Below are 138,675 nucleotides of genomic sequence, written 5' to 3' on the forward strand. Positions count from 1 at the left end.
ACTGGTCTCCAACGTTTTTTCTTGAGAGCTACTTTTACAAAATAAAAATGATGAAGAGCTATTCATTTTTGTTCCATTTATGTTTTTCACCCCAAACAAGGCGAATATGGTTGTTTCACAAGAACATCAAAATGCTGGCATCCACAACCCATATTTTTTTTAACTCATCCACACGTTTCCGTTTGTTTATGTCTTATTCTGTGCCATGCAGCCATGTCTGGTGACCTTTCACCCGTGGCTCAGCTTGGACCTGGGGGGCTGCATTCATACTCATCTTTGATGACTTTGGTGTCACTGCCTAAAATGTCCGCAGCATTACTGCCATCTAGTGGATGTTATGGAACCAACTTGAGGTTGGGCTGGAGTCCATCATGTAGTTGACCGGTTGTTCCCGGTTCAAGTCAAAGTGCAGTTCCTCTAAAAAGCCATTCCTCCCATCCGCCTGAAGGATACGAGGATACGAGGATACGAGGATACGGCTACTTGACGTCCAAGATGGCGTCTTCTAGTGCTCTGCCCTCAGACCATCTCTTGATGAAAAAGCCAATGTTTCAGTGCGGGACGCCACAATGTGCTGAGCTGGCGGATATCTCAGGGCCCTTCTGGGGGGGGGGGGGTGCAGACATGCTTACTGCCTCCATTTCAACAGGGATCGATTGGACGCGCCCCTCCACGCTGGCAAAGTGCAGGCAGCCAAGGTGAATGATGGCATGCCGTGTCAGTCACTTGGGATCTTAAGTGATGCAATCTTGGAAACCTGGGGAGGACATGGCTTTAAGGGGGAACTGCACTTTGGGGGGGGGGGCTTTGGCCCATCATTACCAATCCTTATGTTGGCTTTGGTTTCATTTGAACATGCATCGGGTTCCAATGGAATACATGACATAATTCACAGTTCCACAGGTCCAAAAGGCGGGGAAAGAAGCAAAAAAGCAATACATTCATTCACTTCTTGTATTCCAGATATTGTAATACATAAAGTGTAAGGTAGTGTAATCATATTGGAATGTAATTTATATATATAAAACAAGCCTAAATATAACGTCAGAATGGTGAGAAATAATATAAACATAACATGAGCCGTTCAAGACTCCTCTCCCTTCTATTGTATTTTCCGCACCAAAAGGCGCAGTTTCAATTGCGAGTCTATTTCTGCACTTAACCCATACATAAGGCGCATGCTAAAACATGCGGTCTACAAAAACCAGGCAAAGGAAGCAAACAGTGAGTTTAGTAACTTTATCCCCCCCCCCCAGCTTTAATGAATCTTCTCCCAGCCATCATCTTGTGTATCAGAACTGAACAACTGGACGATCTGGTCATCAAACCCGCCAGGTTCCCTCTCACCATCCGTGATGCTAAGAGGTCGATTTGGACTGTATTTGTCCAGCAGATGGCGCTAGCTTTCCCCATTGAAAGCATACAGCTAAATGTCTAGATGGGGGCCTTGCTAGGACGTCATAGAGCGAGTGTGTGGGACTGTTCATGAGTGGAATGGTGCGTTTGTGGAAAAGCTCCTTTTCTACTCTACTCTTTTACTTTTGTTTTCATCCCAAAACCTCTTCCGTGGTCTTCCTAATGCCCCCTGCTGAGGCTGCTCCTCCTGGCATAAAGAGAAGATAAAGAAAAAGCCAATCGTGGGTACATTGAGGTTAGATGTGATGTTGCCTGGTGGTGGTTCATCTCTCGTAATAAAGGTTGCAAAAAGCCACCAAATGAAAAAAGCAAAGGAAAACAAGCCAGAGTCCATCTTTTCACGCTTTATTTGAATGGAGATTTGAGTGATGACAAATTGTCGTCTTTATGACCTCCAGGGAGTTGGACTGTGCGAGCTCCGCTTTGCTGGATGAGCATGGCAAGGTACCCCAACACAAGCTATAAAGGGGGCCCCCTTTAGCTTAGTCATGACTTTACTGGGAAGGAAAGATCTGCTGTTGGGGGCATTTTCCCTGCAGATGTCACGGTACGGGGGGGGGGCAGATGCTGCATTAGGCTCTGCAGCCTCATCCAATATGCCAGCAGTGCATGCACGCATGCAAACTAAGTCTTAGCTCCTAACGCTGCAGTGTTTTGCTAACCTACTGACACCAATGGGTGAGATGAGACGCACCATGATGACTCAGCATTATGTAATCATCCAGTAATCATCAATCAACAGATGATCTTTTACTAGCGGTCCTGCCCCCCCTCAGGATATACAGTATGCTATCTGCACCCCCTTGTCGCTGGTTGTCATCAATAGAAAAGAGAAATTTGCCAAACGAGGGAGAACACATTTATTTAGAAAATATCAAGAGGGTCAACCATTTCTTTTTATCTAGGATTATTATTATTACACATTGGCAATCATTTATCCAAAGTTGATAGAAAATGTTTCCATAAATTGACATGGCAAAAAAAAAGAATGTGAACATGCGACACCCCCAAACGCCCCATGTGATAATCCTGGCTCCAAAATATTGATGCAAACATGAAGGCACCACCGCACACTGAAAGCTAAAATAAATAAGTTGATTGATTCCGAGCACCGGAGTGATCAAACCCCTGGCCTAATGAAGGCAGGGCAACACACTTAAGGTCAATCACGGAAAATAAAGCTGCCGAGTTGAAGCCAGGCCCGAGGCAGCTCAAAGTCATGTCCTCCTCCTGCAGTGAGAAGAACAAAGTGCTGCACTGCTGCAGCAAAAAACTGATGGCTCATACGCAACGTTTCAACACGGAGCCACCTTCATCCAGCCGATGAAGAACACGAGGAGTGGCGCTACCTGCTGACTAAAGGATGGACCATCTCCATTTCACTCCGCCACAACCGCAGTAGGCCAAATATTGATATTTTTAGTGCAGTGCAGAACACAATGCAGAATCAGGACGTGGACGGTGGAGGCTCCTAAAGAGCTGAGGCTGAGCTCAGGCTACAATTCCTATTCTTACCCTCCAGCGTGAAAAGGACTTTTGACAAGGAGAAAACGCCGGCGTCCATTTTTGTTGGGTCGGCTGATATAGCAGTGTTGGCCCAAACTCCCCACCAGAGGGAAATGTAGGTGGGGGCTACTTTCAAACATTTACACATTAAAGATGCTAAAGTCAATACATGTTAAGTATCTGACACATTCTGGGTGTAAATGAGTAGTACCTAATCATACAGCTGATTGATGACCAATCAGTTTTATTGAAGAGCCAATACAAACATTCTCCAGACCACGAATGGCCCCTGAGCTGACTAACTTTATTGTTTTTCTGCTATTTATGGCAATACATATTGTTTTGTACATTTTGGTCACGGAATAAACCAAACTGGAATGATTTAGCTTCAAATGTCTGAGGAACGCTGCTTTAGATGTTTGTAGAATTGTATGAGATTTAGCCTGGTTGAATGTCTCCTGTCAATATACTTCCTATACTTCCTTAAAACACCCAGACCAGGGATAAAGTCATGTGGATGGATGGACAGAAGGAAAGATGGATGGAAAGATGGATGGAAGAATGGATGGAAAGACGGATGGAAGGCCGGCCAGTTCCTGAACACAAGTTGTGTCTGGCTAACGCTGCTACCCAGAAAGGTCTTTGTGGGGTGAAAGTGGGATCATGCTCGGAGGTGTCGGTGCCGTGAGGAGGAGTGCAGAGGATGTGAGATGAGAGAGAGAGCGAAAGGAGGTTGACCCTGAAGGTTGAAGTCCCCTTTAAAAGTCGCATCCCGCTCGGATATGCAGGGCTCATGCAGGATCTGCTGCGGCAGTAGGGGAACACTGCTGAGCGGTGCACTTTAGGCTGCCAGCAAGCGTGCAAGGGAGAGGAGGAGGAGGGAGGGGTGGAGGGAGGAGGAGCGAGTGATGGAGAGAGAGAGAGAGAGAGTGCAAACAATGTCATTTTGTTCAGGAGGTAATACTGCAGTCAACTTTGCAGCGCCATGAAAGCGCACCAACACGGCAAGAGGCTGCTAGAAGTTGAGGATGAAGGTAAGTGTTTCCTTCCTCTTGGGTTGTCTTCCCTTCCCTGGGAAGCATCGCTGACTTCCTATCGGCCTCGCAGCAAATGGTGCAAGTGTGATGTGCATGCCCGCTGTCATCACCTGCCGTGTCTCTGCACCACCAATGGTCATGGTAATGTCTTTGCCAGCTAGCTAAACGCCAGGCATGCTACCCTAGCCGCTCCGACTAGCAGCCACGGGCCGGCTCAGAGGGCTCCTGCTGACTTTCAGGAGAGCAACATTGTTGGTAGTTAGTTGCTAATGAGCGGGGACGAGGTGGTGAGACGCTGGAGATAAGAAGCAGGCGTCCTGCATGGGACGGGACGGCCAAAACTTCTCTGCTAACTACTTTTCTCTCACGAGGGGCTCAGTCAAAAGTATTTGTGCTTTGTCATCATATTGCTATAATCATTAGAAGAAGGGATGTGCTTTCATCCTAAACATTTCCCAAATGGTCATGATGATAGTCATGGGTGATGGTCATATATGACGGTCAGGTATATGACGGTCATGTATGACGGTCATGTATGACGGTCATGTATGACGGTCATGTATGACGGTCATGTATGACGGTCATGTATGACGGTCATGTATAATAGTTTGAGGGAAGCAAATAAGACGCAGGGTGATTGTTGTTCAACTTTTTCTGAGAGAGCCCATCGTGCTGCTGGACCCGTTCACAAGTTCACATCAGGTAACTGTGTTAAGACCTTGAAAGAGTCGTCAAGGGCCTCTGGGTGAAGCGCACCCCCCCAGCTCATCTCTCAGCAGGATGAGATGAGGGATGAGGGATGAGGGATGAGGGATGAGGGAGGAGGGAAAAAAGTTGACTAAAAAAGAGCCAACGCCACATTGAAACATCTGCAGTTTCCTAGTCGTAACTCCACTGACAAAGGGAAAACTGCCGCACTCACTTGATGTTCCTTGCACCGTGCACCTACCCCCCCCCCACACCCCCCTTTCCTCCATCTCCAGTTTCTAGTATCTCTAAAGTGATACGGTTGCCCAGCGCAGTGCCTTACCGGCATGCTTTGCAACGCTTACCTTTCCCCTGCATTAAGACCCACCCCCTCCCTTTTGGAAAAAGTATGCAGCACATGCACTCATCATCATCACCATCATCATCATCCTTGAGCAATTTGCTTGAATGAAGGTGGGGGGGGGGGGGAGTGAGAAAGCAGCAGTGCAGCAATCCTGCAACATCCTGCAGCAGCAGCAGCAGCTGACTTCCTGCAGTGCTGGCGCACACACACACACACACACACACACGCACATGCGCACACACACACGCACACACACACACACGCACACTAGGTCATGTGACAACGGCCCACAGTACCCTGCCAGAGTTTGGAGAGGAGCAGCACACACACAGCTTGGGATGGTGCATTGTCCCATTCCAGCACTCCAGTTGTGATGATGTAATCAATGCAGCAAGCTTTGAACTTGCTGGGCCTTGTAGCCCCTCCCTCCCAGCCCCCACATCCCACCCGGCTGCAACGTCCCATGAAGTGACCCCCCCCCCCCCCCATGCACGTTTACTCAAACAGCCCACCCCTGCATGGATGCAGTGTGGAATGGGGGCAGCCTTGCATCTTGGTTCCAATAAATGAAAGAAGTGGTCTGCAGACAGATGCCCCCCCCCCCCCCCACCAACCCCCCCACCTTTACAGCAGTTGCTCTTCCATTTGCCGTCAGCACAGAAAAAAGACAAACGGCAACGTGTAGAAGAAAAGTGCTTTCTGGGCACAAGATGAGTGACTTGGCTCCCCCATTGATGTGGTCATCAGTCTGCTGCCTGATGCGGGATGGGGTGGGGGTGGGGGTGGGGGGGGCATGCACTTCCAGGATGCTCAGGCAAGCCAGACAGAGCATACTGTAGCAGGTCTGTAGCAGGTGACTTTCTGCTGAGCTGGTTCTTGCCACTGTGGCTGGAATCTGCCTAGTGATTACCTTCCCCTGCAAGACGGAGGAACTGGCTTCACCCCCCCCCCACAGCCCCCCCCAGGACAAAACCAAAACCAAGCATCACAGCGGCACAGTTAGTGAAGGTGGTGAACGTACACCATTGAAGTCAGGAGGAACCCACAAAGTCTCTGAGCTCCATCTGATGGACCATGAGGCCGGCCATCTATAATTTATGGTTATGGAAGGATATTGGAGATGATTAGCATACAGCATCATTACAGCTTTGATGGGCTATTCATTTGGCAGTATGTTTAAGGGCTGTGAAGTCATACTACTCAATGACAGCACTGTAGTACTATAGTACTACTAATGATTGCATTACGTATGTACACTACTTCAATATTTGCAAGTATGTTTTTCCAAGTGTAAAAATGCTAATGATACAAAATCATTCTAATAATGATATGATATATGCTTTATTTGGACTAATCTTAAAGCTAGCTAAGATTACCGGCCCTTAGATGACATGTTTTGGGATGGGGGAGGAAAGCGGAGTACCCGGAGAAGACCACACAATCTGGCAGGAAGTTTCTGCCTTCAGGCAAACAAGACGTATGATGGTACAAAACCCTTTATGTACCTGTCCACTTTCACCCACTCAAACATTCCTATTCCTTTTACCTTAAAGTCTTCATTGGCATTGTCCAACATATCCCGCCTACTTTGGGTTCAGACATGAAGGACTAGAGTAGGTGTCAATCATTTGAATGTCCCATCCTGCAACCAAAGTCTTGCATGCTAACCAAGTCAAGCAGGCTGAGTCATGCTGGGATTTTCGGACTATACCCTCCCTCACAGCGTGCTCTGCCCCTCCCCCCTCCGCTCTAGCAGCAGTCTTGTGCGTCCCGGGCCCGGCTGAGTTGGAACATGCCTTGACTTGTCAGAGACCGACAGAGAGAGACACAGACCGCCGTCCTGGTCAAGGACCCGCGGGCTGCAGCGGCTGTGGACTCTGCCTGGATGTGGACCAATGAGATGATCCACTACCACGGGTGAGTGTTTGGATCGAGACGCATGACCTACAGGCTGATGTTACAAGAGATGTCTGGCTGAGGAGCAGCTGCTACTGCAGCCCACTTTAGAGAAGAGGAGTGTCTGTACGTGACTGTTGCAAGGCAAGCCCAACATGACCTGGTCCTGACCTGGAAAGCAGCAGCGTCGTCAAGCAGCGTCGTCAAGCAGCGTCTTGACGCTACACAGCTTCCTGTACGACGCTATGTCTAGCCCGGCCTCCTCGTATGGTGGATGTAGACCTGTAGACCTGTAGACCTGTAGACCCCTACAGGCCTCTCATTGGCTGAGCTGATTCATTATCGCCGTGTTATTGTCGTTGTAAAAAATAGACATTCTCTTATACAACGTGTTGTTGTTGGTAGCACATGCTAGCCGATGGTGGAGGTCTATCTTTTGGTAGAAGAAATGTCACCATCGGCATGCTGCCTCTTTAAACCATGACCAAGTCCTGAGACCAAACCACAGGGAGCTGCCGTATCGTCACTACCTTGACCACAGTCCTTCCTAGAGATGGGACTAGTAATGGCTTCCTTTTGTTCCAGCATGCTTACCACTATATTGGAACACGTCACACAGTCAACCTGCTGAGATGATGGGATGATGGATCACGTAGGCTAGGTTTCATTCTGGTCAACTTACTACCGTCTATGTCACACGGCAGACATCAGGATAGATAGGTGTCAGTAGTATTTGTAGTAACTGCAAATACTGATGAATACTTTAGCCAACTAAAGAAGGGCGGGGCCACGCATATGAACTATGAATAGATCCCATATTACCTGCCAAGTCGGGTTTGTCCACAGCTGGATGGACTGTGATGTCAAGCACTGTGTGTCACCATCAGAATCAACATCATGCTGACTTGATGGACAGCTGTCTGTCTGGTGCAGCTGGCCTGGGGCTTCCTTTCCAGATGGTTTGGTAGAAAAGGCTTTGTACCACTGCAGGGTGAGTTAGCGCTAAGTTAGCGCTAGAAGGTCAACACGTGTCTCTTAATGGAGTTCCGTGATCTGACCACAGGGGCACATACGTAAAGACCACCAGGACGTTTGATGGAAAATAACACAGCTACCATCTCACTGATCTTCTGACTGCCAGTCGCTGGTTGGAAGAGGTGCTGAGGCAGTCTCTGGGTCAGTGACCTTATGGTGGTGCAGACCAACACCTGGCAAGGCCTGGCTAGAAGATGCTCAGACCAGGTAGAGGAATAAATCTGGAATATAAGACGACCCATCCTTTTCAGACTTTTTTCTATGGGGAAAAATATTCAAGCAAAGGTTTCTTTGGCTGAAAGCTTCCTCTTCCAAATGTTGATATGGTTCCTGTCGTTGCATACATTAGACAGGAAGTACGGCTAGCTAGCACACCAAGAGCTGTCAAGACGTTGGAGCTACAAGTCAGCAATCCTGTCAGTCACGGAGCAACCCCAGGGTCCAAATCAGATCCCAAGTAAGCGTCTTGACTCTCGAGGTGGAACCCGGTGAAACAGCCAATGCTAACTGAGCAAGCGCTCGCTAGCTTTAACGTGGGCGCTCGGCTCGCCACAAGGAGGCGGTAAAGACGGCAAAGCTGATTTTGACAAACCAAGGCAGGTCAGCATCAGCCGAGTGAGGAGTAAACAAGTCAGTTACATCACCTTGGTAATTATTTGTGTCAGGGCATGCATGACGCTGCGGTTACACAACCAGCGTAGCATCACATGACAGCGTGGTTAGAGCGTATTCTAGCAGATACGTCTGGCAGGCCACGCCGGAGACAGATCTCTCGTGTCCACGGTGTCCGGTCGGCAGGGAGTGGGCGGGAAAGAGGAGTATGGGATCGTCCAGGCTGGTCAACACCAGCGCTGCAGTGCCATCTTGTTTTGCTTTACACGGCCCTGCTAACACCTGCTAACACACTCCACTCCGCTCCAAATCCACGGGAGGTCAACCAAAGCAAGGAGTCCTGGTGCTGCATCACCACACCTGACACACATTGAATCAGGGCCGTGGATGTGTGAACGTTTGCTCAAGTGGTGCCAACAAAGTGGTGCTGCACACCAGAAGAAGAGGGGGGGTCGGCGTGTGAATCCAGAATTATTTGGGAATGAGCTTCCGGTCACTTTGAGAAGCCAAGTGTGCATTCATGGGTGACGTATAGGAGCCACGGCAGGTTAGATTTACTAAGGTGATGTCATTGACATATTCTTTCTGCTGCACAGCTTCCAAACACCGGCGCCAGAGCCAAGTTATGGACGTACGGAGCAGCGGCTGCTGTGGGTGTTTCTCTGGCAGTGTCTTAGCTGGTTGTTGTGAGGAGTGAGAACGAAGCAATCAGCAAGTATACTGCCGCAGAAATTCTTCACAATAAGAGACCCTGCAGAAGACCCCGGGACTGGAAAACTGGCCCCGCCCTGAATGTGGATTCTACCATGGTAACGATAATGGTTTCATTTTATGTCAACATGCATACAGTCACAAAGGAACACATCATAATTTGCCATTTTACAAATAAAGGATGTGTAGACGTTATGGCGTTATGGATTATCCTAACTTGGCCAGTGAAGATGACTTTGGTAGTTATTACCCATATCGCCCACAGGGTGGACTTTTACAAGATGGCACACACCAAATGCACCAACTCACATCAGCATTGCCTGGGGCAAGGGGGACAATGCCCCACCAAATAAATTCATTGACCCCCTCCCCCATAAATCTACATTTTAGAGGCAAAAACTCCTCCAGAAAAAGCACAAGACTCCCCCTCATCTCGTCTTCGTTTTTACTTTTCAGTTTCCCCCCCAGAGCTATAACAGCAGTAGCTCAGTCTTAAGGTGGGACCCCCAGGTGGGACCCCCAGGTGGGACAGTTCCCAGGGCAGAGATCTGGCAAAGTGCAATCCACCCCCCCCACCCCAATGTGCAAGCCTAGAAGCGCCCCTGGTCCGGCTTGTATAGTTTGCCATTTTTTTAAACGACACTCTGCTGCCATCTAGTGACCAACACAAAGTATAAGCATGCAGAATAAGTTCTGTAGCTGCTTTCACCCTGATAAAATGCATGTTTATTAACATTTATTCATTTGTACATTTCTTATCATTTGTGACAAACATAACCACAAGTGGTTATGCATTTTTTTAAGAATTGGACCAAATAAACATGGAATGGAAACTTTTCCCATCAGTTGTTTGGCTTGTTTAGGCTCTTGGTGAATTTGGACTGTAAACAGCACAGTGACATCTTCATCAGGAATCTTCATGTGGACGGAAGAGTTGGGTTTAATAGGCAGACGTGGTGTCAATCACAGAAGTCATCTAACAATAACTTCACCACATAAGACGGCACGGATAAATCTTTGTTCTAATCTAAAACGTTGAAAACTAATGTATGTGTACTGTATGTAGTAACTGTATACAATGTATTAATAACTACTGCCACCAGTCCAGGGTGGACCCCGCCTCTCGCCCAAAGACGTCTTAGACATGGATGGCTGGACTCATCACGAGACAGCATGAGTAATGTTAGGGTTGTGTTATCCTTATGAATATTTGTCCTTCTCGGCTTTGCTGTGAAGACGCCGTCGCCTAAAGTGTCCTGGGTATGATGTCACAGCCAAGATGGCAGCGCTTCAGCGTAATAATCACAACGTCACTTCACTGGACTTTATAGGTCCAGCATTTATGAGTATTTACCGGATGAAACATTTTTGGTGACATGACTTTGATGTCACACGGCCGTGCTTAGAAGAATAATGGTGACCGTATGAGAAGCACCAAGGGCCAGCCCTGGGGTCCTACCTTGGTGTCTCCACGCTGGGGGCTCTCAGGTGACCTTGCGACCTTGCCTTCTCACTGATGACGGGCTTGGGCCCCTTCGATCCGGGGGACACTCACGTAGGACTGCAAAGCGTTTGAGTCGACTTTCTCCAACCTGCAACAACAAGACACTTCTATTAGCATCAGGCAGTTTTATCTGAACTGTCTCCTCACATGCTAGGTTGAATTCAATTGTATCTCTCCATTAAGGCTGCAACTATTCTTTTAATAACCGATTAATCACTCGATTCTTTTCTTTCTTGACTCAGATTGAGTTTTAAGCAAACACGTAGAAGGTCCCCTGGAAGTGTTGGAATAATAAAGAAAGGATACTGATCCTCCAACAGGATCTGTCCGCCATGTGAGTAGTCCAGTAAACATGGCGGCTATCATCATGCTAGCATGTCAACATGCTCCTGGCTAGGCTGGCCAAATAGGAACAGAAATGAGTAGAGAATGTTCCTGCTGAATTCCTGAAGACGCCATTACTTCTCCATGCTGAGTAAATAGTGTAAACTTGGGTACCCTGGAGGAGAACCCACTTTGGGGATATAGCTGCCATGTTAGATCCGGCCTGAAACCCTGCAGCCCAAAATAGCCCCACCAGTGTCCCACCGACCAGCTGACTGTGACCTCAGCCACAAGAGGAAGAGGAGGAGGAGGAGGAGGAGGAGGAGGAGGTGGCGGGCCGGAAGGAGTCTTTAAAACCTCCGATGTTTACTTCACTTTCTTGAAGTCAAAGTAGAAGTTTAGGCAGTTTATGAGCAAATATGCGTGGGGTGTCGTGGGGCCCGAGAGGCATGGTGGAACACAACGAGACAGTCGTGCTGCTGTCCGAGCAGGTGGTGGTGTTGTCTTCCTGCGCCCTGTCCTTTGTGGGCTCGTCGCTCATCATCGTCCTTTACGTCACTTTGGCGGAGCTGAGGACCACTCCGCGGAAACTGCTGCTCTTCCTTTCCGTGGCCGACTGGCTCTCGGCCGTCTCCTACGCCTACGGAGTGTGGCGAGTGTTCGGTTCCGACTCGCCGGATTGTATCGCCCAGGGAGCGATATCCACCTTCGCCAACACCAGCTCGTTCTTCTGGACGGTGGCCATTGCCCTCTACTTGTACGTGTTCATCGTTAGGTCCAATCAGAGGGCTGCTGACAGCCTGGTGCTGCTCTTCCACCTCGTCAGGTAAGTCAAAGTGGTGTACTGTCTCTTTAAGACGCACATCATGGGTTACCTAGGTAAGTCAAAGTGGTGCACTGTCTCTTTAAGACGCACATCATGGGTTACCTAGGTAAGTCAAAGTGGTGTACTGTCTCTTTAAGACGCACATCATGGGTTACCTAGGTAAGTCAAAGTGGTGTACTGTCTCTTTAAGACGCACATCATGGGTTACCTAGGTAAGTCAAAGTGGTGTACTGTCTCTTTAAGACGCACATCATGGGTTACCTAGGTAAGTCAAAGTGGTGTACTGTCTCTTTAAGAGAGCCTTGGGTGTTCTGCTTCTAACAAACACCTGCAAGGCACAATCTGGGGCCAAATTAATCCATGTGCAGAAAACCCAAATTATTCGTCGATATCTGAAAATCCCATGCTGTCCATTCTTCACGACAGTTATTACTGACACATATTTCCGTGAGATTGATAGATATGATTTTTAAATGATGTCACATGACTAAATAGAAGCACGTTTTGATTGCACCTCTACTTGAAAACTGTTAGTCAGCAGGTTTGGAGAACATGTCCTATTGGAGATAGAGATGGAGATGGAGATGTAAATCTACTGTGGCCCAGACGTCCAGCGTGGACATGTTGAGACGTTCCAATGCATTCCTTGTGCAAGTAGTACACAGCCTGGCCCTCGGCCAGGTGCTTTAAAAACAATCTGTCATTCCGAATGAAATATGAAAATACTGCGTATTTGTAGCTTTTGCAGCCTGACGAGAGCTTGAAACGTTTTTAATCAGGCAGCGACAACACCCCAGTCTCAGGCTATCACATGGCGTCCGTGGGTGGACATGGAAGATGATGTCATTTGTCTAAAAGATGTGTGTTGTCCAGCTGGGGGGTTCCTCTGGCCATCACGGTGGCAGCCGTCTGCCTCAACAAGATCGGCTACAATGCTTCAGAGGTGTCCGTGGGCTGGTGCTGGGTCCGGATCCACAGTCCCGACCGAGTCTTATGGATGCTCCTGACCGGGAAGATCTGGGAATTCCTGGCTTACCTCACCCTGCCAGTCCTCTACATCCTCATCAAGAGGCACATCCACACGGCGGTGAGGACCAAGCAGCCATTCGAGTAGATCAGTCCTTTCCATCTATAGTTCTATATCTATGTTGTGGTCTCCCACGTCAGCATGCCGCCCTCTCCGAGTACCGTCCGCTCTTGGCCGACAGGACGCCATCGCACGCCTACTCCTCCGTGGCAGACATGAAACTAACGCTCATCCCCATTATCTTCATTGTGTTGCGGATTTGGAGCACGATACGCTTCGTTCTGTTGCTGGTTGGATCCCCGGCTGGACAGAACCCCGTGCTGGTGACTCTCCATGTAAGTGCAATGCCGTCCTCATCCAGCCACGATGTAGCCTCGGTCACCCCACAGAGCCACGCGTGGTCATGGTGACGCCCTGGTGGGCAGTCGGGGCCAGCGGGGCCAGCGGGGCCAGCGGGGCCAGCGGGGCCAGCAGGGCCAGCAAGACCAAGCACTAACTGACATTCACTTGAAGTAAATTCTTCATTCAGCCAGTCCAGACGTATCATGATTGCATTGAGATGTTTTGATGGTAAATCCAGTTGCCCTCTCCGCCCACAGGGCATTGGCAACACTTCCCAGGGAGCAGCCAACTGCATCATGTTCGTTTTGTTCACCACTCCAGTCCGTACGCGCCTCTTCGCTGCGCTCTGCTGCTCCTGTAAGGGCGGAGCTGAGAGCCAGCCAGCGCTGGACTCCTCTCGGGGGCTGTTCCCAGGAATGCGACCTTCAGGCCAAAGAGAGGACGCGGCCACCGCTGACGGGTGATGCTCATTTGTCTGGCTGAGAGGACGGAGAGAGGACATCAAGCCTGCTTCTGGAAGCTGCTTCTGGAAGCTGCTTCTGGAAGCTGCTTCTGGAAGCTGCTTCTGGAAGCTGCCTCTGGAAGCTGCCTCTGGAAGCCGCTTCTGGAAGCTGCTTCTGGAAGCTGCTTCTGGAAGCTGCTTCTGGAAGCTGCTTCTGGAAGCTGCTTCTGGAAGCTGCCTCTGGAAGCTGCTTCTGGAAGCTGCTTCTGGAAGCTGCTTCTGGAAGCTGCGTGTATATTCCAATGACAGGAAATACCTGCAGTTCATATGGAGGCACTCCATGCCATTTTATTTCTGCTTCATCGCCTCCAATATTTCATATGTCATTGGTGCGGGGCCAACTCCTTACTCCTTACTGTGAATGTGCTGGGCTATGTTGAACTATTAAAGAGGACTGCCGTTCTGGACCTGACCTGTACTCTCCTTAGCCTTATGGAGCGTTATGGATCAGCATTTACTTCTCCTAAATACTGATGTCATTTTTCTGTTGGGGTGCCCCCACCCACCATGCTCAATGAGGTGACGTGCACTCCATCACCTTCGGGCACTTAGTGGACGTCCATTCATTTTTGACTCAAAGCAGATGACCGTCATCATGATGTGTTTCCTGTTTATTTTCCTGATGGCGTTTTGCAACATCATGCTTTTTGCCATGGCCCCGTGACGAGCATCCTCTGTGGTCGCCGTGGTCACCATGCTATCATTGTGTCATCATCACATGCTATCCTTCCTGCTTGAAACCAGAGATGGAGGGGCTCACTTCTCCTTTGACCATGCGGACGTTTGCTCCGGTTAGCCTGGCTTAGCTTCAGCCTGAATGAAAACACATCCAGCACAGCCGTGGAGATGAGCGATGGGGGGGGTCTGGATCACATCTAGACCTGGATCACTTCTAGATCTGGATCACTTCTAAAATGTCTCATCCCAATCCCACCTCTTCTATGAGTTTAGGGGTTGTCAAGGTTTTCCAGTGTGCATCACAAATGGCCCAGAAATTGTGTTCAAAAAGCCAATTCATTATTTTCACTTCCTGGTTGCTGAGCGTTATAAATGCCTCCTGCCACCTTGTGGCCGTCAGTGCAACTGCACCAAACATCTCTTCTATGAAGTTGCATCATCACCTCTTTGTGCTTCTGCAAAAAAGTCAAAGCGTATAAAGACGTCTTTGGGAGCAAACGTTCGGGTTGAAAGGAATATGTTTTTGCTAGCAAGTGAGTTGATTTTCCAAATCTGATGTTGACAGATTATGTTCTACCACAGAGGTGCGGTCCTGCAGTCCACAGCCTGATCATTCAATGTCACATCGTAGAAGACAGAACTTACGGAGGCCGTGTTTGCCAGCAATGGATCACATGATGCCAGTACTCGGTGACGTCATCCTGTCTCCATCCTTCAAGTCGGGCAGCTGCAGAGAAACGACATGGCGACATCAGAATGAGCGGCTCCGCTCACCGACACGTCGCTTCCGACTCGTACTCGGAAAGTTCATTCCAAGGCCAGGCTTCTCATCAAAGCTGCTCTCCTGGAAAGTGGAGAAGGATACCGAGTCAGTAAATGTGGACCAGCTCCGAGTTGAGCAGGAAGCTCTACCTTCCCCGCAGACATAAAACTTGTCCTCATACGGAGTCCCAGTGTCCTCCAGCAGCAGGCGGACCGGCTGGACCAGCTCCAAAGAACAACAGGAGGGTGTGAACGGCTTGCTTTGCCTGTGTAAAAAGGGATTAGGGATTATTTGTCCTTTACTCCGACACCTACAAAAACATGCATGGCAGCATTCGCTTTGGATGGCTTGTCAAAAACCAAACCATTCATTCATTTTCTACCGCTTATCCTCACGAGGGTCGCGGGGAGTGCTGGAGCCTATCTCGGCTGTCTTGGGGGAGAGGCGGGGTCCACCCTGGACTGGTGGCCAGCCAATCCCAGGGCACATATAGACAAACAAGCATTCCCACCCACATTCATACCGATGGACAGTTTGGAGTGGCCAATTAACCAATTAAACTCCACACAGAGATGGCCGAGAGTGGGATTGAACTCGGGTCTCCTAGCTGTGAGGCCTACCAAACCAAAGAAAACAATACAAAATCAGTCAAGCAGGTGAAGAATGTGGCTTCAGATGGTGCAACGCCAACGCCTTCTGTCGTTTGTCATCCAAGATATGGAGTAGACAAAAACCCTTCCCAAATGCACACGCAGCAATCTAAAGCTTTTTAAAGCGCCACCCCGGTGAGACATTTCCTGTGGCAGGTTTTGTAGGGTGCAAAACTCATGACTCATGACAGGAGGTCCCAAATGGCAGACATGTTTGTTGTGGATGCTGCAGTGCTGCTGTTGTAAATGCTGAAAATACGGCAAGACACCGGACGTATTACATAAAAAAATGAAGAATAAAGATCATGAAATATGATGATATCAGATATGAAATAAAAGCAGACTGGAATTACAGCATAACTAAAGTATGAAAGTAAATAACAATATGGGTAAAAGAAGCCAAGGTGGCTAGGTCAGTTTGAATGGCTGACCGTGAGTGGAGCACCCCCTGGTGGCGGCCATTGGCCACTACTTCAGCTTGGCCTGATGAACAACACGTCAACTTCCTAAAACCTGCCATTTGGACCAAGGGGAAAGCAACATTAGTATTAGTATTAGTATTAGTATTAGTAGCAGTAGCAGTAAGAGTAGTAGCATACCGATCTATTGGCACGATGTAATGCTGCTGCATGCCAATAGATGTGTATACAGTGTAAGGAGTTATTCTATAGCGTCTTTTCCCCGTATTAACCGCTCGGATGATGATGATGATGATCTGATGATTTAAAGACTCAAATTGACCGCAGTCTGCGTGCAGTCGGCAGTTAAACATGAAGCTACTTGGCTGTGCTACACAACATTGGTAATAAGCCGACTGTACGACACGTGACCTAGCATGAGCATCGTCAACCCGGATATTATGACTAGGATGGTGTGTTTGTTCCTGAGTGACAGTCTCTTTCAAATCAGGCATAAATGACTGGAATCATGGAATAATGGGATAACAGGATAATGGAAGAGGTGCAGAACTCACCCCACGGATATTCCAATAAGCCAGAATCATCTGAACTTTGGACCAGGACTTGTGTGGTCCAGCACAAGCTAGCAGTGACAGGAGACTAGGCTGGTTTGTTTTGCTATCTGTGACCGGCAGGAAGTGGGCGGGTTGCACTCGTGCCAACCTTTCTAAAAGAATAATAGCCATTGGCTGTCCTAGAAGTCGCTAGATGAGAGCGCCGTCTAATTTGCATAACGTTTGCATACGATGTTGTAGAACGCTGTAGGCCAGTGGTTCCCAAAGTGTCGAACGTGTACCCTCAGGGGTACGTGAATTGAATGAACGTGAATAAAAATCTGAGAACACTCAGAGAAGAGAGAGAAGAGAAAGAAGAAGAAAGAAGAAGAAAGAAGAAGAGAAAGACGTGTTGATGTCCACATGAGGATTGTTGAGGATGGGCAAAATGCAGTTTTCCTTTACGCTTAAAAGAATTGAAGTACAAACACACACACCAAAGTAAATAACAGTAAGGCAATGAAATGTAATAGGTTACTTTCACGTTGTGAAATATTGATACACCACTTGAACGTGAACAAGTATTTTTCCAGAAACACAGACAGCATCAAATCATACGACACAAACTTCATACATGATCACCCGGGAGAAGACAAACGTGGCTTCAACTGCAACTTGAAGCTTCCAGAATGGTCCAAAGGAACTTTGAAGGAAGTTCTGGGGTTGATGTGCTGATGACCTTTGGCAGTGGTTGCGCTTTGTGCAGAGGGTGTCACTGCAGCAACGTACGGTATCATCATCATCATCATCATCATCTTCACCATCAGCAGACGAAGGAGAGCGTGACGAGACGCTGTCAGGAGCAGCTTGGGGCGCCCCCACGCAGCCGCTGCTGAGGCAGCAAGGAAACATCAAGACCAGGGTCTAGCGTTGGCGATAAGGTCTACAAGGGAATCAGCACGGAAAGGCCAGGAGGACGTACACACATTGAAGATCATAGACTTCACAACTCACAGACGGGAACCTCTGAAACGGCCACAGTGCCGTTGGACCATTTGTACTCATATTTGTAGAAAATGTGCCCAGTTGCCATGCAGGGGAATTGGGTACAGTCAGGTTGCCTTATAGCTGCGTTTGTGCAGATTCTTCCACGATGGTGTCCAGCTCGTCCGTACGGATGGCCTGCGTGATCAAATTGAGCTCCTCACACATGGTCTCGTAGCGGTACGCCACTCGGATGTCAGGAACGTTGGTGCGCCTGATGTCGTTGCTCTCCTGCCCTTCCTTGACGTAGTCCGGCCCCAGCCAGTAGCTCTTCACCTGAGCCGTAAGATTAGCAGCAAAATGAAGTGTCCGGCGAACGCCATGGCTAACGTGTGGTCTGGTGGTGGACCCACGGATACCTTATGGGAGAAGCCACTCATCAGCACGCTGTTCCTGGCCAGCTCACACATGTCACACGAGCTCAGCTTCCACACCTGAGCGGCGATACTGTACTCCTCCATCAAGGGCTCCTGTGAAGGAACAAGCCAATGCTAATCAGGATCCACACCCCGACATAATACCCCAACCAGGGTGTTCTAGAAGATCGTATGCAGCACCAGAGAGCGTTAGCAAAGTGTGCAAAGAAGACGTCTGGTGTGTGTTGACCTTGGTGAAGTGGAACTGCAAGGGGTCGTCCGTAGACAGGGAGACCACCAGTCCCCTGGACAGGTACTCGGGCAGAGGGTTCCGATGGTAGCTGAGGAACAGACTGTTGTTGCTGAGAGGAGACATGGCGATGCCGATCTGAGCCAAATAGTACAGGTACTGCAGTACCGGAGCCTGTGGACAGACGAGGCATGATGCAATCGTGGTTAGATGAAGTTTTCCTTATCAAGATGACCGTGTCAAAATAATGATCAACTTCTGTAACGACAAAATGAGAAAGGGGTTCAGCAGTAGTCCGGAAGTCTTTGGGAGCCAATCACAGTGGAGATCTATGTAGCATTCTGTGCGGGTTATTGTGTGTAGCGGCTCTACAGGAGACCACGACTCCAAAGGGCCCCTTTAATGTGGTACCTTTCTGAGCAGCAGTCCGTGGGAGATGTTCTCAGACAGCATGAACCCAGACACCAGGTGATGGATGGGGCCTGCCTCGCCACAATGAGGACGCAAGACAAGACTGTGGAACCCCCGCTGCCTGGATTCAAGAACAAACACACAGAGCAGTCAGTCCATCCTGGTCCTGCCGGGCCCTCATTTAAACAGTACTTATGTTACTTATACTTATGAGCCCTGACCCGGCAGGAAGTAGCCAGGGAAATATGACACCAGGTTGGGCATCTGAGATCATTCATATTTCATGACATCTCCACTCGTGTTCTTCACCTGGTACTTTTCATCCAGACTCATGATCATACCAAAAAACTTTAGTACTCCACTCGCTTGATACGTGATATATATATTGTATGAAACCTGGTAGCGATCGCCACTAGCATCAGTTGCTTCTTCTGACCAGCAGACGGTACGAGACAGCAAACCACAATAAAGTCATAAGGAAAAGGTCCAGACTCCAGCTAAGATGGCGACTCGGGCCGATCCATAACGGCTGATTCAAGATGGCTACTCGTGCCGATCCATAAAGGCTGATTCAAGATGGCGACTCGGGCCGATCCATAACGGCTGATTCAAGATGGCGACTCCATAACGATCCATAACGGCTGATTCAAGATGGCGACTCGGGCCGATCCATAACGGCTGATTCAAGATGGCGACTCGGGCCGATCCATAACGGCTTCATGGCCAAATCCCACTCCAGTACCTGGAAATAATCTGCTGGCCTGGAATGAGCAGATCTGATCCAGAACACACGTTTGCCAAATATGGCGACGCTGTGATGAAAGACGACAATGGAGCTGCAGCATCGGGCGTCGTACCTGCGCAGGTGATTGAGCACGCTCATGTTGGCGTACATGTAGTAGAGGTAGTAGGAGTAGGGCGGGTTCTCCTCCTCTGTCCAGCCGTCTGGCAGCGGACTGTCCAGGTTGAAGATGTGCTGCTCGGGTTTGGACTCGTCGTCCACACTGTCAAAACCTACAACCTGCAGGGGGGACCAAGACCCAGAGACCCCACATGAAACCCCCGTACTGTCATCCCAACTTCAGGCCACTTCCTGGTACGCACGTGCTGGAGGAAGAGGTGCAGCTCAGGATGGCAGCCGGGATGGACCGTGACTTCAAACAGAGGCAGGAAGATGTTCTCCAGCATTTCCTGGAAGTTGGACAGCTGCTTCTTGGTGTGGTACACGTCACTTGGAGGAGAAGACACAGACAAAGACCACTTCCTGTATGACAGCTGACATTGTTTGCTTTTTTACGTGGTGGGCGGGGTTGGGTGAGGTCAGGCTAGGTTGAAGGATCTGCTGAAGGAATGAGTACCTGCTGAAGGTTTTGGTGGCGTACAGGCGCCATGACCGGCTAAATGATGCTAGGTGCCACTTACAAAAGCCTCGGGACCTGGACCAGCCAGCGCACGTTGTTGGAGTAGACTTGGTGCTCCACGGCCCACTTGGCCAGTTTGTCCCACTCGTTCCTGGAGCGGCCATAGATGGACAACCTGAGCTCCACGTTCTGGTACTTGCTCTCCTCCAGGTCAGCCATCACCTCCTGATGGACAGTAGCACGACACAGTCAGCAGAGGGCGCTACCGAGGACGGTACGCTCTACCAAGGAGCATTATCATGACCACGTGCACCTTAACGATGTGACCAAAGTATTTCCCCTCCACGTGATTGTCGGTTTTGATGAAGATCTCCCTCAGGATGGATTCTCCAATGGGATTGTATTTGGCGTTGAACTTGTCGAAGCGATGGAAAGTGTTGCGATCCTGCAAGAGGAAGGAGACGAGGACTGTCACACGCGTCAACAGGATTTGATCCTTCTGCTACTCAGACCTCCAACTTACGGCGTGCATGTCCAAGGTGTCCACACTGAGGTCAAAGGCCGTCAGGTTCATGGTCTCAAACACCTCCATGAGCGTCTGGCCCTTGCCTCTCTCCACATGCACGATCTCCTGAGGGTACTTCTTCATGGCTCTTTTGATGAAGCGCAGGAGGTGCTTTTGGTTCATGCAAGAGGAGGCGTGGATATGAGTGTCCACCTGCAGATGAAGAAGATGAAGCAGATGAAGAAGCTGACTTTGGATTGGAACGCCAGAAGGCTTTGGCGAGGTTGCCCCCCAAGTGGTACCTTGCGGATGTTGTAGAAGTCTCGGTGCGGGACTTTCTTCTGTGCTGCCAGCTCTTTCATCTCGTTCAGTAGGATGTGCATCTGGAACTTGGAGCTGAGGTACTGCAGGCGCCGGTAGCAGAAGGACTTCCTGTGGGAAGAGCAGGTGAGGCCGTATGGAATAATGGGAACGCTCACTTCCTTCAATTCCCAAGCAAGTAGCAAATGGCTGCTCAGGGAACTCAATGTTTGATGGCGGTCAAATAATATTTGGGGTGTCACGATGCAGACGTTGAAGATTTCTTTGGAATACACGTTCCTTGTATGACGAGCTGGTCTGGGCTGAGGAATGGTCAGGGTGGCATGCGTGCCCGTGGGCATGCCTGTTGGTCCCTGGGAGGGGAGGGCACATATTCCATATTCCACCCCCACCCAGTCTTACCTATGGACAATTTGGAGTGGCCAATGGAGCCAAGATGTTTTTGGGATGGGGGAGGAAAGGAAAGCGGAGGAACCCACACACGGGGAGAACATGCAAGTCCACACAAGCAGAGATCGGAACCATCGGAACCATCGGAACCATCGGAACCATCGGAACCATCGGAACCATCGGAACCATCGGGCCACGGCGCGGCCACGAGGCATCCTGCGTATGAAATGAAGCTGCGTGGTACATGCCATGCAGTGGAAGAGAAGATGGAGCGTACACTGGTCCGTTGATGATGAGAGCCATCATGACGTTCATGTCAGCGATGTACTCCTGCAGGTCCGGGTAGGGAAGGTCCAGCTCCGTATTCCTGCACATGCAAACATTGGTAGAAACACTGGTGCCATGTTGGACCAGCTAAATTCCAGGATTCTTCAAAGCTGGAAACGCACATGAGAATCAATAGCTAATAGAATAGCTAATAGAATAGCTAATAGAATAGCTAATAGAATAGCTAATAGAATAGCTAATAGAATAGCTCATAGAATAGCTCATAGAATAGCTCATAGAATAGCTAATAGAATAGCTAATAGAATAGCTAATAGAATAGCTAATAGAATAGCTAATAGAATAGCTAATAGAATAGCTAATAGAATAGCTAATAGAATAGCTCATAGAATAGCTCATAGAATAGCTCATAGAATAGCTCATAGAATAGCTAATAGAATAGCTAATAGAATAGCTAATAGAATAGCTAATAGAATAGCTAACAGAATAGCTAATAGAATAGCTAACAGAATAGCTAATAGAATAGCTAATAGAATAGCTAATAGAATAGCTAATAGAATAGCTAATAGAATAGCTAATAGAATAGCTAACAGAATAGCTAATAGAATAGCTAATAGAATAGCTAATAGAATAGCTAACAGAATAGCTAATAGAATAGCTAATAGAATAGCTAATAGAATAGCTAATAGAATAGCTAACAGAATAGCTAACAGAATAGCTAACAGAATAGCTAACAGAATAGCTAATAGAATAGCTAATAGAATAGCTAATAGAATAGCTAATAGAATAGCTCATAGAATAGCTAATAGAATAGCTCATAGAATAGCTCATAGAATAGCTAATAGAATAGCTAATAGAATAGCTAACAGAATAGCTAACGGAATAGCTAACGGAATAGCTAACGGAATAGCTAACGGAATAGCTAACAGAATAGCTAACGGAATAGCTAACGGAATAGCTAATAGAATAGCTAATAGAATAGCTAATAGAATAGCTAATAGAATAGCTAATAGCTTAATAGAATGAATAGCTTATAAAAATTCATAGGGATATATGGGAAGTGGTACCTCGGCTAACGTTGGCGCCTTTTTCCGTAAACTTCCCAAATTTTTGCCAAATTTTGCCTTGGCTGGCGTTTGCCTGATTGACCTTGCATGTGATCACGCAATGCATTGTGGGCTGCCGTTTGCATTTTAGGACAACATACGTGACGCAACGAAGCAAAGACAAAGGATGGATGGGATTTACAGTCTTTTCTATGGGAAGAAGTGCTTTGGTTAGAGTCCGTTTTGGTTTGAGTCAGACCTTCTGGAACGGACTAAACGTTGGAAGGTTATTCATCCTGTGTATCTTGGAGGTTTTCAACTTGCTATTACTTACTTACTGCAGTACTTTGCAATCCATATGGAATATGTATTTTGCAATAAAAGCTGTTTCCCGATTGGCCAAGTTTGTACATTCCAATATTTCCAACAGAAGGTACAATTCCATTTCCCCTGGGGGCGGAGTCATTTGGAAAATTGTATCTGTAGGATTTCTTGCCAGGAAATCTAACAAGCTAAACGTACTCACTTGTCCATCGTGGCTCTTGACCCGTAAACGTGCACGACGCCGTCCACCATCTTGCAGCCGTAGCCCATGTCGGGGGGCATGCCGGCCGGGTCCCGGGTCTTATAGGGGTGGCTTTCAGCAACAGGTGGGTGCACCGTGGTGTCTGGGGGAGGACCAAATGCCAAATGAAGGAAAAGGTGATTTGAGATGTTCAGGATGGACCGCCAGCCGTCATGGAGGATGAGCTGACAGACAACATCACACCGTCTTCTAGAGAGGATCTTTGACCTGACGTACCGGCCGTGAAAGCGGTCTCCGCCCCCTCTTGGATGTCCTGCTCGTAGAAGTTCAGGTCGAGGGGTCTCTCGCTGAGCTCCTGCAGGTATCGAGCCGTGGTCCTGCAAAAGCTCTGCAGGGACAGGCCCATGTACTTCTGTCTTATGAAGAGCGCCTTCACCACACACTTGGCCGCGTCCAGCAGGTCCGTGAATGGGACCTGGATGGGATGGAGGAGGAGAGAGCAGCGAACAATAAGTGGAGATGGATGCTGCAGCCGAATGAGTCTTACTCCGCATTTCTCCTCTCCAGAGATGGTGACCCGCTGGTACTCTCTCTCTGGGAGAACCTCTCTCTCCAGGAGATCTGGCGCTTGGCTTTGCTCCTTCATGGATCTGACAGAATATTCATTTAGCAGTCATTTTCCACTTCCTGCTCTGGCAGCTGAAGGTCATTGAGCAACCTCTGGAGAGGCCGCTGTGAAGATGACGGTGGAGGCACTCACTGGAGATCAGCGGCGCTGTCGGCTTTCATCAACTCCTGCTTGGCCCGCAGCAAGATGTCTGGTTCGTACCTACGAAGACACAAGATGGGCTCATCCTGGCCATTTGGCATCCTCGCAAGCATCCCAGAACAGCAGGGGTCCAACACCGGCCTCACAGCGAGGACACGAGTTCGATTCCACCCATGTCTGTGTGGAGTTTGCATGTTCTCCCCATTCATGCATGGCTTTTCTCTGGGTACTCTGCCCCCCCCCCCCCCCCCTCCCCCCATTCCAAAAACATGCTAGCTTCATTGGCCACTCCAAATTGTCCATAGGTATGAATGTGAGTGTGAATGGTTGTTTGTCTATACAGTGAAGAAAATAAGTATTTGAACACCCTGCTATTTTGCTATTTCTCCCACTTAGAAATCATGGAGGGGTCTGAAATTTTCATCGTAGGTGCATGTCCACTGTGAGAGAGATAAACTAAAAAGAAAAATCCAGAAATCACAATGCATGATTTTTTAACAATTTATTTGTGTGATACAGCTGCAAATAAGTATTTGAACACCTGTGTATCATCTAGAATTCTGACCCTGAAAGACCTGTTAGTCTGCCCATTAGAAGTCCACCTGCACTCCATGTATCATCCTGAATCAGATGCACCTGTTTGAGGTCGTTAGCTGCATAAAGACACCTGTCCACCCCATACAATCAGTAAGACTTTAACTTGTAACATGGCGAAGACCAAAGAGCTGTCCAAAGACACCAGAGACAAAATTGTACACCTCCACAAGGCTGGAAAGGGCTACGGAGCAATTACCAAGCAGCTTGGTGAAAAAAGGTCCACTGTTGGAGCTATCATTAGAAAATGGAAGAAGCTAAACATGACGGTCAATCTCAATCGGAGTGGAGCCCCATGCAAGATATCACCTCGTGGGGTCTCAATGATTCTAAGAAAGGTGAGGAATCAGCCCAGAACTACACGACAGGACTTGGTCAATGACCTGAAAAGAGCTGGGACCACCGTTTCCAAGGTTACTGTAGGTAATACACTAAGACGTCATGATGTGAAATCATGCATGGCACGAAAGGTTCCCCTGCTTAAACCAGCACATGTCAAGGCCCGTCTTAAGTTTGCATATGACCATTTGGATGATACAGAGGAGTCATGGGAGAAAGTTTTATGGTCAGATGAGACCAAAATAGAACTTTTTGCTCATAATTCCAATAAGCGTGTTTGGAGGAAGAAGAATGAAGAGTACAATCCGAAGAACACCATCCCTACTGTGAAGCATGGGGGTGGTAGCATCATGCTTTGGGGGTGTTTTTCTGCACATGGGACAGGACGAGTGCACTGCATTAAAGAGAGGATGACTGGGGCCGTGTATTGTGAGATTTTGGGGAACAACCTCCTTCCCTCTGTCAGAGCATTGAAGATGGGTCGTGGCTGGGTCTTCCAACACGACAACGACCCGAAGCACACAGCCAGGAAAACCAAGGAGTGGCTCCGTAAGAAGCATATCAAGGTTCTAGCATGGCCCAGCCAGTCTCCAGACCTGAACCCAATCGAAAATCTTTGGAGGGAGCTCAAACTCCGTGTTTCTCAGCGACAGCCCAGAAACCTGACTGATCTAGAGAAGATCTGTGTGGAGGAGTGGGCCAAGATCCCTCCTGCAGTGTGTGCAAACCTGGTGAAAAACTACAGGAAACGTTTGACCTCTGTAATAGCAAACAAAGGCTACTGTACCAAATATTAACATTCATTTTCTCAGGTGTTCAAATACTTATTTGCAGCTGTATCACACAAATAAATTGTTAAAAAATCATGCATTGTGATTTCTGGATTTTTCTTTTTAGTTTATCTCTCTCACAGTGGACATGCACCTACGATGAAAATTTCAGACCCCTCCATGATTTCTAAGTGGGAGAAATAGCAAAATAGCAGGGTGTTCAAATACTTATTTTCTTCACTGTATGTGCCCTGGGATTGGCTGGCCACCAGTCCAGGGTGGAGCCCACCTCTCACCCCAAGACAGCTGGGATAGGCTCCAGCACCCCCGCGGACGTATAGACGTATGGATGTATGGACGTATGGACGTATGGATGTATGGACGTATGGATGTATGGATGTATGGATGTATGGACGTATGGATGTATGGACGTATGGACGTATGGATGTATGGATGTATGGACGTATGGACGTATGGATGTATGGACGTATGGACATATGGACGTATGGACATATGGATGTATGGACGTATGGATGTATGGACGTATGGACATATGGACGTATGGACATATGGACGTATGGACGTATGGATGTATGGACGTATGGACGTATGGACATATGGATGTATAGACATATGGACGTATGGATGTATGGATGTATGGACGTATGGATGTATGGATGTATGGACGTATAGACGTATGGATGTATGGATGTATGGATGTATGGATGTATGGACGTATGGATGTATGGACGTATGGACGTGTGGATGTATAGACATATGGACGTATAGACATATGGATGTATGGACATATGGACGTATGGACATATGGACGTATGGACATATGGACATATGGACATATGGACGTATGGACGTATGGACGTATGGACGTATGGATGTATAGACGTATGGACGCTGTCAAATATCCTTATTCCTTGGCACTCACTTGACATCCTGGCTAATCTGTCTCTCCAGACGTTGGCGTCTCTCCTCCAGCTTTTCAATGGGGCTGTCCTCTGGGAATTCGTAAGGAGCGCTGCGCATCTCACTCTCTGTCAGGCTGCGTGAGAAGAGCTCCTTCACATGGACGTACAGTAAACACAGTAAATATACAGTATAAAATACAGTAAATCCGTACAGACGATGAAGCCATGGATGACAAGGAGGTCCTTCAGCACCGACCTCAGCAATCTCCTTGTACTTCCCGTCCATGGATGTTCGCAGGTCAATGGACTGTTTCAGGGCCACGGGGATCCCAGGTAGGGAATGCTGGGGAGTGAGGAGGTGGCGGGAAGCACCAAAGTCAGCTGAAGAAGACAACATGTTGATTATTAATAAATGCAAATAAGGTGGCCAGAAATACTTCAAGATTGAATAAGGATAAATTTGTTCTTGATATTAAAAAAACATCTCATTTATTGTTCTCTGGTTCTACTATATCTCACTTATTGCGTGGAGATCTGGGCTCATAACTATAAGGATGATCCATAATGCTGCCTATGGAGAACACACTCATTTTATTATATTATTATTATTATCTCTAAAATACTACATTTGCTGATATAGTTCATTCCCAAACAGCTAAAATAATGCATAAAGCTAACAATAAATAAAATTAGCTAAACATGTCATCCAGTACTTGACCTAAGATGAGCCAATTACAAGCACTTGGTGTTGCTAAGAGTCTTATTATTTCTATAAGTTATTATTGATTTATGATGACACTGATTATTTGATGTCATTCCCACTTATTATGATTGTCAAAAAATATGAATAATGACATCGATGACATGTACACTTATATCCATGTTGGATTTCCCAACAAAAAGTGCAGACCTCAAGACAGCAGGACCAATGGGACTTTTCCCTCCTAAGCATCTTCCTGCAGCTGGTGAGGCGTACGTCTGCAGCTGGTGAGGCGTACGTCTGCAGCTGGTGAGGCGTACGTCTGCAGCTGGTCAGGCGTACGTCTGCAGCTGGTCAGGCGTACGTCTGCAGCTGGTGAGGCGTACGTCTGCAGCTGGTCAGGCGTACGTCTGCAGCTGGTGAGGCGTACGTCTGCAGCTGGTGAGGCGTACGTCTGCAGCTGGTGAGGCGTACGTCTGCAGCTGGTGAGGCGTACGTCTGCAGCTGGTGAGGCGTACGTCTGCAGCTGGTGAGGCGTACGTCTGCAGCTGGTGAGGCGTACGTCTGCGTGGTTGTCATGCACGTCTACGTACGTTGTCTCTCCAGAAAACAACCACTTTCATCCTCGCCTTAACTCCTCACCCCCCCAATCCCTCCAGGTTTTTGTGCCAATGGACCCACAGGACACTCACCATCCTTTGCACGGCGCCAAGCCGTTACACAACGGAGTCGGGGACAGACAACAGGAGACCGTCACACTGAGTGGAAAGGAAAGGGGGGGGGGGGTAGGATATTTGTGCTTGGGCTCAGAAGGAGGCAACATGGCGGAGCGGGCCTACCAGGTCTACCAGCAGCTGGACAAGGCCAAGAGGAAAGGAAGGAGGAGGGGAGGGAAAGGAGGAGATGGAGCATGCCTGGCAAAGCGGCAACGGCCCAGGATGCCATCTTCTGTCCTTTCGCACTCCATGCACGATGGGGGGGGGGGAGGAGAGTGACAAAAAGCCACAACGAGACACGTTGATCTGCTCCATCTCTGGCTTCCTGCCCTACCCCTGTCACGCATACGAAGACGCCATCCGGCGGATCCATCAACTCCCCCTCGCACGGCAGCGTGTACGGCCCTCCTCCTGGCGGCTGCACTCTGCCTCTGGAGCTGCCCCCCCCCTTCCATTGGACTGGAATGTACCAATGCACAGCCATCCAGGAGGGGGGGTGGGAGACCGCGTCCTTCGTGATAGATTGGCCACAGTGCAAGCCGAACAGCAGCCCCCCCCCATGTCCTCCTCAATGCTTTGGGCGTACGAGAGCTTCTGAAGCTAATAGTGCTAGCTCAGACGCCATGACAATGAAGATGACGTCATCTGGCTGCTGTGCTGCTGGAGAACATCAGGCTGAGAAGGTACCTTGATGGGACATGTGACATTTATTAAAGGGACTGCCTTGCTCAGGGAGTCCTGCAAACCAAAGTCAGAAATGGAGATCAACTTCTTCCTCGTTTATCATGGCTGATTGGTTCCAGTGATTTTATGGAAGTGATGATGCCATATTAATAATATATATATATATATATAATATATATATATATATAAAATGAATGAATGAATGAAGTAGCATTGGTGCTAAGGTGTTTGGCCCGTCAGGGTGGTATTTCCAAGTGGTTTAAGCGGCTAACAAAGCGGAGCGCAGCACTCGCAAACTGTCGAGTGGGCGGTGTCCACATTCACAGCACCAGCACCGGACGGCCCCTCAGTGGGTGAAGCCGGGCGATTAGGAGCTAAATGTGGACACGGCTACGCCTCCACGCTCCACACAGCAACATGATGGCATACACACACCGGGGGTGGGGTGGGGGGGAGGGGGGGGGGGGGGGGCTGCTCTGGCCTCTGCTGACGTAGGGTTGCAGGGTTCAACTCCTACTTTCATCTTAGCAATATTAGCATTTCTATCAAAACATTCTGTTGTCTTCTACAAAAAAGAAAGGCTGATATGTTCTGTTGTCGTTAACTCGTTCGCGTCATCAAGTGGCATTGTGACGTGTTGACACGCCGGCCGTATTGGGTCCAAAGTAATAGTAATAGTAATAGTAGTAGTAATAGTAATAGTAGTAGTAAGTAATAGTAAATACTACATTGACTTTAGTGTCTGATTGACGCAGAGCTGTGCTGGATGTCAGCCAATCAACAGGTTTGCATTTCCTCAAACACGACAAGGTACGCCACTATCGCTCTACCTCCACTCCATCACTCCATGACTCCATCACTCCATGACTCCATCACTCCATGACTCCATCACTCCATGACTCCATCACTCCATGACTCCATCACTCCATCACTCCATGACTCCATCACTCCATCACTCCATGACTCCATGACTCCATCACTCCATGACTCCATCACTCCATCACTCCATGACTCCATGACTCCATCACTCCATGACTCCATCACTCCATGACTCCATCACTCCATGACTCCATCACTCCATCACTCCATCACTCCATGACTCCATCACTCCATGACTCCATCACTCCATCACTCCATGACTCCATCACTCCATCACTCCATGACTCCATCACTCCATGACTCCATCACTCCATGACTCCATCACTCCATCACTCCATCACTCCATCACTCCATCACTCCATGACTCCATCACTCCATGACTCCATCACTCCATCACTCCATCACTCCATGACTCCATCACTCCATGACTCCATCACTCCATCACTCCATGACTCCATCACTCCATCACTCCATGACTCCATGACTCCATCACTCCATCACTCCATGACTCCATGACTCCATGACTCCATCACTCCATGACTCCATCACTCCATCACTCCATGACTCCATGACTCCATCACTCCATCACTCCATGACTCCATCACTCCATGACTCCATCACTCCATCACTCCATGACTCCATCACTCCATGACTCCATCACTCCATGACTCCATCACTCCATCACTCCATGACTCCATCACTCCATGACTCCATCACTCCATCACTCCATGACTCCATCACTCCATCACTCCATGACTCCATCACTCCATGACTCCATCACTCCATCACTCCATGACTCCATCACTCCATGACTCCATCACTCTATGACTCCATCACTCCATGACTCCATCACTCCATCACTCCATGACTCCATCACTCCATGACTCCATCACTCCATGACTCCATGACTCCATGACTCCATGACTCCATCACTCCATCACTCCATGACTCCATCACTCCATGACTCCATCACTCCATGACTCCATCACTCCATGACTCCATGACTCCATCACTCCATGACTCCATGACTCCATCACTCCATCACTCCATGACTCCATCACTCCATGACTCCATGACTCCATCACTCCATCACTCCATGACTCCATCACTCCATGACTCCATCACTCCATCACTCCATGACTCCATGACTCCATGACTCCATGACTCCATCACTCCATCACTCCATGACTCCATCACTCCATCACTCCATGACTCCATCACTCCATCACTCCATGACTCCATGACTCCATGACTCCATCACTCCATCACTCCATGACTCCATCACTCCATCACTCCATGACTCCATCACTCCATGACTCCATCACTCCATGACTCCATCACTCCATGACTCCATCACTCCATCACTCCATGACTCCATCACTCCATCACTCCATGACTCCATCACTCCATGACTCCATCACTCCATCACTCCATGACTCCATCACTCCATCACTCCATGACTCCATCACTCCATCACTCCATGACTCCATCACTCCATGACTCCATCACTCCATGACTCCATGACTCCATCACTCCATGACTCCATGACTCCATCACTCCATGACTCCATCACTCCATGACTCCATCACTCCATGACTCCATCACTCCATGACTCCATGACTCCATCACTCCATCACTCCATCACTCCATGACTCCATCACTCCATGACTCCATCACTCCATGACTCCATCACTCCATGACTCCATGACTCCATCACTCCATCACTCCATCACTCCATGACTCCATCACTCCATCACTCCATGACTCCATCACAGTCCTCAGTCCCCCAAATATTCCCAGCATCCTCACCTGTACTGGCCGTGTGCTGCAGGCTTCCCCGCTTCCTGAAGGGGGAGAGGGGCATGCTTTTGCCCATCCCTGGGGGCAGGTTGGATGCCATGATGCCAACTTGTGTGCTTCAGCTGTAGGAGGGATGCAAGCGGAGAAGTGAATGAGTCAAAACTGCGGAGCTGGTCGGCGCCAATGGAAGGAGAGAAAAGAGGAAAAGAGAGAGATGATGCACAGATGCTGAGGGCTTGGGGTGATTCACTTCAAGCCAGCTTTGGTGTGTGTGTGTGTGTGTGTGTGTGTGTGTGTGTGCGTGTGTGTGTGTGCATGTGTGTGTGTGCGTGTATGTGCGTGTGTGTGTGTGTGTGAGTACGTGCTCGAGAGCAGGGATTTCCACAGTGGTTAGTAGCAAGCGTCCCTCCGCAGGAAAACTGATCCCACCCTCTTGGAAGACTCCAGTGTTGGAGCTGCAGCACTGATGGGGGTTGGGGGCGTAGCTACCCCCCCCCCCCCCACACCCTCTGGTCACGCATGCACAAACACACACACACACACACACACACACACACACACACCAACAGAATACAAATGATCCACACACTCAGCAGTGCAAAGCTCCTGGCTGTCCTGTTGCCATGACAACCAAAAGTGTGTGTGTGTGGAAGTTGTGCTCCAGGGACTGACATACAGTACTAGAATAAAATGCCACGTGTAGAGATGATAAAATGTGGATGGGATTCCATGTTAAAATAGAAAAGCTTTTAGGGATTTTCTTTTCCATAGATGAACCTCAGCGCACCACAGGAACATTTTAGGGGGGGCACTAGGAAGTCACGTGGTCACTTCCCGGTCCATTCCTCCAGCTCCACCAGGAGGACACCAAGGCGTCCCAGGCCAGCTGTGAGACACAATCCCTCCAGCGTGTCCCAGGTCTGCCCCAGGCCCTCCTCCCGGCTGGGCATACCCAGAAAACCTCACTATGGAGGCTTCTGGCAGGCATCCGGACTAGATGCCAGAACCACCTCAACTGGCTCCTGGAGATGTGAAGGAGCAGCCACCCTACAGAGGGACTCGCTTCAGCCGTATCTGTGATCTCCTTCTTTCGGTCATGACCCAAAGGTCATGGTGGGAACCACATTGAGCAGTAACGTGGTCCAACGTGGTCTTCCCATCTCCTGAACAGCACTAAATAATCATCCATGTTTTCCACACAGACGGTGAACAAGTCCTTTCTGCTCCGTTCTTCCTTTTATTCACTACATCCTATCCCAGTAGGAGTGGTTGGGAATAACGACCAGCAACAACCTTAAATAGAGGGAACACCGCCCTCTAGCGGTACACACAGGAAGTGAGCGCTGTCATTTCCCAAAGACCCAATTGGATGAGAAATGAAGGTTTAAAACCAAATGAAACATCGTGAAGATGACTAAAAGGACTAAAAGGACTAAAAGGACTAAAAGGACTAAAATGAAGAACATCTAAGACAGGAAGAGGGTAGAGCTCTAGGAGAGGAACTCTGCTGGCCAAATGGTGAATGTTCAGTGGCATTAAACGTATTGATATACTGACATATTGTATTTTGAAGATACATTAACAGGGAAGGATGTGGAGGTGCTGCACCGTGGAGGAGTGGTTAGCATGCAGGCCACGCAGGCAGGAGATGGGGAGGACCTGAGTTTGAATCTCGGCTTGGGCATCTCTGGGCGGTGGCTTGTCCCGCACGGTAATCTGTCTGTTCCTAATCCCTCTCTAGAAGTCGACCTTGGACACACGGCGTCCTCCGATGGCACACCACTCAGGCCACAATATTAGGTACACGTGCCTTTCCAACCATCTGCTTTGTACGTGCTATTGAACATTGAACAACGCTCGCCGTCTTCCAGCCAAAGATTCTTTTGTTCCCACACGGGACCCCCCATGGTCACCAAGCTGTGATTTGGGTGCTGATTAAGGGAAGAAGGTGCAAAGGTTGGAGTAAATGTGACAGCCTGGCGTCAGCCAGCCTCCCGATGCGTCACCAGCGAGGGTACGCCTATTTCCTTGTCCGACTTAGAGATAAACATGGCTCAAATCTCGCTGAGCTCCTCAGGGGGGGAAAGCTCACTCAAGCCCCCAAATTTGAGGAGGAGACCCTGGATGCTTTTCTGCGGATGTTGTGTATGATGAATGGACTTCAGTGAGAGTTGCTTATCGCTGCCATGGTTCAAATGTTTCACCGTCACACATTTGCTGTCTCCGCTTTTGCACCGTAAAACAGGAAGACAATATTAGAAGCAAAAACCCGCTAGCAAAAAGCACAAGTGTTAATCTCCTGCCTCTCTGATTGAGCTCAGGCTCTCTGGATAATCTTGTCAACAGATCAGAGCCACAGAGTCACAGCCCAAAGCGGGGCGACGCCATCGCTGGCCTAATGGGATTGGTCCCGTCAGTGGATGTGTCACCATTAGCACACCCAACGCTCAGGCCCCCACCCGCCATCCGTGACGCCGCCCTGCTCAGCACACGGATGGAAGGGACGACGTAGGGAAGCCCGAGGAAAGAGTTAAGGATGGAGGGGACGACGTAGGGAAGCCCGAGGAAAGAGTTAAGGATGGAGGGGACAACGTAGGGAAGCCCGAGGAAAGAGTTAGGGATGGAGGGGACAACGTAGGGAAGCCCGAGGAAAGAGTCAGGGATGGAGGGGACAACGTAGGCCAGATGTCTTGATGGAATCTTGGTTTCCTGTAAAGTACCTCGTACCTGTACACAAGTACTTGTGTATGAACTGTGCTCTGGAAATAATGAATATAATTGTTAAGAAAGGCATCAAGTGACATTCCATAACCTTGTCCCAGGGTTCAGGGTCACGGTGAGGTGGAGCCTATCCCAGCTGACCTTGGGTGAGAGGTGGGGTATACCCTGGACCGGTCACCAGTCAATCATGTGAAGACACACCCACCCCCCCTAACTAAGACATTGCGGTCCACAAAGTAGCGTCGGCGCTAACCACAACATGCATGTAAGACGGCACGCAACATGCGAGGCCACAGCACGGCCCACTGGACTCCGCCGTCACCGTCATCATGTCCGCCCTGATGCGGCCCCCATCTTCAGCGAGCGTCCCTCTCATGCCAGAAAGGAGATTGAAAGCCAAGACGATCGGAGCGATTGCGTAACACACGTAAGTCCTGCTAACTCGCACTCAGCAGAAGCAGGCTGCGTTTGCTCTATTTAGCAGTCCTCCACCCCACCTGGGACTTAAACGTCTTAGCTGTAAGAAGTTTACCAGACCTTAATGCCTCCCTCCTTGCTCGTCCATGTGACTGCTGTCAACAATCCAACGGTCAGCGAATGCAACACGGCCTGCACCGTCCCTTTAAAACACTCGCCCATATTTGACATTACAGCCAAGGCTGGCAAAGTCCTGGAAACGGTGTACTTCTTGGCAAATATGGCCCTTCACCCGCAGTTTGGGTACCCCGCACCAACCCACGGTACTCGTTCCACTGAGCAACAAAAGCGGACTAAAGCACATTCACGTCTCCTATTTCTTCAATTAGTTCTATTGATTAGGGAAGGACATTTGTACTGCGATGTATTATACTAATACTACCCTGCTTACGACTAACTCATTGACTCTTAACACAAAGTACTTCATCTACCAGGTTGGATCTACTAGAAGTACTGGCGAGTACGTCATCATAACAACGGGATTGGGCAACGATGCATTCCGTGGAGGCCGCAGTCAGGAGATGGGAGACCCGGATTGGGATCCCTGTGTGGAGTTGGCATGACCCCCCCCCCGTGCGGCTTTTCTCCGGGTACTCCGCCCCCCCCCCCCCCCCCCCCATTCCAAAAACATGTTAGCATGTTAGCTGGCTTTTGGCCATTCCAAATTGTCCATAGGTATTAATGGGGGGGGGGGGGGGGGGGTTGTTTGTCTATATGTGCCCTGGGATTGGCTGGCCACCAGTCCAGGGGGGACCCCGCCTCTCCCCCAGGACAGCTGGGATAGGCTCCATCATGAGGATAGGCGTGAGAAAAAGGATGGATGGATGCTTACATTCAACTGTCCACACATCCAACATGCGGTCGGAGGTCCGCCACCTTAACGGCGGGACGTCATGCACACCAAGCGGTCCCCAGCACAGTCAGGTCCTGGGCTAGGACGAAGCTAGTGAGATGGTTCATAATCTCCGCTTTCTTGACATCATCCACATGGAGGCCCTGCTCAACTAATTGGATTGAGCAGCCAATCAGGAAGCGGCATCTCCTCGCTAAGGGGTTTAAGAGGAGGGAATTAGAGGGTGACTCTCGGCTGGGCAGAGCTGATGAATGTCAGTGATCCCTGGGAGGCTAACCAAGCCAAGCACCTCCTTCTCCTTCCGCTCCGAAATCGCCTTTGACCACAATTAATGCGTCACCTGAATTCTCTGCAGCAGTTCACAGAGCACCGGCAAAATTTCCATCCTTGAGGACCTTGAGTTTGCGGAGGAAGAAAGCATGGGAGCGGGAGCAAGTGCAGAAGACAAAAAGTCCAAGGAGTTGGAAAAGCAACTCCAAGAGGATGCTGACAAGGACTCCAAAACGGTCAAGCTCCTGCTGCTTGGTAAGTGAACGTCTGTGGGGGGGGCGGCTTGTCCTGCTTGGACATTGGACATCGTCAGATGGTCAAAGTGAATCCTGCAGGAGCTCAAGGTGGTCTTGCTGACCAGACTTTTGAGGAACATCTCCTCGGCGGAGCAGTGCAGCGGGAGTTGGGAGGAATAAGGATGGAGAAATGGCGTCCATAACAGTATTGTCCTGATGAAAAGGATAATTAGGAATTAGGATGATGGCTGATTTGCTGCATGGCTACATCTGCTCTCGACTGGGGGGGGGGTGTAAGTTTGTGGGGGATTTGCCCCTTCCATTAGTTTATTGGAAAGATGGAGATTACCTCCAGCAGGTCTGGTAGGTAACATCTGAGATGAAGAAGACACATCCAGAAACAAGTGAGAATGAATGCTAAACCAATGAATCCTCCAATAAAACAAATAATCCGACTAATCATCAGCAGGATCAGCAGCATAGAAGATGAATGAATATAAGAACATCCCATAATAAGAAGAATCATTTAGGAAGGAGGAGGAGTCCTGCAACATTTAAGCGTCAAGAACTCGGGTTCTCTGACAACAAAAGTTAAAGAGCTGCAAAGACGTTTGAATTCTTAAGTAAGGATGTTGGAGCTTAAGAGATCACCGTCGCACCGCAGCAGCGAAACCACAATCCAATTACCTAACAGCTTTAGTGCAGATCCCATCGTTGGCGGACTCTGCTGATCCCTCAAAGGCCACCAAAAATTGCAGTAGTTCCGTTGGCACGATGCCAGCGGTACATGAAACGTGAAGATGAGCACGCTGGATGGATGACGTTGCCATGCCAACGTTCAATCAATTGGTCCTCACAAGCTCCATCTGCTAAACATCTAAAGGGGTTTAGAAAGGGCCTCGCTTTGCTTTAGTGGACCACTGCAAGAACTACGCTAAAGAACACCATGGCAGGAACCCGGGCCAACCCTAGACCGTGACCCAATGACTCCCTTTGCCAAAACTTCCATCCATCTTGGTCACTCTATGACAGACATTTGTTTAGGCCTCATGATGATTAGAATTATTGTTATTATAATTCACGGTTTGGGGGCGTGGCCGCAGACCTTTCTGCCTTGCGGTGATGTTTGATCTTTGTCGTACGCTGCACAGTTTCTAGATTTTAGATTCTAGATTTCCTTTTTATGTGGGTACTTGACGTTAAGTGTGCATTAGCTATGTTAGCTCTGTGGGATGGCGATACAGGGGCTTCATCATGACGATTCTGGAAGGCAATTATGAGCCTTTTCAATATGATATTGACTATATCTGCTCATATCCATACCGAAGGAGCCGGATAGCAAAAGAAGACCATATTTCAATCCAGGGGGGCAGAACTGCTCCCCTAAAGCAAATTGGTCTGCCCTTTGTGCAAACATCAGTAAACCCTGTCCTCTGTCTTGCAGGTGCTGGCGAGTCAGGGAAAAGCACCATTGTCAAGCAGATGAAGTAAGTCAACTCACCCGCACTCATGATTTCATCCACACAGTGTCTTGAAGCTGATTGGTTGGCTGGCTGAACGACCCGCCTTCCTGTCAGAGGTCAACAGTCAAACGTCCCTGAGGCTCGTTAGTCCGGGAGGCACCTTATCCGCTCCTAAAGAAATACATGTAGAAATGCAGCATCTCATGCTTTCATTAACACACATGCACCGCCATGCTTTGCCCCCCCCCCCCCTTCACTGCCCCCCCCCCATCCCATGCACAGGATTCTGCATCAGGGTGGTTACACAAAAGAGGAACAGATGGAGTTCAAAAGCATCATCTACGGCAACATCCTGCAGTCGGCTCTGGCCATCATCAGAGGCATGGAGATGCTGGGCGTGGATTTCGGCTCCCCCTCTGCACAGGTCCGCCATGACACTAAGACCAGATAGCGTTTGATTGGTTAGGCTCACTCTTCAATTTGTGTTTTGGAAACCACTTTCACCTCAACAATAAAAGCTCAGCCTGCCGCCATCCGCTTTGTTGAGATGTTGTGGGGTTTGAAGCCCACAACATCCAGCTGGAGCCTCCACATCACATCAGCTGACTTCCTTTGATGAAGTTCCAGTGATCCTCACGGATCTCCACATTTCTTAAACTGCAGGAGAATGCCCAGAAGCTGCAGAACCTGGCCGACTCCATCGAGGAAGGCACCATGCCCGCCGAGCTGGCCGACGTCATCCAGAAGCTGTGGAAGGACTCCGGCGTGCAGGCCGGCTACGAAAGAGCCGCCGAGTACCAGCTCAACGACTCTGCTGGCTAGTAAGTCCGTCCGACCGGTTCAGACCGGTTCAGACCGGCCAGAAGGAGGTGGTGTCGGTGGAGGAGGTGACGTGCCGCCATTTGTCCTTCAGTTACCTCAACGAATTGGACAGAATCTGCAAAGCCGACTACTGCCCCACCGAGCAGGACGTGCTGCGATCTCGAGTGAAGACCACCGGTATCATCGAAGAACAGTTCTCCTGCAAAGAGCTGCACTTCAGGTGACAGACCGGCCTCGGAAGACCACCTTCCATCGTCCGCCTCGCGCGCCAGACTCCAACGTTGTCTTTGCTGCCCAGGATGTTCGACGTGGGAGGTCAGAGGTCAGAGAGAAAGAAGTGGATCCATTGTTTCGAGGGTGTGACCTGCATCATCTTCTGCGGCGCCCTCAGCGCGTACGACATGGTGCTGGTGGAGGATGACGAAGTGGTGAGCTGCACTCCGTGATCCGCGAGGAGCTGTCGAGAAAGACCTTGAAAAGAAGTTCTGCTAGGTTCTGCTCTGTCATTTCAGAACCGCATGCACGAGTCCCTCCATCTATTCAACAGCATCTGCAACCACAGATTCTTTGCGCTGACCTCCATTGTTCTGTTCCTCAACAAGAAGGATCTTTTCGAGGAGAAGATCAAGAAGGTCCACCTGAGCATCTGCTTCCCAGACTATGACGGTAACGACTAACGACGCTTTGATGCTAACGTATCCCAGGATGTTAGCGTGCATCTGGTGTTGTATGAAGACCAGGTTACCATAGACTGGAGGTGCTTCTGTGGGACCTCCAACATCTGGTGGTTATGATCTGTAAACTAGCAAAGACGATCGGTGGTAGAAGTGGAACCACTTGGTCGACCTGCTACCGACCGTTTCTGCCAGCATGAACATGACGCTCAAGCGCCATCCCGGCTGGTCCGCCATGATTCCCGACTGAGATAGACCATTGGGGTTGTGAAGGTTATGGGAGAAGAAGCGAACATCTGAGCCGGGCGCGTTAAGGTGATCATTCCATAGATGTTGCTGCAAAGTTGTGACAAGTGATGCTGATCTGCTCCAGGCCCGAACACGTACGACGACGCCAGCAACTACATCAAGACGCAGTTTTCGGAGCTGAACATGAAGAAGGGCGTGAAAGAAATCTACAGTCACCTGACCTGTGCCACGGACACAAAGAACGTTGAGATTGTGTTCAACGCCGTCACGGACATCATCATCAAGGAGAACCTTAAAGACTGTGGTCTTTTCTAAGCAGCGCGCCTCGTACCAGGTAGGTTCTTCAACCTGTGGCAAAACGCTTGGGAGAGCACGCTCGTTTCAGCCGTCTGGGCCGACATCTTGTCATGTTCTCGTAAAGCTGCTCCCATCAAAGGATGTACTTGAATGCACCTTGAATGCACCTTGAATGCACCTTGAATGTTAGCATACTTTGCCATTGCGTGCTGCTCTTTTGTTATTGGGCGTGGACATCAGCTTCTATTTCAGGTGGTCCCGTGCCTCACTGGTACTTTGGTCTTTTGGCCTCGTCACCAGGAACAGGAAATAGTTCTGAGTCTAGTTCTGATAAAACTGCTCCCAAGCGTTGTGCGCTGCTTTCTTCTACTTGAACTTTGACATTTGTCCAGTCAGGCTGGCAGAAGTGGTCTAGTTCTGATAAAAGTGCCGACTTAAAGCATTGCTGGAGTGGCCTCGATCCGCACGTGGATCACATGGAATTTTGGTGTTTTGCAAGATTGAGCATCTCCGGTCTCTTGTTTCTTGCAGAAGTCATTTCGGCCCCCCCGCCCCCCCATATTGGCGTTGGTGTGCTGACGGCGCACCAGGGATCCACCAGGGTTTAGCGTATTCATGCCGGGCACGGCTCCATGACGGCACCTCTCCTATCACGCATCCAACCACCCCCCCACCCCCCCGCCACCGAGAGAAGGCCAGCAGGGTGTGGACGTGCAGGTTTTACTGGTTTCAGTCCCAAATACTAGTAGGCGCCAGGATTTGAAGATGACCTCAATGTCCCCTCCGACCTTGGCCGCGCTCCCATCGGCCCAAAGAGAGTTAAGATGAATGTTTGTGTAGCATCATTGCATTCTTGTTTTCTTGGAGTTCCATAGTTGCTGTTGTCCTGATTGTTGCCCAGCTATATTATATTTCATATTTCTCATGCGCTTGCAGAACATCAGAACACACGACGTACGGTAGTGATGAGTTCTATCCACCCAACCTTGGAAGGTAAAAATATACGCTCAAATATGTTAGACCATCTTTGTACATAAGAGTAGTTCATTCATGATATTGTGAAGGATAATCAAATGTATATGCTTATATACACAGGGTAACTAAGAGAGAAAGGGGGGCAAACAGTAGAGAGGGGTAATACTTTATTATTCAAAGGGAATGAAAATCTCCAGTTTGTCCTTTCTTATGCAACGTAGTCATGAATTAAAGCTGCATTAACCTCACGTGTCTGTCTTGTTGTTTGGGCTGGCCACTGGAATTAGCTGCAATTTTATTTACTTATTCAGGTACGTCACGTCAACAGGAAGTACACCCGCGGGACGCACTTTGGACAACCGATGTGCACAAACGGAGTTCACCTTGACCATCTTGACCATTTTGTGTTTTTTACAGTTTTGCACGAGTCAGTGATCTGAATCATTGGATAAATAAAATAGAATATGATATAAATCATTAGATGATAAAGAGGTGAGGATATAACCTGACGTATAAATCCCACTGCATCGTACCCACAGAGAAGCATGCAAATACCACATGATCAAAATCTGACATTTACAATGGAATATCACTATATATACATATTAGTATATACTAAATCTGAAAATATACTTTAATCTGAAAAAGTGATTGGACTCAGAGAAGAAATGTCCAAAATGTCCAAGAGGAACATCTCAACGATGGCCTCGCAGCAGTCGGCAACATGTCTCCATGTGTGGAACTGATGAGTTCCAGAGCCGATGTTGACGCGGTGAGCGCGGTATGTATCCAGACGGTCATGGAAGCACCCCCCCCCCCCCCCCCCCCAATCCAGTTGCCTAATAAATGCTCTATTTTAGCTCATGGTCCATTATGCATCAGACCAAAGCGGTTGCTCATCTTTCCCAGCGTATCTCGCTTCCCTCCAGACAAGATAGTCTTGTTACACGACAGAAGCAACGCTCATGGTGGTCGGCCATCCCTACAATAGTCCTTCCCATTTGCACCACAACCTTCCCTGCTTTGTTTGGAACGGAATATAAACATGCAAATGCTACATGGGAAAGCTAGCTGAAGCCAGCAGGAAGTCAGGCAAGAGTAAAGTCCTCCTTCGTATGAAACTAAAATAAACTTCTCATGTGAAAACTCTGGTTAGCATTAGCATTAGCATTAGTCAAGAAATATCATCATGTCCCTTCTAGGAGTTCTTATGGTGCGATCCTGGTCAAAATATCAGCGTAGTCATATGAAAATGTGCTATATGAAGGTTCGATTGCCCCGCTGTGGAGTTGACTAGAATGCTATTCTAACCCTAGAACCTATGAAGGATCTTTAGCAAACCCAAATGGTAGTATGTCCACCATACTGTACAGGTTATGGCGTCCGTAAAATAGAAACAATTCATGAAGGCCCCTGATGAGATAGATGAGGACATGTCCGCTGACCGCAGATGCATGGGTGTCTTTACCTGCCTCAGGTGCAAAGATCTCACAGTCATGTTTTGCTAGTCAATCTCCAAAGCCGTTAGTCCCTTGGTAAGCCCACTCCCACTGGCCACTGGTCTGCAGACACCGCATACCAGATACCAGCCGAGACCACCAGGAAACCACTGGGACCCCTGCAAGCCAAGCATGGAAGAGCAATCAACCAGCAGAACATCCTGGATCCACATTTTGGAAATAAGACTGAAAACAAATGTGGATGAACGGCGGAGGCCACACAGCTAGGACACCCGAGTTCGATTCCACCCTCGGCCATCTCAGTGTGGAGTTTGCATGTTCTCCACGTGCACGCGTGGCTTTTCTCCACAACTGGATCCTGCTTGTTGACGATGACGTGTCCACCATCGACCCACGTTGTTATCTTTCCGTGTCTCCTTTGTTAACATTGCAATTAAAATATTTACGGCCCTGCTTGGCCGCCTGGGCTTTTTCCAGTCTGCTTCATCTCCAACCTTCTAACAGCCAAGTGTGACATCATTAGGTTCACGTCCTGGCGCCCCCCCGGCCCCCCCCGGTTGAGCTACTGCTTGACAGCCAAGCAAGGACAAAGCGACTGAGGAACGCTTTCTTTCCCAAATCCATCCCGTCCTGAACCGCCACACGTCTTTGGTTAGCATTCCTGCTGACCGCAGACTACCTCACCATACGACTGGAGATGTACACGCAGTACACGCTTCTTACTGTGTATTATTTAGTATGTATACTGTGTACAGTACACTGTGTATTGTTTGGTTTATTATTTAGTATGCATACTCTGTGCAGTACACTGTGTATGATTTAGTATGTATACTGTGTACGGTACACCGTGTACTGTGTATTGTTTGCTTTATTATTTAGTATGTATACTGTGTACGGTACACCGTGTACTGTGTATTGTTTGCTTTATTATTTAGTATGTATACTGTGTACGGTACACCGTGTACTGTGTATTGTTTGCTTTATTATTTAGTATGTATACTGTGTACGGTACACCGTGTACTGTGTATTGTTTGCTTTATTATTTAGTATGCATACTCTGTGCAGTACACTGTGTATTATTTAGTATGTATACTGTGTACAGTACACCGTGTACTGTGTATTGTTTGCTTTATTATTTAGTATGTATACTGTGTACAGTACACTGTGTATTGTTTGGTTTATTATTTAATGTAATACTCTGTGCAGTACACTGTGTATTATTTAGTATGTATACTGTGTGCAATACACTGTGTATTGTTTGGTTTATTATTTAATATGTATACTGTGTGTAGTACACTGTGTATTTGTTTTATTATTTAGTATGTATACTGCGTGCAGTACACCGTGTGCTGTGTATTGTTTGTTGTATTATTTAGTATGTATACTGTGTGCAGTACACCGTGTACTGTGTATTGTTTGTTGTATTATTTAGTATGTATACTGTGTGCAGTACACCGTGTACTGTGTATTGTTTGTTGTATTATTTAGTACGTATACTGTGTGCAGTACACCGTGTGCTGTGTATTGTTTGTTGTATTATTTCGTATGTATACTGCGTGCACTGGAACAGACAAAGCCTTAGTCATGTGGTTGTACTTGCAATGACAACGAAGTATTCTGTCATTGTTGGGCATCCCAGCAGTAATGATTGACATGAAGCAGCGAGGACGGATGAGCTGACCTTCAGGGCCGATGGCCTCAGTAGAGTCCGATATCCGTCAGGTTGATTTTGATGATGACATCGGTGACGACGTCAAACACAAATTCCACGTTCTGGGTGTCTGTGGCACACGTGAAGTGGGTGTAGATCTCCTTGCTGGCCTTCTGCTTGTTCAGGTCTTCAAAGCGGCCCTGGATGTACTGAGCTGCCTCCTCGTACAGGTTCTCACCTTTGACACAAACCACCCAAAAAGTCGTATTTGGTGAAAAAAGTCAGCGACAAAGCGGTGCTAAACAACCGGGCGGCGTGGCCATCATCTAACAACGGAACAAATAACGGAGCGTGAAGTTCAGCTATGTTGCACTGCAGCTCATCAAGCGTGGAATATCATATATAAATACAATATCAATATGAATATGAATATGGAAGGTCAACCAGAGCAGCTCCCCAGCAGGAACACTGGCCAACGGCGGCCACATGGAGAAGCCTTCACAGTGACGGACATTTCTTTTAACGAGCCTGGCTGTGCAAGGACACTGCAAGCAGTACACTCGTACAAATACACGTTGAACTGCATATTCATATTACTCTGCCAGCTGGGGCGTAGAGCCAGGTGTCAGTCATCTCCACAATATTTGTTGGAGATCCAAGAGAGGCAAACGTAGTACCACCCCAGACGGAGGAAGTACACCCAATTGGAACTTGGCCTCCTCCTATCTTGGACAAGTACCACGTCTCGGGTCTCCCGTCTCTAGGATGAAAGCCGGAGAACCCGCCGCTGCGGTTTTTATCTTACCGCCGTACTCTGGGTAGCAGATTTGAAGTGGACTCTTGGCGATCTTCTCCTCAAACAGGTCCTTCTTGTTGAGGAAGAGGATGATGGAGGTGCTTGTGAACCACTTGTTGTTGCAGATGGAGTCAAACAGCTTCATGCTCTCATGCATACGGTTCTGGGGGGGGGGACTACAAGTCAACTGTTTCTTAAATATCACCATGTTGTACATAGACTGACTATACTATGTTGTACATAGACTATACCATGTTGCACATAGACTATACCATGTAGTACATAGACTATACCATGTTGTACATAGACTATACCATGTTGTACATAGACTATACTATGTTGTACATAGACTATAGCATAGTCTATGTACAACATAGTATAGTATAGTATAACTATACCTATACCTAGCCATAGTCACTATACTATGTAGTACATAGACTATACTATGTAGTACATAGACTATACTATGTAGTACATAGACTATACTATGTAGTACATAGACTATACTACGTATGTAGTACATAGACTATACTATGTAGTACATAGACTATACTATGTAGTACATAGACTATACTATGTAGTACATAGACTATACTATGTTGTACATAGACTATACTATGTAGTACATAGACTATACTATGTAGTACATAGACTATACTATGTAGTACATAGACTATACTATGTAGTACATAGACTATACTATGTAGTACATAGACTATACTACGTATGTAGTACATAGACTATACTACGTATGTAGTACATAGACTATACTATGTAGTACATAGACTATACTATGTAGTACATAGACTATACTATGTAGTACATAGACTATACTATGTAGTACATAGACTATACTACGTAGTACATAGACTATACTACGTATGTAGTACATAGACTATACTATGTAGTACATAGACTATACTATGTAGTACATAGACTATACTATGTAGTACATAGACTATACTATGTTGTACATAGACTATACTACGTATGTAGTACATAGACTATACTACGTCTGTAGTACATAGACTATACTACGTATGTAGTACATAGACTATACTACGTATGTAGTACATAGACTATACTATGTAGTACATAGACTATACTACGTATGTAGTACATAGACTATACTACGTATGTAGTACATAGACTATACTACGTATGTAGTACATAGACTATACTATGTAGTACATAGACTATACTACGTATGTAGTACATAGACTATACTATGTAGTACATAGACCAGGGGTCAGCAACCCGCGGCTCCAGAGCCGCATGTGGCTCTCCAGCCTCTTTGTTGCGGCTCCCTTTGCAATGCTTGAATATTTTTTAGCACCCGTGTGGTGAAAATGCACGTCTTTGTTATGAGTTTACAAAAATCCAACTTTGTGTGAGACCATGAATGCATCCTGACTGAGTTCTGACTGGTGACTGAATGAGCAGACAGGATGCTATCCAGTTCTCTCTGACAGGTTAACATGAAGGGAAATGAGTAATACTTTGAGTTATTTGAGTTATTAATTATTATTAATGAGTTATTTGACGATTCTAAAAAATAAATTAGAGCTCATTTAAAAACAAAAGTTTATCTCCAGTACTAGCAAGAGTACTCCAACTCGTCTTTTTTTTCCCCTCCAATGTTGTTTTAAACATACAACGTTTTGCGGCTCCAGGCTATTTTTCTTTAGTGGGCAAGTGGGTGAAATGGCTCTTTTCATAGTAAAGGTTGCCGACCCCTGACATAGACTATACTATGTAGTACATAGACTATACTACGTATGTAGTACATAGACTATACTATGTAGTACATAGACTATACTACGTATGTAGTACATAGACTATACTACGTATGTAGTACATAGACTATACTACGTATGTAGTACATAGACTATACTATGTAGTACACAGACATAGAAACGCATGGAAGTTGTTTTCATCTTTGGAGATATTGTGACAGGCCAACAAGGAAGAAAAGGGAACCAACCATCTCCTCGTCCTCGGCCAAGACCAGATCGTAGTCATTGAGCGCCACACAGAAAATGATGGCCGTTACTTCCTCGAAGCAATGAATCCACTTCTTCCTCTCCGAGCGTTGACCCCCGACATCAAACATTCTGAACACACAGAAATCAAGACTGCAAAGTTAGACGCCAAACACGCAATACACACCCTTGTAATACCACGCTTGGCGTACACACGTCATCAGTATATGTATACAATACAGTTAGTATTCTTGGGCTACAATTTGGAAATGAAGGGAAATCCAAGGACCGGGTACACACGCTATACAGTACACTATACAGTTCTTGTTCAGTATCCTGGACACTGATTGGCTCCCCCTCATCCAGCCGCATGTAGTACTGTACACAGTACACAACGGAACAGTACACGGAACAGTACACAACCAACCCAAAGTATCTTTGCTCTTCTAAGCTGCCTTTCCTCCAGTCTTCTTGATGTCTGATTTCTACCAGACAGGACGGGACCGCACGTTTGGGGGTGGAGGTCATGATGGGGGTGATTTCACCTCTATGGGCTCCAACGGTGCCCCTTTAGAGGCTTTTAAACGAGTACAAAAACATTCATCATCTGATGGACCATCCACCCAATGATAACCCTTATAGGAGATGGACCATCCACCCAATGATAACCCTTATAGGAGATGGACCATCCACCCAATGATAACCCTTATAGGAGATGGACCATCCACCCAATGATAACCCTTATAGGAGATGGACCATCCACCCAATGATAACCCTTATAGGAGATGGACCATCCACCCAATGATAACCCTTATAGGAGGTGGACCATCCACCCAATGATAACCCTTATAGGAGATGGACCATCCACCCAATGATAACCCTTATAGGAGATGGACCATCCACCCAATGATAACCCTTATAGGAGATGGACCATCCACCCAATGATAACCCTTATAGGAGATGGACCATCCACCCAATGATAACCCTTATAGGAGATGGACCATCCACCCAATGATAACCCTTATAGGAGGTGGACCATCCACCCAATGATAACCCTTATAGGAGATGGACCATCCACCCAATGATAACCCTTATAGGAGGTGGACCATCCACCCAATGTAAAAGCAGATCTGCAATCTGCCGTAGAGCAACTTCCTGCTGTTACTTCCTCGTGTTATTTTCCCACTGTGGTCCAGTGTGCAGCTTTTACTAACTTGAAGTGGAGATCTTTGAAGGTGAAGTGCGTTTCCACGATTCCCGTGGTTTTGACACGCGTCCGCAGGACATCCTGCTGGGTCGGGATGTAGTCGGGCTGACAGAGTCTGTCAAAGTCGTTGAGATAGCTGCAGCACAGGACATACGGTTAAAAATGCAAACAAGTCATGGCGGGATGCTTTGTGTAAAATACACACACTGGTTCCAAACATCACCACGATGATTGGACAAGCTGAAGACTCCCGTGACGCTTTGTGTTACAACGCGGCGTCGCGACTTCAACTTATCTAAGCTGACGCTACAAGGAATGCTCTGCTCTGCATCCCCACAATACATCAGTAAGTATATCTAAATGGCTCCAGGTGCTGCTGCTCCTGTTCTAGCTCAGGAATGCCATGAATCCAGCAACAAGCTCACACAGCAACCTTTCAAAGACAAGACCCATCTTGCCTCCTTGGGCTAAGATCTACGCCTCTGGTGAGGGGCGACGGGGTGAAAGACAACCTTCCAGCTATAGAGCAGCCAACCAGACCAGCACTGAAGAACTGGAAGTGGCTCCTTGTGCAACAGAGAAGGTTGACATTAGCCAATAGCACAGCCAGATGCATTTATGTAACACCCGGGTTGCGGTTTGATCCCGGCCTGCACAGTAGGACACGCCCACGGCGGAAGAAGGGGGAGTGGAGCTCAGCTGAAGTGGATCAGAATCAGAGTGACTTCTCACTACGCAGCAGAGTCGTTGAGCTGATACTCTCGTGAGCGATGGAAGCAGGCTTGAACGCCACCGTCGCCCCACAGCCGCCGGATGACGCCGCTGAGCTCTGCCGACATTGAACCCTCCTCCGCTGAAGCGGCCAGCACAAAGAGTTGGCGGGCATCGTCCTGGAGAGGAACATTTTGTGTCAATCAGCGGTCTTGGCGTGGATGTTTGAAGTATCTCCGTATTGTCATCTCACCGCCCGCCGCTCGTCCCCAAACTCTATCTTTAGGCGTCCCATGGCCCGGATGATGGCCGTGATGGACTGGATGGTGTTGCTGTAGACCACCACCTTGTACTGACTGCATTCCTCCTCCGAGTAGCCATCTTCGTGAATGATTCTAGCACATGAAACAAGCTTTCAGAGGTCACATGTAGGTCAATATCCAAAACCCAAAACCGCAACCAATGGCTGCGCTCATGTGGGACACGCTAGCGATCTGCAGCATTTCCGACAATGCTGTCAATAGAGCTGGGATTTGAGCTCCAGTGAGCATGCGGCACGTCTAATGTGGGAAACAGGGGAGTCCATTCAGGTCTTGCCAGGCTAGGACCGGCCTTTCTTTCACATCTTGTACAAAATGGGGGCCACATAGATGAACCCTAGGGACCGCTGACCCCAGGGCTCAGAACCAACATGGCAGCAACTGTTCCACGCTTACTTCATCTGCTTGACTAGCGTGCTTTTCCCAGATTCTCCAGCACCTGCACAGGAGGGACGGGAAACAGGAGAAGTCATAAAACGTCTCTGAAACATCTTGACATCTTCATGCAATGTACACAATGTTTGCATCGCACTTTCATCGAAGCGCTGAAATGACAGCAAAAGCTGGGAAGGTACAAATGGCCCATTTTAAGCAGCACTTTAGATTTTGGGCCTAAAAAGAAAAAAGCGTCTTGTCTACCAATTTTCACGACAGGAAAAAACATGTAAAAAATAACCTAAGCCAATTCCTATGAAGATAAACTTCACGGCTTCTTCTTCCAATGACAAACTCACGTCTTCATTTGGATTATTCTTATATGCCTTGGACTAAGATTAAAACTAGTTACTGTCCTTCTCGTTCCAAGCTCAGACTCACAGGGAAACATGCAAAGATCTGCTGATGTCAGCCCAGTCCAAGGGCCACACGGCAAACGCCTTGGAGCGTACGGGGTCACGACATGGTCGCGTTGCTCGCGTGTTGATGGCGTTTCCTTAAATGCAAGCACTGTTGCCTACTTATCAGTAGTAAATAGTACAGTATTTAGTAGTTCTTAGTAGTAATAGTATTAGTACAGTAAATAGCTATAAATAGTCCATCTTTCCATCAAAAATAAAGTCTAAAGACGATAATACAACATAAGGGTAAATCACTCAGGCAAACAAAACTTTCCTTCTTCATGACCCCACGTGGAAGCCAAACTTTGACGGTTTGCACAACGATTTAGACATCATGTGTGGCAATAGTGGCCAAGAATCACTTCCCATGACAGGGCTTTACAGAATTTCATCAACATTCAGTCACAGGATGCATCTGGTTATTATCGTTATTATTGATCATTATTATATTACTATGTTATTATGGCACTGGAGGGATGACGGGAATGACGGGGATAGCGGGAATAGCAGGGATGACGGGAATAGCAGGGATGAAACGTTGATAGATTTTCAATGTCTACACATCACTAGGCAAGGTGGAACTTTGGGGGTTGACATCTTGATTTACTGTCATTGTTCATCATTACTGTCATCAGGGTCGTGTGGCTGCTGGCATGGTTGGGTAAACGTAGAAGGGTCAGGGTCAAGGTTGGGGTCAAGGGTCAGGATTAAGGTTAAAGCCAGAGTCAGGGTCAAGGGTCAGGGGTCAGGGGTCAGGGTGAGCCACTGTCAGTGTTTATATTAGCAATAACTGGAATTTAAAGCATGGTTTCTAAATCTCGTCGATTTCTGACGACGGGAACAGGTGGTGCGTTCAATGACAGGTGACCGATTCTTACCGAGCAAAAGCAGCTTGACTTCCCTCAAGGACTTCTCCAGATCTTCTCGAAGGTTTTTATCGATCATCTTGCTCCTCTCCACCGCGGCTTTGTCCTCGGCGCTGATGGTGCATCCCATGGTGGCTCTCCAACTACTTTGGCTCAAAGGTGGTTGGCGTTCCTCTTAGCGGCTCAGAAGTCGAGGAGACGAGCTGGAGCTGCGAGGAGCCCAGAAGGCGTCGGCGGTCACGTCGGTCCTCCTGAAAGCTTCAGATGTTCCGCTCCACAAGTGTCCCGAAAAGAGGCACGGCGTGACTTGGCGGGAGTTTTCAATCGTTGGCTTGATCGGGATTTAGAACGAACTATGCCGACGGGCGGGGTCAAAGGTCAAAGGTTAACGTCAACCCCTAAACGGCTAACACAGGACATTTCTAAAGTATCCTGCCAGTTGATCCGGACGCTTCTCGGTGAGACGGCAGGTCTGAATGCAGAAGGGGGCATGGTGACCCCCCCCACCCCCTCGGCATGATGGGAAATGGAGTCGAATCGACCAAAGTAACGACACCTCCTTTTCTCAACACTTTATGCGGCATGAGCGCCCCCGCGTGGTTGTTTAGCACAATGCTAAGAATTACACATGGAAATGCATTTGGTGGCCGAGTGGGTAGCATGCAGGCCACGCAGTCAGGACATGGAAGACATGGAAGACCTGGCTTGGATCTCCTCTTGGCATCTCCGTGTGGAGTTTGCATGTTCTCCCTGCACGTGCGTGCCCCCCCCCCATTCTAAAAACATGCTAGGTTAATTGGCCACAATTTGTCACAATTAGGTATGAATGTGAGTGTGAATGGTTGTTTGTCTATATGTGCCCTGGGATTGGCAGCTGGGATAGGCTCCAGCCCTCCACCCCAGTGAGGACCCCCCCCCACACACACACATTTGAAGTCAATGAAAGCCCCACATTTTAATAAAAGTCATAAAATAATAAGTCTTACAGACACGGATACACGCATACACGGATACACGCATACACGCATACACGCATACACGCATACACGCATACACGGATACACGGATACACGCATACACGCATACACGCATACACGGATACACGGATACACGCATACACGCATACACGGATACACGGATACACGCATAAACGGATACACGCATACACGGATACACGGATACACGGATACACTATATAGCAGACTAATGGCAGACATAGCAACGTCTCATCAATCCACATCCATTTCAGACATCAAACAAAGTTTTGGCAAATCAGAACTTGAAAATAAAGGCCACCAGAAAGAACAGCAGTGATGCAACAAGTCGGCCATGAAGGGATATGTGCCGTGGTCTTTGGCAACGTCTGTCCAAAGCGTTTGTGTTCCAGCTGAGATGCCAGACTTCCATTTTCCAAGCCAAACGAGGCCAAAGGCAAACGAGCGTGTGTAGCCACAACATGGCTGCTTGTGTGGATCACAAACACAGGAGCACTCGCTCCGCTCCCGTGTTTACCTGTCAACATGCAACACGCTTTGGTCACACGGTCAAAGATGGCTGCTGGCCAAGCCTCCATGGATGACAAAGGGACCTTTTCTTCGTTTCTGGAGAGCCAAAACACATTTCAGAAACGGACGCTTGGTGTAGCTCCACCTTAGTGTACCTCCACCATAGTGTACCTCCACCTTAGTGTACCTCCACCATAGTGTACCTCCACCATAGTGTACCTCCACCTTAGTGTAGCTCCACCTTAGTGTACCTCCACCTTAGTGTACCTCCACCTTAGTGTACCTCCACCATAGTGTACCTCCACCTTAGTGTACCTCCACCATCGTGTACCTCCACCTTAGTGTAGCTCCACCATAGTGTACCTCCACCATAGTGTACCTCCAACTAGACTTGGTCTACGATGACGAATCCGAGGTCTGGACAGACTTTGTTGCAAGTCCCGGTGGAGGAGCATCTAATTGTCTTAAGATGCTTTAAAAAGATTGCACGGTGGAGGTGTTTATTATGCAAACCAGATCAAAAGGGAATCGAACCTTTCGCTCAGTGTCTATCTGCTGACGGATGAACGCCGCATGACAGCGGTTAGGGTTAGGGTTACTTGCTGTGTTCATCGGTGATCTAGAAGATGGCGCATATCCAAAACAGAAGACATCAGCAGGTTTCAGTTGGAAGACCAAATAACGGCGTGGTCATGGAAAGGAGATTCCAAAGAAAGGAATGGATCATCTGCTCATACGGAGGAGGCAGCTAGAGTTCTTTCCACACCATGACCTGATTGTTCAGTTTTTGCCGCTGGACGAACTCTGAGGGTTCTTCAAGAATCTGGCCGGGGACGTGGCCATCGGCCGGCGTGCTTTGCAGAGCAGATGGTTCCTGAAGGCCTCCATGTTCCGCCTCATCTGGCGTCACAGCGCTGTGAGAGTTGCGCGGCTCCAGATTGCACGCCGTGCCCTGAAGGAACTGCAAGAAGTTCTCCTCGATGGAAGCCTCACGGCTGGGCAGCTGTTCCCCCCGACCGGACCGGGCCCGTTTGAAAAGGCAGGCCAGGTGGCGCCCCAGTTCTTCTCGAATCTGCCGATTGAGACATCCGTAGAAGAACGGGTTGGAGGTGAAGCAGAAGTAGCCGATCCACGTGACCACACCTTCCAACCGGGCCAGCCAGGCGGGGGAGGCGGACACCACGGCTGAGTAGAGATGGAAAGAAAAGTACGGCAGCCAGCAGAACAAGAACTGGCCCCCCACCGCCACCAAAACCACGGCGGCCTTCCCGCCACCAAAGGTCCTTTGAGCTGTGCTGCGGGAGCCCGTCCCGCCGAAGCTCGCAGCCGTGGTGGAGTGGCTGCCGGTGGACTCGGATCGTGGTCTCAGGGTGTCCAACCAAGTGGGGAGCGGGCCCTGATGGGTGGCCGCCACTCGGGCCACCTTGAACATATTGCAGTAGACCACCAGAAGAATCAGCACGGGACACAGGAAATAGATGACGGTGAAGAACACCGTGAAGAGCAAGTGTGCCGTCCGGCCTCCCGCCCAGCGGAGGGAGCAGGATGTCTGAGCTGAGGGGAGCGCCGAAGGGGAGCTCGCCTCCTGGTTCCCTTGGAGCAGCCACCCCAGGAGAGGCACCGACGACATGACGACGGCTTTGATCCAGACCCCGACCAGCACCGCCGCCACCACCCCCAAAGTCATCTTCACCTCGTGGCGCATGGGGTGCACGATGTAGTAGTAGCGCTCCACGTTGATGGCGCAAATGGTGAGGATGGCCGCGCTCACCAGGCAGACACTCAAGCAGAGGTAGGTCTGGCACAGGGCCTCGTGAGCCAGGAACTGGTCGGACAGCACGCCCAGCGGCATCAGCACCAGCGCCGCCAGCAGGTCCACCAGGCACAGGTGGAACACCAAGGCAAACTTGCGCAGCTGCATCATTTTGGTGATGACGATCATCACGGCGAGGTTCCCCACCACGGCCAGGGTGTCCATCGCCAGCATGGCGCACAGCGCCACAAGCTGGCTCGCGCTCGCTCCGCTTCGGACGCTGGCGACGGGCTGGCTCACGTTGGAGGCGTTTGGATGCAGAGAGACGGGAAACCAAGGCAGCCCGGAGAGCGACGTGTTCCAGGAGGGACTTGGCGTGACAGGGTGCTCCATGAGAGGATGGGCTGTGGAGGAGACGGTCCGCTAGGTGTCACGGGCCCATCTCCCATCCTCCCCTGGTGGAGGGCGTCACTGGGGGGTTCGCTGGGGGGTTCGCTGGGGCGTTTGCTGGGGGGTTCAGGAGGTGGAGTCCATCATGGAGCTCAAAGGGGATCACAGAAGACCGAAGTCCATTATCGATGAAGCAGCTTAGATGCTCCACTTTGGAGTTAACCAGGCAAAGCTGAGAAATAGAAATATTGTTATTCACAAAGAGGTATTCAAATTTGGATGATTTATTATTAATTATTATTTAGATTATGATTGCATATCAATGTGTATTCATTCATTCATTTTCTACCGCCGGGGTGCTGGAGCCTATCCCAGCTGTCTTGGGGCGAGAGGCGGAGCCCCAACTGCATCGGTTGGCGTGCGTTCTAGAACTGATTTGAAGATCTGACTGCTGGTTCTTGAGGCGTAGAAGGGGCTGGCCCCACAATACATCTCAGACCATCCAAATGTAGACTCCAGCATGCTCATGGAGGTCTGAAGGTCAGGCCCGCCTGGTGGTGGCCAAGACAAGACTTAAGACCAGGGGAGACCGGACCTTTTCTGTATGGACCCCCCACCCCCCAATTGAAAGCTTTTAACTGGGCACATGTGGTGTGGTCCTCTATGACTTTTAATCTTTTTTTTTTTAGTTTTAATTGGTTTTATTTCTTTTAGTTTTATTTTTGTATTTATTTTTACCCAATTCTTGTATTTATTGCTTGAATTGTTTTATGTATTGTTTATTTTTAAATATATTTCTGTTTTAAGTGTGTGTCTTAATTTGATCCTTGCCAGGCTCAACCCAACACGATGTGTCGTGATCTTTGTGTTTACGGTCACAACCCCACCAGCGCACCGTGAAACTGGTCCGGCGAGCCCCAGTACGGGTACATTTCCAGATGCCGTGCACCTGCATTGGGCAACTTTTCCATTGAGCCGTACCAGCGAGGCGCCTGCTCGTTCCCTGCCCACATCCACACGGACGGCGTCACAATACCCCGACAGCCTGGGCATGGCGGCCGTTTAGCGTACGGGTCAAAGGGTCACCGTCACCTTCAACCTAATTCAACGACCTGGCATGCAGCGAATGTAGAGCAGGTCTCTGGGGGTCCTTGGCCGTATCGTATTGATCCTTTTCTTTGGTTTGATTTGTGAGTTGCAAACCAACACCAACGACCAAAAGCAAGGCAGCATGTCGCTGAGGAGACGATGGCGTGCTTCGCTTCACTAAATCTGAGGAAGCACATCAAATCATGCAGAAACATGGAAATATGATACTGGCATAGTATCAGGATTGAATGGTGATAGATGATAACCAACGATTATTGGTGGTACATGACAATGGAGGGACAATAAATAAATACAAAGATAATAATAATAAATACGAATAAGAAGCAAACCCGTTGTTCTGCTACACTTTGACTCCTGACTCGTCTGTCAAAGTATTCTCCGAGTTTGGAGATCCAGAGGACCTGACACGGGATCTCATTTGAGTACAGTACTGTACAGATTAGTATTTAGTAATAATAGTATTTAGTGAAGTATTTGACCTTTTCGCCAAAGGGCTCCCATTCACTTCACTCACCAACACGCCTTCGTCATGTGTGTCACATACCTTAGTCTGCAGAGAGCTGCTCGCCGCTCACCAGATTCACCATCTTTCCGCGTCTCAACAGCCGACACAAGGATACACACAAACACACACACACAGCCGACACAAGGATACACACACACACACACAGCCGACACAAGGATACACACACACACACACAGCCGACACAAGGATACACAGCAGTCAGAAGAAGAAGAAGAATGGGATGCTCCTGTGTCTCCTCCTCACCTGGCCCTTCCCACCCAAACCCTCCCCCTCTCTTTGGCCGGCCCCCCTCCCCATTCCTCCAAACACACACAGACACACACCCCTCGCTCTTGCAGCCCCCCTCCAAAGCAGGTCATCCATCCAGGTGGGGGAGGCAGAGCTGGAACAGAGGGGAGAGACGGAAGAGTAGAGCAGGAGGCTCTCACACACACACACACACACACACACACACACACACACACACACAAACACACACACACAAACACACACACACACACACACACAAACACACACACACACAAACACACACACACACACACACACCCACGCACGTAGTGGCTTCAACATGAGCCCAGGGCAACTGCAGAGCAGACAGGCAGGGTGGGGGGGCAGGAAGCCCTGTTGTCAGCTGCAGGGTCCTAGTGCCTCCTCACCCCCACTCTTCTTTTCTCCCCCCCCCACTCGTGTGAACGCGGGTCACCTGTCTTCTCTTTGGCCAGCGTTTGGGAGGACCAACCACCCTCGGCCCAGAGATAGGAGTCACGTCCCATTAGCCGTCTCGCTGTATGCTCGGCACGCCATGACCTTCCTCCATGCAGCCAATCCAGCACGAGCTGTCTGATTGGGCGGGATTAGGGATGGACATCCAGGGAAGGACTGGCTCATGGAGGGATGGCGACCAGATGAACGTTTACAAAATAGACCATATTATATATTATAATACCTCATATATGCCTCTTGACTTTCAAAGAGGTCACCATATTTGCCACTGGGGGGGGGGCTCGCATCTGTGGTCGGGAAGGACCCTTCGGAGTCCCCTGCTGCTGTACATCTTCTGAGGATGGGCCTGAAAGCTTCACAGCCGCTGAACATGTCATGTGAATTTCACTGACCGCCGTTTCCTTGCCTGGGGGGGGGGGTCGCACATGCAAGAAGCAAAAGTCACAATGGTCAAATCTGCTAAATCTCAAGTGTGGTCCAAGAACGAGGATTTATATCTGCACCATTTGTGTCAACTGTAAACAGCGAGATTGCCAGAGCATTGCAGGCTGGAGCAGCCAAGCTTATCTTGGACACGCCCGTGTGTTGCGTCATCACAGCAGCCGACCTCTGGGATGAAGATCAACCTGCCACCTTCCCCTCCGCTGCTGGACTCGGTGCACCTGCCGCTGACGGCCTCATGGGGGGGCACCCGGTGCAAAGCTACACCTGAATGTGAGCTCCATCTTCCACCACCAAAGCCGCTGACTCATACGTTCCCTTCAAAATATCGCCATGGGCAACAGCAGCCGTTACATAACCGCTGCAAAGCAAAGTCAAGATGAACATATGGCTCCATCCGTCTGCTGCTAGCTTTAGGAATACTACTGGAATACACCCTTGTAGTATACTGCTGTATCACCCAACACAATCAAGCACTTTCCACCGGGGACCACGCAAAGAACCGTGTTGATGAAATGGGAGGATGTCTAGTGGACTATGGACTATGGACTAGAGACTATGGACTATAGATTGTGGACTGTAAGGGCTTTTGGAGCAATGGCCATGCTGCTGAAGCCATGGACTGGACTGTAAGAAGAAAGCTTGGCATCTAAATGCAGGCTCACCAACCATGAAGGAGATTTCCATACACATGAATTCAAACAACAACAAATGTTTCATAATCCCATCCGGCAAAAATGATCATCTGTCACGGATACTGCTTCGTAACGAGTATCCCGCTCATCCCTACTCAATGGGTTCATAATCCATGGTACCGTTACATAGCCCAGAGAAAAATCAAATATCTTTCTTCTGGCTTTTACGATGAAAAATAAAGTGCATTCTTTTCCTTTGGTCTCCGCCTCGTTCCACTCCACTCCAAAAGTCCACACACAATTGCCTGTCTCCCGGGAGCACCATCATTGCCGTTTGAATGGAGAGCTGCTAGTGAGGGCCTCTTCCTGCAGCGCTTGATGGGCTATTACGGTCACGGAGGCAGCGGGAGGACTGGAAGGCGAGCCGGAAAGGCCAAGTACTCGGAAAACAGGAGCGTGGCGGCGGGTCAGCATTCCCACTCACTCAGTCTCAAATGATGTGCGCTTCACAAAGACAAACAGAACAAACTGAATTTTGTGCCGTTTCATCCAGGCCCGGGTCCAGGCTGCACATTTAGGGGGGGGGGGGCATTACGCACCCATGTCATGCCAGCACTTGTTGTTTCTCTACCCTGGGACCTGGGGGGGGGCGCTGTGGGCAGGTTGATGGGGGAGCTGTCTTGTGCTTTTTCTGGTGGCGTTATCACCTCTAAAGTTTGGATTTGGGGGAGGGGGGGGGGCATTGCCCTTGCCCCAGTGCAGAGAGAGATCTCATTTGTCAGCTTTGACCAGAGGTGGGGTCTCCAGCCCACAGCCGGATTGGAAGATGAGGGAGTCGACCTTCTCTGAGACTTTGATTTGGCCGACACGGCTCTTCTCCAGAAAAGACTTCATGAGAGCAGCTTTTAGGGCCTTTGGAAACGTTCCAGTGTCCAGTTGGGCGCTAACATGACAACCCTGCGTGTGCGTTACTGCCACCTCCACCACAGTCAGGTATGTGGTTTAGATGACAGACTCCAACAGTAAATAGTCCGTGCTAGGCTGTAGCACAGCAATGGATCTGTACCGTATGTACCAATAGCACCTCGTAAAAGCGGTCGGCCTTGGACAAATGTTGACTTTGTCACCACAGCAGCCGGCTGGACGACAGGCGTCACGGTGCTCTCAATACGACGTAGCATAAGCTGATTCAGGCGCGTCAATAGGAGCTTCTGTAGCGTCTCGGATTCGGTCTCCATTTCACGTTACGTCATCTGTGAAATGTGATCATGGAGACAGCCCTTCCAGTGTTAATGAGCTCAGGTCACTTCAGGCGGCTACGTCTACTTCACGGCTCAAAAGCAGTTCGGGTTCGATGCCCGCTGAGAAAGAAAGCTGCCACGTATTCCAGTGTGACGCCTTGGGATTGGACTGGCTGCAGAAAGAGAGCCCTGCCTTGAAACCACTTGGGAAGGGCGCCGGCGGCGAGGCGAGAAGGCAAGGCCACTTCAGATTTACCAAAGAGCCAAAACAGCCCATGAAAGGCCACAGGCGGTTGCCTGGCAACAGTATCGCCACCACAGCAGGAAGTGGCGGCAAACCGAGCATTAATCACTCTCGGATCCATCTCGCACACGACGCCGCTACGAAGCTTTGCTGTGCCAAAGGTCTCTCCTAAATGCCCTTCATTTCTCTTCCACACTTATTATAATATATTATATATTATTATGTATTATTATGTATTATTTATTATTATTATGTATTATTATTTATTATTTAGTCACACAAGCCAGCAATTTATTGTCAAAACAAAAAGGCTTGGTGAATGTTTTCCCTCCATCCTAATAATCTCTCCCAATAATCCGTCCCAATAATCCATCCCAATCTATTGGGATAGATTGCCAACAATCCATCCCAATAATCCATCCCTGTGCCCGAGTTTTACTTTGCCTCGGAATTCCCATCTTTTCCAAGTCTATCAAAACATGGGTGGAAAGTCTTCCTACTGAGCCAAGTGGGATTAATCATGGATGTAATCTGTAATCTGTAACGGAACTGATGGAATATTGTTCAGTAGAGTAAATGCTTTTGTACGGCATCTAACATCTAATGTGGTCGTGATTACCAGTGATTGGGAAACTGGTAATCCCCCCCCCCCCCCCCATGTGTTGTTATTTCTACGTCATATGTATATTTGACACGATCGGTATTCAGCCCAAATTGCTCAATTTGTGGCTCCGCCCATGTCCGGTGGGCGTGGCTAGCACGGGGTATTTTTTCATCTGAGCCCGGGTGAAGGCGTGACGTCACAAAGGCAGGGACAGCAACGGCAATGTTTACTCGGGCTGTTCAAGCGTTGGATGACTCACCATCATTTGGAAGGACTGCGTCGTTCCTGGCCGTCCCACTTTGGAATCGAAGACGCCTGTCCGGCTTCCGCTACGTCGTCTAGACTGCGCATCCTCAGTGCGGCCACTGACGGCGCTAAATGTGCACTTCCTTTGGCGCAAACACTGCAGCGGCGGGAGGGAAGCTTCGTCGGCGGGGCTGAAGACACCGCGGGAGGCTGGGAGATGGTAGCATCCGTCCAAAGTGCTTTGAAAGCGGCCGATGACGAGACGTCGTCGCCTTATGGAGACCCTTTTGTGTAGTTTGGCATCGGGGTTATTCTGGCGCCGATATTTCCTCTTGGCGTCCTTCCCTGTGTCCTCCTCGTCATCTCCATCACCATCATCATCATCATCACCATCATCGGACAGAGAGAGGAGAGCAACATCTGCATGCTGCAGCATCGTCAGCAGTCGGGGTCTGCATAGGCTCCATCTCGGCTGAAGGTGGGTGTCTGGGTCCAATTCCCATCCTTGGCTCATGTTTTATCACCAATGCTGCCATTAGCAAATACTACACTACTAGCAAATACCCTAGTAATAGCAAATACTAGGTACACGTTGGAACTATCAATATATTATTAGAATCAATTCCCTGCCCGGGGACTGTAAGGCTAGAGAATGGAAGGGATGTCCGTCTTGTCATTGGAGATGGAAATCGGACATAGACGGGCTGCGATGCTGCATGCTGCCAACGAAGGACAGGAGGACATCATGGGGGGCGGGGGGGGGGGGGGGCAATGTTGACGCTTGCATTTTGTGTCAAAGTCAAAGGAGAACTGCTTCATCGCTTCACATTCAAACTTTTACTTGCATAACAACAAAGGGAACCCCCCCCCCCCCCGCCTGTTTACTAAACACAAGCCTCTTCTGGCTAGTCGTATCCTGGCTCACCGCAGATCATAACCCTCGTCTCCTTGCATTGATGCACAGGCTAACGTGCTAACGTGCTAACGGGCATCAGCTGTACGACAACACACATTGACATTACGGACAAAAGTGTTGTTTTCTCTCGCTATGACCGGCAGTCCCCGAGTTCCGTTAGTAAACGCGGTCTCTCCCTTTCAGCCCCCACCAAGCGATGCCCAGGACTGTTCCACCTTCTGGGATTGAGGCCGCAGCACAGCTCCCTGGGATATAGACCTTCTGCCAGCATGTTGCAGGCCTCCAGCAGAGCCGGCGGCAGGCGGACCAGAACATCACCTCCTTGGAGGGAGTGTTGGCAATGGGCCCTGTGTTTGGGCCTCCTCTGGCCCCCGGGGGCCGTGGGGTCAGCGCTCAACTGCCACAAGACTTGTATCTGCGCCTCCAACATAATGAGCTGCTCCAAGATGAATCTGACCAGCATCCCGACGGGGCTGCCACTCTACATGGCCGTTCTGGATCTCAGCTACAATGACATCACAAGCCTGAGGTCAGAGTGGACTCCTGTGAAGCTCCCCAAACTCCGCAACTTGCTGCTCAGTCACAACGGCCTCCTCTTCCTGTCTTCAGAGGCCTTCAACTATGTGAAGAACCTGCGCTACCTGGACCTGTCCTCCAACGGCCTGCAACAGCTGGATGAGTTTGTCTTCGAGCCTTTGGTCAACCTGGAGGTTCTCCTGTTGTACAACAACAACATTCACCAGATCGACCGCTCGGCTTTCATCACCATGGTCAATCTCCATAAGCTCTACTTGAGCCAGAACCAAATCTCCCGATTCCCCGTGGAGCTTGTCAAGGAAAAGTCCCGTCTGGAGAAACTCAGCTTGCTGGACGTGTCCTCCAACAAGATTAAAATGTTGCCCATTGATGAGCTTCAGGTCCTGCCGGCCTGGATTAAAAACGGCCTGTACTTCCACAACAACCCCCTGCTGTGTCACTGCGACCTCTACACCCTGCTGGCACACTGGAACATCCGCAAGCTCAACTCAGCCCTGGACTTCAAGGAGGACTTCATGTGCGTCATGCCAGGCCCGCAGAAAACCCGAGTGGGGGTTTTTGATCTGAGCGGCGACACCATGAACTGCAGCACGTTCAAGGAGGCCGAGCAGGAGGCCTTTCTGGAGCAGTCGCTGCTTCTGGGCTGCGACACCAAACACAGGAACATGTTCAAAACCTGGACACTTCCTGGTAATGTGGCAGTGGTGCCAGGAGGCAACCAGACTGCCCGGGTCTTGCCGGACGGCAGTCTTCAAGTTAGTCCGGTCAGATCTGACGACTCCGGAACCTACACCTGCTTTGCCACCAGCGACACCTTCAATGAGACCATCTATGTGGTGCTGAAGGTCCACAACTTCACCATGCACGGCGGTGGAGATACCCTGAACACGGCATACACCACCTTGGTGGGCTGCCTGGCCAGCGTGGTTCTGGTGGTCATGTATCTCTACCTGACGCCGTGTCGCTGCTTCTGCTGCCCCAATAAGGGTAAAAGTAGGGGGGAGGACAGCATCCACTCCTCCATGTTGAGCGTGACGCCAACTCACGGGGAGCCGCCGTTCAAGGCCGAGCTGGACAGGCACGTGGCTTTCATGGACTCCAAGGAGGCCCAGCGCCAGAACGGCAAGCTGAACCCGAATGGGAACGAGGACGATGACGACCTGGACGTGGAGGCCAGTTCGCTTATGAAGGGAAAGAGGAAGAAGTCTGGAGCAGAGTCCATCAGCTCGGTCTTCTCAGACACTCCGATGATGGTCTGAGTGGGGCGGTGACCTCTACTAGCAGCCTTGCATCAAGGAACATGGCTAAAGCTAAAGCCAGCTTAGATGAGACACTTTATGGGAGTCAAGGTCTTGTTGGCGACCATCAGCAGGACTTTTCCAGCATCGTAACGTGTAGCACTTCATGGAATGATGTACTGTGAAGGACGGGCCATGTCGGAAGAAGGGAAACTCACCATGTGACAGCGCTAATGTGGGCGGGAAACTAGCACTAGCACTAGTAAACTAGCACCCAGCATCATAACAAAGACCAGAAGACATTGCTTCTAGCCTATAGTAGCGGAGGGGAGGGGTCAGATCGGCATCATCCACCTTCAGTTATCTGTGGGGGGCGCAGGATGCTGCATTATAGGAGATCTAGATGGCGCTAGCCGACGTCTTAAGAGAGTAAAATGTAGCACAACTTGATAACAACGGTATACGTATATAGAGGTATATTTTCCATGACTGTGTACTCCTACTGTATTTATCCATCTCCTACATCCATTTTCTTAGGGTCAAGGGTGAGCTGGAGCCTATTACAGCTGACTTCAGGCGAGACGCAGGGACCCGGACCAGCCAATGGCAGGGAGCATAGACTACTGAGTTTTAGGGTTTCAAAAAAGAAGAAATGGGAGTGAGAAAAAAATGCTGACTAATGCTGAGTAACCACCAACTGAAATAGACTGTTCACCGGCTTATCAAAAGCCCCCCCGTGCCCAAAATAGACATCAAATGTTCCCAAAATGAGTAGCTGTGGCATTTCCACATGGCCATTTTGACGCCCCTGCACAACCTGCAGCTCCCTTGTTTCAAACGCCACCAATCATGACGGCACCCCCCCCCCCCACTGTGTTGTGTGGAAACATCTCGGGTGGGTTCTCTCTGTCATGCTAGTAACGTGGGAAGCCACCAGGACCAGCGAGCCTTCATGGCCTCTCATGACAGATCAACACTTTTACCTTTCAATGTCCCGTCTTTGTGCTCCTCCATCCATTCCCTCCGATCCGGGTCCTGGTCGCGGGGGCAGCAGTCTCAGTCTGGAAGCCCAGACCTCCTGGTCCCCGGACACCTCCTCCAGCTCCACAAGCCGTCCATGCTGGATAAGACTCCTTCTTCGGCTCGTCTTTGGTGCTGTCGTGCAAATTCCAATCAGGCAACTTAGAAGACATTTTTGTTCTTAAACCCCCCCCCCCCTTGCAGATGCCAAGCGATGCTATCGGACTGCAGTCGGCCTGCTGTGAGACGGCCTTGCTTGTGCAGCTCAGCAATCCAGCTGTGCTCAAAGGGAGCATTTTGCCTTTGCATCTAGAGATGGTGGCAGTGGGAAAAATGACATTGAATCCACATTTTGGACAAGATGTTGTCTTTTGGAGGCGTTTGATCAACAGTCTATTTCAGTTCATGGTCATGCAATACATTGCTGACTCCAAAATGTTTGTGTCTCATTTGGATGCTCTACTTAGAGCCTCCATAAGATGGAACACAGCAGCGTGTAAATTCTTTTGGTGGTTTTCGCCACTTTCAATTTTGATCAGCATTCACGCTCACATTGACGCCTACAGCCGACTTAGCGTCTCCCTCACATCCACGCACTAAACATGCTAACCCCGCACAGAGGTACCCAGATGGAGATCGGAACCTCTGATCTCCAGGCCTAGGTCAGCGTGCAGCCCCTCTGCATGTTCCTGGCGTTAAAAGTAGTAGAAGCAAGTCATTCCGATGACACATGCACGTTGGTCCAAGCGTGTTTCCAGGAACGAATGGAGAGTAACGGGCCATCATGCATGTTGGATGTTGTTTAGCGGTTATGAAGGGGTGGGGTACAGGTACACCACCATGGACGGACACCACAGAAGGACATGAATAAGGAGGAATGAAAGCTGTCAAAGGGAGCTGGATGGATGAGATGGGTTGCATCTTCCCACTGTCCTTCATCATGAGTCCCAACACTAAAGTCATTGTCGGAGGCTCACTTCAGCTCCTGGCGTGCGTTTAGCCCTCAAAAGTCATCCAGGGAAATGAATACGGAGTACGTAAATGCCCACGGCATTAATTAATATGTTTGCTCATTAAATGAATCCAGCGATTAGAGAAGAATTGTAGTCCTTTAAAAGGTGCTTTGGTCTCTTAACAGGAACGTTGTCAGCACCCCCCCCCCCACATTGGGATATAGAACATCGGGTCTGGAATAACACAAGACACTTGTTTAGCACTAATTAGCACTAATAGTGTGGGCCACTTTGAAGGGTGCAGACCTCTTTCCAACATCCCTGCATATGGACATATAAAGTATATACTGTATCTGTTGAGTATTCTAGTTGTACAGTTGCGTATGTTCTATCAGTGTACTGCACATGTGTTGTTGTGTAATCCGACTGTGTTGCTCATTTGGCCTGCTTCTGTGCTATTGTTGTTTTAACATGTAAGTCTTGACATACAGACGGATTTTTAGATGCTTGGGTTTGTGACGCCGTTTCCATCGATCTCTCCATTTCCTGTACTGCATGTCTTCATCAGGTCACAGGGTCATGCTGCGGCCTATCCAAGCCGACTTCAGGCAGGAGGCGGGCTTTACCTTTGATGAACAAGCCAACATGCTAACAGGCAGTGATTATGTAGCCACAAGTGATTTTAGCCAGCATCTGACCTGAAGAGGAGGTCCTGTGACCTGCTTGGGTCGGGCCATGTCTGATGTCTGCTGGAGAATAGAATCCCTTCAGGATCACGTCCATCTCCATTAGACAGTACTGTTATGACTCCCACGCATGACAGGAAGAGCCGACATCGAGGATCAAAGCTGCGTCTGTGAACGCTTGGCGGCCACAACCCAGCGATGAGGAAAACGCTCACGCATGGCGACGAGGATGTGGGATGGATCTTTGAAAGAGAAAAGCGAAACGAAACGACTGCATCCGTGAAGGGCAATCTGGTCCTCTAACCAGACACCAGCCGTCTGGGAACATTCCTGAGGTGATGGATGGAAGCCTTTAGATTGACAGGTCAAATGTAGAATGGCTTTGCATGGAATGCTAGGTGGGCGTGGCCTCTGCCATTTGCGGTATCACTTGATTAAAGACTGATATTGACACACTGTGCTGCCTCCATGTCCATCTTTTACTGCCTGAGTCTGCGTTCCCTCACATACTGTACTAAGTGGTGATACTTGACTTTGTCTTTTCATGTACTACATATACTACAAACTCTGTTTTCCTTTTTCATTCTCACGAGGACGTCAATGAAATGTCAACTTCTTCATGTCACATAAAACAACTTCTTCTTGAGCATTTCATGACAGATAAGAACCACTTAGGCAACGTCCTACGTTCAAGTGCAGCATCCTTGTTACGTACACAGAAAGACCCCGACATGACCAAGTGAATTCTTTGTTCTACTGGGGGTTAAATCCTGTATTGGATTCTAGGATTTCCAGGAAAAGGGTGAAATATCTGACTGCTACATCTTTGACTTTTGGTGCAGGTCTGAGACCACACCTCACAGTCCGTCCAGAAGGAGCCCGTGTTCTCTGTTCCTGCATCTTCATTATCCCAGACTTTGAGGGCACGAGGAGGCTGGCTCGTTACGACGGTCTGGCTCCCGCCTCTGCATCGGCCTCTGCAGGCGGCTGGGGTGACTTGTGGAAAGGAGTCTCCTTGTAAATGAACCAGCAGTTGCCGGCCCACAAGATGAAGTTAAGAAAGCCAAAAATCTGGGAAAAGAGGAATCAAAAACGTTCTGGTCATGCAAAGCACAGCGGAGGCAGCGAGGGAAGAGAACCTACCACGGAGGCGTTTAGTCGACCCATGTGAGGCGTCGCACCAGCGGTGCACTTGGTGGTGCCGTCCTTGCACACGGTGAGGAACGTCAGAATGGTTGAAGGACTGGTGGCCCACTTCACGTCAGACAAACCTTTAGCCCACGCCGAGGAAGACGCCAGCCACAGGAAGGCAAAAGCGGCGGTAATGAGCAGGTCCTGGAGAGAAACAGGAAGTATTAGTAGCATGACAAAGGCCGTGTTAGATGCACTCTGTGGCCCCCACACAAGAAGGTATTTGACACTTGGGTTAGGGTCGGGGTCCGACACGGCCCGTACATTCCTGCCTTTTGCGGCCAAGGAGAAGAGCATACCAGCACGGGCCCACGGCTGCTTCCCCTGTACGTCTGCTGGAAGCCCAGGTAGATGACCAGGGAGGCGGTAGTGGAGAGAAATGCCAGCACTCCAATGCAGACATAAAACTGTGCGGATGACGAGTGGTCTCCGGTCAGGTAGTAAACGGTGGGGGTGGTCTGATTGACAACACAGGTTGGGACATGATAAGGATGCTCCATCAGCCTGGGTCAACACATGAAGGAACACCGGTGATCATCCTCAAGCTCTTTCAAGAACAATGCAAGCCTTGAAGGACGTGGCGTTGCGTGCGCACCTGAATGGGTAGTTAAAGTCTGCTTGTATTTCCTGGTTCTGGCCCCCAGGACACTGGACATTAACATGGGTTGTGCCGCTGTAGCCTCCAGTTGTGGCAAAGGCAAATATGGCGAAGACCTGCAACAACAACACACACTGGAGATGGGAGCTGCACTTCCTCTTCCCTTTAATGTCGTCAACGTAGTCCTACTCCTGACAGGAGGAACTCCCCAGTCGGACTAAGGATGGGTCGTCCCGCTTTGGGCCCCAACTTTGGGGTGCATCCCAGCGCTACCATGTGGTGCATTTGTGAGAAAACAGACAAACAAGAGCCCAGGCCACAAGGGCTGAGCAGTAGAAGAGCTCCCGGACATCCTGGTGTTTCACTTAGCTGTTACTTTTTTACCTTTACTTTGCATTTCTAGCATCAAAACTGGTGTGATTATTGATCAACTATCGTTGCAAGCCGACACTTTAGCATGCTAGTCGGGAGCACAAAATACTTGGTGTCAACATTTATGACAACCAATTTCGAGGTTTGTGGCTAGCAAGGATGCGTCATGAGATGCTAACGGTCCATATGAGGACCATGTTCGAGTCCAAACTCACCCATTCTAGCAGACGGATGAATGCCAGCGGTTCTTTCAGAGGACCCAGGTCCAGAGTGAATCCAGAAGTCAGCACTTTCTGTGGTGAAGCGAGGAGAAATATTCGGTATTATGAGGAATTTGGGGAGGAATATTCAGCACTAGCGTGTTTGTGTAAAAGTGCGATCGACGTGTGTGCTGTTGTTACCTGGACAACAGATTCCATAGTTTCTCCTCGTTTCTCCTCTCCACAAAAACCTCCTTGCTGGTTTATGTTACTTTACTTTGGATCGTCACCGAGCTCGTCCAAACTTTTCTTCAACTTCAGAAAGGGCGGTGTGGATGACACGTGACGTGGGGCCAGGACGCCGGCAGGGGGCGTCAGTGAGACGCATTGGCGAGGAGGAAGTAGACACCGGATGTCAGTGTTTATTTACGTAGCCTTAAAAAGGGCTGAACAGGCAGGAAATAATGGGCCAAATTGTCAACCAAATACTTGCTTCAAATGCCAATAAGAAAGTGTTGTGTTCATTTATTTCAAACACTACGCTCCCATGCCTGTAGGGGGCGATCACACATATACATATACTATACAGATGAGAAGTTTGAAACAATTTACAGTTTTAGCTGTTCATACTGCTACCAAACAGCATGATTTTAGTTTTTCTTAGGTTCAAGAACAATCTGTTATTATGAAAGCATGGTTTTAATAAGCACTGCAGCTTTTCTTTCCAAGCAGGTTCTCCAGCAGGTGATTGACTTGACCAGCTCCTTCCTCAAACCAAAGGAGGGTCCATCATTCAAATCACCTGCTTTAGTGACCTGGGAAGAAAACCTGGAGTGTCTCGGCCCTCCATGGCAGGAGTTTGACACCCCTGCTAATATGACCATTTCTTCTCTGATTTTTCCAATGGTTTCTTCTGTGCTTCCTCCGGAACAAAAAAGGCAGTGGTATCATCTGCAAATAATACCAGATTTCTCCTAGCTTTACGTGTTGCTTCCTGTCAGCTAGGTAGCTTTTCACCCAGTTCAGAAGTAATCCTCTGATTGCGTACCTTTCTAATGTAGTTATTAGGATGTCGGGATTGAGTGTATCCAAGAATAGAATCAGTTCCATGAATACTGCGTCTGATCTACAGCATTAGTGATTTCCCCCCTAATTACAATCAGTGGCATGGAGGTTGAAATGTTGACTTTCTGCTGGTAATTCCTTCCTATGAATTCTAGTGATTCCTTCCTTTGTCCAAGCCGTTCAACTTTTCAGACTTCTTTGCAGTGTTGACAAACAAATGTCTGGTGACAGTCCCTTCCGCTGTCATTTTATTGCTATACTATAAACTATAACTATACTATTCTATTTAGGTTTGGGTCAAAGCAAGTCTCTTTTGAGCTTGGCAAACAAAGTGGGATCCAAGCAGCCCCATCCTCCATGTTTGCCCTGTGCAGCCAAACAAGAAAGTTTGGCTTCTTTGTTGAAAGGCGCAGCCTGCACGGTAACGTATCTCGGAGGAATAAGAGTGGCTTTGTTTGCCACCACTCAATAGTTGACTGCTTGGTCAAAGGAAGGGTCCCAACACGGCGGTCCAGTCCACTTGTGGAGGGTGTGAAGGGTATACAACACAATAGTTTGCCAGAGACTTCAATGGTTGCTGACTTGTCACACCACTTTTTTGTTGAGCAACCATGGAGAAATAGCTTTTGTTGCTGCGTAATGAGAACATGTTAGACTGGTTTGCCGCCTGAGAGGGTAAACAGGAGCATAACCAAATAACTCAGCAGAGACCACATGACTGGATCCTCCCTTCCCTGACAAACACTTTCCTTTTTCACCCCTCTAGACGTTACACGTAGACATATGAGACACTTAAAGATTCATTTTATTTCTGATCTGCAGTTGCCATCAGAGCAACTGAGGATATGAAGTATTTGGCCCCCAACACATGACCCACAGTAATGAGCTTACACGGAGCAACCACTGTCCCATTACACCAATTCAATGATACAAACAATACTTCCCATTGCCACTGCAAATGAACAAATAGCAATCATGACCTAATTGCATTTGGAGACATGCGTGCAGTATTTTATGAAGTAAATGTAACTTTAGTAATTGAATCAGTACTTCTATATTTGAGCAGCTGATGCCTAAGACAAGACAATCGTACTATGGACGAACATTTGACTCCATCATTTATGAAATAAATAATTGTCATGGGATGATAAAGTAGTAAGATATCACAAGTCGTGCAAATCAGTTGTTTTTAGAAAAAGAATCTTCGTCTCTTAGAAAATGTAAATTCCCATGTACTGTATTGATTTAGTGTACATGATAGTTTTGCTCAACCTACCACGATAGTCGCCAGACAGCAGGTTTTACTACTGTAGCGGCGCCACCCGTCCAAAATCTAACCAATCAAATTCAGGAGTAGGTGGACCCACAGGTAAATTCAGCCAATCGGATTATTGCTGGTGGGTGCTTGGTGTCATAGCCACAAAGGCACAATTTGCCTGCTGGTACAGTGTATCAGGCTGGCTAGGTGTTGACAACCCTGCTAATTGGCGTGGAGCTCCCATCGTGAATTTGATATTTTACGAAATATTTTCGACATTATTTCACCGCTGCGCGGGGAGGCAGTCCTGGATTGTGAGGTCTCTTCATGTTTTCAAACGCTGAAATTAACGTTGTCAGCAGGACAGTTTTCGAGCGAAGCGACCTTCAACGGACTTGAATAAACAAAGACTTTTTCTTTCTGTTTTACATTGACTACTTCCATTGTCCAGTGACGTCCGCGGCGGCCATGGGACCTTCGCAGCCTGGCATCTTTGGCATCTTTGGCATCTTGCTCTTATGCTTCTTAACTCTGACAGCCGGGTCAGATTTCCCTTTGAGATCCAAACCGTCCGGACAGGCAGCTTTTGCTCGGCATTCAAACCGAGCTGCCAAAATCACTAAGCGGTCTCTGCCGGCTTCTTCGCACCTCCACGCCGCAAGCCGGCGGAGCGCCTCCGGGGATGCCTCCTGTGACGCTCTCCAAGGATATGGATCCAAGTTGGACAACAACACCCACCATGTAAGTCACCGCTGCGACCGTTACCAGTGGTACCAGGTGTACCAGGTGTACCAGGTGTACCAAGTGTACCAGGTGTACCAGGTGTACCAAGTGTACCAAGTGTACCAGGTGTACGAGGTGTACCAAGTGTACCAAGTGTACCAGGTGTACCAGGTGTACCAGGTGTACTAGGTGTACCAGTTGTACCAAGTGTACCAGGTGTACCAGGTGTACCAAGTGTACCAAGTGTACCAGGTGTACCAAGTGTACCAGGTGTACCAGGTGTACCAGGTGTACCAGGTGTACCAGGTGTACCAGGTGTACCAGGTGTAGCTGTCACCTTGACGTGTCCGTTTTCAGCATTCTATTACACTTCCCAAGTGCATGCAGGACGTGTGTGTATTACTATGTGTATTACATATTATTATGTTGTCATTAGCACAATATGAGCTCTTCCACACTCCACATCACCAACATGTTGCCTTCGGGAATGCAGCTGTCCGCTCAACCATAACTTTGGTATACAGAGCCGTTCTGCACTTTGACCTTTTTGCCAATACAGTAGACAATGTGCTGCTACGTTCCTTGTGCTCCTATCTGCTCCTGAAAATGGCCACAAGGAGGAGACCTTGTGACTGGCAGCGTGGCAGTTATTAGTTTTGAGTTGAGGAGTATTTTGTAGCTGTCAGTATCAAAGGCTGATCTGGAGTCTGAAGTCTTTGTCTCCTAAATGACCAGCGGTCGGAATAACACCCTCCTCTGTGTGTGTTTAGTATACCTTCAAAGACCTCAGTGGATCCGTGTCACTGGCCTGGCTTGGAGATGGGACCGGGGTCAGTGTTCCTCACTCGTGTCACTTACACCAGCTTTTGACTTTCAGAATAATTACTGCATGGCGAACGTGCATCTTTGTTTCCGCAGGTCATGCTGGCTTTAACGACGTTTCAGGTTCCCTTCTTCATGATAAGACTTGGACAGTCAAAACTCTACAGGAGGTAAGTCAAACCACGAGGCCTGGAATTTGCATGAGATGTGACTGCAGCTTCACGTATGCCAGTGAGGACTATGGCAAGACCTTCTTGGACGTCACGGACCTCATCAACAACACCTTCATCAGGTCGGAGTTTGGCATTGCTATTGGCCCTGACAATTCTGGGAAAGTAAGAGAAGTTTCCAGAAACCTTGGTAGGAACCTCTCACCGCTTTCATCAGTCTGGGTTTTGTCCTTGTAGGTGATCTTGACAGGCGAGGTGTCTGGGGGTCACAGGTCACGCATATTTGTCTCTAACGACTTTGGGAAGACTTTCACCCACCAAGAACTGCCCTTCAACCTCCTCAGAGCCATCACCTACAATCCCGAGAATTCCAACGTGCTGCTGGGACTTAGCTACAAGGTAAGTTGGGAATGAAGGTGTATGATGATAATATTCCAAATACAAATATTGTGTTTCCAAGCTCAAACATTGCTTTGGTTGACAAATACTGATATTTCAATTCTGACTGATGTCATCGCCTCAAAACAACGTCCGACTAGCTCTGATTTGTCCAACGTCAGTACATTGGTGACATTTCACCACTCCTGGGGTATATCTTCTCAAGGGACAGTACTGAATGAATCAATGAGATATGGTTGCACTTTAGAGTAGTCAGTGTGCAGCTTGTATTCTGACAACATGTCCCAATGGGTCTCGGTGTCAATACTCTGTGCGAGCAACATCCCCTTGGGCTGGAACCCCGTTTGGGGCTTTTCCAAAGTATCTGTAGAGTAATGTTTTATCTGCAATAGGCTAGCTCATTTCTTTGGTGTCTTGGCTAAACAACAGCTAGCAATTACAGCTAGTAGTTCAATCCTTTGACATTGGTTCCTTAGCCTCTTTCAAAAGCCAACACTGGGCTCAAGGGCCTTCCACTTGGCTTTTTCATTGCTGCAAAGCTGTCAATTATTATCCAAGTGTTGACATGGGTGCAGCCATTAAGACTGCCATGGTGGTCAGCGCTGTTCTACGTGAAAGGAACTGTGTGATGCAACTGGCTGAACTCTGACCTGTTGAACCAATTACCATCTTTTCCTCAGGATGAGCTGTGGCTGACTGAAGATTTTGGCTCTAACTGGAAGAAGATCCATGACATGGTGTGTCTGGTGAAATGGTGAGAGACCAGAGAGACGCACTCAGCTAATACGCCTGCGTGTTCGTCCGTATTCCCTCCGCATTCTTACAATCAAATATAGTATTTTCTTTGCACAAGAGAGAGAAGTAGGGATGCTCCCATCGTATCGGCCGATATCAGTGAAAAAGGACGGTATTGATATCGGCCGATACATGCCTTCAAACGCCGATCAGCTCCGCCCCCGCTGCAACATCCAGAACAAGCATGTCTGCCGCGTGGGGGACTTCCTGTCTTTGTGACAGTGGTAGAAGTTTGGACCCTGCAAAACTGGCCTCACCGGGTGGGGGGGCGGGGGCTTTGAAAGCTTTAGATTGGGGCGAGCACGTGGCAGGGTGTGGGGAGTTTGAGGCTTGTGATGTGATCCTCGCCCCCCCCGCTGTACTCGCAAGTGTGGGCAACATTTGGGGATGAGTACCGCCTCAGTACGGATTTGGGAGCATCCGGACACGATGTAGCACTTTCAGTGCAGGAGGAACGTTGGTCGTGTGCAGCCCTGTGTCGGACTCCGGATGATGCGTGACGACCGTGACCTGTGGCGAGCGAGCGTTTACGGCGTGCTGGAAACGTTGTGCACGCTGGTATGTTATCTCCTCTCCTGGGGAGGGCAGTCGGCTGCATCTGGCGTCAGAAGGCCGGCGCCCAGCAGAGGCGGATAAACCTGTTTTCCATTCAGGTGGAAGACTAGAAATAGAAAAGGTGACTTGTGGATGCCAGCATGTTGTTCCTGTTGTGGTAAAAGCAGCATATTGGCTTCGTTTGCTGGAAGTCAGCTATGACAGTAAACGTTACCAACATGGGTCCACGTCATGGAGCTGATTACTGTGGACTCTTTATGTATGTCGTACGTGGTATTTCCACTCCAGTACTCTCTAGTACACTAATACTGGCACAGACAAAGGCGAACACGTCGACAAGGATTCTCCTGGGACTTTTATTGCTGCACCTCCACAGTAAACCTGCTTGGCTGACTTTACAGCAGGCGTGTTGGTTACAAGGAACTTCCTTGTGTACCTCCTGAGTAACCTTAGTCTTAGACTTGGTTGCCAGGTAGGCATTTTAATGCGCCTTCTGAAATAAAACATTCAGATTTTGTCTCATCAGACCAGAGTATTTTCCCAGAGGCCTTTGGGGGTCATCAGCATGGTTGCTTTTGGTCCTGGAACTCTTCCATGCAGCTTGAAACCAGGCAGAAAGCCTGGTTTCTTGCTAATGGTGGCGTCATGAACTCTGACCTTAACTGAGGCGAGTGAGGCCGACTTTTGTGGCCAGCTCTTAGATGCGTCGTCACTGTGCTGTTGGGGTCATTTTGGTAGGCCGGCCATTCCTGTGTAGGTTCACCTTTGTTTTGGTATGTTGCGTATCTTGTATTGCGAGCAACCCTCCTCTCTGAAATACTCCATCATGTGACTATAATTCCAGGGAGAGGAAAAATACCATCTTCTTTTCAAGCAATCGCAATGGATCCTGCAGTAAGTGTTTCATCCTTTCCATCTTGAGTTACCAACAACCACTGTTGATGTTAGCATTGCATTGCAGCACAAATCTCCATTCCTAATTTGCCCTTTTGTGTTATTGAGATGATCGGGGAGTGCTGGAGCTTAGGAGAACAACTGATTTTGGGAAAAGCATCACAACTGTCGCCACAAAAATCTACTCCTTCGGCCTGGGCGGGCGTTTCCTCTTTGCTTCTGTAATGACGGGCAAGGTGAGTCTAAAGTACCTTCAAATGAATACTTGGCATGTGCAAGAAAGAACTCAGGTCTGCTAAAATGACGCTATTGACCGTTTGACTGTTTTTTTGTTCCTCTGCAGGGCACTGAGAGGAGGATCCACGTGTCAGTGGACCAGGGAGAAACTTGGAATATGGCTCAACTGCCCGCCGTTGGTCACGAGCAGTTCTATTCCATCCTTGCAGCAAGTGATGAAATGGTCTTCATGCATGTGGATGATCCAGGAGGTCGGTCCACACTGCGGCTCCCTTTTTATACCGGGACATACTTCCGATGTCTGTGTGGTCTTATTTCCAGCCAGAACGGAACTTTGCGTTCCATTAGGTCAGGTCATTTTCTAGTTATTGATTATGTATGCTTGTGAAGGCTCCTCTTGTGATTTATCTTGACAAATACACCGACGGCACTGACTAACCGGCCTGGATTTGGCATGAGCGCTAGGGATGCCAGATGTCTGCGTACACCCAATGGTAGAGATCAGTAATGGAATAACAATACAATCAATAAATACATAATACATCACACTCACATTCATACCTATAGACAATTTGGAGTGGCCAATTAACCTAGCATGTTTTTGGAATGTGGGAGGAAACCGGAGTAGATGAGTAAAGCCACGCATGCACGGGGAGAACATGCAAACTCCACACAGAGATGGCCGAGGGTGGGATTGAACCCTGGTCTCCTAGCTGTGAGGCCTGCGCACTAACCACTAGGGCTTCCCAGGCCGCACGTGGCTGCTATGCTTCTACCTTCCCGCAGTACTTTTCCCAATGTAGACGCTACAAGGAATTCTTGGCTTCCTTATCACGATCCCATTTGTCTTTTCCCTCCCAGATACTGGCTGCGGCACCATTTACGTGTCCGATGACAGAGGCACCGTTTACTCCAGGTCATTAGAACGCCACCTTTACACCACCACAGGAGGTGACACCGACTTCACTAACGTCACCTCCCTGCGAGGAGTTTTCATCACCAGCGTCTTGGCTGAAGGTACCCGTGCTTGCATGAAGGCCTGACCACAGCTCTCTATAGCCGTGTCACCTGGGACACTCGTGTCGGGGGCAGGGTGTGGGCCCAATGTTTCATTAGCTGCCGTGTGATATCTTAGTTTGTCTCTCCTGTCTGACCCGAAATATTCCTGACTCCTGTAATCATCTATTAAAGATACAGTCAGTAATAATTGTTTCATTTCTACGTTTTCATATGTTTTGTCATGATTTGAATCCATATTTGCGTAGTGCGTGCATGATGCTTCCATAGGAGGAGCGTTGGCCGAGCGTGCACGTACTGGAAAGGCTGTTGTGTCGTTCCAGATAACTCCGTGCAGTCCGTGGTGTCCTACGACCAAGGAGGGGAGTGGTCTCCTATTCAGAAACCTGCAAACAGCAAGTGTGATGCTACAGCTAAAGACCCAGAAGAGGCGAGCAAAGGAACAAGGAAGAAGCGTTAGCTTGAATGTAGGCTCTAACATTGTTTGTTTTGACAGTGCAATCTCCATATCCATGCTGCCTACAGCATTGCCATGAGGCTCAACGTCCCCATGCTGCCACTGAGCGAACCGAACGCCGTGGGCCTCATATTAGCTCACGGTAATTATGAAACATCTCCATATGTTTATGGTTTTAGCTACTGTGCCAGGAACAGGAAGGAACATCGAACGTGCTGTTTGAGTTCCTGGCTAATAATATGAATAATATTGGGCTAAAGTAACAAGGAAGGAACATCGAACGTGTTGTTTGAGTTCCTGGCTAATAATATGAATAATATCGGGCTAAAGTAACAAGGAAGGAACATCGAACGTGTTGTTTGAGTTCCTGGCTAATAATATGAATAATATCGGGCTAAAGTAACAAGGAAGGAACATCGAACGTGCTGTTTGAGTTCCTCGCTAGTAATACGAATAATATCGCAGTAACGAGGAAGGAACATGGAACATGTTGATATCTGATCATTTTGTGCATCTTTTCAGGAAGCGTCGGTGGTTCGATATCAGTGATGAACCCTGATGTATACGTGTCTGATGATGGAGGCTACACCTGGATACAAGCTCTCGACGGACCCCATCATTATGCTATTCTGGACTCGGGGGGCCTGCTGGTGGCTGTGGAGCACAGTCCCAATGAACCGATAGACAAAGTCAAGTAGGTAGTGGATAGCGGAGCGGGCCTTTAGTTGGAACCGATCATTTGTCCTGGTCCTTTTTACTTGCTACAAGAGCGTTTTACTGCCTTTTCTTACGTTAAAGTCGGCATGCTTCCACTTTCTATGCCCCTTATCAGGCTCATGTGAGCGCTACATAGACACCAAGCTACGCCGCACATGAAAACACATTTTAAATACAAATTTGCCATAAATTAGCTTCAACATCCTGAAAGGTAGGCTGCACGGCGTTAGTATGCAGGCCTCGCAGCTAAGAAACCCCAGTTCGATTCCACCCTCGGCCATCTCTGTGTGGAGTTTGCATGTTCTCCCCCATCCCAAAATCCTGAAAATGAATGAATCCTGAAAGTCCCTTTTCCCAAATGTGTCTTTGGAGTTGAGCAGTAGATTGGGAAGCCTGGCCACTACGTGTTGTCATTGGTCACCCAGCGAGGCGCTCTGCAATCCATGAGTTGGCCTCAGTTCCCAACCTGGACACCCTCTGCTGATCTTCCAGGTTTTCCACCGACGAAGGGCAGTGCTGGCATCCATATACCTTCACCCAGGAGCCCATCTACTTTACAGGGCTTGCATCAGAGCCAGGGGCCCGCTCTATGAATGTCAGCATCTGGGGGTACAGAGACAGCTTGCTCAGCCAGTACTGGATCTCCATCACCATTGACTTCAGGGATCTCCTCACCAGAGACTGTGAGTGGGTGGAATTCCATTTCCAATGCTGCTGGTTTATAATCCAGCATTATAATGAAGCAAAGTCTTTTTGATCAGGCGTGGACCGTGATTATGTTCAGTGGTTGGCCCACTCTGATGACATCAGCAACCCCAAGGATGGCTGCATGCTGGGCTATAAAGAAAAATATCTGCGTCTCAGGAAGGACTCCGTTTGCTGGAATGGCCGAGATTATACCATCACCACTCAACCAACGCCTTGCCCGTGCACACTGGATGACTTCCTGTGGTATGACTTCATCATCTGATAGATGTCTGCACGTTTATTTTACCATCATTAGAATAACCGCTGACGGTCGTATCAGAGCAATCTGGTCTGGGATCAGCTCTCCATCTGTTTTCCTGCCATTGATATCGGCATGCAAGTCTTGATCTTGAGACTGGATCAATCCCAGCTGTCCTCCACGGAGCAACAAGCTAACAGCTCAGTATAGCGCCGACGAGGCGCATGTGAAAACAAACAAAAAAGGCAACAGAAGCAAAGTTTAGATAAACTTGATTCTACCAGGTGACAACCTCTCTCACAAATCCTTCAAAGTCCTCATCTTCTCCTCATCTTCTGTCTTCACCTTCCTGATGCCACGTGGCTGACTGCAGTGACTTTGGATATTACCGCAAGGAGAACAGCTCCGAGTGCCTGGAAGAGCCAGATCTGAAAGGCAAAGTGCTGGAGTTCTGTCTGCATGGCAAGGAGGAGCAACTGCTGACTCATGGGTAATCTTCATATTTTAGCCCCCCGGACGTTGGACCGCGTCAGGGTCAGGTTATGCTGATAGGTTTTCATAAGTACATTTCAAAGCAGAGGAACGTGAAATGAACAAGCAACCAGGGCTACCAAGGGCTACCAAGGGCTACCAAGGGCTACCAAGGGCTACCAGGAACACAAGACTTTTCAATCTGAAATAATAAATGTAACAAATGATAGATAAATGCAGTACAACAGACTGCATTGCTTACCCAATCAGCGCTTCTTCTCTTCTGATGGCCCCACATGATCCTGACGTCACACGTGCTTTTCCTTGTCCAGCTACAGGAGGATCCCCGGAGACAAGTGTGAGGGAGGACAGACTCCTGAACGGAAAGAGATTGACCTCAGTAAGAGGTGTGTGAGTGACCTGCTGGGCCATGAACTCCAGGTCAGCACCGCCGCCTGCGTCCGTCGTGACCTTTTGGGATTCAGTTCCCTACCTCATATATGGTTTTTACAGGGAGAAGGCCACTCCTCCAGATCTGGAGCCATTGTGGCAACAGTTGTCATCATCATGCTACTGAGCGCTGTCGCTGGAGTTGTCTTCGTCAAGAAATACGTCTGTGGTGGCAGGTTAGATCTTTCCTCTCCACCAGCGCATGCTGTAGTTTCTGTAGGTTGTTTTGGTTACCCTTTGCTGGCTAGTTTGGTTGGTTAACCCATCCATCCATCCATCCATCCATCCATCCATTTTCCTCCGCTTATCCGGGTCCGGGTCGCGGGGGCAGCAGTCTCAGTAGGGAAGCCCAGACTTCCCGGTCCCCGGCCACCTCCTCCAGCTCCACCGGGAGGACACCAAGGCGTTCCCAGGCCAGCTGTGAGACATAATCCCTCCAGCGTGCATAGAGCGTGCAAAGCGGCATAGAAAGTGGATTAATAAGCAATGCTGGTGCACGTTCAAATGTTGATTGTCCAACTAATATTAATAATATTAATAAACTAATATTATTATGACATTTTGTCAGACCAAATAAACCATTGTCATTATCCATCCATCCATTTTCTATGCCGCGTATGCTGGAGCCTATCCCAGCTGACTTGGGGTGCGAGGTGGAGTACACCCTGGACTTTTCATTTCCCATTCCCATCATTAGCTGACACGGAGCATAACCTGTATGTTGGTGGGGGTGGCGCTACATTGGAAAGCTAGCGCCCTTTGGGCAAACAAGGTCTTTGAGAAGGGGGGGGGGGGGGGGTCCTGAAGTTGTTTGGAGCAAGCTAACAGCATTTGAACGTTTTCCAGGTTCTTGGTCCACAGGTACTCGGTGCTGCAGCAACATGTGGAGGACAACACGGCCGAGGTCATGGATGAGCCACTGGACAGCGACCACGCTGGAAATGGAAAGGTGGACTTCCACGACGACTCTGATGAGGTAGGCTAACGTTTACATCGATTCCCAGATGCGGAGGACCACGTTGATACATTTGGCATGTTGGAGACGTTCCAACCAACCGAGGTCAATAGATGCTGATCTGTGTGAAGAACATCGAGATCTTACTTTGGCCTTGTAGCTGACAAATTAGTGTAATATCTAATAATTATACATTTCTACAATATGCCCAATATCCCCAGTGTAATATCTAATAATAATACATTTCTACAATATGCCCAATATGCCCAGTGTAATATCTAATAATAATACATTTCTACAATATGCCCAATATGCCCAGTGTAATATCTAATAATAATACATTTCTACAATATGCCTAATATGCCCAGTGTAATATCTAATAATAATACATTTCTACAATATGCCTAATATGCCCAGTGTAATATCTAATAATAATACATTTCTACAATATGCCCAATATGCCCAGTGTAATATCTAATAATAATACATTTCTACAATATGCCCAATATGCCCAGTGTAATATCTAATAATAATACATTTCTACAATATGCCCAATATGCCCAGTGTAATATCTAATAATAATACATTTCTACAATATGCCCAGTGCCGGGAGGAAAAGCAAAGGAGCTGGGGCCTGAAATGGCCCATCTTAAAGGTTTTTCTTTGTTTCTCTGGCCTTTTGAAGCTACATACTGTAATTAGCCATGCTAGCCCAGGGATTGAGGATCATCGTTGGCCACCTGATATCGTATGAGCTAAGCGTTAGCTGCTGCTGTGTTTGCCAAGCGGAGACGTGCAGGTAAATAGTTCATGAGGGCTGGCCACAGACAGGATCCATCACAATGTCAACTGGTCAGATGAGATGCAATTCTTACCGCCAAACATCTGCTCAGGCAGGACCTGAAGGTGCGACTGTGGTCATGACATGACAGGAGGATCTTTGTCATCTGTTTTTGGCTAAATGTTTTTATTTCCATTCTCTGCCAGGACTTGTTGGAATAGCAGGTAGAGCCTGTTAATCCACTCAGCAGCAAGCTAGCCTAGCTGCTGACGGCAGCCTGTCTCCAGCCACTTCCTGTCATCACGTATGATCTTTGACCTCAGCTAGCACACGGACGGCCTGTGTCGCTCTGCCGTCTTCTGGAAGCACAATGAATGTATGCCGACTCCCTGGGCGTACCATATGTTTGGGTGTAAATTGCTGACGTTTATTTATTATTACATGGATGCAAGACCTGAGTCAGGCCAAGAGAAACTAACTCCTGACCAAAGCATCACCGTCCTGCCTCGGCTTCCACTTGGCAAGCGTTCCGAAAAATACTCGTCCTTTCTCTGCACTCTGTCTGTATGGCGTCCCATCAAAGGTGATATTGGCTTGGCAGGCGACTGATGGGTAACGACCCTCCCCAATCTCTCCCCAATCTCTCCCCAATCTCTCCCCAATCTCTCCCCAATCACTACAACAGACAGCTACTTTGTCTTCCTGCCCCCAGTGGCCAGGATGGGACTCTTTTGGGCCTGCTAGTCTGTGGCTCGTTCCTTTGTTTGTTGCTTTGGCTTTCAAAAGCAGCCTGGTGTCTCAACGTTTAGATACACGTAAAAGACATCTTTAATATCTGCAACCTTGCCTGCTGCCCTGTTGGATAAATGAAGCCTCCACAGAAATATCTGAACTTCACCTGCTAAAAGCTTCAACGCCACACTTGACCAAAGTACGTGGCTGTCGTACCGTCGTCATCTCAGCACTCGTAGTCGTCTGTAATGATTTCATCTGGTTTGTACCAAAGCTATAGAATCTGCACGGCGCAAGTCGTAGCGGATACATCTGTACTTTCATAGCATCACTTTCAAATGTCTTAGAAACACACAGGAAGAATGACATGACAATATTGTAGGATGTAGAAAGTACGTCAATAACAAAACTCTCTTAGGTTTTGGCCCCCAGTTTGTTTGTCCCATGTTTGTCATGCCAATTCTATTTGGGATTAGCAAAGGGTGCAGTAAACGTGCTGCGGCGGTATGCGTGCCCCCCCCCCCCCACCAGGGGGGGGAGACGAGTATGGTTCCGTAAGAACAGTGAAGGATAAATGATGTTTCATATAAACTTGCATTGAACTGCACGTAGTCCCCAAGTTGGTGTCCACGCCTCAGAATGAGAGCATTGTGGTACTTTGGTAAAGGGCTCATGGAAAGATGGAAAGATGGAGAGATGGAAAGATGTAGGGCAGAGAGCTGGTATTCCATGACTAAGTCATGCTATCTTTTTCTTACAATGTGACGCATCACATGCTTACGTGTTGTAGATACAGTATGCAGGCTTCCATCTTCCCGTCTGCTGCTTTTCCTTGGATTTATCAATAAATGATCCTGTTTCTCTGCTTGTGGCTCCTGCCTTTTTCTTGTAAAAAATCGAATGTGAATGAAGTTTTTATATTTGATATTTAAACTGACATTTATTTTGTAGCACTTGGTTGATGATATTTGAGCTAAATCTTACCGTCTTCAATAAATCCAATTAGTTTTGGTTTTTGGGTACACAGCAAATCATACACATATCATTTCAAATGCGCTTCGGACATGCAGGCAACGGATCTTTGCAATATTCCAACCCAGATGAACCTGCTGAATTTATGCCGTCAGTGGGGCGCCGCAGACGTTTCATTGGGGTGGCCAAAATGGAGCACGAACACCCCGTTCCCGTCTTCACGCTAGACTCCTTGCTTTCCATTCATCCGTACGATCCCAACTCGTCCTGTTGGCTCATCCGACAATCTCATCTCATCCAATCCAATCAGGAGTTGCGTACAGGACACTATTTATGTTCAAAGCAGGTGTTTATTTGCCACGACTCAACAAAATGTTGTCATCACAAGACCACGCCCCCTACCAGTGTTCATATTCTGTACAAGAAACCGCCCTCGCCATCGAAGAAATCCTTCCCAACTTGCACCACAGGCGGAGGCTTGTCCGTCTTCCACTGCTCCATCTCTTCCTCGGACAACACCCGACCACGCCAGCACCCGTCCTCCTCTTCCGGGTTGCTCTTGTTGGACCGAGTGTCGTCTCCGGCCGGCGTCCTACCTGGGGGGTCTTTGGTCTTTCCAGACGTCCAGCCAGCGGTCGGACCTGCGACAGCTGAAGAAGCTACAGCCAAGGACTTGGAGTCCGGGCTCGTGTCTCCACGTAGCGTATGGGCAGCCACGGGAACCAGACCATTGTTTGGATCTCCTGGGGGGAGCACGGCTGCTGAGCGGCCTCCGTGCCTCTTCGTTCCGCTCTTCTCTCCCCCGGACCCTGAAGGCAACACAACCCGAGCATCCTGCTGGGTTTTCCTGTCTGGGTCTGGGCTGAACCTGCTCTTCAGCACTCTGACAATCACATCGGGGGAGACGGAGAAGCCTTCAGCCAGACGCTGGACCGACCACTCGCCCGGCTGCTCCTGTCCGAGATATCTGGAACGACACTGAACCCGTTTAACTGGGGGGGGGGGGGGGGTCAAAACTCCTCAACTCTTCACCTTATCTGCTCAATTGCTAGCCAGGTCAGCTTCCTCTCCGGAGCCCCTGAAGGCATCATCTTCCTCTTGATCATGTGGTACTTGATAGTCTTCCGGGTCTTCTTCCTCTGTCTGAGCAACCATAAGGAATGAAACCACACTTGTAGACGCATCAGATGTTTGGAGAACACTCACGCCAGCAATGTCTCCAGCTGGTCCCCCACGTCCTCCATCATGAAGCCTTCATCTTCTTCTCGGTGGAACTGTTTGCGCACAGCATCCTTCTCCATCCGTCCCTTGCTGGCACCTCCGCTGCTAAATCGGCCGAACATGAGGGGAACCTTGCGACCGCATGCCGACGGCGGTGCTACTGTTCGAGCCCCAAGCGTGGCCAGCACGGCGGTCACGGGGAGCCGTCCGGCCATGATTACGGCCCGAGTGACGGCGGACTGCTCAAGGTGACTCTTAAAATGTTAGGAGGCCGAGTGGAGCTGTAAGCGACACCATTAACACTCTGGTTGCGTCCCGTAAAGGCAACACGGTGTTCTTCTTCTCTTTCTGGCGGCTGGCAGGCAGCTTTTTGGTGTGCGGTAGCGCCACCTTCTGGACAGGAGTGGGGACAACCCCACCCCTTCTGAGATCCATCAAGTCCAGCTTTTCTTATAGATGAACATATATATATGTGTGTAAGATATATAACCCTGGGCGGATGCGCGCAAAGAATGCTGGGATATGATGTACTGATGTACCACGAAGGTTGGCGGGAATGCAGACTTCTTCCCAACGGAGAAGGAGGACACATTTGTAGGTCGCATTTGGATGAGCCTTCGCGCGGCACTATGACGTCATGCAGCCTACAATTGCGCACTTTGAGGATGCAGACACAGCCAATGTATGCTCGTCATGTGTCAAGGAGTCGCTGAGCACCTCCCCCCGAGCGCAGTTCTTTCATTTGCGCCATTTTGTTCGCTCACTTTGTTGATTGGGCTTTAGCGAGCTGCACTGGAGCCAATCAGAGGGGAACCGGACAGCGACTACACGGTAAGGCAGACCCAATTGAAGGCGTTGGTAGTTGTCAGCACGGATTGGTTTGCTGCGGACCAACCAAATTACTAACCCCGCTAAGTGCACAAAATCAAATGACACAGTTTTGACCACCGCTGTTTACCCACGCTTGACCCGGAGACTAGTTAGCGTTGCCGGTCGTGCGGAGGAACAGCTTCTCGTCGCCCAGCTAACGTCTAGCTAGCATGCTTAGCTAGCGTGTTGAAGCTCAAACAAAGAGAATACGGACAAGGCTAACATTTAGCAACCTTCGGCGGCTTCCAACGAAGTACCAAGGACTACTGGACGCAACCAGTACATTATCGGGGGGAATTCATTCGCATTTCTCCCTTACGGGGCACCTTAACTGGTGCTACTGGCTTGCACTTTATTTAGCTTCAGCGCCATGCAGTCATCCTTTTCTCAATCAACCCCGTTGTCAAAATATCTCAATACTTGAGGGATTTTAAATCGATTCTGTTTAAGAATTCAAGAAATACAGTACAAAAAATACATTGTACAAGAACTACAGCAAATATTCTTCACACGGCTTTTTGCCGTGCCAAATGAAAACACCTCTAGTTGAACACATTACACTCAGTGAGGCATACATTTATAGTACTATTTAAGATCTTTTATATTTATCATGGATTTACTTAGTAGAATTTTTTGAAATAAAAAAATAAGCTTTTTTTTAAAGCTTTGGCTTTACCAACCTTTGTGTTATTATTGGTGGCTGCCATCAACATTGCATGGCATCCTTTTGCTCTGTTTTTACCATATTTGCTGTTGTTTAAATGTTATTGAATTTCTGCAGCTATGCAATGACAAATGAGCCATAGTCCGCCGATGGCCCCTGGGCCGCACTTTGGCCACCCCCACCCTTGTGGCCCTTCGTCAGGGTGGGGCTTGTTGGCAGGGCGAGCAATGGTCTCTCTCCCTGTCGCTGAACGAAACCCCGCATGGAGTCATCATCAGATGCACCTCAGTGTTCAACTTGCTGTTATTTTCTTATTGTCATTCTCGCGCGTCTTCAAAACTCTGCTTCTTTCGTTGTTGTCTGACTGGGTGATGTAAGTACGTTGGTGACGTTAGCGATGGCTCAAGGTAGTCCAATTATTCAAGTAGTCATTGCAGCCCTAATACATTTCCACAGCATGAGCTTCTATTCAACACTGCTTCCATAAGACAACGCTATACGTCTATACGTGGTAGCCAGTAGGGTTTCAACCAAACCAGCGAGCACCATCACACACTGTCCGTGGTTGAGGGCAGGGCAAGTTGCAATGGATGAACACAGACGTATCCTGCCGCTTGGTTGGTGTGTTGCTGCCATTTTTGGCCCATCGCCGAACCTAGCACCGGCAGAATGGGAATGTCAGAAATGTTGCTAGGCTAACCTTCTGGTTATACCTAAATACCTATTTTGCCCCACAGCAAAGCATTGGATAAGCAGCTATGGAGCAGTACACCGCTGCCACCACGGCTACAGGAGAGCAGATTGTAGTACAAACGGCCAATGGACAGATCCAACAGCAGGTGAGCTCAGGTTAACTCTTTTACATCTGAATACTCACACTACAACCTGTGTTAATAGTACTTGACAATTCATCCTTCTTCCTTGAAGCTCTCAGGTGCCCAAACATGACAAATCAGTGTTTTCTCTGCCAGCTATTTCTGTGAGATTTCATGATCCTGCCTTACCTGTTGCCTGCAGACTCAGGGCACAGTGACGGCTGTGCAGCTGCAAACAGAATCACCAGTGGTGACGGCCTCAGGCCAGCAGGTGCAGACACTCCAGGTAGTGGTGTATTTGCCGCCCTGTGGTGGTGTCATGACCTTGTTGTCAGCCGGTATTAGGGCTGGGCGATATATCCATGTTGCCAAATATTCATATCCATTTTAAACACAATATCAAAAACAAGTATATGATTCATATGGATATAGCCTGGATTTGATATTTCAAGATATGTTATGGCAGCTTTGTGTCCCCTGCAGCATTTTCAGTGTTTGTTTAATAGTGCTTTTTTATTACTTCCTTATTGTTTTTGTGCCATAGCGACCCCTCTAGCAAGTGTGCACCTATGGATGTTCATCTCGTTACCTTTGTAGCTGGCCGCTTGCTCCATTGTTTACACTTGGGAGCAGCTGTTAGCTTTGAGCACCCCTCTCTACGCAACATGATGGGGATATCCTATGAGACATGGAGGAGGAGAGGCTGCATAGCGGGAGTCAACAGCGAAAAGGACGGTATAAATGTTTCTGTGTAAAGACGCTATCAAGCATGTTTACCGTCCGTTGTCATGGGGAACGTGAGATGGAAGCGCTAACGCCGCTAACACTGCTGCAGAGAGACTAGCGTGAGTGCAGCATGGTTGCACTGAAGATTGAACATCATATTAACGTTTTCTATATTTAATAAAAAAGAATATACTATTTCATTTCAACCACTATTTTTGTATAAGATTGTTTACATATACACACAAATTTGGCTTTGACGTTTGTCTAAATTCAGATCAAGATATATGGTATATGGCTATTCTAGCTAAATATATGGGGATATTAGTTTTGGTCCATATCGCCCAGCCCTAGCCAATATGCATTTTTTGCATGCTACAACCAGTGCTGGATTTGTTTTATGTTTATGTACCGTCTGTGTGCTGTTTGCCTCATGCTCTCGCCCCCAGCATGTTTTACATCGTCTGAAGTGCATGCTGCTGACTCGGCACGGACAGTCTTAACCTTGATCAAGGAATATTACTCAAAAGAGAGCAATAATGCGTATGTATGAAAGACTGACCCCTTTACTTCTTTAAGCACATGGGGTATACATTTCTGTAAACACTGTAATGGTGGATAGGCATAATATATCCAGGTAACATTTAAACCTGACTTTTCTCATCACCAACGCAGGCTGGTCATCGTTTCTGTTCTAGATAATGACTTCTTGTCATCCTGTGGGAGTTTGTCCCGTGATGGTACTTCAAATGTGCATAACTTTAGTGCAATCTGCAGTGTCTTTTTTTTGGACTGTAATGAATAATACACACCCATTAATTTAACCTTGTCTCCGGTCTTCCGCGCCAACCTCCCAGAGACGATGGGAATGTATGGCTGACAGGGTTCACTTCATTCAAGACTTCATAGAGCAAACGCACCCAAGGGTCCTTCTTCCTGCCTGTCTAGAGGCCAGAAAGAGGAAAACAGATATGCATGCAGCTGGCAAAATTACCGACTTCATTTTCATTTATTGTGTGGTTCATTCATTCATCACACAACTGCCCTTTTTCTAAATGAGAAATGTTGTCGTCTTTTAATCTCCTGACACCCCTAAAAAGAAGTGAATGTTTATGATAGCCATTATGCTTGTTCATAAAAAGACCGGCTAACCATGAAAGGGGACCTATTATGCTCATTTTTCCACCCTTTGTACTGAGTTGTGGTCTCCTATAGAGCAGCTACACACAATAACCCGCACAGAAAACTCTTTAGATCTTCCAGAATCTGCACCTATTCCAGCTGGATTTCCCTAGATTTGTACTTCCTGCCAAAACGCTGTTTTCATTTATTCCACATACGGCCCGCCTCCATGCATGCCCACCCAAAGTGCCTCCTAACTGTGAACCATCTAAGGAAGTCAGCCCCTCTGTGACATCACAAAGGGGCAGGTTTACCACGCCTTATGAAACCCAGCATTTTGAGCCATCCCAAACTTCTTTCAGGGCTCCCATCCAAACTTTGGTATGGTTAACTACTACTACTACTACTGTACTTAATACTACATACATTGGTACTACAGTTCTAGGTCATAATGATTCAACACCGGAATATTACATTGGTACTACAGTTGTAGGTCAGAATGGTTCAACACCGGAATACTACATTGGTACTACAGTTGTAGGTCAGAATGGTTCAACACCGGAATATTACATTGGTACTACAGTTGTAGGTCAGAAAAGGGGGGAAGGCATCATAGGTCCCCTTTTAAATCCCATTTGGTGTCTTTTTTATTCCAAGCCAAGGTGTTTTATATTTCATTTCTTAGATGCAAGCAGGTGATCAGAAGAGGAGAAGCATTTATTCTCCGGAAAAAATGTTGCAAATAATCATTGTCCCTCGTTTATTCCGCATCTTTGTTCTGCTCTCGTCGAAAGCTGCCCTTCCACTTGCCGTGCTGCTGTGACAGTTGTCCTTCTCTGTAGGTTCAAGGGCAACCTCTGATGGTCCAGGTCAGCGGTGGGCAACTCATCACGTCATCCGGACAACCCATCATGGTGCAAGCCATGTCAGGGGGTCAGGGTCAAACCATTATGCAGGTTCCTGTGTCTGGAGCTCAGGGACTACAACAGGTGAGGCATGAAGCTCACTCTGTAGATGATTTGTGATCACGATGCTTGTCGATATTCCAGGCCACGGTTGTAAACACACGATTGGATTGTGTGCATTTGGCAAAAAGGGAGTTGTTTGCGTGATTGGAATTCCGTCTGTGTGCGCCATTGTGTAGATTCAGCTGGTGCAGCCAGGTCAGATCCAATTGCAAGGTGGTCAGACCCTCCAGCTCCAAGGCCAGCAGGGTCAGCCCCAGCAGATCATCATCCAGCAACCCCAGGCAGCCATCACAGCCGGACAGAACCAGGTATTAAATATGAGCCAACACCCTTTCAAGTCTAAAATGACTTGCTCTATTTATTTTGACCTCCGGTCTTCCAGGGTCAGCAGATCAGTGTGCAGGGCCAGCAGGTTGCACAGACGGCTGATGGACAGACCATCGTCTACCAGCCTGTCAATGCAGATGGTACCGTCCTGCAGCAGGGTAAACTCCACTCGTACCTTCATAACTCAATGCTGTTGAGCTGTCCTGTTAATGAAGATGTGTACTTGTCAGGAATGATCACAATTCCGGCAGCTAGCTTGGCAGGTGCTCAGATCGTACAGGCAGGAGGTGCCAACACTAACACGACCAATAGCCAGGGCACTGTGACCGTCACCCTGCCCGTCTCTGGCAACATGGTCAATGCAGGTGGAATGGTCATGGTAAGACCCGGTGCAGAGGTACCCAACATCTTGTTCTTGTCATCTTGTTCCTCACTTAATCACTCAGGAGGCGTGGGTGTGCTCACAGAGCATCAAAAATCTACTTCTCACATTTTTTCACTTAGGAGCTGTTAAACCTTCCTTACATTAAAGCCGTAAAATACAAGCTCAAATCCACGTCATCGATGGCACACACTAGCACACAAGCTAACCCTGCTAGCTTCCATTCACACGTTTATGGCCGTTTCAACCTGTGGAGGTCGGGAGTGTTTACGGTCTCTGACTGCTTATCAGTCAGTGCACACGACTGCTGCCTTCCCTGGCATCGGAACTAACGACGATGTATTGGTCTGGGTTTCAAATCAGATGGTGCCTGGAGGCGGTGGAGTTCCCACAATGCAGCGTATCCCTCTACCAGGAGCTGAGATGCTTGAAGAAGAGCCCCTGTATGTAAACGCCAAGCAGTACCATCGTATCCTGAAGCGAAGACAGGCCAGAGCCAAACTGGAGGCTGAGGGCAAGATCCCCAAAGAAAGGAGGGTAAGTGAGGTTCATTCGTCATCGTGCCAGACTATGAACAATCAGCAGAGCGTGGTCATGAATGACGGTCATGAATGACGGTCATGAATGACGGTCATGAATGACGGTCATGAATGACGTAATGGTCACCGGTGCTTCGCTATCCTATGTTTCAGAAATACCTTCACGAATCTCGCCACCGCCATGCCATGCAGCGCAAGCGAGGAGACGGTGGCCGTTTCTTTTCACCCAAGGAAAAGGAAGAAATGGCCTTGGCACTGGCCCAGGTAAGATCAGTGATGAAATCAGTGTTTTATCCATCAGCCTGTTTCTATTTTTATCAATCCTTTTTCTCCCACAGCAACAGCAGGAAGCGGTGCAAGCCGCCGCCGACGAGACGGTGGCTCAGATGATCCGGGTCTCATAGCATCTCTCCCCAGCATCATCACTTCTTTTTGTGACCTCTGCTCTGCCTTCATCCCATCTGTCACATCTTTGCTTCTTCTGGTCTTCCGGGCAGCAGGCCAGCCCTGTCATGGAAATCTCTCGTCAGTCGGCCTCATATTGACAAATGCTTCCTTGGTCCAAGCAGCTATTTATTTTCACGTGTTGAACTGGGGCCTTCCATACGGAATTACGTGAAGTTAGACACGGATATGCTTTCATTCAATGGCAGGAGAATTGGAAATGGTACAACATTTTTTCTCAGAGACTCATTAACTTGATTATGCATCAGTGTTGAATTTGTATCATATCATTTATGTCATGTTCTGTACTTTGGACTTTTTTTTTTCTTCCACCCATGTTCCGTGTGGAATAACCTGACATCAACTGAGCAAAACATTTGAAATGTGATACTGTTGTAAGAATCTTGTATATTGGTTGTTTTTATCCCAAATTGTACTTACAACTAATTTTAACATTTTTAAACCCATTTTATACAGTCTAATTCTTGGCGGTAAAGTTCTTCTATCCTTATTTACTTCCTGGCCCAAAAAAGTCACACAAACACGGCACACATTCTCTTGTACTGATGACAGGACGTTAGGACCGCTGCCCGACTTTCCTTCCCTGGGATCTTTTCCACCTGCTAATTATGCAATGGATAGTTTCAGGAATCTCCTTACGTGTTATCTCACGCTTGCTGCATGCCAGTAATGAAACAGGATGAGAACGGAGGAGAAGGTAAACGCAGCATCATTTAGGCCAAAAACGTCTTTCACCCACCCAGTAAATATCCAGTATTTGCTTAGTGGACTGCTGCTGGTGACCTTTTTGTGGCCAGGAATTGTAGTTAATACTTACAATGGTGTCTTTCAACCCATGAGTGGATGCAAATGTTTTTATACGTACAACCATGACTGATTTCATACACACACACACACACACACACACACGGAAACACTAGTGGTTGGACACCTCAGCTAATTAAACCATTTGTGACCACATCGTGTGTTGAATAGTATTTTCTAAATGCATATGTAATGTGTGAAAGGCTACGTTTAAGTATTACCAGCAGCGTTTTACTTTCCTAGAATCGAAATGGGACAAATATGCGAGTATTACGCCCGAGTGTGGTTTTCTGGAGGTATTTGGTTCCAGTTGATTGTGGCTGTGCTGTCAATCAGAGGATTTGGAGGCGGCTCTGCGCAATTGACCAATCGTGGAGAAGAAGGTGGGACTAATGCGGAAGTTCCTTTGGCGGGGAGGGCGCCATAAAGGTATTGTGTTTAGCCGTGGGATTCGGTCGATAGCTGGTATGTACAAGTAACTCAAACGCTGACTTTTTCTTCCATTTTGTGGTCCTGACCGGCACGTTTCCCTCCGCAGAGGCAGGCGATGGTAAGCCCCGCCCTCCCACAGCCAGAACGCTAAGGTGACCGGGTCCACGCACCGCCCCTCCCGTCAGAGATGCTGCCTGTGGATGACAGCCGAGCAGCCGCAGTAGCGATCCGGTGTTGCCCCAACGTACACTTAGCAAGTCCAAAAGACATTAAACAACCGAATATTCCATACGAGATTGACCAATAGTCGCTGCTTGTCGTCGTTTCAGTGGCGAGCGGCGGAATCGGGTCACCCCAGTCGAGGCTCCCACAGTAACGGGACGCTGCTACCTGGATGCAATGACCGAGTCGGCGGTGGACGGCAAGGTGGAGGTCAAGCAAGGCACCAAATATGTCAAGGAAACCGAGAACGTCGCGGAGAAATATTCGGCCATGACCGTGAGCAAGAACAGCAGCGACGTAAACATGAACGTCGGGGAAATGCCTTCTGCAGCCTTCACCGCAGTCCCCACGCTGAAATCCGTCAAGAAGGTTAGTGCAACCTCCCCGCCATCAAGCAAGGCACGATGGGGGCGGTGGGGCTAATCCCACTTGGTACGCATTGTGCTGCAGTCATGATCACGTGTTTCCAACTCCAAGACGTCGTCCGTCTTCCTTCCTGGCCGTTTCAAAGTGTCGCTTTATGACACTGACACTTTGTGGACAAGCTAATGGTACCCACGACGAGATGCTGTCATCATCATGTGCATGCTCAGCATCCTGCACCTCAGAGCGGTGATGGAGACGTGCTGTCCTTGAGCCAGGCAGCCATGTCATGGATCATCCATTATTATATCTTCTTTATTCACCATTTCCCTTTGGCCACAAGCTATCCATCAGAAATAAAGCCATTTTGGGAAGAATATGTTCCGGTTTGAAATACTGATGTAGTACTTACTGTATGCACGTGGATGTCTTTATGCAGTAAGAGCAGCTAATACATAGTAGTACGCTAGTACATACAGTATAAGCACCAAATGCAAAGTAAGCCGCCCAAATCTCAGGTGCCATATGGCAGTGTCGTCTGCTGGTAAGCCCGCTTTTTCTTATGAATCCATTCCAAAGGGCCCCATGGGGGGTTATTTTGCAGCTGTGATGTAATTGTGTTAGTTAGCAAAGAACTAGCAGTGATGGCGACGTGGAGGGGCGGCGGACCCGGGAGAGAATGGTACGTGTTGCATTAAAGACACACGGCAAGACGAGTCACCAACACGTGGGATTCTTTCTTTGGGCACTCGAGTCCCTGACGGTACCCGACCATTGGCAAGCTGACTCGTTTGTGGAACCTTCAATTGAGGGGGCCCTACAGGGTGCCGTTGTATGAATGTGGAAAGTCAGTCTTGCAAGAGGTGGCCAAATAGCGAGGCAACGCTATCAAGCTAGCAAGGGTGTACTGTAATACAACACTTGGTGACAGGCCATATTGTACCAGATTGTTGTCAAAAAACAAGTCGTACGAAACGGGGACATTTGAAAACCGAAGTTTGACTGAATGACCTTTGTCATGTTGTGATGACTTCCTGATGCAGTCTAGCGACCAAGTGACAGACCAAGGCCTTTTCAAAAGGCTTTTTAAACCTCTCAGGGATGGAAGACAAAAGCTGTCTCATTTGTTTTAGTGAGCACGTAAAGGAAATAAAGAAATCCGGCTGTGACCTTTGTCTCCAGTGGTCACCTTTAGTCAAATATCAAGTATTGGTTCTAGCCCAAATCCCCCAAAGAAGGGCCCTCCATTCATTGGACGTTTGTGTAACCAGTGAAATATTTCCACATTATGTACTGCTTAGGTGACAAAGTACTGTATATTGACCACTACGCCACCTACGTCGGGGGCTTTTATGCCATGATCAGACAAAGAGTAGCTAAAAGACCCTTATGGTGACTGCCAACATTGGACCATGTTTCCACCCCCCCTTGGTGACAGTGTCTTTGTTGACACTGCAGCATCGTGTGGACATCGGGGGGGGGGTACCTCTGGATTGGCAGACCGGGGTGGTGGGCTCCCTTTTTAAGAAGAAACGGGACGTCCAACCAGTGGAAGGTCTCAGGGAAGACCCAGGACATGTTGGAGAGTCTGGGCGGTCTGGGCCTCCCTGCTTGGGCGGCTGCCCCCACGTAGCGAACACGGATAAGCAGTAGAAGATGGATGAGTTCATCTTAACGTTGATGTTTGTTTATAGTTGGACAAATCTTTATACGAGTGGAATGTACGTACTTTCCCAGGAATGGCGTGCATAGACGGACATATTTGTTCAAGTCCCAGTCCATAATATGTGGACTGTGAGCCGCAGCGTGAAGTCTGCCTGAAAACATATTGGATGGTCGGAACGTGCGCTCCTCAACACAAAGCGCTTTGTTTTGAATAAATGTGAGAGCGCGGTGTCAAACTGAGCTACCCGCTTGTGTAAAGCAAGTCCATGCGAGAAAGAAATACTACTGTCGATACACAAAATACGTCAGAGAAAGACGAAGACGTCTGCTGACAACGTGGTATCGTCACATCAAGGGCTATGCGTTGCAGGAATAAAAACATCAAACTGTGCAAGTGTGTGGGTGGGTGCATGAGTCGATGAGCACCTCCTCCACGCTCCTGTCCATCTACCCTGGCAGTTACACAATACCCCCTAGTGGGAAGAGACTGGCCGTGTATTTGCTCGTGCATCACCATTTTCATGATTGACAGAATGGACATGTATGGACATGTATTGTCTTCTGACCCTCAGGTAGCAACTGCTAATGTCATCAGATGCTACACAGGTCACTCCACGAGTCCTCATAAGTGATGGACTGCTCCTTACTGCCAGCCTCCACACAAGTGAAGCACTGTGTGGGACGTAATCAACATTTAACTATGAAAGTCGCTATAACATGGGAAATATAACACATCTATAGCGACTAGGTTCTTCCTTTTTCACGATGTACCTCCAGTTTGTTGGTGAAGGTCTTACTTGCTGTACATTTCCCCCAAAGGTCACATAGCTGTGTAGGATGGCTACATAGACCTGGCTTGTTTTCCAACAGCGTGTAATCCACCGTGCACGGGTTCTAAAGCGCCCCTTGGCAGACTGAAGGATGACGAAGTAGACAACTTTGATCCAAGACTGTGGTTTGGATCTGATGGCGCCGTAGAGCACTAGCGGTGTCTGAACATCGCCTGATTGAGCTCTTACACGGTCACACCTCAGCTTAAGTCTGTGACCTGACCGAGCCACTCAAAGCTATTTTTAGCTGTCAGATGGAATTGGATGGCTTGTTTATCGATGCCGCGGAAGGCTAGCCTGCTATCTGACAATCCCCTTTTTGACTAGGAGTCCAGATCAGGAGGAGGTCTGCCTGTGACACGTTTGATCACATCCACCTATTTCATTCATTCATTCATTCAACATTCATACCTATGGGCAACCTGGAGTGGCTAATTAACCTAGCATGTTTTTGGAATGGGGGAGGAAAGCGGAGTACCCGGAGAAAAGCCACGCATGCACGGGGAGAACATGCAAACTCCACACAGAGATGGCCGACGGGGGAATTGAACCCGGGTCTCCTAGCTGTGAGGCCTGTGCACTAACCACTGGGCCTTCACCCATTCATTCCACCTGAAATAACATCCTCCCTATACAGGACTTTAGCGGCTGGTCGTCAAGGGCAGACCCGGGGAGAGCAAAGTCGCTCCCTCTGCAGGTTGGCCATTAGAAGTCAGGATAATGCCTGGGAACCTCCCCCTCGCTCTGCCTGGGAGTGTTCGGGGGTGGTAGCATCAGGGACACCTCGTAGCATCAAACAGAGGACACACCGGCACAGAAAGCGGCGAGATGGCACACACACATGTTCACGGGGGAGAAAGGGTGAGTCACCACGAATCCGTCAGCGGCTACCCACTCACATTTATTCCTCAAAGCTCAGAGGCCATGAGACATTTGTTCTCATGTTCTTATAAAATATGTCTTCCATATTGTCAGGGTCACCCTGAGGGAGTTTTGAGCGTACCTTCATAGAGACTCTTCCACTGTACTGGCTAATCCAGGACAAGGAGAAACTAAAGTCTGGGCTCAGTCCTCAGGAGGCCAAAGTGATGCGAAGCTGACTTAGCTCGGTGGAGTTAGAGAAAACAGGAGGCATGCTGAGTCCTCCTCGGCTCTGTCTTACATTCGGTCATACTTTGTGTTTCTTATGAGTCCACAATCCTGTAGGGTACCAGCGTTTTCACTCCTGCAACCGTGCTACAGTACTTCACCCCAAAGTGGGGAAAGCTATCATATTGCATTTTTCACGTAAGCTTTATCTTATGATTGTTTTCGGTGCGGGTCAGTCCCCCCCCCATTTGTATGCACCCAGATTTATCGTCTGCGTGATGTCTGTTGTGTCAACTCTCCTGCCCTGCTTGGTAGTTTGGAGTCCAAACACGTTCTATGGACAGGTAAAATAGGAGAAGAAGGAAATTTGACAACATTCCAAAGCAAATGAAAACATCCCCGAAGTCCTGGGGATCTTTGTGCAGGAGAACAGAATTATGGTCCGTCACATTTGTTGTTGTGGTGACTCTTGATAACCTGCTACTTGACTGTAGATTGACTGGTTGGTTCTGGTTCTTTCTAGATCCAGTTTGCCAACGCTGAGGATAAACAGGAATTCAGCAAATACCCGACCAAGGCGGGTCGCCGCTCCTTGTCTCGCTCTATCTCGCAGTCTTCCACGGACAGCTACAGCTCAGGTACGATGCATCTTCAGACTGATGGTTTAGTGACCACTAAATGCTGATCGGCCTGGTGGTCAGTCCACCTTCTGCTCAAAGAGCCAGCAGTGAGCCTGATGTGTGTTTAGCCGTGTTGTCTTCTCTGTAAATCACCATCACGTACTGTGCACACATTGGACGTTCAATCACACACACTTTTCCTTCGTGACGACTAATGGCTAATGACTAATTGGCGTTCCCCAGCTGCTTCCTACACTGACAGCTCCGATGACGAAACCTCTCCTCGAGACAAAACCCAGGTCAACACCCACGGCAGCAGCGACTTTTGTGTGAAGAACATCAAGCAGGCCGAGTTTGGCCGCCGTGAAATTGAAATTGCAGAGCAAGGTACGTGGCGCTGCTAACATTTAGCATACGACAAAGGTGATTGTTTTTCTTGTCATTTCCAGGATTTCTAAAACACAATTTCAACATTGATCAGTGCGGGTTCAGTTAGCGGTGTTTAAAAACAACTCAAGTAGAACGTCTGATGGGGGGGGGGGGCTATTAACAACTCCAGACATCGGTGAGCTGGTAAGCTCCGAGGCATTGGAATTATGTTGATGCTTTCAAACCCAACTTGAATGTTTTTCATTTCTTAAAGCCTCCTGCTTGGGCTCAAACTGTCTGTTTTCCCTGTTTTACTGTTCAAATGTTTCCTGTGATTGTGAAGCACTGTGACCTTTGGTCTGTGAAATGTCTTCTATAGACTGATTAGATTGATTGGACTTACTGACTTACTGCTGCTAACATTGCTGCTCCACCACTTCCATGTTTTACCTGCTGGACAAGAGTTTGGCTTTTCCATAGCGTTCCATTGGACTGGGCAATGGCTGCCTCTTTGCCCCATGGCCACGTTCATGCACTCGCTGTATTTGCTCCCCAGACATGTCAGCGCTCATTTCCTTGCGGAAGAGAGCCCAGGGGGAGAAGCCGCTGGCGGGGGCTAAAGTCGTAGGCTGCACTCACATCACAGCGCAGACAGCAGTATGTCCACACTTCCTCTTCACTAACTTTGTCGTGTTGGCGGCCATTCCTTGCATGATTTATCAACACGCGCCATTGTTGACCGTCAGGTATTGATTGAGACCCTCGTAGCTCTGGGGGCCCAGTGCCGCTGGACTGCCTGCAACATCTACTCCACCCAGAACGAGGTGGCTGCTGCTCTCGCTGAGCTGGGTAAGAAAAATGTCCTGGACTTGATGTCGATGCGTATATGAGGATACGTCTGAAATCGAGAGCTTTGTTGCATGAACAAAATCTCTTTGGCCTTTCTCTTCGTAAGAAGTTCAGATTTGGTGGTAAGAAATGGAAGTTAGCCAGGTAGCCAGGTAGCCAGTTAGCCAGTTAGCCAGTTAGCCAGTTAGCCAGGTAGCCAGTTAGCCAGTTAGCCAGGTAGCCAGGTAGCCAGGTAGCCAGGTAGCCAGGTAGCCAGTTAGCCAGTTAGCCAGGTAGCCAGTTAGCCAGTTAGCCAGGTAGCCAGTTAGCCAGGTAGCCAGGTAGCCAGGTAGCCAGGTAGCCAGTTAGCCAGGTAGCCAGGTAGCCAGTTAGCCAGTTAGCCAGTTAGCCAGATTGAATGCTCTCGATTGCCAAATTGTTTTGGGTGGGCCAAAGCAAACGAAGGAACGTCTGGGAAAGACTGCAACGTGAAGGCCGTTAAGGTCGTCTACGGGACGTCCAGAAGTAATCCAGTAGTGAATGTTGGACGTGATGCTCAGCTGCTTCTCTTGTTCTCGTCTTGGCTTCCTCGCTGTCTGCAATGCGTCTTCTGTCCCAGGGGTTCCTGTGTTTGCTTGGAAGGGGGAGTCCGAGGATGACTTCTGGTGGTGCATCGATCGCTGTGTCAGCACCGAGTCCTGGCAGGCCAACATGGTAAACCTGGTTGCTCTCCTCGGACTTGAAGTGGAACGTGATTAGAATCTCTGATCTGTCCTACTTAGATCTTGGATGACGGCGGGGACTTAACACACTGGGTTTACAAGAAGTACCCCAGTGTGTTCAAGAAAGTCCGGGGCATTGTCGAGGAGAGTGTGACTGGAGTTCATAGGTGAGTTTTTTGGAAATGCAGTAGCTCCTATTTTAGACTGATGAGGGCTGGAAAGAACTGGACCTTTTTGTGGTCTCAAAGGCCGTTAAAAAAGTTCTCTTGTGTACTAGATTGTTCTGGATTGTGGCCCACGTCTGGCGGGTCAACTGTGGGCTTGCTTGTACAACTACTACTACTACTACTACTACTACTACTACTACTACTAAATAATCACAGTAAATCAGCCGTTGAAGACGTGAATAAGAGTTGTGCTGGGGTGTGTTGCTATAAATGTGTTCACCAGATGAGAGGAGTGGCTCACGGACAGGAAGTGAGTTTGTTTCAAAGAGTTTTAGCTTTAGCTTAATGACTCATTCCTGACTGCACCTGTGAGTAAGATCACTGCCGAGCCTGGATGTGTGCTCACGTTCCCAACTGTGCTCCCAGACTGTACCAGCTCTCCAAGGCCAGCAAGCTGTGTGTCCCTGCCATGAACGTCAACGACTCGGTCACCAAGCAGAAATTCGACAACCTGTACTGCTGCCGTGAGTCCATCCTGGACGGGTGAGCGGGATCCATCCCGTCGCTACTTTGTTGAGGTTTTCATTGTGAACGCGTGTGGTCTTGCTCGTCCCTGCCAGATTGAAGAGGACCACCGATATCATGTTTGGTGGCAAACAGGTGGTGGTTTGTGGCTACGGAGAGGTGAGCGGTTCCGTTCATCTCCTTCATGTGCGCGTCAGCTGGTATTCCACAAACTGCAGTCTTTTCCGTCCTGTAGGTTGGGAAAGGCTGCTGCACTGCTCTCAAGGCCCTCGGCGCCATCGTGTGCATCACAGAGATCGACCCCATCTGTGCCCTGCAGGCCTGGTGGGTGATGCTCAATGCTGTTATACCAGTTCATGTGCTCTACTGGTTCTCTGCATACTCCACATGATGTCCTCCTATGTTTGGAGTGTTGGCCGCTCTTGAACTCATGGATGCATATCTGTGTACCCCAACAGCATGGATGGCTTCAGGGTGGTCAAGCTGAGTGAGGTCATCCGGCAAATGGACGTGGTCATCACCTGCACTGGTGTGGAACCTCACATAACGTCATGTCCGGCAAAGGCACCGTGTAGTGTACTATTTAGTCCCTCCGTGCTGTGACATCACTCCAGGGATGTCATCGTTCAAACGCGGTTTGAAATGTTAGCGCTTTGCGATTCCAATACAGGCCTTAAAGGGGACATATGATGCCTATTGTGGTGGGAGAGGATATTAGCAACTCCAGACATTGGTCAGTTTGTAATTTGCACGCATGCAGGAAAGACGCTCCCTGTATGCACACTCTATAATGCTACACAGGCAACGAATGATGGGCAACATTCCAAAATAGTGCAGTCCCCTCACTAAGTGTTTCCTTCGTCATACCAGGATATCATCATCATCATCATCACACATAAAGGAAATCATTGTCAGAAGTAAACACTAATGTAATGACATATATCGTCATAATGCAGTACAGCTTTTCAAATGCAGTATACTTGTATTCATAGTATCTTTGTCCTACTCTGGAGTGTCAGGATGAGTATTACATGAGACCATCCTAGAAAGGAAACCAGCACCCCCGTGTGGTAGCAGTATGAACTGCAGTGCTTTGCAGCATAGCATCTCCAGGCCACCGTGGCCACCGTGGCCACCAGTGCCATCGTGGCCACCAGTGCCATCGTGGCGTGGAAAGTGTGAACTGCCTCAGCAGTGAACGACATGACAAGATGATTGAAGGCTTTGTATTCTGTTATTCCCGCCCCACGGACTAGGCAACAAGAATGTTGTCACCAGAGAACAGCTGGACCGCATGAAGAACGGCTGCGTGGTCTGCAACATGGGACATTCCAACACGGAGATCGACGTGGTATGTCAGCCTGTCCTACGTTCTCAATGTCCAAATGGATCCATCCAACAGATGGACTTTTGTCCTCCTCAGGCGAGTCTGCGCAGCCCCGAGCTGACCTGGGAGAGGGTGCGCTCGCAGGTGGACCACATCATCTGGCCTGATGGAAAGAGAGTGGTGATGCTCGCAGAGGTGAGTCCTTGCGTGTCATATGTCCATAGCATGTCTCGAGGTCACGGCTATCGGCTTGCTGCCCGAATGAGCGTTGCGTTCCCTCTCAGGGTCGCCTCCTGAATCTGAGCTGCTCCACTGTGCCTACGTTCGTGTTGTCCATCACTGCTACAACTCAGGTCAGTAGCTCTGCGCTCGCCGTGTCCACGTCCGTGCACTATGGTGTAGGCGGGTCCCAGCCTTGTGGTGTTGTCTTCAGGCCCTGGCCCTGATCGAGTTGTTCAATGCTCCAGAGGGGCGTTACAAGCAGGATGTGTATCTCCTGCCCAAGAAAATGGGTAAGTAGTGGACAAATGACCATTCCGTGCCTGGGCGGTGTCTCCAAGGGGAGCCTGAGCTTTCCACACTGCGTCTTCCCTCCAGATGAGTATGTGGCCAGCCTCCACCTTCCAAACTTTGATGCTCACTTGACGGAGCTGTCTGATGAGCAGGCCAAGTACATGGGCCTCAACAAGAACGGCCCCTTCAAGCCCAATTACTACAGGTGCTTTTCACGTCTCTCCGGTCGAGGTGCATCCTCCATGTCCGCAGTCGTGTCAGTCATTGTCATCTTCTGCCTGCAGGTACTAATGACAGCCTGGCCAGGGTTCTCTGGAAGAACCACAAATGTGGGTTTGATTGATCCACTGCCACCAAATGGAGGAATTATTTAGCTTTGCTGGATGTAACTTACTAGCATGTAAGTAGACATAGCTTTAAAATGAAAACTAAGCCGCACAGTATGTTGTATGATCAGCTGGCATAGTACACGTGTATAGTACTTGCATGCTGTTACCTGTTAGTACTGCTAGTTGCTGCAGCTTTATTTGTACACGCTGTGCCAACTGAAGGCCAGAGGAATGGAACCCAGCCTGACGTGATCCAATCCAAGCCAGTGTATTATTTTATTTGAGTAACGTTGGTAGTGTTTGTTCAGCATATACCCCCCCCCCCCCCCCCCACAAGGTAGCATCCAGTCACTTGTCTTCAACAAGGACCAGCTCCAAGCCACATTGAAGATAAGTTAAGAGATAAGATGTTGTATTGAAGAAGTGTGACTGGATGCCACTTTGAAGGCCATGGTGTGAATGTGCCTTTAAGAAGACGTGCAGGTTGATGGTCCAAACACCATGCATCTTGTCAGTGGTGCATGTCCTTGTGTGGAACGTATGACCACAGCACAGTGATGTAGAAGATGCAGAAGACGGCTTGGATGGAGGCCATTGCTTTGCTGTGGCGACCCCTAAGATCTCAACTAGGACACATCTTCGCCGTCTGCTTGTCTTCCTTTGAAACGTTTGTTCCCACGATGCTTCAGTTGTAAACACAGTAAGAATGCAATAAATCAGCAATAAAAGAAGCTCACGGAGGCGAGGCCCTTCAAACACGCCCTGCCGTCTTTTCTAGCCTTTAGTTGGACTCGGCTCGGTGGACTCATCGTGGGGGGGGGGGGGGCGGATCATTCTGGAAAACCGCTTCTAACAATCACTTGTGATTATAGGAAGAAACCCAGAGGTGAACCCCAGGAGAAGGACTCATTTGTGTTTACCGAACCACCTACTCCATTGGTCACAACTTTAGGTACACCTGATCTACTGCCATTTATTTCCTGCTGGAGGTCCATCAGATATTTGGCCGAGATAATACTGTTTATTATAATGTTTATTATTGTGGTCATGATGAGAAGTTCGGCAGGGCGCGTCCTCCTTTGTGGGGGTGTTGAGCTTCTGACGTGCGTGTACTACATGCCGGCCCGTTGCTATAGTACCCGTGGACCTGCACGTGGTCCTCACCTCTGCATCCGGGGGTGGTCGCCTGCCCCCGGAAAGGGTTCTTTACGTTTGTGTGGGTAAAAAGGGGCAAATATTAGAAAGGTGACATGACGAAAGTGAACTTGTCTTCTTGTCTGGATGAAAAGGATTCTGAAGCTCTGATGTTGATGGGAGAAGAGACCCCCCCCCCCCCCCCCCCCCCCATCCACACACACACACACAAACCTTACATTTGGGTCTTCCATCTTTCACCCAAACTGGAGGTGATGGCTCCACTTGGTGTGTGTACTTGGTGTGTGTACTTGGTGTGTGTACTTGGTGTGTGTACTTGGTGTGCGTACTTGGTGTGCGTACTTGGTGTGTGTACTTGGTGTGTGTGTGTGTGGAATATCCCAGTAAGGTCAAGATGTCCTGGTCAAACCTTAGAACTCAGCTTTTCTCATCACAACAAAACAACCAGCACAGGATAAGGAGATTGATATGACCTGTTATTTATTCATATGATTGGCAGTAAGATGGGACCTGATGTTTGGGGTCATGGCTATCATAAATATAAGTTATTTATTCATATGATTGGCAGTAAGATGTATCCTGATGTTTGGGGCCATGGCTATCATAAATACAAGTTATTTATTCATTAAGATTAAGATTAAGATTAAGATTAAGATTAAGATATGCCTTTATTCGTCCCTCAGTGGGGAAATTTGTATTGCACAGCAGCAAGAGTACAGAATCAGTTAAGCAGTACAAAATACACAATATAGAAAAATAAACAATATAAACGACTCAAGTATTAACAAAAATCAACAGTTTTTCCCAGAGTTATATACAATACAGTATGTAGATAATATGAGACGAGATGAGATATATGACCAGTCTATACACTGAGATCTTGTTAGGGAGTTAATATGAGGCATTATAGAAATACTTCACATAGAACTTAATATATTGCATTTAGAGCCTTAATATTGCACATGGAGGTTGATCAGATATTGCACAGTGAATGGGGTCTGGAGTAACTATACTGAATGTAAAAAGCAAAGTATTACACAGATGTACATAGCAGTGTAGAAGTCTATTGGGAGCAGTGCTGGTTGTACAGCCTGACAGCTGCAGGAAGAAAAGACCTGCGATATCGCTCCTTCACACACTTGGGGTGAAGCAGTCTATCGCTGAAGGAGCTTTCAAGTGCTGTCAAGGTGTCCTGCAGGGGGTGGGAGTTGTTCTCCAACATGGATGATAGCTTAGCCAACATCCTCCTCTCCCCCACCACCTCCACTGGGTCAAGGGGGCAACCCAGTGCAGAGCTGGCCTTCCTGATGATCTTATCCAGTCTCTTCCTATCCGCAGCCGAAATGCTGCTGCCCCAGCAGACCACTCCCTGGAAAATGGCTGAAGCCACAACAGAGTCATAGAACGTCTTGAGGAGTGCCCCTTGCACTCCAAAAGACCTCAGTCTCCTGAGCAGATAGAGTCTGCTCATGCCCTTCCTGTAAAGTGCTTCTGTGTGATGAGTCCAGTCCAGTCTATTGTTGAGATGAACACCCAGGTACTTGTAAGATGTCACCATCTCATATGATTGGCAGTAAGATGGGACCTGATGTTTGGGGTCATGGCTATCATAAATATAAGTTATTTATTCATATGATTGGCAGTAAGATGGGACCTGATGTTTGGGGTCATGGCTATCATAAACATAAGTTATTTATTCATATGATTGGCAGTAAGATGGGACCTGATGTTTGGGGCCATGGCTATCATAAATATAAGTTATTTATTCATATGATTGGCAGTAAGATGTATCCTGATGTTTGGGGTCATGGCTATCATAAACATAAGTTATTTATTCATATGATTGGCAGTAAGATGGGACCTGATGTTTGGGGTCATGGCTATCATAAACATAAGTTATTTATTCATATGATTGGCAGTAAGATGTATCCTGATGTTTGGGGCCATGGCTATCATAAATACAAGTTATTTATTCATATGATTGGCAGTAAGATGGGACCTGATGTTTGGGGCCATGGCTATCATAAATATAAGTTATTTATTCATATGATTGGCAGTAAGATGTATCCTGATGTTTGGGGCCATGGCTATCATAAATATAAGTTATTTATTCATATGATTGGCAGTAAGATGGGACCTGATGTTTGGGGCCATGGCTATCATAAACATAAGTTATTTATTTATATGATTGGCAGTAAGATGTATCCTGATGTTTGGGGTCATGGCTATCATAAATACAAGTTACTTATTTGCTTATGATAAATCAAAACTTTGTACATGAAGCAGGTAATGAATAGCTGGTGTTCCCAAATCAGAACAAACGGATTGTGACTTGGGTTGAAAAACATGGTCCACTAAAGCAAATGGCCGCTAGGTGGCAGCATTTCCCAAGCAGCGGTGCCGCTTCTTGACGTGACGTCCATCAGCATAAAATAGCAACTTTATGTGCTGCTTTTGTTCCGGAAACACGAGGTGTTAGCATGGAACATTACTGGAACATGCAGCCTTCACACTACACACGCACTTGGTGCTGGGTTGAAGTCACGCGCACACGCACACGCACACGCAGGGCAGGTCTAATTGGAGGGAGTGGTTGCATGAAGATAGAAGCCATCCAACCGACCGTGTCGCCAGCAGAAGAGGGATGCTTCGGAAGCAGCAGCATCTCCCACAGGAACCCAGCATCTCCCACTAGAACCCAGGATCTCCCACAGGAACCCAGCATCTCCCACAGGAACCCAGCATCTCCCACCGGAACCAGCATCTCCCTCTGGAACCCAGACGCACAGCAGGTCCACTCGCCGAGGAGCTGTTGCTCATCTCCGGCAGGTCCTGGGCAGCCTGGCGTGAGTCGAGAGGATAAGAACTTGGCCGGATTGCAGAATTCGGAGGCGGGGGAACCGGGGGAACCGGGGCAACCGGGGCTACCGGGCTCGTCCACCAGGTGGTTTCATCAGACAAAAACTGTTGCGCTTCCGACCCGAAGGCCAAGTAAGCGCCAACATCTGTCGGACTCCAACCATCGGCCTCATCCACACTTAGTTTGCCAACAGGTGGTTCCGGCCGCTTCCGCAATGAGGGCGCGCTTGGCGCTAAGGCTTTGATCGGTGCCGCACAAAGTCATCATTTGCGGCAGGTGCGGACCAGGCTGCGGGTCTCGATGATCAGCTCCGTGTGCGTCTCGTCTTACCGAGGGCGGAAGTCCGGCAACAAAGCCCCGTCCAAATCATGCCTCAAGGAGGAGATGTCCAGGGGTGAGGATTCGGACAAAATCACCATCAACGTCGGCGGCACCCGACATGAAACCTACAAGAGCACCCTCAGGACCCTGCCCGGGACCCGCCTGGCATGGCTGGCCGACCCGGACCCGCAGGTCAGCTCCGACAGGTCGTCGGACTCGGCGCCCCCGAACTCCGACGAGCTGTTCTTCGACCGACACCCCGGCATCTTCGCCTACGTGCTCAACTACTACCGGACCGGGAAGCTCCACTGCCCGGCCGACGTGTGCGGACCGCTCTTCGAGGAGGAGCTGGCCTTCTGGGGCATCGACGAGACCGACGTGGAGCCGTGCTGCTGGATGACCTATCGGCAGCACCGGGACGCGGAGGAGGCCCTGGAGACCTTCGAACCGCCGGAACCGGACGAGGCGGACGACGAGGGCGAGATGCCCAGGAGGTTTGGCATCGAGGACTGCCCCGACGGGTCGAGGGGGCGCTGCCGACTTTGGCAGCCCAAGATCTGGGCCCTCTTCGACGACCCCTACTCGTCCAGAGCGGCTCGGGTGAGTTTGGCTTGGACTTGGTGTGACAGGTAGGAGGACCTGATCCTGGTTCCAGCGCTCTTGGTGGTTGGGGTCTGGCTTCGGGTCCTGCCTACGGAAATACTTGTATTATTAATATTAACATCATTATTATTATTATTATATTGTTTATGTTGTATATTATTATCATACGTATGTGGAGAATTGTTTTCAATTATGAGTAGTTTATTTTTACGCCAATAAAAAATTAGACGATATCGGCAGCAGTATCGCACCAAGTTCGAATCAATAGTTGAAGATTGATAAATAAATCAATTGATGAAGTTGTAAATGGCGGCAGTGTGTCTGATGACGTCAGCGTGTCTGATGACGTCAGCGTGTCTGATGACGTTTAGCCTTCTTTCATTTGCTGTGGAAGGGAGTTAGGGCAGATATACACTTCCACCAGCTGGTGGCGCCATTGGGGTCAGTATGAGGATGGAGTCGCCGTCAGAACCCAACCTGAAGGTTCATGTGAGTTTTGGGGGCGATCCATCTTTGATTGGCGGGTAAGTTATGGCGGAAAAATTGGCCGCTTTAAACCGTAGTTGTTCACTCAACTAAAGGAGCCGTAGTCGTGTCCACACTCGGGGTGGGCGGGGCATCAACCAGGAGTGGGTGTGGCTTAACCAGAAATGGGGGGGCCATGACTGCCATTGGACGATGCGTCTAGTGATAGCAGGGCTAGGCTAGGCTAAGACGCTAGGCTATTGTACAAAAATGGCAAAACGCTGCCCCCCAGGGATTGGACGTTCATTTTCCTGAAGATGAAGAATGTTTGTCACCGAGCGTGAGCTCGTGAACGGCAAGAGCTAGTGAAAGCTAGCCGGGTTAGCTTAGTTTAGCAGAGCATGCTAGTGTGTGTCAGTGTATTTTAGCCCAAGCTGTGTGTGAAGCCGCGGCTACAAGGAAAGCTAGCTCACTTAGCGACCGTCAAACACATTTCCACGTACGGCAAACTTTCTCCTTCAAAATAAGAGCACATTTTTACACACACCTTAAATGTCCATCTATTTGTTATTATTAATAAAGCTATTATATATATATGTGTGTGTGTATTAAGCTATAAACATTGCATCTGTAACCACAAGTATGTTATTATGTCTAATCAAATAAATGTGAAATGAAAAAACTGAATTAAAATGAAAAAATGGAATTTAGGAAAAAATCTAATGGAATTTGAGAAAAACTAAAAGGGGTCCTACATGTGAAACGAAGAATACAAATGCTACCCCGTCGCTTTACTTGTCCCGTTTTGTTTGTCCCGTGTGACGCTTCGTTTGCCGACATGACGGAATCTCTGCCTTTACCGGAATGTGGCCATGTGCCACGGCCGATGGTCGCTTTTCATCCTTGAAAGGGAAGGGCGCCCCCACGGAACGTAAACACCCTCATGTCCCCACAGTACCCACGGGATGAGTCATATCTGGAACACACGCGTCTGTGGAAAACGTGTCTGTGCAATGGGGGGTTCCTAGATCCTCCAGGGGCCCGGTCAAGGCAAGTCCAAAGATCAGGCCTCAGAGCTCCAGGCTGTCAAGGTAGAAGCTGAACTTAACCTGAGCTCACACTGGAGGCCTCAATTATTATCTCCTATTTGTTGGCTCAATAGCAGGATTTTATGGACCCTCATTGGACTTGAATAAAGTATCTACCTGCCTGCCTACCGACCTCCCTCCCTGCCTCACTCCCTACCTACCTACCTACCTACCTACCTGCCTGCCTACCTACCTGCCTCACTCCCTACCTACCTACCTACCTACCTACCTACCTACCTACCTACCTACCTACCTACCTACCTACCTACCTACCTACCTACCTACCTACCTACCTACCTACCTACCTACCTACCTACCTGCCTGCCTGCCTGCCTACCTACCTACCTACCTACCTACCTACCTACCTACCTACCTACCTACCTACATACCTACCTGCCTACCGACCTCCCTCCCTACCTCACTCCCTCCCTACCTACCTACCTACCTGCCTACCGACCTCCCTCCCTACCTCACTCCCTCCCTACCTACCTACCTACCTACCTACCTACCTACCTGCCTGCCTGCCTACCTACCTACCTACCTACCTACCTACCTACCTACCTACCTACCTACCTACCTACATACCTACCTGCCTACCGACCTCCCTCCCTACCTCACTCCCTCCCTACCTACCTACCTACCTGCCTACCGACCTCCCTCCCTACCTCACTCCCTCCCTACCTACCTACCTACCTACCTACCTACCTACCTACCTACCTACCTACCTACCTACCTACCTACCTACCTACCTACCTACCTACCTACCTACCTACCTACATACCTACCTGCCTACCTACCTACCTACCTACCTACCTACCTACCTACCTACCTACCTACCTACATACCTACCTGCCTACCGACCTCCCTCCCTACCTCACTCCCTCCCTACCTACCTACCTACCTGCCTACCGACCTCCCTCCCTACCTCACTACCTACCTACCTACCTACCTGCCTCCCTCCCTCCCTACCTACCTACCTACCTACCTACCTACCTACCTACCTACCTACCTACCTACCTACCTCCCTCCCTCCCTCCCTCCCTCCCTGCCTCCCTCCCTCCCATTGATAGCTGCTGCTGTTTGCTATCCGGCATCCAAACACTAGAAGGTCAACACGAGGGTACACATGAGATCCAGGAACATATTTATCCAGCTGGGAGATGATTTGGGATGGGAGAACTTTACAATGCTAAACAAACACAATGAATGGTTTGTAGAGGGACGCTCGTGTTACCCGACAGGTGACTTTCATCTTCATTGTTCATTGTTGAAATGTCCTTGATTGTCCTTGACAAACCTTTGGTCATGTTCTTCCGTCTACATTTGATGATATGATGATATGATATGATAAGATGATATGATTTAGCCATTTGGCTGTGCTATTGTAGCCTTTGTACGACCTCACAATGTGTGCCATGGTCCCCCATGTTGGCTAGTTTTACCTGCTAACGTTTTGGCTAGTTTTACCTGCTAACGTTTTGGCTAGTTTTACCTGGTAAAGTTTTGGCTAGTTTTACCTGCTAACATTTTGGCTAGTTTTACCTGCTAACGTTTTGGCTAGTTTTACCTGCTAACGTTTTGGCTAGTTTTACCTGCTAACGTTTTGGCTAGTTTTACCTGGTAAAGTTTTGGCTAGTTTTACCTGCTAACATTTTGGCTAGTTTTACCTGCTAACGTTTTGGCTAGTTTTACCTGCTAACGTTTTGGCTAGTTTTACCTGCTAACGTTTTGGCTAGTTTTACCTGGTAAAGTTTTGGCTAGTTTTACCTGCTAACATTTTGGCTAGTTTTACCTGCTAACGTTTTGGCTAGTTTTACCTGCTAACGTTTTGGCTAGTTTTACCTGGTAACGTTTTGGCTAGTTTTACCTGGTAACGTTTTGGCTAGTTTTACCTGCTAACATTTTGGCTAGTTTTACCTGCTAACGTTTTGGCTAGTTTTACCTGCTAACGTTTTGGCTAGTTTTACCTGGTAACGTTTTGGCTAGTTTTACCTGGTAACGTTTTGGCTAGTTTTACATGGTAACGTTTTGGCTAGTTTTACCTGGTAACGTTTTGGCTAGTTTTACCTGCTAACGTTTTGGCTAGTTTTACCTGCTAACGTTTTGGCTAGTTTTACCTGGTAACGTTTTGGCTAGTTTTACCTGGTAACGTTTTGGCTAGTTTTACCTGGTAACGTTTTGGCTAGTTTTACATGGTAACGTTTTGGCTAGTTTTACCTGGTAACGTTTTGGCTAGTTTTACCTGCTAACGTTTTGGCTAGTTTTACCTGCTAACGTTTTGGCTAGTTTTACCTGCTAACGTTTTGGCTAGTTTTACCTGGTAACGTTTTGGCTAGTTTTACCTGGTAACGTTTTGGCTAGTTTTACCTGCTAACGTTTTGGCTAGTTTTACCTGCTAACGTTTTGGCTAGTTTTACCTGGTAAATATTCTGTTTGCTAGTTGACTGTAGGAGCTACGTAGGAATCGAAAACAACGCATATCATCTTTTGCCGTGACGAAACGTCTTTAGTGGTCAAGCTTCTGTCTGAAGTCTTCTGGTGCCCCCATCCCAGGGAAGCCTGTGGAAGTCCATGGAATGTTTCTGGAAACTATCTTGGTGTTGACGGTTAAATGTTTGTCGTGTCTCACTAGGGAGTGGCTCTTGCATCCCTCTTCTTCATCCTGGTGTCCATCACCACCTTCTGCTTGGAGACCCACAAAGCCTTCAACGAGCTGCAGAACCGCACAGAGCTGGTGGTCGTCGGCAACATCACACGTGCAGAGGAGAGGTGGGAGATGGTGACCAAGCCCATCCTCATCCTGGTGGAGGGCATCTGTGTGGTCTGGTTCACCTTCGAGTTCCTGGTGCGAATCCTCTGCTGCCCCAACAAATTGGAGTTTGTGAAGAACACCCTAAACATCATCGACTTTGTGGCCATTTTACCCTTCTACTTGGAGATGGGCCTGAGCGGGCTGTCCTCCAAAGCGGCCAAAGACGTGCTGGGTTTTCTCCGAGTGGTGCGGTTTGTTCGGATTCTTCGGATCTTCAAGCTGACACGACACTTTGTGGGTCTACGCGTGCTTGGACATACTTTGAGGGCCAGCGTCAATGAATTCCTCCTGCTCATCATCTTCTTGGCCCTGGGCGTGCTCATCTTCGCCACCATGATTTACTACGCCGAGCGCATCGGCGCCAGCCCGGACGACCCCACCGGCTGCCGTCACACGCACTTCAAGAACATCCCCATCAGCTTTTGGTGGGCCGTGGTCACCATGACGACCCTGGGCTACGGAGACATGTACCCGCAGACGTGGCTGGGCATGATGGTGGGAGCGTTGTGCGCGCTGGCCGGGGTCCTGACCATCGCCATGCCCGTCCCGGTCATCGTCAATAACTTTGGGATGTACTACTCGCTCGCCATGGCCAAGCAGAAGCTGCCCAAAAAGAAGAATAAGCACAATCCCAACCCAGACGCCCAAACCGACTCGGCGTCGTTTGTAAAATCGGAAACCAACTCGCACAGAGGCAGCACTCAGAGCGACACGTGTCCACTGGCGGCCGACGAGAACGCCAGCAGGAAGCGATCAGGTCAGACCCCAAAGCTCCGTTTGCTTCTCCTGCGTTTCAACATTTATTTATTATTTATTGTTTTTATTGTTATTATTTCATGCTAAACATTTACATTTGAACACGTTGACATATTATTTATAAGAACGGGTAGCAGCACTTGACCACTTTGACCTTTTTGAAGTACATGTGTTAGTATCATCACCTTTGCGTGAAATAGTATTAGTTGGTGGTTTGCCAGGCGTTGAACCTTCCAATGTTCCAGCAAGCGGAGGAACATTGCTTGGCCAAGAAGACAGCAACGGTCATGGGAATACATCATATGTATTATATTATTATATCATCTCATACCATAATACTCAATCCTCATCACACGTCCACATTCCAAAGCCGTGGGAAGAGGCGGAGCTTATTCAGGCCACATCGCTTTCAGGACATTTATTCACTTCCTGGACTTCCAGATGAATGATTGCTTATCACACGCCAGTCAAATTGGGTCCAACCCAAGAACGCCAACGTCCATGTGGTCTTGTGCAAGCTCATAGTTGGAGCCCCCGCCCCCGCCCCGGGGGGCTCTCGGTCAAAGCTTTGGCATTTATCCTTGTATGTTGTTTTCCTGTCAGACTCCAAACAGAACGGAGACGCAAACGTGGGCCTCTCAGAGGAGGAGGACAGCAGTCTGACCCAGCCCCTGTCCCCCAATGACAGGTGGTCCCTGCGTTGCTCCCGGGGGCGAGATAGAACTAAAAAGGAAGCCACCTGCTTTCTCCTCACCCCAGGAGACCCGAGCATCCATGGCGGTAAGTTACCTGTGAACCGCTCTTTGTCTTCTGTGCTCCTCTACGTTGGCATGTTGGCATGTTGGCACGTTGGCATGTTAGCATGTTAGCATGTTGGCATGTTAGCATGTTGGCATGTTGGCATGTTAGCATGTTAGCATGTTGGCATGTTGGCACGTTAGCATGTTAGCATGTTGGCATGTTAGCATGTTGGCATGTTAGCATGTTGGCATGTTGGCATGTTGGCATGTTAGCATGTTGGCACGTTGGCATGCTAGCATGTTGGCATGTTGGCACGTTGGCATGTTAGCATGTTGGCACGTTGGCATGTTGGCATGTTAGCATGTTGGCATGTTGGCATGTTAGCATGTTGGCACGTTGGCATGTTGGCATGTTGGCACGTTGGCACGTTGGCATGTTGGCATGTTGGCACGTTGGCATGTTGGCACTTGAAAAGATTCCACTCCAGAAAATCAGACATGAAATGAAATATGTGATTGGGACAAAGACAAGGCCCCGATGGCCATATGTTGGAGCATTCTTACTGTACTTCCATCCAAGATGGACGTCGCCGCCATCCTTCCACTTTTTAAGAACACATGGTACATTTCTTCACACGCTTGGCACGTCCAGAAGTCTTCCTTCTTCTTTTGGCCTGCTTGATGCAGACCAGATCGTAATAAGTCCATTCTCTACTAAGTAGGAGAAAGGTCATATTTCTGTCTGTTATCATCATGAAATGATCACATAACAGTATCATAACAGTGAGTGGAAATCCCAAATGAATCCCCAGAGTGGCAGTATTTGATGAACTAGTACACTAGTACACAGTACTGTATGTCACGACAGTATACACGTATACCCAGTACTGTATGTCATGACAGTATATACATAGTATACCCAGTACTGTATGTGATGACAGTATATAGGTATATACAGTACTGTATGTGATGACAGTATATAGGTAGTATACCCAGTACTGTATGTGATGACAGTATATAGGTATACACAGTACTGTATGTGATGACAGTATATAGGTATACCCAGTACTGTATGTGATGACAGTATATAGGTATACACAGTACTGTATGTCATGACAGTATATAGGTATACACAGTACTGTATGTGATGACAGTATATAGGTATATACAGTACTGTATGTGATGACAGTATATAGGTAGTATACCCAGTACTGTATGTGATGACAGTATATAGGTATATACAGTACTGTATGTGATGACAGTATATAGGTAGTATACCCAGTACTGTATGTCATGACAGTATATAGGTAGTATAGCCAGTACTGTATGTGATGACAGTATATAGGTATATACAGTACTGTATGTGATGACAGTATATAGGTAGTATAGCCAGTACTGTATGTGATGACAGTATATAGGTATATACAGTACTGTATGTGATGACAGTATATAGGTAGTATAGCCAGTACTGTATGTGATGACAGTATATAGGTAGTATACCCAGTACTGTATGTGATGACAGTATATAGGTATATACAGTACTGTATGTGATGACAGTATATAGGTAGTATACCCAGTACTGTATGTGATGACAGTATATAGGTATATACAGTACTGTATGTGATGACAGTATATAGGTAGTATAGCCAGTACTGTATGTGATGAATATATGAATCCACGGATAGTCCACCCATGACGATGGATGCTTCCTCGGCCCAGGAAAGAGTCAACTTCCCCAAAGCATCGCTTGGATGTTCTGATAAGAAGAAGACTCTGGAAGCATCTAAACTATCCAAACATCCTCCTGGCTTGGTTCCCAACACCCCAGCCCCAGCCCCAGCCCCAGCCCCAGCCCCACCCAGAGGGAGGGAGAGCCACGGAAGAAGCAAAGAGACAGCAAGGCTTCCAAGGCTTCCAGGCCCACATGAGATTCCATATTGTCTTGTGACCCCGCCTGCATGATGGCCACTAAAAGGTCTCCATTAACGGGATGATGGCAGGAAGTGGACCCCTCCTCTTGGCACCTGCCGACGCGTGTGGGCCTCGGAATATTCGATTGCACTTTCATTTTACCGGCCATAACTGACAGACCTGATTATTCTCACTTCAGAAAAATGATTTTTAATATCAAAAGTCATATCATACTTTCTATGGGATTGGGATTGGTCTCAGGGCATGCTGGCCACCAGGTGATGTCATAGTCCTCCTCATGGTTGTTACCCGTGGACGCCACAGCGCCTCGCCACAGCCCCTCGTTGGGGCCGGTGGGGGACGTCATGTGACCGGAGCCCATCAGCATGGCATCAGTCCATACGTGTTGATTGGCGTGCCCGATATTCTCACTCCTCCTCATCTTCTCGTCGCACGCCTCCTTCTCGCCTCCTTCTCGCCTCCAATCATTCATTGGGATTCATGAACACACATGTACAATTGGAAATGTTTATCTTCATTCTAGAACCCAATCATTCATTGGGATTCATGAACACAGATGTACAATTGGAAATGTTTATCTTCATTCTAGAACCCAATCATTCATTGGGATTCATGAACACACATGTACAATTGGAAATGTTTATCTTCATTCTAGAACCCAATCATTCTGGTTGGAGTCTCATGCTCCCACATTCCCTGAATGAGCTAACGTATAAACCAACATCGGCTCTGATCCGCATTGTCATCTGTTGCTCCGCCTCCTTTGCAGAGAGCTGCAAAGACGTGATGGCGCCACCCGCCAACTACGCCCAGCCGGAGGTCAGCACTCGGACCTGATGCTGGCTGCTAACAGAGAGGAGAGCCAGAACTGAAGGGGCGGAGGAACTGTAGACTGGATCCTTTGGAAGGACGTTGTTTTTGTCTCTCGAGCATCCCTACATCTACATCACATCTACAGCTACATCTACAGCTACAGCTACATCTACATCTACATCACATCTACAGCTACATCTACATCTACAGCTACATCTACAGCTACATCTACATCTACAGCTACATCTACATCTACATCACATCTACAGCTACATCTACATCACATCACATCTACAGCTACATCTACATCACATCACATCTACATCTACATCTACATCTACAGCTACATCTACATCTACAGCTACAGCTACAGCTACGTATGTACATCTACATCTACAGCTACAGCTACATCTACATCTACAGCTACAGCTACAGCTACAGCTACAGCTACATCTACATCTACAGCTACATCTACGTATGTACATCTACATCTACAGCTACAGCTACAGCTACATCTACAGCTACAGCTACAGCTACAGCTACATCTACGTACATCTACATCTACAGCTACATCTACGTATGTACATCTACATCTACAGCTACAGCTACAGCTACATCTACGTACATCTACATCTACAGCTACATCTACATCACATCTACAGCTACATCTACATCTAGTACATCTACAGCTACATCACATCTACAGCTACATCTACATCTACAGCTACAGCTACAGCTACATCTACGTACATCTACATCTACAGCTACATCTACGTATGTACATCTACATCTACAGCTACAGCTACAGCTACATCTACAGCTACAGCTACATCTACAGCTACATCTACAGCTACATCTACAGCTACATCTACATCTACATCTACATCTACATCTACGTACAGCTACATCTACATCTACAGCTACATCTACAACTACATCTACATCTACAGCTACAGCTACATCTACAGCTACAGCTACGTCTACATCTACAGCTACAGCTACATCTACATCTACAACTACATCTACATCTACAGCTACAGCTACATCTACAGCTACAGCTACGTCTACATCTACAGCTACATCTACAACTACATCTACAGCTACAGCTACAGCTACAGCTACATCTACGTACATCTACAGCTACATCTACAGCTACATCTACAGCTACATCTACATCTACATCTACGTACAGCTACATCTACAGCTACATCTACAGCTACAGCTACATCTACAGCTACATCTACAACTACATCTACATCTACATCTACAGCTACAGCTACAGCTACATCTACAGCTACAGCTACGTCTACATCTACAGCTACAGCTACAGCTACATCTACAACTACATCTACATCTACATCTACATCTACAGCTACATCTACATCTACAGCTACAGCTACAGCTACAGCTACATCTACGTACATCTACAGCTACATCTGCAGCTACATCTACATCTACATCTACTCACAGCTAATGATTTAGTCCCATGTACGTGTAAAACTAGCATCAAGACTGGCCCAGTCCAAGGCTTGTCTTGGTCTTAGCGGAGTTGAGCCTTTTTCATATCTCCATGGTACGCCGTCACTTCACTTCTTGCCCCATTCTTACAACGCTTGGAGGTTTTTCTTGGTCCACCCGCCTCGTGAGGACAGACCACAAATCCTGAGAGAGATGGACGTCAGAAGAGTTTCCTGGCCATGGACCCAAAATGTCCGTGTTTTGTTCCCCGAGCCAGTTGTGACTTCTGCCTCATGGCAAGTACTTGGTCATGCTGGTTTTGGTGCCGGTCTTCATCCACGGCGGTGTTCTTCTTCCTGTGGTCCATGGTGAGGGAGCCCACTCCGCCGCCGACTTCAGCTTCACAGGATGCTGGCTACTGCTGGCACGTCACAGGACCGCTGGTAGCGTTCCTCCAGGCAGTCGGGATCATCCCTGACCTTTCTGCCAATATTCCTGTCATTCTCCAAACTTTGGCCATGACTGCACTGTGGTTGCCGTCATCCAACCACGGCGTTCGTCCCGCGTTTGAAAGCATGTATTGCATGATCCGTGATCAGTGTATCATTTCCTAACCATGTAGCGACATCTGCATCCAGCCTGGCGTTCCTTAGTGTACCGATGGAAGGAATTATGTAAGGAATACCATGTACACAAGTGCATTAGTGTGAAGTGAATATGGCGTTCCCATTTGTAGGAATTCTGTTAGAAATCCCAAACATCCTAACCGTGACCGTCAACTATTCATACAAGACTTTTTTACTGAGGAGCCTGAAATGTCTTCATGGTGGACCTTCTGATGTGGAGATCTTGATGGTGGCATCGACTGCTTCTACCAGTACTGCTGGGGTTCGGACCAAACGTAAACAGGACCAGATTCCATTTTCATGAGCATCTTTACTTGCTGGAAATACTTGCAGTACAAAGTACAGCCTCGTGTGGCGTAGTGGCACCTACTGCATACGCCGGTATTGCAATACGTATCCAGTAGGTGTACCTTATCTGATATTATGTTTGTGTACCGCAGGACTAGAAATACTTCATCTGACACTTGGATAGTTTTCTAGTCGTCCCCAGTCGACCGTAGTGGCCTTTTGTTTACAACTACACCCTCCTTTTCTAGCACGTTAGCAAGTAGCACAGTAGAATATTCTAGAACATTTGTGTACATATGACGGACGTGGGAATGTACCAATGAACTATTTGGATATTTCCCTCTTAGGCTTACGTCCCGTTTCCTCTTCTGTGGAAATGTCATGAAGCACATCCATTTGTTTCCAATTCAAGACCGTCTCAGTCAGTCGGCAAGTATGCGTGTGTGTGTGTGTGTGTGTGTGTGTGTGTGTGTGTGCGTGTGTGTGTGTGTGTGTGTGTGTGTGTGCGTGTGTGTGTGTGTGTGTGTGTGAGAGAGAGAGTGCATGTTTATTATGAATAAAAGAAACCCTCTCCTGTGCTGTATTGCAGATCATGTTTCTTATCTTTCCATATGACTTTCATCAATGGGCTTCTCGTCTGCAAAGCTATTTATAAGTCATTTATAAGCTATTTATAAGTCATTTATAAGCCATCTATAAGCTATTTATAAGTCATTTATAAGCCATCTATAAGCTATTTATAAGTCATTTATAAGCCATCTATAAGCTATTTATAAGTCATTTATAAGCTATTTATAAGCCATCTATAAGCTATTTATAAGCCATCTATAAGCTATTTATAAGCCATCTATAAGCTATTTATAAGCCATTTATAAGCCATCTATAAGCTATTTATAAGTCATTTATAAGCCATCTATAAGCTATTTATAAGCTATTTATAAGCCATCTATAAGCTATTTATAAGTCATTTATAAGCCATCTATAAGCTATTTATAAGCTATTTATAAGTCATTTATAAGCCATTTATAAGTGGATGAAAGATCTGCTTGTAGATGGCGGCGTGCGTACGGACGTATGGCGTCGGCATGCCCTGTCAATCACTAGGTCTTACCCACTAAGGCCACATATGATTTATTCTATAAGTAGATATTATTTAAGACCAGAGGGAAATGCCAACTTAACCCTTTCTTTCCCCCTCGATGGAGATCTTATCAAGAGAAGGAAGACCTCCCAGGCTTTGCTGATGCTTTTCCTCTCCAGTGACCGCCGGGGCCAAGCGGCGTCTCCAGCTGCATTCAAGAAAGATGATTGGCAGTGAAACGGCTGTGATTCATGAAATGAGGACGAGGAGCAATACGAGAGGAAGAACATTGTGTGAGGGTTTGGGGAACCTTTTATTGTGTCCCCTCATTTTGTTGCTTCCTGCTTTAGTTACGACGTGAAGGTTGCCATGGCAGTATCGAACAGCGTTTCCATGGTGAGCGGCTCAGCCCGACACGTTTTTCCGTTTCCTTCATTGGTGTGAAAAAGGATTACGTTGTCTTGATGGCATCATGTACCCTTCAGGACATCCACAATACTATTATACTACATAAGAGCTATAATACTACGAAGAGCTACGTATTACTATGAAAACCAAACGCTCAGTTTGGGAGGACAGTCCAGCAGGTGGTAACGTAACAATGGGATGATCATTTTAACGCCCATGTGGGTCATTCATCGTCTGCAATTCTATTTCCACGGACAAACCAGTCACTGGAAAGCCTAAGGTGACAGAGCTCACCACTTCTCCACTGTGCTGTCCGTCCGAGGATGGGTATGTCAATTCTCAGTTGTTGCCATAGAGCAGACGCCATCATGGGGGTATCTTGGGGTAAAACACCCACTGGCCATGAGAACTAAAGCTAAAATAAATAAATAAATAATAATAATAATAATCAATAAGATGAAATCAATGTGGCGTTGAGAGTGCTAATGGAGATGTGATGCTCTGTGAAGAAGAGCAGAAGAACATTTCTCAGTGGACGAACCTAAAGGGAGTTTACCTCCACCACAGAGCATTAGGACAAGGTCGGCCTCTTGTGACCGCTAATGGACGACTATCTCTCTCTCGCTCTCTCTCTCTCTCTCTCTCTCTGTTCTGGTAGTTATTGCTATTTATGGCTTACATTGCTGCATGGGACAAAAGTCCAGTAGACATCATGGGGACCTTTGCTGGCGTGTCTGCGTCGCCATGGTGGGACGTTCCCAAATAAAGTAATCCCTAATGGAAAACTTTATCAAAGGCGACAGGAGCGGTTTGAACAGCCGCCATTGTTACTTTCAGCAAAGCTGAATCAGAAATCAGAAATCAGAAATAACAAGAGCCGCCATCCCAGAAATCTTTGGATATCCTGAGTTATCCCGAGTAAACTTGGTGAGACCTAAGAGACCTTCTCATTTCTCAGGTCCTCTTCCTCTTCCAATGCTTAAGAAGCTTTTATGTGAGCCTTGACTACCCCAAAGTCTCTGCTGGGCTTTTTGCCGCTATTGAGTAAGGTTGTATTAGCAAATGCTTGGATGGCCTTCTCCACGAGCGAGCGAGCGAGCGAGCGAGAGAGAGAGAGCGCCATTATGAGACAGGCGGGAAATAAAACAGCCATTAGCATGTGCATTTTCCTCTTTAAGTCCGGCCTCTGAAGTCCCAGGAATCCTGGATCCATTTAGACGCCTTCTTGTACACTCACTTCCTGACACGTTGAAAGGAATCAATTGTAAATATTATATCATATTGGCGCACAGCTACAGCTCATGAATATTCATGCACAAACCCTTCTTGGAAAGATTTCACAAAACACGGCAAAGCCTTTACTTATGCATAGTGAAGTCTGCCCCCCCCAGCTAATAATCAGCGACCACAGATCCTCTGCTGTCATTACAGGCAAGGGATTTCAAGGCGTTTCAAGGCATTTCAAGGCGTTTCAAGACGTTTCAAGGCATTTGTCTCAGAGCGTCCGTCTGGCAAAATGGCTCAGCGGGTGCAACCATCTCCGGGGCCTCTAAATTGCCGGTGCATTAGTGACATTAGTGACACCCCACCCCCCCACCCCCCAAGCTCCCCCACAGGTGGGTGGGGAATCAGCCAGGCGCCAATGCTGTTCATCAGTGAATGATGTCCAACCTTCATCCGCTCTGTATGGACCACCATCTTAAATATTTAACAGCTGGCAGGCCAGGCCGTGTCCTTTGGGTCGGACTGGACGTGGATGATGGATGATGGATGATGGATGAGGGATGATGGATGATGGATGATGGATGATGGATGATGGATGATGGATGATGGATGAGGGATGATGGATGATGGATGATGGATGAGGGATGAGGGATGAGGGATGATGGATGATGGATGATGGATGATGGATGATGGATGATGGATGAGGGATGATGGATGATGGATGATGGATGAGGGATGATGGATGAGGGATGATGGATGAGGGATGATGGATGATGGATGATGGATGAGGGATGAGGGATGAGGGATGAGGGATGATGGATGAGGGAAGAGGGAAGAAGCTACAAGACTCCAAAATGTTCATTGCATGTCTTTGGAAATCAAGATCAAGATCAGATTATTATTTGGCCAAAGGCAAAACGGCTCGGCACAATTCATCATGTTTGCTTGTCATTCTTTCAACATTTGCGACATTTCTTCATTTTTCTTGTTTACATTGCTAAATGTAAATGGTGTCTTGCTACAAGTCAAGTCAAGTCAAGTCAAGTCAAGTCAATGTTTATTTACAGCATACAGCATGTAATCACAAAGGAGTCTCAAAGGGCTTTACAAGCGGCCAACAATCTGAACCCGATCCGGGCGAGGAAGAACTCAAACCTCATTTGGGGAAAAAAACAAACCTTGAGAAGGGACCGCAGAAGGGGAGCACCCCCCCCCCCCCCCCCCCTTCCAGGACAGGTTGCTATGGATGTGGTTGGGCTTTTCCAACCTTCATTCACACCAACTTTCCATAATCGTCAGACAAACTTAGTGGAGATGGGAAACCATGGAAACCACCAGCAGATCAATGCAGTGATCAATGCAACAGATCAACCCAGTCGATACACGCCCCCTCCAAGTGTGGGCCAATCATCGTCTAGCGATCGCTGCTAACACGAATGTTTCGTGGTGACTCTTTTCACAAGCGAAGTCACGAATGGTCAGCGGCGCCCGCCTCTCGCCGCCTCCTGGACGCATCCTCGGCAGGAAATCAGCCTTCCCTCTAAAAGCAGCCATGATGACGCTTTCACTTGCTTCTATTTCCAGGTCACAAGCCCGCTTAGTCAGATCAATAACACCAGATCGAGTTACAAGGAGGCCTGCTGAGCTCAGTGGGAGTCAAATCGGAATGAATATTTCCAGAGATGCTGCTGCCTGTTGCCGTGACGACTGGAGACGGACAGCAGAGTCAAAAGCAGGACTTAAGAGAATCACATAAAGGTTTTGATGGAAGTATGACATATCTCATGCAAACTAGGAGAAAGGGCATTGAACACAACACTTCACTGCAAGGAGAGACAGGAAGTGACAGACGGGAAAATAAAGCAGGAAATGAGACAAAAATGTGGAAATGCAAACACCAGATTGCAGGATGAGACCGTGCAGCTGCTCAGTCCCCCCCCCTAGCCCCCCACCCCCTCCGAAGCCTTGATAGGTTTTCCATCTGCTCGTGGGTGTGGTCTGATTTGTTTTTTCTAATGATTAGTCATGTTGTATCTGGGGAGGAACTGTGCAGTTATGGCCGTTTCAAATGGAAACAAACTTCAACTTCGACTTCCTTTAAACGCGTCATACGTCTTTTCTGCCGTTCGCTCTCTCTCTTCGTATTCATCCTTTTATTTTTATGTTCCAAATTTAGTTGTTCCAACTTGAGGTTCATTTCTACTTGTTTAAAGGAACATCTTCATCAGGGTCAGTTTCACCCTCTTCATCACCATCCTCTGATTTGGCCTCAGCGTCATCAGGGAGACGTTCTTCTTCTCCAGCCAATAAGAAAGCACGTTCTTACGTCTGCCTGCCTTGTTGAGTGCCTCCCAAGTGGGGTTGCAAAGGACTCCATGTTCAACTCCATTGTACATTGGAATTGCAGTGTTGGATTTTCAGAACTTTACAGCAACCAACATAAAGATCCCGGACGAGCCCCCAACTGTTTGATTCCCCTCCAAAGTAGAACACAAAGTGGTGAAATAAAGCTTGCTAAGGGAAACCAACCCAAACTGCATGTAAACCAAAACTGGGTCTTGGGTTCTAAAAGGTGGCAGGGGAATATTCATTCTTCCTGCCGCCCACCAAGTCTATCAAAATGATAGAACCAAAAAAAACAGTTAAAGGAAAGAGTGGACATCAGTGGACACAAAATCCCACACAGCTGTTTATTCTCACAAACACCACGAGAGCCAACCGAGGGCGTTGACTCTCACACGCTCGCATTGAAAGGCATCGTCCCTAACAGTGGTTTATCATTTTGCGTGCCAATTAGGAAATTGGAAGTAGGAAACTGGTCATCAACTGGTGGGAAGTATGCCTAAACCGTGCTGGGCTGCGTACGGTGCACAAAGACAGTTTGGAAATCTGAAAAGAAGAACATTTGTGACAAGCATATCATTTCTGGTGGTGGTAATTTATGAATTTATTGACGGTCCCTAGCATTTGAGGGGAAACTACACAGCAACGGCGATACCGCTGTCACTACTACCACTGCCCAAGGAGCCCCACAAGACGTTACAGAAAAATAACAAGATCAAATAATCAAAACGCACAGAATCCCATCTTTTGGATTTGGTCCGTGACGGACGGTTAAAAGCTCAGCCAGGTGACGATGACCTTCAACACGAAGAGAAGGACGTTCAAATGGATTCTGGAACGTACCGGGATCCAATGGAGAGAACGGAGGATGGGAGGGATATTTAGTTCCATAATACGTATACTGCAAAGCCATGCCACCACAAAAGAGACACACAACGTGGACATTTACTCAAAGTGATGGTTTTATTTCTCCTCATCATCTTATCCCATCAGGTCGGACTTGTCTGTCTCATTGATACTTTCTTTATGTTGCAGGAAGAAACCATGACATAAGCGGTCCCACGGACAACAGTGAGAGCAGAAGAACTACAGATGAACACCAAAAGCTACATTACGATATCACGATACACACTTTTACTCACCACACACACACTCACACGCGTACACACCCACAATGTACACCACACATTGCAGGCACGTCGACTTTTGGGTCCCAGCAACACCTCACTAACAGACGGCGACAGTAAACTACGGTCAACTCCAGTACAAAATAAAGTCCAAATATTAAAAAAATATCCCATGATTATTATTTACAGCTCAAGTATACGACTGCTCACTTTCACTATGCAGTAGATACTTTGTGGATACATTTGTTTGGACCGTGTCGTGACCATGACAGTAACAGCCCATAAGAGTTTCATTTCTTGATCATAACCAAACGAGTAACTATAACATCGTTTCCAAAAACATGTTACTCTTAGGAGCTATTTTTGTTGTCATGCTTCTATTTGTCCAAACAACGGTGCCTTAAGTTGTGCCAGACATTCAACCCAACAAGAACCAGAAGAAACGAAACTCTAATGGTTTTTCCCATGACTGCATGTACACACATATATATGTATACGTATGTATATGTATACGTATACATAGTATATGTATAGAGTGTATTTGCACCAAGAAATAAATATGGATTCATCTCGGTAGCAGACGCGAGGAAGCGGCACAGACAGCATGGAACACCAACGGCATAGGATGGACAGGACAGAGAACTACAAAACATGGACAAAAGTACTGCGACACTACTTGGTTCATTCCAACGCTCCCATTGGTTTGGTCTACGTCGGGCATCGTGCCACAATGTCTTACGGACTGGCGGCCTTGAGAGCAAGTAGGAGTGGGCAACCAAAGTGAACAAAATGGAGCGCGTCCACCTGGTATGGCAGGCCGATTGTGGGCCCCAGGACCCCTGAAGTAGGAGATCAAATGAGTGCGGGTTTGGTCGGGATAATGCTAACGACGGGGTAATTGTTCATAATAAGAAAGGCGCTACTGATAGCATTACAGTCGCTGGTACCATCAGCGACACCAAGCCTGAGCCAGTGCAGCCTTCCTCCTTGGTGAAGACCAACGGTTGACATGATGGATACGTTTGTGCACCTAATTCACGCTGGCTGCCTCAGAGTATTTTTAGCTGGCTGGCTGCTGAAGCTCATTGCTCACACGGACACGTGGCTGCTTTGTTCCGTCTCTACTCTTGCTTCTTCACGTGCTGTTCTTCCAAAGCAGCAATGCACCTTACTCTTCTCCCCATCAGATGCTGCTAACCGGTACATGCTAAAGACAGGATGTCAACCGTCTTTGCTGAGACACTGAAGGGGTAGGATGATAACCATAGCCCAGTTTTTCTATAACCATAGCCTAGAGTTTTTCTATAACCATAGCCCAGTTTTTCTATAACCATAGCCCAGTTTTTCTATAACCATAGCTTAGAGTTTTTCTATAACCATAGCTTAGAGTTTTTCTATAACCATAGCCTAGAGTTTTTCTATAACCATAGCCTAGAGTCTTTCTATAACCATAGCCCAGTTTTTCTATAACCATAGCCTAGAGTTTTTCTATAACCATAGCCCAGTTTTTCTATAACCATAGCCTAGAGTTTTTCTATAACCATAGCCTAGAGTCTTTCTATAACCATAGCCCAGTTTTTCTATAACCATAGCCTAGAGTTTTTCTATAACCATAGCCCAGTTTTTCTATAACCATAGCCTAGAGTTTTTCTATAACCATAGCCCAGTTTTTCTATAACCATAGCCTAGAGTTTTTCTATAACCATAGCCTAGAGTCTTTCTATAACCATAGCCCAGTTTTTCTATAACCATAGCCTAGAGTTTTTCTATAACCATAGCCTAGAGTCTTTCTATAACCATAGCCCAGTTTTTCTATAACCATAGCCTAGAGTTTTTCTATAACCATAGCCCAGTTTTTCTATAACCATAGCCTAGAGTCTTTCTATAACCATAGCCCAGTTTTTCTATAACCATAGCCTAGAGTTTTTCTATAACCATAGCCCAGTTTTTCTATAACCATAGCCCAGTTTTTCTATAACCATAGCCTAGAGTTTTTCTATAACCATAGCCTAGAGTTTTTCTATAACCATAGCCTAGAGTTTTTCTATAACCATAGCCTAGAGTTTTTCTATAACCATAGCCTAGAGTTTTTCTATAACCATAGCCTAGAGTTTTTCTATAACCATAGCCTAGAGTCTTTCTATAACCATAGCCCAGTTTTTCTATAACCATAGCCTAGAGTTTTTCTATAACCATAGCCTAGAGTTTTTCTATAACCATAGCCTAGAGTTTTTCTATAACCATAGCCTAGAGTTTTTCTATAACCATAGCCTAGAGTTTTTCTATAACCATAGCCCAGAGCTTTTCAAGCGGTACCTGCAAGGAACGGTACAGTCTGTTGTTTCAGCATGGTCTGAAACAATATGTGAACAGTACAGCTCACATATCAATCAGTAGAATGAGGATTATTGTTATTATTATTATTATCATTATTTGACTGAGAAACGATGCACACTTTGTGGATTGCTTTCTACGTTAGAGCGCTTATTTCCTTTTAGCTTTGGGGCAGTGACTTTGTGAGGCAGGTAAAGGTGCCATCCGTCCTTGGCTCCAAATGACCTTCTAGGGGTGCTCCCATCCGGGTGATATGCTGCCGATTCTGATACCGATCACCCATGAGTAGCATGGGCTGATGCCGACACCAACAGCATGGATTCACTGTAACATTATAGTGCTACTTCCCAGGGGCGTGATATAGGGCGGAAACGATTCCAAGCGGCCTCCGATAACACTGAATTATTCAAGAATACAAATGTGGACCAAGCGTGATGTGTTTTCATGGGCCGGAATCCTGGCCTGCAGACAAGACCTTAGATCAGCATTAAAAGTGCTCTGGCACCTGAAAAAAAAGTTAGACCCTAACGGATACTTTCCGTTCCGTCGTACGGCCGCCGGAGGTGGAGCTGCACCGCACGGGGCTGGTGTGGCCCGACAGCAGGGATTCCAAGGCTCCACAGGCACCAAACACCGAGACCACCTTGTGTATGTCTACCCACTTTATCTCAAGGAGGCCTGGGGGGGGGGGGCATTGTCTTCTTTACTGGCTAGCAGAGCCCCCTGGTGGCTTCAATTGTGTCTTAGCACTTCAGAACGTTTATGTTAGCACAAGAAATGAACACTAATCCACCAGCAAATCTACACACAGGAAAATACACAGGAGAACTGCATTAGGAACCGTATTTACACACATCAAAATATACATCTTATGTTCAAGGAATCCAAAGGTAGGAATGTTCTAGAATGAAACTAAGCAGCAGTGCAGGAGTGATACGGATGGACAGTAAACATCTCGTCTACTGCTGAGCAAAGAACCCCCCCCCCCCTCCTCCCCATGACATCTATGCCACGTTGCCCCCCCCCCTCCTCCCCATGACATCTATGCCGCGTTGCCCCCCCCCTCCTCCCCATGACATCTATGCCACGTTGCCCCCCCCCTCCTCCCCATGACATCTATGCCACGTTGCCCCCCCCCCCTCCTCCTCCCCATGACATCTATGCCACGTTGCCCCCCCCCTCCTCCCCATGACATCTATGCCACGTTGCCCCCCCCTCCTCCCCATGACATCTATGCCACGTTGCCCCCCCCTCCTCCCCATGACATCTATGCCGCGTTGCCCCCCCCCCTCCTCCTCCCCATGACATCCATGCCGCGTTGCCCCCCCCCCCCTCCTCCCCATGACATCCATGGCGCGTTGCCACGGCGTCCCCTGGGCAGCCAGCTCTATTTTTCCGCAGCGAGGGCCTCAGGAGCCTCGCATTCAGCATAAACACCTTTGGGCATCAAACTGACGTCTCCGTGACGACAAGCGTGAAGCTGATCAAACAAAAGCGGTCAGCTTGATTAAACGATGGATTGAAATGGAAAAGCGAAGAAGCAGAGCTTTTTGTTCCATCTTCAGGCTCAGAGAGGTTCTAACGAGCTGCATCTGTCCCAAAGGTAGCATGTGCTTGTTTAACTCCATCACTCGTCCATCACCTCCTTTTACATAGGTCAGAGGTCAAAGGTCAAATGTGAAGCATTGAAATGTAAACCGGCGGCTAAGTTTGTGCTCTTACATTCCCGACCCAGCTCCTAAACGTGGCTTCTTTGGAATTGGACACACCTGAAGCTCGGCAAAGCTCTCGGCGGACGCCTCGGAGAAAAGTGAAGGTGATACAAAGAAGAGAAGAACATGGAAACACTGGGACACTTTTCCTTTTTCCAAGTGGCCAAAGATGCAAATGCTGCATCATAGCTCGGACTCGGGCGAGCCGATGTTCTGGTAGCCCGTCTTGGTGCCGGTGCCGTAGTTGGTGTTGGTCATCTCCTGGGTGCCGCCGGGCCCCAGGTAGGCACGGTAAGGAGGCATCGGAGAAGGAGCCTCGCCGGGGTTCTTGCTGAGGATGAAGCGCTGCTCGTCCTGCTCCTCCAGGTTGGACATGTCCTTCATCATGCCTTTCCGGTAGGACACGGACAGCTTGTTGGAGCCGTCAGACACCAGGTTGAAGTGGCGGGCCATGAAAATAAGAGGTAAGGGCAACATGGCCACCACGATGAGGGAGTAGGCCATGCCCAAAGCCCAGGGTGGGTAGCTGTGGAAGCGCTCTGAGCCCTAACGAAGGAACAATGATGACAGAATAAACATAAGTAAACATAAATAAGTAATTATAATAATACATTGTTACATGAGTTCTACTATACTATACTATACTATCTTAATGATCTCTTTCCCGCAAGCTGACAGTTGAGTGCAATGTGTGTTCTGCTTCTGAGTGTTTCCATGATGTTGGCCTGCTATGGTGCACCATCTTACCATCTTAGGAACGGGACTTCCAACCGCGCAACCACAGAGGACATACGTAAATCATGGCAAGGATCTGTGGTGCTTTCATGAAACACACAAGCAGGAGGACAGCGAGCCACTGACCTCGGCCTCAACCCAGGCGTTGTACCCCGCGGGGCTGACGGCCATCTCGATGACAGTGGCCATAATAAGCACCACCAGTACAGTCGGTGACACGTACCGCCACATGTAGTAATAGAAAGAGTACGGCCTGAATCCAAGCATGTCCTCCAGGTCCTGCATGAACCTGTGATGATACATGAAGATAGTTCCCATATGGCCACGCACATGTATGTTTCATGCATGAACACAAAGAGACGTGAATCATGAAGAAAGCAACATTTCCACGTTCATGTTGTCTTTACATCAGTAAGCGATTGTTTAGCTGAGCTACCGTTTGGTGCCATAAATCCAGGCCACAGAGATGTTCTCCAGGATGACCACCACGGTGAGTGGCAAACCAGCGGAGTAGTCGTCAAACATGGCGACAAAGTAGTTCCCCGAGCGCTGCACAAACAGCAGACCCAGCAGGAAGGCGATGACGCAACAGACCACTGAGGGACACAAACATGCAGTCAGAACTTTTGTGGACTTCAAGTTCAGTCAGGAATTGAAAGCAAGTCAGCTCACCGCATAGGATCTCTTTGCGGACCTTGAAGGCATCGAGTATCGGTGTGGTGATGCCCGTCATGGTTCCAATCATGCTCCCCAGGCCCAAGTTAATCAGCATGAAGAAGAACATGACAGACCAGAAAGGGCTGGCGGGGAAGTGCGTCATGGCTTCCGTGAAAGCGATGAACGCCAGACCGGTGCCCTGGACCGCCTAGATGAGAGCAGATGAAAAGAGAAGATGCTGAAAGAGATACAGGAGGTCATGAGCAGTTGCAAGTATTATTATTATTATCAGTATTATTGTGATCGGTCATCCACGGGATGTTCATATCTGCTAGCATCAGTGGTGCCACCAGGACTTCTAGGCCCCATGAAAGCTCCCTGTCTGTTGGGGGCCTTAGGAACGCCCCCCCTAAATGGCACCCCTGCATGCATGTACTGATAGCGATGTAAACTGTGAAATATAAAACACGTCTGCTAGCATGTTCCTATGGCTAATGCTAACCCTCGTTTAGGGAGGTATTCCCATGGACGTGGTTCATTTGCTTTTACTTTTAGTTGATTTTAGTTCCGTGTGGTGTGGTTTGTGGACCCTACATGAAATGTAGGACGCCACTGTATGCGGGAATATCCTGAGTTCATCATGAATTCTACGCCACACCCTGGTTTCCTCCCACGCTAGAAATATATGTTCTGTGTACACTAGCCTAGAACTTCAAGAAAATGCAGGACAGTAAACAGAACGTGCAGTCAGGGCCTAAATATTGCTATGTTTTTGCCATGCGCGGATCAGTGAATCAATTAGGCTGATTTGGGCGTATTCCGTATAGTCATGGAGAAAAACATTGGCAGAAAAGACTATCTTTCATGGATTTGATTTCGTAGTAATAACAATATTTTGGCAATGACGGTAAGTGATGGTTTCCATGGCGACGTGAGGTTGTTTGGGTAGATGGTTGAAGTAGAAAATACCGTCGCTGGGAGATATGTTTGTGTTTGGTGAACAAATATGGGCACCTTGTTGAGTTCATCCTCCAGCACACAGGGATCCAGGCCCAGCTGGGCAAAGTTGTCCTCCTTCACCGTCCTGATGACGCCGTACATCTCCGCGTAGTCCTTTGTGCTCAGGTGGGAGAAGTTGATATGAGGAGGGATGAGCTCTTTGCTCAGCACGCTGGTATTCAGATACACGAGGATTTTCTCAGCATTTCTGCATGAGGAGAAGCAGAGTTTTCCTGGAAACAGGAGCTTCTGATCAACTTGCTGACGTGGCATCTACGTGGCATACTCACTCAACAACACACTTCTCGTTCATGATGTTGGCCTTGAAGCCCAGGACGGCAAACACGACCAACGTGGCCAGGATGGAGGTCACAAAGTTGATGATGGAGACCAGAGCGGCGTCGAAGTGGCAGTTGTTGTCTCGCTTGTTGTAACTGGAGAAGGCGATGACGCCGCCAAAGCCCAGACCTAGCGCAAAGAAGACCTGGGTGGCCGCCTCCCTCCACACCTGCGGCTCCAGCATCTTCTCCAGCTTGGGACGAAAAGCAGCGGTGATACATTCTTGGTCCTGGACACCATTTCATTTGACACCATCTTGTGACGCCACGTCAGCGTACCAAGCCATCCAACTCCATGCTCGTATCATTCAAATGTAGCATTTTCTTGGTTCTTCTGACACTGGTTAGGTCCATGCTCCATATTTACTATATTTACCATATTTACTATATTTACTATATTTACTATATTTACTATATTTACCATATTTACTATATTTACTATATTTACTATATTTACTATATTTACCATATTTACTATATTTACTATATTTACTATATTTACCATATTTACCATATTTACTATATTTACCATATTTACTATATTTACTATATTTACTATATTTACTGTATTTACTATATTTACTATATTTACTGTATTTACTATATTTACTATATTTACCATATTTACCATATTTACTATATTTACTATATTTACTATATTTACTATATTTACTATATTTACCATATTTACTATATTTACTATATTTACCATATTTACTATATTTACCATATTTACCGTATTTACTATATTTACTATATTTACCGTATTTACTATATTTACTATATTTACCATATTTACTATATTTACTATATTTACTATATTTACTATATTTACCATATTTACTATATTTACTATATTTACCATATTTACTATATTTACTATATTTACCATATTTACTATATTTACCATATTTACTATATTTACTATATTTACCATATTTACCATATTTACTATATTTACCATATTTACTATATTTACTATATTTACCATATTTACCATATTTACTATATTTACTATATTTACCATATTTACTATATTTACTATATTTACCATATTTACTATATTTACCATATTTACTATATTTACTATATTTACCATATTTACTATATTTACTATATTTACCATATTTACTATATTTACTATATTTACTATATTTACCATATTTACTATATTTACTATATTTACTATATTTACTATATTTACCATATTTACTATATTTACTATATTTACCATATTTACTATATTTACTATATTTACTATATTTACCATATTTACTATATTTACTATATTTACCATATTTACTATATTTACTATATTTACTATATTTACTATATTTACTATATTTACTATAGTACTGTGCAAAAGTCCTAGTTGCTTTAATGACCGTTTTCACAGGAAGTAAGAATACGTGCATTCGGCTTCATTTTTGGAGGTGCTTTACATTGTTGGGCAGATCTTTGAGCTTTAACCTAACTCAATCTTTAACCTGAATGACCATTTGCAAGTGTATTGTCAGTGTACTAATCACAGACCATTTTGGGTTTTTTTATATTTGCACAACCTTATTAATACCGAGTGGCTGCCATGTGTGCATACAGTTAATGTATGCAAAATATGTACATTAAAAATGTCAATAAAAAAACTTCTATTGGTTGTCTGCTGTCCCACGTTTTCATATCATTCTGCACTTTGGCCACTAGAGGGAGACACTATTGCTGAACATGGATGCCGTGAATGTCAGGGCCTTGCCAGAATCAGACAGCCATCACAAAAACCAGATTGAATCCCTTGCTGAGAGAAAGCGTCAACTTAAGTTCCAGATCTATTTGGCATGGCTGGCAACACCATGGCAGCGAGGCCTTCGTTATTGTCGCTGCTCAGGAGGTGAATACATCTCCATCTTCTGGATTTGTCGTTTGTTGTGACTCACCTTGGGGGTGAACATGTGCGCGATGCCATCCACCGCTCCTCTCAACAACAACCCTCTCACCAGGAAGCAGAAGAGCACCAAGTACGGGAAGAGAGAGCTGAAGTACATCACCTACGGGAGACAAAGTCATTGTGCTGCGTTGCCATGGACACGCTTTCCTCACACACACACACACACACACACACACACACACACACACACACACACACAAAGCGACAAGCTCTCACATACACACCCTTTCACTACATTCTGTGTACAGGAAGTGTTGTTGAGGTTGGAAGAAGGAGTCAAACATCCCTGTTGCCTTCAGGTGGCAGGGAATCATCTTGACTATGATTGGCTACCAGAGGTTCCATGCGGTTTTACACCCCTTTTTCTTTCACCTTGTACTTGCTCCCCAATGCTGGTACTTTGTGGGAACCCATAAAGGCAAGATGTGATGACTTTGAGCGCTAATGTGCATCATTGTGCTAGATGGCTAATGCTAGCACAACGCTGGGCTTCAGGGTCATCGTCAATAGCAGCTGGAACTTCAGAGATGTCAAAATGTGAAAAACGGCGGTTAGTTGGGCCTCTCCGCATTAGCCTAACTGAAATATTAATAAGCTAAAATAAGTGATGGATGGATTTATTGTGTTACCATGGCGACTGCGCACCTTCCCAGAGGACTGGATGCCCTTGATGACGGCCAAGCACACCAGGATCCAAGCCACCAGTAAGGAAAGAGTCATCTTCCAGTTCAGTCCGCCAGTGTCATCGATGCTGCTGGTGATGTTGAGGGTCTGACGATACCAAAAGTATGTGGTCGCTGAGCTCTTCTCGCACTCTGGCTCCACGGCTGCAATGACGAAAGCAATGTGGCAGTGACGCAGGATGCCAGTGATGCCAGTGATGCCAGTGATGCCAGTGATGCAGGATGGCAGTGATGCAGGATGGCAGTGATGCAGGATGGCAGTGATGCAGGATGGCAGTGACGCAGGATGCCAGTGATGCCAGTGATACAGGATGGCAGTGATGCAGGATGGCAGTGATGCAGGATGGCAGTGATGCAGGATGGCAGTGATGCAGGATGGCAGTGATGCAGGATGGCAGTGATGCAGGATGGCAGTGATGCAGGATGGCAGTGATGCAGGATGGCAGTGATGCAGGATGGCAGTGATGCAGGATGGCAGTGATGCAGGATGGCAGTGATGGCAGTGATGCAGGATGGCAGTGATGCAGGATGGCAGTGATGCAGGATGGCAGTGATGCAGGATGCATCCCATCCCCGGTCAAGTAACAAAATTGTCACATTTAAGGATTCTCATTTCTTTTCAAGCCACTAAAGAGTAAAGTTGAATAATAATAATAATTGTAATGTATTTTATATAGAAGCATTTTGAATTCATATAGTGTATATTATTTCAAAAAGGAACATAAGTTCATTTGATGGATACCTTGAAATAATGGTGTTTCCTAACTGTCCTTCCATTGCAGCTTTTTTAATGATCATGATCAGCAAAGTGGAGTGAAGTTAATGCTGATGAAAAACGATGTCTGCACCGCAAGCTGTAAGCTGCCATTGTGCATAGTGACAGTCCCACTGCTGGAGGGACGCCTCAATAACAATCCATTTTAATCATTTGATCTATGTCAGAAAAGTGTGCGTGTTCTCAATGTTCCATCATCCTTTTCCAAATGAACCCACAAGGTCTTTTGATTGCCTTTTTCTGTGCATCTTTGCAGTCTTGCAGGTTATTTTTGTGACTTACTGGCTTGGGTTCCATTGATGTGGACGGGACATTCAGCCCAAGGAAGCGGGTACTGGAAAGACTGGAAGAAGTAGAAGATGCTCCATCCGATGATCACATTGTAGTAGAGGCCCACAAAGCCGCACACCTGATTCCAAACGGGAGAAAAACATCAGCGTTAGCCGCATGGCGTGGCACACGCGTCCATGGCGTGGCACACGCGTCTCCTTCTGGAGTCGGGCCAGAGATGCTAACCACACTGCACATGAATTATTGAGCTGTTTGCTCTCGGCGGCAGGGGCAGGGGTCCTGGCTGAGGGGGTATTTATAGCTGCTGGATGCCCCGCCTGCTACATGGGAAGACGCCACACGCATTGCCGCCCCAACCCCAATTGTCTCCCTCCCCTCTTTGTGATGATGACATCTCATGGCAATAAAACTCAACCTGTGGCGGTCAATCATTGTTTCCTGGTGTTTATTTTCCACTTGCCTCACCAGGGTCATGGGTAGGCTGGAGCCTATCCTAGCTGACTTCAGGTGAGTGGCGGAGCATACCCTGTATGTACGGGTTCTTTCTTATGGCCTACTTGTAATTACTTGATAGATGACTTGGCAAAATAGATCATAGTTAATACGTGTGCTGGATTTATTTTCAGCCTCTCAGACTGATTTATTGATATTTACTGATATGACTGCTGAATCACAGATCACTTCTGACATCTAATTATATGAACACGTGTGAAATTCCATGATATCACATACTGGTCATGGGGACATACTCCCATACCGTTGTTATGCTAAAATGTATTTATGAGCGTCACTCTGCTGTCAAATCTATAACCGCATTCTGCTAACTGTTGAACATGAAACTTGATTCAGTAAAAGCATTTTTCTCTGGGACGATCTGCAGACTGCAGCCTCCCCTTTTCCCAAGGCATCCCACTCCTGTCACTAATGCCAATTATTATTATTATTATAAAAGTGCAGCCAGCAGGATGTCACGATGATAGATTAGGTTCTTCTTTTTTGAAACAACAAATAGATTTTTAACCTGCATTTGCTGTACACACGAAGGTCACTGCTCTGTTTAACGTGAAGCTACAGCATCTGATATAATGCCTACAAAGATGATTCACATTGTGGTGGTGCCAGATGTGCCAATAAAGTTGCATTGAAAAGCAATCACCGCTATCCGGTTGACAAGGCCATGCTGTACTCACCATCAGACTAGAGACACCGATGCCCCCCAGCTGGGGGTACACATAGTTCCACACACCGATGCTGCCGCGCCTAATCCTCTGTCCCACCGCCAATTCCAGGAAGAAGAGAGGGATACCGATGAGGAGGAGGAGAATGAAGTAGGGCACCAAGTAAGCACCTAAAACAGAAAGAACAACTGATCTCCATGTTGAACCTATCAGTGAGGAAAGCTTCATGTTCATGAGCAGCGCCACCAAAAGCCAAATGATGTTGACTTCAGGACAAAGGAAGCAAAGACGCTACTCAGCAGTAGTACTCAGCAGTAGTACTCAGCAGTAGTACTCAGCAGTAGTATTAATCATATCTTCCATGTGTGTTCTGATCAAACCTTACTGATACAAAGATGGTATTAATACTGTCAATAAGAAGGTTCTACTGTACGTGTGAAAGCACTGTATGCGTGTGAATGTATACATATATATGTATATATAAATATATATACATATATATACATATGTATACATGGCGTGAAGTGATTTCAAGTGGACCTGTTTGCCCGATGAACATTGCTGCCAGCGTGGTAGGAACATCGATTCTTATCCCTTTTCTCATCCCAACCAAGCTTTGGATTTCCTCGAGTGGATTCTGTTTCCGTATTGGATTGGAAGTCAGAAGACCCTCTGAACTGAGTAAGAAAAGGTCTTCAGGTTGAATCGTTCTTTGAACCAGTTCTTTCTTGAAAGCGCTGCCAGCATCGTTTTTAATGCTCCGAGAAGCTATTTTCCATTCCACACATTGATGTTTATTATTATTATTATGATTATTATTTCAGAGAAAAAATGTTGATCGGGCCATCCCTAGTTCATACTGTTGTATGCTTTCCTTAATTTCACCGATTCTGGTCTTTGATCTGATTTTCATTGCACCATTTGCCAACGCGGATCTGGTTTGGTAGAATGAATGGTAGCCGGTGTCCAAGTGCTACACCGACGTAATGCCGTGCAAGTAAACTGCTGGTCCAGCCACCTACCTCCACCATTCTTCTGGCACAGGTAGGGGAACCTCCAGACGTTGCCCAGGCCCACAGAGAAGCCCACCTGTGCCAGAATGTACTCCAATTTATTGTTCCAAGCTGGCCGTCCGTCCTCTGCATCAGGGTCAGGGGACGGTAGCAGCGCCCTCCCCGGGGCAGTGGAGCCAGGACTGAGTCCCATGCTCATCTGACTGCTCTTATAGTCCATCGGGTGCTCCAGAGACAGCAGGTCGGCCACAGACTCGGTGACCGGCTCGCTGCTGTGCTCCAGCTGGGTCACCCTAGTATTATTTGGCATAGCTGCAAAACAGGAGCGTCCCTCCAAGGGGTGGAGGTGTGGTGACGAGAGGAGTCTTTTGAGGTGTTCAATGGAGATCTGGAGATCAAGAGGAAGTGGGACGGTGCCAGGGAATGGGAGTTGTCCTTCTGCAAAATGAAATGTTTGTTGAGAGTCAGAAAATATACAGGAACTTTTTTCCATCCACTAATCATTGCCTTGACTATTCATTTTGAACTTTTCTTTCTTTTTTTACAGGCCGACTCTGTAGAACTCTATGACAGAGTTCCAATACAAAAACCACCGCTGAACAAAAAGAAGATCAAGCCTTGTCTCCATTTTGCCAGAAAACATTTGCATGATGCCCAAAGGCCTTTGGTGAAAATACTGGTCAACTTTTTGGAAGGTGCGTGTCCCATTACATCCGGCGTGACACCATCCATCCTTTTTCTATGCCGCTTATCCCCACTAGGGTTGTGGGAATGCAGTCTTGGGGGAGAGGCGGGGTCCACCCTGGACTGGTGGCCAGCCAATCCCAGGGCACATATAGACAAACAACCATTCACACTCACATTCATACCTATGGACAATTTGGAGTGGCCAATGAAGCTAACATGTTTTTGGAATGGGGGGGAAGGCGGAGTACCCGAAGAAAAGCCCCGCATGCACGGGGAGAACACTAATTCTATTTTTATTGCAGGAAAAGGTAGTTGTGAACCCACGACCCAGAAGCGTGGGGCTTAAACATTACATGAACAGATGAGCCAATAAGCCAGCTGAACATCACGATCACAAGGAGTAATGCTGGCAACACATGGAGTCCGGGCACTTAGTTGCAGAGAGTCTTGCTATAGCAGCGTGCCAAACTCAATGGAAGCCCGAGGTTTGGATCTGACACGGCCTCTTCAGTGGATGAACCGATGGTTCTGACTGCCATCACAGTTGCTTGTCTAGTCACTGTGACTTGTCTGAACCTTGCTGGCAGCCAACCCGGTGGTCTCCAAGCCCACCCAGCACTTTACTCACATTCCTCAACAGTGGCGATGAAGCCCTGCAGACGGAGCAGCGCCTATCTGTACACAACATGGCGGCATTAACAAGCACACGGAGTCTGACGTCCTCTCCACTCCATGACAGACATCCACCAAGGATGCCTATCTGTACACAACATGGCGGCATTAACAAGCACACGGAGTCTGACGTCCTCTCCACTCCATGACAGACATCCACTAAAGATGCCTATCTGTACACAACATGGCGGCATTAACAAGCACACGGAACTGAGTCTGACGTCCTCTCCACTCCATGACAGACATCCACTAAGGATGCCCATCAATAGCGGAGGCACTGCCAACTCTGAGTAGCAAGGAATTGCTTGACACCTTTGACCAACATGTCCGACCACCCCGGGATGCATGTGTGTTCTTGAACTACTCCTGTTGTCTGCAGCGTTAAACCTGCTGCACAGGTCCACTGCCCCCCCCCCCCCCCACACACACACACACACACAAATACAGGGCCTCTTTTTTTAGTCTGGTTGCTAAGCGATGGCTCATCCTGCAAAACTGAGATGCCATGCCTTGCACATGGGGGCCGCTTGTTTCTCGTCTGGCCATCTCCAACGTGGCATCCACCGAGGGATGGCTGCAAATCACTTCCACTGCGGCAGAGATGGAGGACATTGTTGTGGCATCTGTTGTGATGGCAGTCACCACACACAAAAGGCCGACTGACACATCTCCTTGGGTTACATTTGGAGGGATGGTCCTCAAATAAGATCATAATCGTTGGTAATGTATTGATTAGAAGATCTGAAATAAAAACACTTGAAGCTATTATGGGATGGGCTTGCTGTGTTGCCACCAAGTGTGACAAGTTGACAAGATGATTGAAAAGTGAGGAACAAGGAAAAGCGCCTCGTTGTTCAGTAGAGTTTGTGTTGCAGCTGCTTCAAGATTCATGTTCCCACGTTGATGGTCAGATCCATCCTTTGCCACTTTCCCAGTCTTGCCACTGACTGGAGACCAGTCCAGTTGCAGGCTATTTTTGGAATTCATTTAGCTGGGATAGACTACACCCCGTCACCTTGAAGAGGATAAGTGCTATGGAATATGGATTGATGGACAAAACAAGGAAAGACGCACAACAGCTCTTGAGCTCCACAATGGTGAAATCAAAAGACAAATATCAAATGAAATATCTTTCCAGATGTTGTTCTAGTCGTGACAAACATATCAAAGTCAAAGTCAAACATAAAGCTCGGTACTTTGGATTGTAACAGGGTCCAAGTGGTTAGCATTCCAAAAACATGCTAGCTTGATTGGCCACTCCAAATTGTCCATAGGTATGAATGTGAGTGTGAATGGTTGTTTGTCTATATGTGCCCTGGGATTGGCTGGCCACCAGTCCAGGGTGGACCCCGCCTCTTGCCCAGGACAGCTGGGATAGGCTCCAGCATACCCCCACCCTCACGAGGATAAGCGGCATAGAAAAGAGTGGTAGATGTTTCCACCCAAGCATTGATATGCTACATTGAAACAAAGCATTTACTGTGTAAGCCTCGTTGGCTACCAGTTAGACCTAACTCAGATATAAGATATCTAGTATAGGATACTATAGTATAACTTTTACTGAGTCACCAGTCAACAGTCATCTCTCAGCATCATGAACCCATAATGCATTGCTTAGTGGAAGGATGGCTGGCCTGTACCTTTGAAGGCCACCGAATACTTGCATCATTTCACCATTTTGGATGGAGTAAACTTCAAACGTTAGATGAGATGATGGCAACATCTGTATTGAAGGATCCCTAAAAC

The 138,675-nt window shown here is 47.8% G+C and overlaps 13 protein-coding genes across 39 annotated transcripts in view; 7 read left to right on the forward strand and 6 right to left on the reverse strand.

Moving 5' to 3' along the window:
- Positions 1-1,293: 1,293 nt before the first annotated feature.
- Positions 1,294-37,755, reverse strand: LOC131136483 (AMP deaminase 2-like). Of its 16 annotated transcripts, none has more exons than XM_058083338.1 (23): positions 37,560-37,755; positions 31,511-31,623; positions 26,935-27,103; positions 26,743-26,856; positions 24,088-24,156; positions 23,604-23,977; positions 23,328-23,469; positions 21,748-21,837; positions 21,062-21,191; positions 20,778-20,972; positions 20,568-20,699; positions 20,316-20,479; positions 19,998-20,124; positions 19,751-19,914; positions 18,894-19,014; positions 18,483-18,656; positions 18,236-18,346; positions 16,854-18,152; positions 16,312-16,393; positions 15,380-15,495; positions 15,113-15,311; positions 10,724-10,856; positions 9,856-10,179 (listed from the first exon to the last, which is right to left on the reverse strand). In XM_058083338.1, exons 2-18 carry the CDS (start codon positions 31,599-31,601, stop codon positions 17,955-17,957), a joined length of 2,565 nt encoding a protein of 854 aa, XP_057939321.1. In that variant the 5' UTR covers positions 31,602-31,623; positions 37,560-37,755; the 3' UTR covers positions 9,856-10,179; positions 10,724-10,856; positions 15,113-15,311; positions 15,380-15,495; positions 16,312-16,393; positions 16,854-17,954. The 16 variants fall into 16 exon arrangements, with proteins under 16 accessions (XP_057939325.1, XP_057939321.1, XP_057939323.1 ...); XM_058083340.1 differs by lacking the exon at positions 37,560-37,755 and adding an exon at positions 35,532-35,576; XM_058083339.1 differs by lacking the exon at positions 37,560-37,755 and having other exon boundaries at positions 15,113-15,194; positions 15,266-15,311; positions 31,511-31,914.
- On the forward strand, positions 11,407-13,868 carry LOC131136485 (G-protein coupled receptor 157-like). Its single transcript, XM_058083355.1, has 4 exons — positions 11,407-11,918; positions 12,792-13,005; positions 13,086-13,280; positions 13,545-13,868. Exons 1-4 carry the CDS (start codon positions 11,512-11,514, stop codon positions 13,749-13,751), a joined length of 1,023 nt encoding a protein of 340 aa, XP_057939338.1. The 5' UTR covers positions 11,407-11,511; the 3' UTR covers positions 13,752-13,868.
- On the forward strand, positions 35,778-40,786 carry LOC131136484 (guanine nucleotide-binding protein G(t) subunit alpha-2-like). The gene is made up of 9 exons (XM_058083354.1): positions 35,778-36,077; positions 37,503-37,545; positions 37,804-37,945; positions 38,185-38,342; positions 38,435-38,563; positions 38,642-38,771; positions 38,856-39,009; positions 39,391-39,600; positions 40,095-40,786. The coding sequence occupies exons 1-8, from the start codon at positions 35,972-35,974 to the stop codon at positions 39,579-39,581; spliced, it is 1,053 nt and encodes a 350-aa protein (XP_057939337.1). The 5' UTR covers positions 35,778-35,971; the 3' UTR covers positions 39,582-39,600; positions 40,095-40,786.
- A 587-nt stretch (positions 40,787-41,373) lies between these two features.
- Positions 41,374-51,136, reverse strand: LOC131137200 (guanine nucleotide-binding protein G(i) subunit alpha-1-like). Its single transcript, XM_058084865.1, has 9 exons — positions 50,380-51,136; positions 49,062-49,104; positions 48,599-48,740; positions 48,367-48,524; positions 47,642-47,770; positions 46,430-46,559; positions 44,455-44,608; positions 43,680-43,887; positions 41,374-42,156 (listed from the first exon to the last, which is right to left on the reverse strand). The coding sequence occupies exons 1-8, from the start codon at positions 50,495-50,497 to the stop codon at positions 43,697-43,699; spliced, it is 1,065 nt and encodes a 354-aa protein (XP_057940848.1). The 5' UTR covers positions 50,498-51,136; the 3' UTR covers positions 41,374-42,156; positions 43,680-43,696.
- Positions 51,137-51,318: 182 nt separating this feature from the next.
- LOC131137058 (G-protein coupled receptor 61-like) lies at positions 51,319-55,890 on the reverse strand. 2 transcript variants are annotated; one of them, XR_009131841.1, is made up of 3 exons: positions 55,670-55,890; positions 52,252-54,247; positions 51,319-51,968 (listed from the first exon to the last, which is right to left on the reverse strand). XR_009131841.1 is itself a non-coding variant. In XM_058084578.1 (2 exons), the coding sequence occupies exon 2, from the start codon at positions 54,016-54,018 to the stop codon at positions 52,621-52,623; it is 1,398 nt and encodes a 465-aa protein (XP_057940561.1). In that variant the 5' UTR covers positions 54,019-54,247; positions 55,670-55,890; the 3' UTR covers positions 51,319-52,620. The 2 variants fall into 2 exon arrangements, 1 of the variants encoding a protein (XP_057940561.1); XM_058084578.1 differs by having other exon boundaries at positions 51,319-54,247.
- A 4,182-nt stretch (positions 55,891-60,072) lies between these two features.
- On the forward strand, positions 60,073-65,662 carry LOC131137002 (amphoterin-induced protein 1-like). Its single transcript, XM_058084441.1, has 2 exons — positions 60,073-60,263; positions 60,885-65,662. Exon 2 carries the CDS (start codon positions 60,971-60,973, stop codon positions 62,495-62,497), a length of 1,527 nt encoding a protein of 508 aa, XP_057940424.1. The 5' UTR covers positions 60,073-60,263; positions 60,885-60,970; the 3' UTR covers positions 62,498-65,662.
- On the reverse strand, positions 64,628-67,891 carry LOC131137003 (synaptophysin-like protein 2). The gene is made up of 6 exons (XM_058084442.1): positions 67,698-67,891; positions 67,512-67,589; positions 66,922-67,040; positions 66,626-66,830; positions 66,279-66,470; positions 64,628-66,206 (listed from the first exon to the last, which is right to left on the reverse strand). The coding sequence occupies exons 1-6, from the start codon at positions 67,713-67,715 to the stop codon at positions 66,078-66,080; spliced, it is 741 nt and encodes a 246-aa protein (XP_057940425.1). The 5' UTR covers positions 67,716-67,891; the 3' UTR covers positions 64,628-66,077.
- Positions 67,892-69,813: 1,922 nt separating this feature from the next.
- Positions 69,814-81,805, forward strand: LOC131137001 (sortilin-like). 2 transcript variants are annotated; one of them, XM_058084440.1, is made up of 20 exons: positions 69,835-70,560; positions 71,313-71,372; positions 71,461-71,534; positions 71,597-71,699; positions 71,772-71,933; positions 72,614-72,687; positions 74,128-74,177; positions 74,286-74,413; positions 74,521-74,665; positions 75,276-75,431; positions 75,755-75,861; positions 75,928-76,030; positions 76,411-76,582; positions 77,098-77,288; positions 77,367-77,556; positions 77,925-78,041; positions 78,355-78,463; positions 78,536-78,648; positions 79,319-79,448; positions 80,415-81,805. In XM_058084440.1, exons 1-20 carry the CDS (start codon positions 70,288-70,290, stop codon positions 80,427-80,429), a joined length of 2,472 nt encoding a protein of 823 aa, XP_057940423.1. In that variant the 5' UTR covers positions 69,835-70,287; the 3' UTR covers positions 80,430-81,805. The 2 variants fall into 2 exon arrangements, with proteins under 2 accessions (XP_057940422.1, XP_057940423.1); XM_058084439.1 differs by having other exon boundaries at positions 69,814-70,560; positions 78,355-78,648.
- A 195-nt stretch (positions 81,806-82,000) lies between these two features.
- Positions 82,001-83,556, reverse strand: LOC131137510 (neugrin-like). The gene is made up of 3 exons (XM_058085558.1): positions 83,119-83,556; positions 82,945-83,055; positions 82,001-82,879 (listed from the first exon to the last, which is right to left on the reverse strand). The coding sequence occupies exons 1-3, from the start codon at positions 83,346-83,348 to the stop codon at positions 82,321-82,323; spliced, it is 900 nt and encodes a 299-aa protein (XP_057941541.1). The 5' UTR covers positions 83,349-83,556; the 3' UTR covers positions 82,001-82,320.
- Positions 83,557-83,725: 169 nt separating this feature from the next.
- Positions 83,726-90,957, forward strand: LOC131137509 (nuclear transcription factor Y subunit alpha-like). 8 transcript variants are annotated; one of them, XM_058085552.1, is made up of 10 exons: positions 83,726-83,964; positions 85,405-85,506; positions 85,685-85,771; positions 88,170-88,316; positions 88,472-88,603; positions 88,678-88,780; positions 88,853-89,019; positions 89,368-89,541; positions 89,697-89,807; positions 89,882-90,957. In XM_058085552.1, the coding sequence occupies exons 2-10, from the start codon at positions 85,426-85,428 to the stop codon at positions 89,945-89,947; spliced, it is 1,068 nt and encodes a 355-aa protein (XP_057941535.1). In that variant the 5' UTR covers positions 83,726-83,964; positions 85,405-85,425; the 3' UTR covers positions 89,948-90,957. The 8 variants fall into 8 exon arrangements, with proteins under 8 accessions (XP_057941535.1, XP_057941533.1, XP_057941534.1 ...); XM_058085553.1 differs by having other exon boundaries at positions 83,735-83,964; positions 88,853-89,001; positions 89,882-90,954; XM_058085554.1 differs by having other exon boundaries at positions 83,735-83,964; positions 85,685-85,768; positions 88,853-89,001; positions 89,882-90,954.
- A 255-nt stretch (positions 90,958-91,212) lies between these two features.
- LOC131137125 (S-adenosylhomocysteine hydrolase-like protein 1) lies at positions 91,213-101,569 on the forward strand. Of its 3 annotated transcripts, XM_058084702.1 has the most exons (18): positions 91,213-91,277; positions 91,351-91,835; positions 95,937-96,051; positions 96,277-96,420; positions 96,959-97,059; positions 97,149-97,251; positions 97,850-97,944; positions 98,013-98,119; positions 98,546-98,662; positions 98,740-98,803; positions 98,880-98,968; positions 99,103-99,173; positions 99,901-99,995; positions 100,068-100,166; positions 100,256-100,324; positions 100,405-100,483; positions 100,569-100,689; positions 100,769-101,569. In XM_058084702.1, exons 2-18 carry the CDS (start codon positions 91,644-91,646, stop codon positions 100,773-100,775), a joined length of 1,668 nt encoding a protein of 555 aa, XP_057940685.1. In that variant the 5' UTR covers positions 91,213-91,277; positions 91,351-91,643; the 3' UTR covers positions 100,776-101,569. The 3 variants fall into 3 exon arrangements, with proteins under 3 accessions (XP_057940685.1, XP_057940686.1, XP_057940688.1); XM_058084703.1 differs by lacking the exons at positions 91,213-91,277; positions 91,351-91,835 and adding an exon at positions 95,061-95,185; XM_058084705.1 differs by lacking the exons at positions 91,213-91,277; positions 91,351-91,835 and adding an exon at positions 95,712-95,853.
- Positions 101,570-104,905: 3,336 nt separating this feature from the next.
- LOC131137124 (potassium voltage-gated channel subfamily C member 1-like) lies at positions 104,906-114,829 on the forward strand. Its single transcript, XM_058084701.1, has 4 exons — positions 104,906-105,749; positions 109,938-110,874; positions 111,477-111,653; positions 114,315-114,829. The coding sequence occupies exons 1-4, from the start codon at positions 105,129-105,131 to the stop codon at positions 114,380-114,382; spliced, it is 1,803 nt and encodes a 600-aa protein (XP_057940684.1). The 5' UTR covers positions 104,906-105,128; the 3' UTR covers positions 114,383-114,829.
- Positions 114,830-126,593: 11,764 nt separating this feature from the next.
- LOC131137470 (sodium-dependent neutral amino acid transporter SLC6A17-like) overlaps positions 126,594-138,675 on the reverse strand; it is a 14,450-nt gene continuing 2,368 nt past the window's right edge. The window contains exons 4-14 of the mRNA XM_058085474.1: positions 135,580-136,008; positions 134,570-134,727; positions 133,371-133,497; positions 132,276-132,457; positions 131,620-131,730; positions 129,641-129,882; positions 129,366-129,558; positions 128,367-128,559; positions 128,131-128,290; positions 127,821-127,983; positions 126,594-127,505 (exon numbers count right to left, since the gene is read on the reverse strand). Of these exons, the coding sequence (XP_057941457.1) occupies positions 127,143-127,505; positions 127,821-127,983; positions 128,131-128,290; positions 128,367-128,559; positions 129,366-129,558; positions 129,641-129,882; positions 131,620-131,730; positions 132,276-132,457; positions 133,371-133,497; positions 134,570-134,727; positions 135,580-135,880 (2,193 nt within the window). The 5' untranslated portion in view covers positions 135,881-136,008 and the 3' untranslated portion in view covers positions 126,594-127,142. The remainder of the gene's footprint in view (positions 127,506-127,820; positions 127,984-128,130; positions 128,291-128,366; positions 128,560-129,365; positions 129,559-129,640; positions 129,883-131,619; positions 131,731-132,275; positions 132,458-133,370; positions 133,498-134,569; positions 134,728-135,579; positions 136,009-138,675) is intronic.

The sequence above is a fragment of the Doryrhamphus excisus genome, chromosome 10 (assembly GCF_030265055.1).
Source record: "Doryrhamphus excisus isolate RoL2022-K1 chromosome 10, RoL_Dexc_1.0, whole genome shotgun sequence".
NCBI classification, from domain to species: domain Eukaryota; kingdom Metazoa; phylum Chordata; class Actinopteri; order Syngnathiformes; family Syngnathidae; genus Doryrhamphus; species Doryrhamphus excisus.

Excerpts from the sequence above, each read along its gene's own strand:
- LOC131136485 (XM_058083355.1), top strand. The coding sequence starts at position 11,512 with ATGCGTGGGGTGTCGTGGGGCCCGAGAGGCATGGTGGAACACAACGAG. Across the intron at positions 11,919-12,791 it reads CTGCTCTTCCACCTCGTCAG|CTGGGGGGTTCCTCTGGCCA; the intron begins GTAAGTCAAAGT and ends TGTGTTGTCCAG. Across the intron at positions 13,006-13,085 it reads AGAGGCACATCCACACGGCG|CATGCCGCCCTCTCCGAGTA; the intron begins GTGAGGACCAAG and ends CTCCCACGTCAG.
- LOC131136483 (XM_058083342.1), bottom strand. The coding sequence starts at position 31,601 with ATGGCATCCAACCTGCCCCCAGGGATGGGCAAAAGCATGCCCCTCTCC. Across the intron at positions 20,125-20,315 it reads GTCCAGGTCCCGAGGCTTTT|TGACGTGTACCACACCAAGA; the intron begins GTAAGTGGCACC and ends TTCTCCTCCAAG. Across the intron at positions 18,153-18,235 it reads TGAGTGGCTTCTCCCATAAG|GTGAAGAGCTACTGGCTGGG; the intron begins GTATCCGTGGGT and ends CTTACGGCTCAG.
- LOC131136484 (XM_058083354.1), top strand. The coding sequence starts at position 35,972 with ATGGGAGCGGGAGCAAGTGCAGAAGACAAAAAGTCCAAGGAGTTGGAA. Across the intron at positions 37,546-37,803 it reads ACCATTGTCAAGCAGATGAA|GATTCTGCATCAGGGTGGTT; the intron begins GTAAGTCAACTC and ends TCCCATGCACAG. Across the intron at positions 37,946-38,184 it reads TCGGCTCCCCCTCTGCACAG|GAGAATGCCCAGAAGCTGCA; the intron begins GTCCGCCATGAC and ends CTTAAACTGCAG.
- LOC131137200 (XM_058084865.1), bottom strand. The coding sequence starts at position 50,497 with ATGGGATGCACCATCAGCGCCGAGGACAAAGCCGCGGTGGAGAGGAGC. Across the intron at positions 47,771-48,366 it reads CTCAACGACTCTGCTGCGTA|CTATCTCAACGACTTTGACA; the intron begins GTGAGAAGTCAC and ends CCTGTGCTGCAG. Across the intron at positions 43,888-44,454 it reads CTGCTACCCAGAGTACGGCG|GTGAGAACCTGTACGAGGAG; the intron begins GTAAGATAAAAA and ends TTTGTGTCAAAG.
- LOC131137058 (XM_058084578.1), bottom strand. The coding sequence starts at position 54,018 with ATGGAGCACCCTGTCACGCCAAGTCCCTCCTGGAACACGTCGCTCTCC.
- LOC131137002 (XM_058084441.1), top strand. The coding sequence starts at position 60,971 with ATGTTGCAGGCCTCCAGCAGAGCCGGCGGCAGGCGGACCAGAACATCA.
- LOC131137003 (XM_058084442.1), bottom strand. Across the intron at positions 67,041-67,511 it reads TCATCCGTCTGCTAGAATGG|GTCTTCGCCATATTTGCCTT; the intron begins GTGAGTTTGGAC and ends TTGTTGTTGCAG. Across the intron at positions 66,207-66,278 it reads GTCGACTAAACGCCTCCGTG|ATTTTTGGCTTTCTTAACTT; the intron begins GTAGGTTCTCTT and ends CTCTTTTCCCAG.
- LOC131137001 (XM_058084439.1), top strand. The coding sequence starts at position 70,288 with ATGGGACCTTCGCAGCCTGGCATCTTTGGCATCTTTGGCATCTTGCTC. Across the intron at positions 71,934-72,613 it reads TGCTGGGACTTAGCTACAAG|GATGAGCTGTGGCTGACTGA; the intron begins GTAAGTTGGGAA and ends TCTTTTCCTCAG. Across the intron at positions 75,862-75,927 it reads CAGCTAAAGACCCAGAAGAG|TGCAATCTCCATATCCATGC; the intron begins GCGAGCAAAGGA and ends TTGTTTTGACAG.
- LOC131137510 (XM_058085558.1), bottom strand. The coding sequence starts at position 83,348 with ATGGCCGGACGGCTCCCCGTGACCGCCGTGCTGGCCACGCTTGGGGCT. Across the intron at positions 83,056-83,118 it reads CAGCTGGAGACATTGCTGGC|ACAGAGGAAGAAGACCCGGA; the intron begins GTGAGTGTTCTC and ends ATGGTTGCTCAG. Across the intron at positions 82,880-82,944 it reads CTAGCAATTGAGCAGATAAG|ATATCTCGGACAGGAGCAGC; the intron begins GTGAAGAGTTGA and ends GTGTCGTTCCAG.
- LOC131137509 (XM_058085550.1), top strand. The coding sequence starts at position 85,426 with ATGGAGCAGTACACCGCTGCCACCACGGCTACAGGAGAGCAGATTGTA. Across the intron at positions 89,002-89,367 it reads ATGCAGGTGGAATGGTCATG|ATGGTGCCTGGAGGCGGTGG; the intron begins GTAAGACCCGGT and ends GTTTCAAATCAG. Across the intron at positions 89,542-89,696 it reads AGATCCCCAAAGAAAGGAGG|AAATACCTTCACGAATCTCG; the intron begins GTAAGTGAGGTT and ends CCTATGTTTCAG.
- LOC131137125 (XM_058084702.1), top strand. The coding sequence starts at position 91,644 with ATGACCGAGTCGGCGGTGGACGGCAAGGTGGAGGTCAAGCAAGGCACC. Across the intron at positions 96,421-96,958 it reads AATTGAAATTGCAGAGCAAG|ACATGTCAGCGCTCATTTCC; the intron begins GTACGTGGCGCT and ends TTTGCTCCCCAG. Across the intron at positions 100,167-100,255 it reads GAGTGGTGATGCTCGCAGAG|GGTCGCCTCCTGAATCTGAG; the intron begins GTGAGTCCTTGC and ends GTTCCCTCTCAG.
- LOC131137124 (XM_058084701.1), top strand. The coding sequence starts at position 105,129 with ATGATCAGCTCCGTGTGCGTCTCGTCTTACCGAGGGCGGAAGTCCGGC. Across the intron at positions 105,750-109,937 it reads ACTCGTCCAGAGCGGCTCGG|GGAGTGGCTCTTGCATCCCT; the intron begins GTGAGTTTGGCT and ends GTGTCTCACTAG. Across the intron at positions 110,875-111,476 it reads CGCCAGCAGGAAGCGATCAG|ACTCCAAACAGAACGGAGAC; the intron begins GTCAGACCCCAA and ends TTTTCCTGTCAG.